The sequence below is a fragment of the Ranitomeya variabilis genome, chromosome 3 (assembly GCF_051348905.1).
Source record: "Ranitomeya variabilis isolate aRanVar5 chromosome 3, aRanVar5.hap1, whole genome shotgun sequence".
Classification (NCBI taxonomy): domain Eukaryota; kingdom Metazoa; phylum Chordata; class Amphibia; order Anura; family Dendrobatidae; genus Ranitomeya; species Ranitomeya variabilis.
Window position 1 is genome coordinate 516,921,433 of NC_135234.1, and position 144,179 is coordinate 517,065,611.

General features: G+C 43.4%; 3 protein-coding genes across 9 annotated transcripts; 2 read left to right on the forward strand and 1 right to left on the reverse strand.

Moving 5' to 3' along the window:
* Positions 1-6,908: 6,908 nt before the first annotated feature.
* On the reverse strand, positions 6,909-53,326 carry SLC9D1 (solute carrier family 9 member D1). Of its 4 annotated transcripts, XM_077296943.1 has the most exons (14): positions 52,836-52,964; positions 49,422-49,496; positions 47,718-48,228; positions 41,715-41,894; positions 30,224-30,409; positions 29,825-29,953; positions 28,807-28,899; positions 23,179-23,365; positions 19,307-19,424; positions 17,946-18,141; positions 17,249-17,399; positions 15,796-15,875; positions 13,953-14,102; positions 8,887-9,142 (listed from the first exon to the last, which is right to left on the reverse strand). In XM_077296943.1, the coding sequence occupies exons 3-14, from the start codon at positions 48,153-48,155 to the stop codon at positions 9,029-9,031; spliced, it is 2,022 nt and encodes a 673-aa protein (XP_077153058.1). In that variant the 5' UTR covers positions 48,156-48,228; positions 49,422-49,496; positions 52,836-52,964; the 3' UTR covers positions 8,887-9,028. The 4 variants fall into 4 exon arrangements, with proteins under 4 accessions (XP_077153057.1, XP_077153058.1, XP_077153059.1 ...); XM_077296942.1 differs by lacking the exon at positions 49,422-49,496 and having other exon boundaries at positions 6,909-9,142; positions 52,836-52,972; XM_077296944.1 differs by lacking the exons at positions 49,422-49,496; positions 52,836-52,964 and adding an exon at positions 53,245-53,326.
* DCUN1D2 (defective in cullin neddylation 1 domain containing 2) lies at positions 52,976-98,408 on the forward strand. Of its 4 annotated transcripts, none has more exons than XM_077296949.1 (7): positions 52,976-53,076; positions 83,779-83,995; positions 88,264-88,432; positions 91,307-91,437; positions 92,642-92,724; positions 94,589-94,685; positions 97,866-98,408. In XM_077296949.1, the coding sequence occupies exons 2-7, from the start codon at positions 83,821-83,823 to the stop codon at positions 97,943-97,945; spliced, it is 735 nt and encodes a 244-aa protein (XP_077153064.1). In that variant the 5' UTR covers positions 52,976-53,076; positions 83,779-83,820; the 3' UTR covers positions 97,946-98,408. The 4 variants fall into 4 exon arrangements, with proteins under 4 accessions (XP_077153064.1, XP_077153062.1, XP_077153063.1 ...); XM_077296947.1 differs by having other exon boundaries at positions 53,062-53,415; XM_077296948.1 differs by lacking the exon at positions 52,976-53,076 and adding an exon at positions 53,467-53,846.
* Positions 98,409-127,694: 29,286 nt separating this feature from the next.
* LOC143816497 (uncharacterized) lies at positions 127,695-130,235 on the forward strand. Its single transcript, XM_077296951.1, has 4 exons — positions 127,695-128,465; positions 128,939-129,162; positions 129,401-129,560; positions 129,653-130,235. The coding sequence occupies exons 1-4, from the start codon at positions 128,356-128,358 to the stop codon at positions 130,233-130,235; spliced, it is 1,077 nt and encodes a 358-aa protein (XP_077153066.1). The 5' UTR covers positions 127,695-128,355.
* The last annotated feature ends 13,944 nt before the right edge of the window (positions 130,236-144,179 follow it).

Sequence of the window (144,179 nt, forward strand, 5' to 3'; positions counted from 1 at the left end):
AATATGGACTAGTTGGACCAGAGTGTATTTGTATATAATCAGCTATCCAGGAGCATGCATCAGATTCTCCCATAAGTGATACGTCAGGAAATACTCCCAGGTGAAGGATCAAGTGTAATGTGAACATGTGGACATCATACCTGTGCAAGTCACAGCTTGTGAGTCAGACCCTTTTTGCTATTTGAAGAATGATTTGCAAATAGAAATTATTGCAAAGGTTGTATGTAAAATTCAGGATAGTTGAGGTGTAGAAATAGTTTCAAAAATACATAGGTGCTGATTTATGATAGTCTTTGCAGCTCTTAGCTGCTGCACAGAAGTGGTAATTACGTGATATCGAAGTTTCTTTTAAAAAATAAAGGCACAATTTACATGAGAAATCCATAAATCCCATACACTTCGCAGGAACTATAACCCGCTACTTTTTTTTTTTGCGCATGAAAATACGCAGCAAAGAAAATGCACCAAATGAGCACTGTGAAAAACTAGCCCAAAAAGTATGTGTAAAAGACTTTTTTTTTTTTTTTTTTTTTTTTTAAGGTGGATTGTGCCTGTAAACCACCCACATGGCCCTAAAAAAGCAACAAAAATAATGAACATATGCATAGTAATGTCAAAATGGCTTATTATGCATATGTTCCATCTTTTGTAACTTCTTTTATCCGCTTCTGAAGCGGTATCACAGTTAAAAGAAATGAGTGGTCCAGTCTTCTGGAGGGTTCTGCTTGAAAGCCAACATAATGTTGTATATGAAATAAATTTTTTTTAAAAAAACACGCTAGTGGCAAAGTCACCGCAGAAGTCAGAAAATACACTTCAGGGAAAACATGGCCAGCGGTTTCCTTCTGCATCTTCTGTATCAAAAACAATGCGGGTGTGCCAGCATCTATAAGACAATGCGTATAAACTAGACGCATCAGCATAACCACCCATTCTCCAATCAGTAACAGGTCCGCTTTAGTAGGAAAGCAGAATATAGCAAAACCAAGTCACTTTCTAGCAAATGTTGGGCCATATCAATAATGGTACATTGCAGACCAGTACTGTCACTTTTCAGAACAGTCCGATCCGGCAAGTTCAAGATCAAAACAATCGGCCTCAGAGTTGTAGACAACATATCGTTGTTATATAATATCTTCACCCACTCAGGAATGTAAAAGTACATGTTACGTATATAGGTCAGTTACCAACATTTATCACTTTAAAGCAGACGGCAAGGGCGTGGGAGCACGAATAGTTAACAGCAGGAAAGGAAAGAGTTGTCATTATAGCTCACTGCCTTAGGCCGGGGTCACACATGCGAGTTTTACGGACGTAAGAGCGCAGAAACTACGTCCGTAAAACTCGCATAACATACGGCACAATTATTCTCAATGGGGCTGCTCCTATTAGCCGTATATTACGGTTCAGTATTATACGGCTTTCTACGGCCGTACAAAATCGCAGCATGCTGCGTTTGTCAGCGTATTGCGCAAAAAAATCGCCAATGAAAGTCTATGGGGGCGAGAAAAATACGGATTCCACACGGACCAGCAGTGTGACTTGCGAGAAATACGCAGCGGTGTTAGTGAAAAGTCGGTAATTCAATTGCCGGCTTTTCATTTCTCCTGCACAAACCCGACAGGATATGAGACATGGTTTACATACAGTAAACCATCTCATATCCCCATTTTTTTTGCATATTCCACACTACTAATGTTAGTAGTGTGTATGTGCAAAATGTTGGCGCTGTAGCGTGTAAAATAAAGGGTTAAATGGCGGAAAAAATTGGCGTGGGCTCCCGCGCAATTTTCTCCGCCAGAATGGTAAAGCCAGTGACTGAGGGCAGATATTAATAGCCAGGAGAGGGTCCATGGTTATTGGCCCCCCCGTGGCTAAAAACATCTGCCCCCAGCCACCCCAGAAAAGGCACATCTGGAAGATGCGCCTATTCTGGCACAAAAATGGGGATATGAGATGGTTTACTGTATGTAAACCATGTCTCATATCCTGTCGGGTTTGTGCAGGAGAAATGAAAAGCCGGCAATTGAATTACCGGCTGTTCACAGATATCGCGCTGAATGAAATCTAAATACAGAATATATATATGTGTCTCAATGACATATATATATATATATATATATATATATATATATATATATATATATATATATATATATATATATATATATATATATATATATATACACACTGTATATATGTTTTCCCTAACATTTGAGCACATAAATCCATTAGATGTCGGTTTTGCAAGCCTGCGCGAAAATCTCGCAGTACGGATGGCCATACGGATTACATACGGAGGATGCCATGCGCAAAATACGCTGACACACCCTGACTACGGATCAATATTTTGGGAACATTTCTCCGTATTACGGCCGTAGTACGGACGTATAATACGTGGCGTATTGTCTTACGCCAAGTGTGACTCCAGCCTTAGACTTTCATCTAGTATGTTTGATGGCAAGAAGCTATACTAACGACATACTAAGGCCACGTTCACACATTCAGTATTTGCTCAGAATTTTACCTCAGTATGTGTAAGCCAAGGACCACTTCTGTATTTATCACCCTCTCCTGGTTCTGGCTTACAGATACTGAGGTAAAATACTGGCAAAATACAGGTGTGAATGTGGTCTTAGGGTATGTGCACACGTAGAATGATCCTCAGCGGATTTTTCCGCAGTGGATTTGATAAATCCGCAGGGCAATAACTGCGCGTTTTTCCTGCGGATTTACCGCTGTTTTTGTGCGGATTCCACTGCGGTTTTACACCTGCGGTTTTCTATTATGGAGCAGGTGTAAAACCGCTGCGGATTCTGCACAAAGAATTGACATGCTGCGGAATGTAAACCGCTGCGTTTCCGCGCAGTTTTTTCTGCATCATGTGCACTGCGGATTGCGTTTCCCATAGGTTTACATTGTACTGTAAACGCATGGGAAACCGCTGCGGACCTGCAGCTGTGGAAACTCTGCGGATCCGCAGCAAAGTCCGCAGCGTGTGAACATAGCCTCAAAGTCAGTGTGATCCCAACAATCTTCAATTGAAGAACTGAAAAATGTCTACAGCAGGATCAGTGTTTTAGATCACATAACTCAAACTCCTAAACCACATTCCTGTTTTGTTTTTGTTTTTTTCAATGCTCTTTCATTGGATAATCTCCAGAATGTATATTTCTAATTCACTGACGTATTGGCGTGTATAGTTTTTAAATAAAAATGGTTTATGCAATGACCCCAACATTAAAACGGTATGTCACTTGAAGATAACCCCCGCTTGAAATTAACCAGTCGATTAGGGGAGATAAAGATTTCTGGTACTGTAAAATTTTTTGGGGTACACAAGAACTTTGGGTTATATGCTGCCACTACGAATTCATCTTAGAAAACTAAGCTGACTCCTCCCCAACAGGCTATACCTGGGCAGCGGACAACCAGCTATTGAGTTGGTGCCAATGTAGTAAGATGACCAAAACCAAGACCCACCTAAACAAGGGAGGGGGATGTATCCCCAATGAAAGCTACAAGGTAGATTTTATAGTAAGTACCAAAAATCTTTTTATTTCAGTCACTTTATTAGGGGACACAGGAAAAATGAAACATCCAAAAGCTGTCTCTGGGGTGGGAAAACTAACAACAGTACTACAGAAGATAGAATCACAATCCCTCAGGTTACTACTAACTACTACTTGTACTACTTGTTTGTAGTACTTTTCTGCTAAGACTTGCATCCCTAGACACAAAGGTGTTGTCAGAAGAGTAAGCAGTGGCCTTATGGACTAGAAGAACAACAGACACCTGGAGGTCCAAGACCCAGGAGGCTCTTACCCTACAAGTGGAGAGAGCCATGCTCTGACAGTGGCACTCTAGCTTAATTTCACACTAGCGTTCGGCAGGGCTGCGGACTTCCTCCGTGAAGCCCCGCCCACTGCCACGCCTCTAGCTTTAACATTGGGTATGCATGCCATGCGGATGTATGCAGATGCCTCTGCATGCATCGTTTTCACACTGCGCTGACTGCAACAAAATACAACATGTTTCGTTTGGCGCAGGTCGGTGCAGCGGGAAAACGATGCATGCGGAGGGATCCGCATACATCCGCATGGCCTGCGTACCCAATGTTAAAGCTAGGGTACGCAGGACGCATGCAGCCGTAGGTGGAGCTGAATGAAGAGGTGCGGCAGTGGGCAGGGCTTCACGGAGGAAGTCCGCAGCCCTGCCGAACGCTAGTGTGAAACTAGCCTTAGCATGATCTTCTGCACTGATAGATTGAAACCAGTGAACAATGATAACCCTAAAGATGATCTGACCTCAAGGGATGACCCACAAGGCAACCCAACGTCTAAAAGGAGCTGTGACAGAGGTACAGCTGCATAACTCTGACTACTCAGGTTGTCTAAGGACTTATCAAGGAGATTAGAAGCAAATTGACTATCAGAAGGAAAGCAATCTTATCAACATGGTGAAATAGAACACGTTAAGGAGGAGACTACTCTGTCACGGAGGAGAGACAGGTGAGAGATTCCACTAGGAGCCTCGTATGATCAAAGAGACTGCTAGAGAGCACTATAGAAAAGGATAGTTCCTAACCAAGGCTCCCCAGACCCATGTCAGCCTCCAAATGACACTTACGGTACCGAAACTGAAGAGTTGAGTGTCAGCTGTCCAGGTGTAGACTACTGGGGAGGAGTCAGCTTTTTTCTAATGGTAAAATAGCATCAAGTAAAAAATATAGCGGTAGAGAGGGAGATTACAGACCTGTGGTGCCACCACCCCTACGCGCATTTCGGCATGTGTGCCTTCTTCTCCCGGGAGAAGGCACACATGCAGAAACGCGCGTAGGGGTGGTGGCACCACGGGTCTGAGGTAATTATGTCTTGACTGTACTTTGTAATCTCCCTCTCCAGCTCTATAATATTTTTTACTTGATGCTATTTCACCAGTGGAGCTATTTGTCTCACTATGGATTGAAATGGCTATGCATATGATTAGTGATTGGTGGAGGGCGTTGGAATGATAATTATTATTATATGCCTCTGACCTGTGGTTCCACTCTGTAGTTTTGTCCATCATAGAATCCAGCAATACTGTTATGGCTTAATGAATTTTATACCAAAGGGTTTAATAAAATAATCTTTTTATGATCAATCTGATCCTTTATGTGCATCTTTTCTTTATATATTTAATGATATTTTTGCACTGGATTTTCTAGTAAGTAATTCCCTGCAAGGGCACAGGTGTTTAATGATTATTAACACTGTGCATTGTTACCTAAATCTGTTAATAATGTATATCAAGTAGTGTAAGGGTCACCATTACTGTACATCTATAGCAGAAAATGTAACAGCGAGATTGACCAATAGGACCTTCATAAGACCAATATGGATTCAATAAGTGTGAGAAAAAGACCAGTGAGACCCACATGAAAAAGACCAGTGAGGATTCAGTAACTGTAGGAGTAAAACCAGTAAGGAATCAGTAACTAGGTGTAAGACCAATAAGATCCACAGTAAAGGGAAAGGTTAAGGATTCAGAAACTGGGGGAGTAAGACAAGTAAGAGATGGTGCGTTTTACAACATTCTTCTGATACTTGGTTTGTCTCCTCCACAATAAAATTTAGTACATATAATAGAAAATAAAAACAGCACATGGATGATCAACGGCAATAAACACACATTTAGCAGCTCATCTGCAGACACCTCGTATCCAGTCTATGTAGTCAAGAAACTGTTCACATTCTCTTTATTTCACCTTCAATTAATACAGCCATGTACATTATCCCTGATAGCATTAGTGTCCATTCATTTAAAAGGGTATTCCCATGATAGCAAGTGATGGCATGACAAATGCCATGACTGATTACCGTAGTTAAGGTCTGACTGCCAGGACTCCCACAGACACTGCTCCTCCACAGACTTTAAATGATTATTCCCATCTATAATGTGATGGTACATCGTAAAATTAAGATTAGTGGGAGTCTGACTTCTTGGACACCCCTTCAATTCCTGGCAGATATGGGATCTTTGCTGTACATGGTATAACCAATAGGAAATTTGGCCCCTCCATTTCTCGCAGTCTATGAGGTCTCTGAGGTCAGACTTTTACTGATAAGAAGTTTAAGACATATGACAACATTTTAGGATGGGAATAACCCTTAAGTCGAGTAAATACCTAGCAAACTTAGGTCACTGGTGAAAATTCATGGACGATTCATAGTAAGAGTGAGATCTGTGGGAAACCTAGGCAGCAGAAGAAAAAACGTGCAAAGTTCCTTTACAACAAGAACAAAAACTTGGTCCTATACTTGTCCCCAATTCTCTAGAATATGATTCCTTTTATTAATTGTAAGAGCTTTAATGTTGTGTTATAGCATTTGGTCTCTGTGAAACTGGAATGAGTTAACAGTCAGTACCAAAAAATAGTACCAGCGACACAATTGGTACCATTACCGATATGTGCAACAAGAGCAGTGCACTGCCTAACCGGAAATACAAAAATAACATTATCTCAATTAAAAAAAAAAAAAAAAAAAAAAAAAAAAGAAATTAGTCCACAACTTGGGATACCTTTTCCAAAAGTTATTAAAATTAACTTTTACAAGATGACCAGCTTCGCTCTCTCATTGGGAACACTTTGTCTTGCCACACACACATAAGATTACGGGAATGTGCACACGGTGTTGTAGACAAGTTATCTTCAAAAATGCTTGAAAATCTGCTAAAATAACTTTACCTGTTCATTTCTATTGGAAAAGGATTTGCTCTTCACATGTATTTTTCCACTTCAGGTTTTGAAAACGCTTGGTGGGAGAAATTGTCACTTCTTTGAAGCGTCACCTGGGGAAATTGGCTACAATCTACACACTGTCCAAGTTAAAAGGTTGCAAAAAAGCCTCAGGAAAAAAAAAATCCAATACAATTACATTTAATGGAAATTCTTCAAAGAAGGAGCATTTCCTGAAGATGTTTTCATTAGAAAGTTCATTTTCAACCTTCTTAAAAAAACAAAAACCTATGTGCACATATCCAAAAGGGTTTTTCAAGATTAGATAAACATGACCGCTATCTTTTAATAACCACAACACACAAGTCAATGAGTTGGGTCATTGGATGTAATAGGGCTGGGTTGCAGTACCATACATGACCTGTGGACAGGTGTGGAGCCATTGTAGTAGATTAATGTTTTTTCTAATGTATGGGTCTGCTCCTGACATGGTGAATTTTAATAAGACTATTCTTTGTACCCCTGGGAGATGAATGCGGACATAGCATCCATGGTATAACAAAATGTGAACAACTTGGCTCCACTTAAAACCTGTAATTACAAAGGAAGTTATAGACAGTCAGTATAGTATGACCAAACCAAGCACAGGAGCTGTGTGCACCCCAAAGAGAAGAGTCACACGGTTGTATACTTCGGATGAGGATCGCAATACAATGCTCGGTCGGGCCACGTCTCTCCCGACCCGAGCGTGACAGCTGCATAGAGATACATGCTGTCACGCTCAGGTCGGGAGAGCTGATGACCAGTCCAAGCATTGACCACAGCAGTCCTTCAGTACAATGGTCCTGCCAAACTGGTGCAGCATATGCCCACTTCAAAATGACAGTATGACCCAAGAGTAGGATACTCAAGATTAAACTGGACTACAGGAGTTTGATAAAAGCTGATCACAAGGAGTCTCGCTGCCGATATGCCTGCCAAGGATCCATTGTATTCTGTACGTGAACCTAGCTAAAAAGTTTTAACTTTTTGCAGCACCACCACAGGAAAAAATTAGGCATTACACATTTCTTCCCAAAAGTCAATGGTTTGTCGGTATAAGGTGCGTAATCATTGGGTTCCCTAGTGTAATTCATGCTCTTTGTAGCCACTGTCTGCTTTAGCTAAGGAAAGAGTCAGACGGCCGTATAACTCGGACAGGGATCACAACGCAATGCTTGGACTGGCCAGAGGCTCTCTCGACCAGAGCGTGATGGCTGCATAGAAATACATGCTGTGACACTCAGATCGGAAGAGCCGCCGGCCAGTCCAAGCATTGCGTTGTGATCCCCGTCCACGTTATACGGCAGTCTGACTGTTCCCCAACAGTCCTGATCCTGTTGATGCAGTATGAAATAAGGTTATCAAAACTAAAAAACTTCATTTACCTGAAATCATATGTGGAGTTTCAAGTTTTGACTGAAAGTTTTACATTTTTCCAACAAGTGTCCCTGAAGACGGCTGCGGGAGGGAAATCGCTGTCGTGTAATTGTTTACAACAAAATATATGACCCAGAACAAATGAACGTTTCATTTCTTTTCTAGTCTCTGGTACTTTGTGTAAAAGGTTTTAAGAAAACACATTCCATACCTGCAATTATTTACGAAGTGTGCTCAAATACCTGGAATATGTTGTACCGTGATGAAATAATTTTATGTCTGCAGTGAAGGATGTCTTTATGTCCCAACCTTTTTACGTAAAAAAAAAATACAAAATACAGTCGGGAATTAACCCAGTGTACAAGTGTCCTTCATAAAAATATTCCCAAGATACAGTAGAACCTGCTAATGTGCATGTCTAAGGTTTTTGCAAAGAACTGAGAATCAAAAGGTGTCTTACCGGTGCTTTGGCCATGAGGAACGCTCACGGAGGGCGCCATGACACATGACTTGCTGCATACCTCTCCTATAAGCTATTTCATCATATAGATGTGTCACCTACTTGCACCTTGACACAACAGTCCTAGTAAACCGCACAAAATAGTGCAATAAAAATACTTTGAGATGATGCTCAAAAAAAAAAAAAATGGATATACATTAAAAAGGCACATAGAGGAGAAATATTCAAGGTTATCTCCAGGAAGTTGTTGTAAAGATTAGGTGTGATGGACCATGACCAAGATTAAAAAGAATGAGGATTCCAGTAATAGCAAAGCATGACCCATAACCAGCTTTACCTTCTACAAGTGTCCTTGTAGCAAAGGGCTACATAGTGTTCTGTGACATAGATGGTAGAAAACCGTGCCGGTGTCCATATTCCGGAGGGGATCATGTGCTCAGTCGTTTGTCTGGTCTTGGAACACATTTGGTAATAGCTACTCTCCACAGGGCAGGGGCTAGGAGAAGGCTTAGTGTCGTCACACTCAGGATAAGGAGGTAGACCTGTAGGCACATGAAAGTTTGTTCAAATAAGCACCAAAATTGGTGTAAAACACGTACTCCACTTTTTGGTGTCATTTAGAAAATAATTGTAAAGCATTTTGCCCACTAAACCTTCACCATGGCTGTTCATTTCAGAGTTCAAGCGGCTTGAAGTGACATTTGTATTTTGCCAATTTAATTTGTACAACCTTAATCTATCAACAGAAATGGGGTCAACAGAAAATGCACACAGTGATAATTTGCTGCAGCTTTTCTGTGTGGAATTGTAAGGACAGTCCACAGCATAATACAGTACCAGTTGCGTAAAAAATTTTAACAAACGTCATCTGGATCTGGGCCACCAAACTCAAATATACAGAGGGACAAGATAAAAGGCTTGGACAAATATTTATTAAAAATGTCTACAATTCAGGAAGTTTATTCTTATCAAATTTAACAATTAACCTTTTCATATGGAAAAAAAAAAAAATTAAAAGAGTTGTCCCACAAACAAAGTACATTTTAACTAAGAATTCTTAGCATTTTGGAGTAATATGGAAGAGAAATTAAGAGCATATGGTCCAATGGCCTAATTTAAATAAGTAATAAAGGATTAAAAAAAAAAACCTTGAGTAATGCAAATAATAACGTATGATAACAAAACTTCCTCCAAACACAGTAAGATACTCCCACAGTGAATTTCTCCACACACATAGTATGATGACCTTACTGTAACCCCCCCTCAACCAACCCGGCCAAATATGGTGACCCCATCACAGTATGATTTCTTAACTGTAATCCCCACACAGTATAATGGACCCACGAAGTCCTTCATAAAGTATAATGGGCTTTACATAGTCCTCTATACAGTATAATGGGCCCTGCATTGCCTTCCACACAATATAATGGCCCTACATAGTTCTCCATACAGTAAAATGGGCCCTGCATTGCCTTCCATAAAGTATAATAGCCTCACATAGTGCTCCATACAGTATAATGGCCCTACATAGTGCTTCATACAGTAAACATAATGGCCAAATCTGGGGTCGCATGCCAAATGTACTCACTGTGCGGGGCAGATTTGGCTCTCGGGCCAGAGTTTAATATGTGTTATCTAGAGGTTTTATGCGGTGTAGATCTTAAAATCGTCCACATGTGAATTTTGTGTGTAGAGTTCAATGCGAATTTCACCCTTATCAATGCAAAAGGGTGAAATCTATGACACAATTTGTAGCAAAATCCACTTCCAAACTTTGCCCTGGATTTTTTTTTATGTGATGTAAAAATCTGCAAAGCATACATTTAGGCTGTGTGCACACGTTCCGGATTTTTCGATTTTTTTTGCTATAAAAACGCAATAAAACTGCGAAAAAAACCGCTCACATTAAGCATCCTATTAAAAGAATGCAATCCGCATTTTGTATGCACATGCTGCATTTTTTTCCTGAGCGGAAATGCATTCTGGAAAAAACGCAGCATGTTGTTCATTAATTTGCGGAATCACGAGGATTCAGCACACATAGGAATGCATTGATCCGCTTACCTCCCGCATGGGGCTATGCCCACAATGCGGGAAGTAAGCAGATCATGTGCGGATGGTACCCAGGGTGGAGGAGAGGAGCCTCTCCTCCAGGCCCTGGGAACCATATAATTGTTAAAAAAAATAAAAATAAAATAAAAAAATCATGATATACTCACCTTCTGATGGCCCCCGGAGTCCTCCCGCCTCTCAGCGGTGCACGCGGCGGCTTCCGTTCCCAGGGATGCTGTGTGTGAAGGACCTGGGATGACGTCGCGGTCACGTGACCATGACGTCATCCCAGGTGTTTCGCACACAGCATCCCTGGGAACGAGAGCCGCCGCGTGCACCGCTGAGGAGATTGGGGGCCGTCGGAAGGTGAGAATAACCATTTTTTAAAATTATTTTTAATATTAGATCTTTTTACTATTGATGCTACATAGGCAGCATCAATAGTAAAAAGTTGGTCACACTTGTCAAACACGATGTTTGACAAGTGTGACCAACCTGTCAATCAGTTTTCCAAGCGATGCTACAGATCGCTTGGAAAACGCTAGTGTTTAGCGGGAATACGCATGCCAATTCCGCATGCGATATACCCGCGGCAGGAGTTGTGGAATTGCCGCAGAAATTTCCGCGGCAATTCTGCAACGTGTGAACTTAGCCTTAGGCTAGTTTCACATGTCCATCATTCATGGTCCAGGTACAGACCACCATTATCCAAAATATCTGCCTCAGCTCCTGCCCCAAACTAAACTGCCTTATCGGCATATAAGAGGCTGTGTTAAATTTTGGTCAAGAGATCCTAGGACGGTCTGAAACGTGAATGTCGGACGCGTACAAAAGACATTACCCTAATGCCTCTTTCACACAGTAGTACCTTGATCTGTATTTTGCTTCAGTATCTGTAAGCCAAAACCAGGAGTGAGTTTGGAAAATGGACGAGTAGGTTTCACTTCGGGTTTCAGTTAACAAATATTGATGCAGCGTACGTCAAGTGTGAAAGTTGAAATTTGATGATAATATTCCATTAGGGAATTGCCAGAATACCGTATATACTTGAGTATAAGCCGACCCCCCTAATTTTGCCACAAAAAACTGGGAAAACTTATTGACTCGAGTATAAGCCTAGGGTGGAAAATGCAGCAGCTACCGGTGAATTTCAAAAATAAAAATAGATGCTCCATACCGTTCATTATGGCCCCATAGCTGTGCCATATAGTGCTCTGCACCATTCATTATTGCCCCACAGCTGTACCATAGAACGCTGTGCCATATAGTGCTCTGCATAGTTCATTATTGCCCCATAGCTGTGCCATATAGTGCTCTGCACCGTTCATTATTGCCCCATAGCTGTGCCATATAGTGCTCTGCACCGTTCATTATTGCCCCATAGCTGTGCCATATAGTGCTCTGCACCGTTCATTATTGCCCCATAGCTGTGCCATATAGTGCTCTGCACCGTTCATTATTGCCCCATAGCTGTGCCATATAGTTCTCTGCACCGTTCAGAATTGCCCCATAGATGTGCCATAGAAAGCTGTGCTGCTGCTGCAATAAAAATAATAAACCACATACTCACCCCTCTTGCTTGCAGCTCCTCAGTGTCCCGTCCCGGCGTCTCTCCGCACTGACTGATCAGGCAGAGGGCGGCGCGCACACTATATGCGTCATCGCGCCCTCTGACCTGCACAGTCAGTGCGGAGAGAGAGACACCGGGAAGACTGAGCGGCGCCCGGCGTGTGGAACGCGGACAGGTGAATATGCGATACTTACCTGCTCCCGGTGTCCCGCTCCTTCCCCCGGACAGCTGGTCTTCGGTGCCGCAGCCTCTTCCTCTGTCAGCGGTCACCGTTACCGCTGATTAGAGAAATGAATAGGCGGCTCCGCCCCTATGGGATCCACTCCTATAGGGGCGGAGCCGCCTATTCATTTCTCTAATCAGCGGTCCCACGTGACCGCTGACAGAGGAAGAGCTGCGGCACCCGGAGACTGTGGGACGGGCAGGGGGAGCGCCAGGAGCCCGGGAAGCAGGTGAGTATGCCTAAGCGCCCTCTCCCCCTCACCCGCCGACCGTGACTCGAGTATAAGCCGAGAGGGGCACTTTCAGCCCAAAAATTTGGGCTGAAAATCTCAGCTTATACTCGAGTATATACGGTATATTATATAAATAAATGGTGGCTCTAAGGTCACTTTACTTAGCAAACATTTTAACAAACAGCCATTGATTGCTGTCTCCACTGGAAGCCATATATGCTACACTTGCCGAATAATTAATGGGGCAAGAACGTGGCTCACAATAGTCTTTGCAAGTGTGTGTATATGCGACTTTATAAATGCAGGTCATGGAGAACATTTGGAATGTATACAATTGCACTACCTTCACATGTAAAAGAGCACACTTTGATCACTTCAGGTCCCAAGTTAAAATAAATGCCATGGATACCCATTTCCCGCAGCAGTGCCGTTTCATAGATGTGTCCATACCATAGTCCTGGTGGGTAACATGACATGGTTGTGTCACCGCACTGATTGTTTCATGAGCGTGGATGTCAGATCTGATGGAATATTGATGAGCCAATGACGATCACCCACTACTGACTGGCTGCAGCAGTCCCGTGACCCACCAAGACTAGTGGTTCTAACATCACTGGAAAGGTGCAGTTTTGGGAAGAGCATAACAATTTAGTTATTTTAAACAGGACCCTGGAGTGATTAAGCTGTGGTTTTCAGCAGTGGACAACCTCATTAATGGGAAACCAACAATTGTGATCTTACAATGCAATAGGTTGGCTTTAAGACATTCGACAGATGTCCCCTTGGTGCGAATCCCATGCCCTCATACCCAGCAGTAGGCATAAACACAGTGGGGAAGATTTATTAATCAAAATGCGTAAACACTGGTGCACATGCCATATTTTTATCAGATGCTGTTGACATTTTGCAGTTCATTTGCCAAGGGGCATGGTTCTGAAGAAAATGGAGCACATTAACATGTGGCACATTGTACCAACATTTGCATAAAAAAAAACAAAAAAAAAAAAAAACACTGATCGAATGTAATCCAGCTAAGAGATGGTATCAAGTTAGACAAAAGTGTCTCAGTGTGCGCTAAATGTATCATCCAGAGTGAGACACTGCGATCAACTGGGTGAATCTAGGATAATTCAGTATTGATAGATCTGCCCCACAGTATATATTTTCCATGTATTGCTCCTTTAGGTGACAAACTTCACATGTGTGTTGTGCGTGTGTGTTCCGTTAATGCAAACGTTTACGGACTTTGCTGGTGGATACATATTGCAGACTCACCTCTCGTGAAATGATCCCCGACCTGCGGGCTCTGCTGCCTAACACGAATGAGAACTCACTGACTTGGGCCAGCCCCGCTGACACGATCCACTTAATGTACTGACTGCTTTTCGGCAGAATCAATGACAGAACAAGCACTGCTAAGAGAAACTAAAGAAAAAACACGTGTCACATTACACATAGATGGGACTTCAATATACACAAAACTCTTGTGTACATTACAAGCTAAGTACGAGCCATATGATCCGTCTGCACAGGGACACCATGAGTTGGGGGCCAGGATGGAGGCGGACATACACCTCAGATAGATTTGGCAGATCCCAGGGAAATAGTCTGGTTTGTCCACATTTTATCAAACATGTATGGAGGCCTTTACTGGGTCACCTCAGCGGGGACCAGTAGTTGTTACGGTTAGGTCACCAGTCCCTTATCTTCTTCCTTAATATGCCCGGCGGTTCACTGTACAACTGGCACGAACACCATCACTTTCTGACTCTGGAAAGAGTAAACTTATACCTTGGAAAAGATGCCATTTTTCATCCTACATTATTGATCGGCATAGTGTTGGTATAAGGAATGTGGCTAAGGCACCTACGGTAATTAGTTTGGCTCGTGCTTTGATCAATTTGTCATGTGAATTCTCCGCTACATATTTAAACATTACTGGTCATCATCTATGAAGTACAGTCCAGGTAGCATGTCAGGCGTCACTCTCCAGTATATAATTTTATCTATAGGCAATATTTTAACTCTACATTATAAGTAGATAATATTTCAAACTATCGAATGCAAACAACTACTTACCATGGGATGTCAGGGTGCCAGCCTGCCCCAATACGGAAGTTTAGAGATGAAAACAGTGTAACCAATCAATCATGCCACCTCTGTGTATGCGTACATGTACCCTACTGTGAGCAGGAACTACTGCCTTAGGATATGTGCACACAACGGCTTTCTCAGACAGGTGAACCCGCTGAGCTTTTCAAGAGGAAGACTTCAGGAAACCCTGATGTATTTTTCCTTGAAGCAGCTTCATGTTCTTTTTTATTTTTCGTTGTATTCTGTGTGTTTCTCTGTCATTTTTGACAGTCGGCGTTTTTTTTTTTTTTTTTACTCCAATAATAAAGAAATGGCAGCATTTCAAAAACACTCAAACAAGATGTCTGTGTCAAGGAAAAAAAGAAATCTGACTACTCAGTTACGTATCTTACATAGAAACCACACTTGTAGGCCATTGTACTGAATTGCTTCCATGGCTTGTAATGACACTAATAGCAGCTACCTGCTGAATAAACCGTATTTTGTATTTTTCAGACAAAAAAAAAACAAAAAAAACAAAAAACACACTTTTTATCACTTTTTTTGTAAAAAAAATGTTAGCGTCCGGAGGCAGCTTCTTGAGATGGAGGAGAACACTGCACCGCGTCCTTCCCAATCACAGATCAGTGCTCCTTCTCCTCCTGCCCCACACTCATCTATGTGATGGGTGCAGAGCAGAAGAGGAAGTTCACCAAGACCTGAACGGAAATTGCACGAGCTGAGCAACTGAAGGACCTTCCTCCCAATTAATTCAAGGATCTTTCAGGTCATGTGACTGATAATTTGACCTGAAAGGTCCTTGAGCTAATTGTGTGAAAGGTCCTTCAGCTGCTCAGCTCGTGCAGCCTCCATTCAGGTCCCGATCAGAAACTGGGGTAATGCATTCTGATAATGATAATGACCTCTCTACTTTACACCACCAGAGAAGTTTTAAATTAAAAGGAAAAATGTTTTCCCTATCTTCTGCTGTCTAAACCTAGGGTGCGTCTTATAGTTTTCTTGCTCAACAAAGGGTACACCTTACCTTCATTATCACCAGTGTCAATGTCAAGGATAGAAGAATTGTTAGCTCGTAAATTACAAATGTTGGAAATACATGAAGTCCTGAAACCAAAAAACAAAAATATATTATGGGTCACTTATACCATTAAAATTAAATTTACAATTTTAGGGTAAATAATGTTCCTGAGAACCAGTGTATACAGTGATAAAACCACCATCTCTCCTGATCCAGGGACAGAAATAATAACCTCCAAACTAGATCGGTCACTTGTTCATAAAATACCATCTGTGTATTAAAGAGAAGTTTGTGTGCCCATTCTAAGGGCTTATGGCAACCGTAGTAACTGACTGTAGGATCCATATGCTCCATTGTATTGAATGGGAGTCATTACACCAAATGGCGAAGGTCCAGCCATTCATCCCTAGATCAAAGGACGACTCCTTTCATTTTTTTCCAATTGTTTAATCCCATTAACTTCTTCCCAAAGCAAATTTTCATTCTTGCCTTTTTATTTTTTTTTTACTGCCCTTCTTCGAAGAGTCACAGCCTTTAATTTCCCAGTTCTACATATGGAGATGCGGCAGCTGAAAAATTGCAAATCTGTTTTTATATATTTAATTATTTTTAAGTCTCGTTAGGTCTCCTTTGAACCTGCGATCATTTGACAGATTATTCTATAGACTGCAATACCTCAGTATTAAAGTATTTACAGAAAATTATGTTCTCCTATGAAGCCTGCAGGCTGGACTTCATAGGAGAACCCACATGGGGGCATTCAGCAGACCGTGACAATCCGTTGGCGTCCCGTGATCGCAATGATGGGGAGGGTGAGAGATGGTAGGTGATGCACACATGCATTAATTTCAATGCCGTTGTCAGGGACTCAATGGCATTTAAATGGTTAAACTTTGCTGCTGTTACAGCCAGATAGCAGTGAAGCACAGCCAAGGTCTGGCAGACCATACATGTGGACCCAGTGTCGGTCGACATTAAAGACAATTGTATTTCCTTTTAATTCTTTTTCTAATGCCAACATATTCTGGAATGCTGTACAAAGGTTGGCATCATACACATCAGGCCTTGTCCCCAAACTATTTTCCTTAATTTTACACATACTAGGGCCAATTTCATAGGAAATCAGTTTAACCCATACGTACTCGTTTAGGCATATTTATTTCATGTATCCGCGGGTGATGACTCATTTTGTATTTTACACGCTTCCATTTTATTATGACAATTTCTCTTACATATGCTCCAAATCTATTCCTAAGACCTGGTTATAAAGAATTGGCACACAATTTTCCATACTCTGAACAAAACTTTCCGACTGCTAAAAAAATTAAGAGTGAAATCTTCTGGAGCAAAGAAAGACTAGCAAGAAATTCATAATGATTTAAGAACAGCTTTTGTCACAAAGCAAAGTACTTAATATTCGGGCCTAATTAACTGCGGCCTCCTTTTTGGCAACACTTACCTATAGAAGCAAAGAAAATTATCGCTAAGAAATCTCGTATGGGCTCGATGCACAACATAATTTCCTCGGTGACCATGTGTCCTTGGGAAGAAATGAGCGCGCCGGCTAGGAAACAACCCAATTCCATGGACACATCCAGCAGTTCCGTTAGCTGCCAGGAAGGAAAAGGAGCACTAATTAAATCTGCCAAATTAACCGTTTAAAGCCTTCTTTTGGACAGGTCATAAATATCAAAGGATATTACCGATCTGGCGCCTATGATATCTTTTATTGAAATGCACAGCATAGAATTATAGATTCAAAGTAAACTTTATAGAGTCCGAAAAACGGACTTCAGGACAGATTCATAAGTTTTATAGTGAAAAGATGTCAGAAAAGTTTTAGCTTTTTAGCATGTACATAGAAAATGATCGGACCACAGAAATGTATTCAGCAGCAGCTGGAAGAAGTGTAAAGTAGCATGCGCACGTGCCTCGCTCTACTACGTTAATGGATGTCACAACGTGGGAAGCATGAACACAGAATATCCATCACCAATACATTCCGACATATGAAGACGTATTCATCACACTCAAACAAAGACACCATTATACCACATATACATGAGCATTCTAGACGGATGACCAGGCTGCCAATGCTCACATACCGATCACAATGTTATCAAGCTACCAAAACACGGAAGAAACTCAATAATTACCGTGAGCATAAGAAAAACGAACGCAGAGATTCCCATGACTAGAATTTCTTTATTTCCTTTGCTTTCGTGATGTAGTTTTCGATAATAAGGCCCGATGAGATAGGTCTTCATAATAAGACAGATGAGAAAAACCGCAACCAAAGAAAAGACGATCTGTCCAATCAGCGCTAGAATCCGGAAAACCTCCAAGACGGCACTAGAGGGAAAGAAGACATACATTTATCTACACACATATAAAAAAAAAAAAAAATCAGGTGAATCCATAAACCTTGAAAAAGAAAAATATTAGGCTAAAGTTTACAGTAACAGAATCTGAAGAAAGTGAGAGAATGTAAAAACATCCACACAACTAATGTTTAGTGTGAACCCTGCCAAAAATAGATTTTATTTCTACATTTGCAACAAAAAAAAATTGTAAAAAAGTTAAAACAGAAATGTACGTATATGTACAGTACATCCAAACGGCACCAGAAAATATTACCATTTTTCAAGCACAAAAAACATTGCACGATTTTCATTCCCACCATCATGTACCTAAGGATCTTCAGCAGTCCTATAGAGAATGAATGGAGAGAAGTGCATGTTGAAGCTCCAATCCATTTAGACTGTGAACCCTGTTATTTTTATGAACAATGGGGGTCCCAGTTATTAGATCTCCAGTGATCATTAAGTTATCTCCTATCCTTTCAATAGGGGATAATGTAAATGGATTTGTCAGTAGGGTCAACTCATTTATATGTCAAACAGGTCATGTAGGTCGTAAAAACTAGAATAAAATGATACCTTAATATCTACAATTTGATGTCTTAATCCCGAGAAATCCACTTTAGTTTCATATAAATGAACTCTTCAGATTTATGGGCTGGAGACAGAACTCCCCCTGAGAATCTGCCTCCAGAGATTATTATAAATGAAGGAGTTACCAGTGTGAGACATGTAGAATAAGACAGTAGACAGTCAGTCATTACTTGTCTCACACTGGTATCTCCCCTTTTAATTTAAAATACCGGTAAGCTCTGGATGCAGATTTTTAGGCAGATCTGCGTCCAACCAATAGATCTTAACAGCTCATTTACATATCAACAAAAATGTGGATTGTTAATGGAATTATTTTATTCTCAGATTTCTCTGCTATCAAGACACCATTTTATTCAGCTTCCTATGCCCTACATGCCCATATAGGTGGCTGAGGAGAATTGATCCTACTAACAGATTCCCTTTAACAAAAAACTCAGTAAAAATGCTTTAATTGTTGATAAGGAAAACCTGGACACAGGGGCCTGAAATGTTTTTCTAATTTTTTTTTAGAGCACCCAAATATGCAGTTGGAGGACTGAACAGTAGGTAAAATAACACGTTACCTGGAGGAAGTGTTCCCTCCTGCTTGAATGAGAGTCGGCATGGCAGCAATGAAAAGACTAAGCTGGACATCCTGCATCACAAGCATACCCAACAAGACACTACTATAATCAATGTCACCTGCACAAACAAGGAGAAATACGGTAAATACTCCATTCACTAAAATATGACAAAGTTTTAATTGAATTTAATCACCAAAGAAAACTAATTTCATTATGGGACCAAATGGAGTTACTTCATAGAAAAGAAAGTGGTCAGTGCCAACCATGGTGCCTCCTCATGTATTGTGTCTGCACTGTACCAGCCCAGCTTCAGTCACGCTCGTTTCGTACATTCATCATCTGGCATTATTGGTATAGCTTTTCTGCAGATAAAGGTTGCCGATTATCTGCAGATGATAAACCTCACCCACAGTGACTGGTCGGTGACTTCAAAACGATGCAGTCAATGGTCATCCACGAGTCGGTGGGATTTGTCCACAGTAGAAGTCTGGTGGCCTCTGCAGTAAAAACTTTGCCCACCTGCAGTAGCACTAATCTGTGCAAGCCAACCAGTGTACCAGGCTGTGGCACAGGAGCAAAAGGGTGCGGACCCCTGAACTAGTGGAGGCGCAGATCTATAGTGTTGTTTTATGGACATACAGCTTCTGCACTGGCCTACAGAATGATACTTATGAGCATCAATTAGAGAACCTTTCATTGTAGATGAAGAGGAACATTGCCTGAAAACTGGCACAATCAAGGAATTCAAAAACTGCTTGGGGTTAAATATAAGTTGGTTAGGGTTAGTTAACCTTAGTGGGTTAAATAAAACTCTGTGTCAAGAGATTCAGCATTTGCTTTACCTTATTTGTGTATACAAATTTAACTGAAGCCAAAAAGAGACCTGCGGACAAGCCGGGCTATGATGGAACAGTATTCACTGTCATCTTACGTATCATACATTTCCAATGCAAAGCATTAGGACGGTCACTCCTGAAAAAAGACATACTGGAGCTTAAAGGTGTGAGCCACTACCTGGACAACCCCTTCTTAAAGGCAACAGTGCCCCATAGACAAAGGAAAGTATTCACTTCCCACACCGACACCGTTCGAGCAATGTCGGAACAGATTCTCCTAACACTCACAAGACAATCCTTTTTCTGGGCAGCGCCTAAATTAGTGTAGGTCTATACGAGTGGATGATCACGGCACATCGGAGCGGCAGCTCACCCCTACTGGGAGGTATTTCGTTCCTAGCCACTCTCTCTCACAACCCTTAAAGCAGGCAGTGATGTTGATCGCTTTACTTTTGCATACACATTTCACATGGAAAAAAAAATAAAATGAATGAATGAACCATGTTCCCTTTATTTTCTTGATGGTAAGCAAACATTATGCACTAAGCACTTTTTCGGAGTCTACAACAAATCACAAAAACAATTGAGAAGGGATTTTCATTACTGGACAGAACTGTGCACACAGACATGCATGATAGCAAAGCAAACACTAGACTGTTTCTTTAGGTCTTTATCTTTTTATTGCATAGGTGGCCCAGATTCATTAGATTTACACACACCCTCGTTTTTGAAGGTTTATTCCCACCCTGTTTGTTACTGTATCTGTGTATAATTCTTTCAAATCATGTATCCAATAAAATATTTAAAAAAAAAAAAACTTCTGCTGGAATCACTCTGTATCCTTAGGCAGTAAAGCACTGCTGGTTTGGAAAGTGTGAACTCAATGTTTGATCCCTGTATACAGTTGGGAAAGTTCCTGGTGCACATGTCAAAATAATCAATAGGGCTCCAGAATGTCCTTTCAGACTTTTTTGTGCCGGTATATAGAAGAATAACTTTCTCTTCTGTATGGAATAGTGCATTCTGCTGTACTATTCCATATATAGGGAGATCCAGTAAAGAAAAAATAAAGTATACTGTGCATCTATGGGCAACAAATACCAGGGCATCTACCCGCGGGATATAAAGGGTAATTCGTTCATTGTTTATTTGTGGTCATTATTGGCATTCTTGGTTATTTATCGTAAAAAAATCCAGTATCTTTACACATAAGTGGATATGTACCACAATGTATCATCAGAATATTCTAATAGCAAGTCCAAATACACCATACATACAGTCACTTCACACAAAAAATAAAGTTCTGAATCCTCTGCTTTTGCGGAGTCAGCACAGCAGTGTCACAACATTATGGAGCCTTGTTTCATTGTTGGTGGAGTAAACTGTCCTTTATAAGTAAATTTTTGGTGAAGAATCAACAACAAGTGGAACACAATTGTGAAGTTGAACGAAATTTATTGGTTTAAATTTCTGTGGAAATTCAAAAACTGAAAGGTGGGGCATGCAATATTATTCGGCCCCTTTAACTTAATACTTTGTTGCGCCACCTTCTGCTGCGATTACAGCTGCAAGTCGCTTGGGGTATGTCTCTATCAGTTTTGTACATCGAGAGACTGAAATTCTTGCCCATTCTTCCTTGGCAAACAGCTCGAGCTCAGTGAGGTTTGATGGAGATCGTATGTGAACAGCAGTTTTCAGCTCTTTCCACAGCTTCTCGATTGGATTGAGGTCTGGACTTTGACTTGGCCATTCTAACACCTCGATATGTTTATTTGTGAACCATTCCATTGTAGATTTTGCTTTATGTTTGGGATCATTGTCTTGTTGGAAGACAAATTTCCGTCCCGGTCTCAGGTCTTTTGCAGACTCAAACAGGTTTTCTTCAAGAATTGCTCCATCCATCTTTCCATTAATTTCAACCATCTTCCCTGTCCCTGCTGGAGAAAAGCAGGCCAAAACCATGATGCTGCCACCACCATGTTTGACAGTGGGGATGGTGTGTTCAGGGTGATGAGCTGTGTTGCCTTTACGCCAAACATATCGTTTGGCATTGTTGCCAAAAAGTTTGATTTTGGTTTCATCTGACCAGAGCACCTTCTTCCACATGTTTGGTGTGTCTCCCAGGTGGCTTGTTGCAAACTTTAAACAAACACTTTTTATGGATATCTTTGAGAAATGGCTTTCTTCTTGCCAATCTTCTATAAAGGCCAGATTTGTGCAGTGTACGACTGATTGTTGTCCTATGGACAGACTGTCCCACCTCAGCTGTAGATCTCTGCAGTTCATCCAGAGTGATCATGGGCCTCTTGGCTGCATCTCAGATCAGACTTCTCCTTGTTTGAGATGAAAGTTTAGAGGGACGGCCGGGTCTTGGTAGATTTGTAGTGGTAGGATACTCCTTCCATTTCAATATGATCGCTTGCACAGTGCTCCTTGGGATGTTTAAAGTTTTGGAAATCATTTTGTATCCAAATCCAACTTTAAACTTCTCCACAACAGTATCACGGACCTGCCTGTTGTGACCCTTGGTCTTCATGATGCTCTCTGTGCTTCAAAAAGAACCCTGAGACTATCACAGAGCAGGTGCATTTATACGGAGACTTGATTACACACAGGTGGATTATATTTATCATCATTAGGCATTTAGGACAATATTGGAACATTCAGAGATCCACAATGAACTTCTGGAGTGAATTTGCTGCACTGAAAGTAAAGGGGCCGAATAATATTACATGCCCCACTCTTCAATTTTTGAATTTCCACAAAAATTTAAAATAAGCAATAAATTTCATTCAACTTCATAATTGTGTTCCACTTGTTATTGATTCTTCACCAAAAATTTACATTTGGTATCTTTATGTTCGAAGCATGATATGTGGGATTGGTTGAAAAGTTCCAGGGGGCCGAATACTTTCGCAAGGCACTGTATATACACACACACACATATATTATACATATACACACACATATAGACACACACACATACATATATGTATGTGTGTAGTTTGTACACAAACTTGAAGGTCATTTAGTTACCATCTTTATCTCCTCGAGAGCTGCCTGCAAGGAACCTGGACACCAAGGGGGTACTAGACAAAGACAAACATGTTGAAATGAAGACACTCTGCGTAGGTCTGATTTGTAGGAAGTGTCCCCACAGTAAACCAAATGCAATCATTAAAACTGTCATGAAGCATGGGCCTTGCACAGCAATTTTCCATACCTAAGGGGTAAAAATAAATCATATTACATCTCACTGACAAGTAAAACTGACAATAGAGACAACAGTAGTTTTGCACATAACAATACTTAAAAGATCAATCGACAGTTACAATTTATTTTATCCTAACTTTTGTGTCCACAGCACTCATGCAAACCTTTGTATCTCCATGGTAACAGACTACAAATAAAGCCTGCACTTTTGATCCTGCAGTCATATTTATTTTTACCAGTCCCATTCTAATTGCTAATCTTAGTTGTAAACGTTTTAGAAAAAAAAATTTAATGCAAAATGTTCCCAGCCAAAAATGGCAACATGTAGTTTGCAAGGCAGTGGCATGAAATGTGGACTTTGCCGCAGCTATACAAGTCAGGACACTCCTGTTGCTAAATAGCAAAGTGTAAAAACTGGAAAGTCGGCTTTAGCCCTGACCCCGTGGCACTGTACATGCTCCAGACTGCCACTTACCTGCTGCCTGCTATTCCAGGTATAGTCTCTTCTGAGCCTTAGCTAAAGGGAGTGTCAGCACAGGATGACTGTTGAAATCAAGTGCTTCATGGCGGGGCCAAACATTTATATACACCTTACCGCCTGCTTGGTTTCCCTCCATCTCCGCCCTTCTCTGACGCTATGGAGCCAGAGCTGTCAATCAAAGATCAGGTGGATGGATGCGGAGGGAAAACAAGCAGGTGGGAAGGAGCACCTAAACGTTTGGCCATGCCATGATGCACCAAGCACCTTATGTGGTTTCCAGTGTCAGTCTGTGCTGACAGAGTCCCTTTAAACCTACAAATTAGGCCAGCGTCACACTCAGCGTATGTAAATACGTTCCGTGTTTTACGGCCGTAATACGCAGAAATGTTCCAAAAATAGTGATCCGTATGTCATCCGTAGGCAGGGTGTGTCAGCGTATTTTGCGCATGGCATCCTCCGTATGTAATCCGTATGGCATCCGTACTGCGATATTTTCTCGCAGGCTTGCAAGACCAACATCTAATGGATTTATGTGCTCAAATGTTCGTTAAAACATATATACAGTATGTATATATGTGTGTGTGTGTGTATATATGTGCATATACACTCACCGGCCACTTTATTAGGTACACCATGCTAGTAACGGGTTGGACCCCCTTTTGCCTTCAGAACTGCCTCAATTCTTCGTGGCATAGATTCAACAAGGTGCTGGAAGCATTCCTCAGAGATTTTGGTCCATATTGACATGATGGCATCACACAGTTGCCGCAGATTTGTCGGCTGCACATCCCAAAGATGCTCCATACAAGGCAGGATGGATCCATGCTTTCATGTTGTTTACGCCAAATTCTGACCCTACCATCCGAATGTCGCAGCAGAAATCGAGACTCATCAGACCAAGCAACGTTTTTCCAATCTTCTACTGTCCAATTTCGATGAGCTTGTACAAATTGTAGCCTCAGTTTCCTGTTCTTAGCTGAAAGGAGTGGTACCCGGTGTGGTCTTCTGCTGCTGTAGCCCATCTGCCTCAAAGTTCGACGCACTGTGCGTTCAGAGATGCTCTTAGGCCTACCTTGGTTGTAACGGGTGGCGATTTGAGTCACTGTTGCCTTTCTATCAGCTCGAACCAGTCTGCCCATTCTCCTCTGACCTCTGGCATCAACAAGGCATTTCCGCCCACAGAACTGCCGCTCACTGGATTTTTTTTCTTTTTCGGACCATTCTCTGTAAACCCTAGAGATGGTTGTGCGTGAAAATCCCAGTAGATCAGCAGTTTCTGAAATACTCAGACCAGCCCTTCTGGCACCAACAACCATGCCACGTTCAAAGGCACTCAAATCACCTTTCTTCCCCATACTGATGCTCGGTTTGAACTGCAGGAGATTGTCTTGACCATGTCTACATGCCTAAATGCACTGAGTTGCCGCCATGTGATTGGCTGATTAGAAATTAAGTGTTAACAAGAAGTTGGACAGGTGTACCTAATAAAGTGGCCGGTGAGTGTATATATGTATATATGTATATATATATATATATATATATATATATATATAATATAAATAAATATATATATATATATATATATATATATATATATATATATATATATATATATATATATATATATACATATATATATACACACATACACACACACACATGTATATATATATATATATATATATATATATATATATATATATATATATATATATATATACACATACATATACATACATACATACATATACACACACACACACCGTATATATACACACTATATATATCTATATATATCATTGAGACATATATATATATATTCTGTATTTATATTTAATTCAGCGCCAGATATGTGAAAATCCGGTAATTCAATTGCCGGCTTTTCATTTCTCCTTCACAAACCCGACATGATATGAGACATGGTTTACATACAGTAAAGCATCTCATATCCCTTTTTTTTTTGCATATTCCACACTATTAATGTTTGTAGTGTGTATGTGCAAAATGTGGGCACTCTAGCTTGTAAAATAAAGGGTTAAATGGCGGAAAAAATTGGCGTGGGCTCCCGCGCAATTTTCTCCGCCAGAGTGGTAAAGCCAGTGACTGAGTGCAGATATTAATAGCCAAGAGAAGGTCCATGGTTATTGGCCCCCCCCCCCCCAGCTACAAACATCTGCCCGCATCCACCCCAGAAAAGGCACATCTGGAAGATGCGCCTATTCTGGCACTTAGCCACTCTCTTCCCACTCCCGTGTAGCGGTGGGATATGGGGTAATGAAGGGTTAATGTCACCTTGCTATTGTAAGGTGACATTAAGCCAGATTAATAATGGAGAGGCGTCAATCATGACACCTATCCATTATTAATCCAATAGTACGAAATGGTTAATAAAACACACACACATTATTTAGATTTGAGGGTCATCAGGTGGATTACCAGTATAATAAAATATTACAACAACCTGTGTCTTTATTTCATTAAAATACTCATTGAGGAGTTTAGGACCTGCGATGACATCGCGGCTTGTGATTGGTCGCGTGAGCGGTCACATGAGCGGCACGCAACCAATCACAAGCCGCGACGTCATCGAGGGTCCTAAACTCATTCTTAGGAACGGAGGCTGCCGGTTACAATCGGTAAGGTCCAGGGGCCGCCGGACGGGTGAGTATATCGATATTTTTTATTTTAATTCTTTATTTTTTACATGAATATGGATCCCAGGGCCTGAAGGAGAGTTTCCTCTCCTTCAGACCCTGGGAACCATCCAGGATAGCTTCCGATACTTGTGTCCCATTGACTTGTATTGGTATCGGGTATCGGTATCGGCGATATCCGATATTTTTCGGGTATCGGCCGATACTATCCGATACCGATACTTTCAAGTATCAGAAGGTATCGCTCCACACTAGCTACAATGTAAATAAATAACTCAAGGCAAGGGATATGCAAAACTACACATGTGTGAAGATAGTAAAAATGTGCACATATACCCAAAACAATGGACATAATACCAGACAAATCGGAAATTCATATATAAACATAAAGAACAAAAACCGAACTGATGTCCATAAAATGATTAATTTTATTAAATATTAGTGACAAAAAATAACACTACATAAATTGGTAGGGGACGAGAAAGAAACCAAAAAAGTATGGCACAAAAAGGATATAGCAGCATAAAATGCACAGTCTAAAATATAACAGTACTATGTGAATAAATAAATAAATAAATAAATATATATGTATCATATAGTCGAAGACTGAAAAATATAGATGTAAGTTTGTTTACTCCTTAGCATACAATACCCAAAATTAATAATACATAAACATGTATATATGTGAGAAAAGTGCAAACACTAGTGCAAAGATAAATAAAGTGCACAGGTGCAAAAAAAATATATATGATGAGGTAAGCTGCTCGGGTAACAATTAACTGCAGGAGACTGCCATCTAGTGTCTAGGCACTAATCCAAGACAAGCTCAAATTGCTCCCCTTAAATAATTAATATGTTTACAAGTGTAACAATCCTAATAGGAGGAAGCAAAGAGAGAGACCCCCTGACGAAGGCTAGCGCCGAAACGCGCGTCGGGGACTGGCACATCCTGGATACAGCAGCATTGCAGGTACAAACTTGCCCTGGGCGCTTTCCCTTGCTCCACTCTTTGCTTCCTCCTATTAGGATTGTTACACCTGTAAACATATTAATTATTTAAGGGGAGCAATTTGAGCTTGTCTTGGATTAGTGCCTAGACACTAGATGGCAGTCTCCTGCAGTTAATTGTTACCCGAGCAGCTTACCTCATCATATATATTTTTTTTGCACCTGTGCACTTTATTTATCTTTGCACTAGTGTTTGCACTTTTCTCACATATATACATGTTTATGTATTATTAATTTTGGGTATTGTATGCTAAGGAGTAAACAAACTTACATCTATATTTTTCAGTCTTCGACTATATGATACATATATATTTATTTATTTATTTATTCACATAGTACTGTTATATTTTAGACTGTGCATTTTATGCTGCTATATCCTTTTTGTGCCATACTTTTTTGGTTTCTTTCTCGTCCCCTACCAATTTATGTAGTGTTATTTTTTGTCACTAATATTTAATAAAATTAATCATTTTATGGACATCAGTTCGGTTTTTGTTCTTTATGTTTATACTAGCTACAATGTGCTTAGCTCACGTAAAGGCAGAAAACTGGGCAGCGCTGGATGCGATCACCAGCAGTGTCCTAGGTCCCCAGTCAGGTGTGCAAACCATGCTGGGAATCCAGAAACACTCAAGGGACTAGACAGGCATAGCTGGACACCCCACACAAGGGACACTAATGTAGGGGCAGATAACCAGCTGACAATGTGGAAGATCAATGGAAAACCTTTATCGGGAAAGTCTCCGGAGGTACAATGCATTTTGGAGCTCCTTTATAAATAACAGAGAAGCATACCTGGGACTGGTGTCCACACAGAGCCTCCTCTCCCTTTAAGCTTTGTCCACTGACCACATGCTAATCATGGGGATGTCCGTTTCACCTCGCCTGAACACCATATTTTCCACTGCATTTGGGACACAAAGCTAAATTGGTCCCAAACAAATGTAGTCACGTGGATCATTTTCAGCAGAACAATCAAACATAACCCCAAAAACAAGGGAAATGTAACCTTCGGATAGTGACTAGTTTATCGCCGTTTCGGGGTTTTACATTCTCCATTGAAATACTGACTTACTGAAGTATTTATTGAGGTAAAGCCAGGAGTGCATAACATTTTACTCATCTCATCACTCATGGAGTGATCTATTTCAAGTGTTTATTTCTGATAATGTTGATGATTATGGCTTACAACCAATGAAAACTCAAAAGTCATTACCTGAGGAAAGGCCGGCTTACCAACATTAGCCTTGCAGCACGTAGCATTTTTGACTTACATTTACTGTACATTAGTAAGTAAAACGTACCAACCTTTCTCAGTTTTTCTGGGGAAAATTCCAATCCAACAAGAAAAAGTGTGAAAAAGACACCGAACTCTCCAAGAGTTTCCACTTGGACAATAGACTTAATGAGAAAAAAAAAAGAAAAGCAATGTGAGTTCACCATACACCATTATTTCAGAGGTTTTGGCTTTTATCTACTTTGCACCAGTCTTCTCCACGTGGATGATTTTCCATGTACTGGACATGTACTCCTGGTATACTTGCAGGGTTCACCTGTACACCCGTCTGGTCCTTATGACAATCTGGTATACAAACTTGCCCCTTGACTTCAATGGTTCTGTTATCAGTCAGAAAAAAGATACATGGCGCTTTCTTCATGGAGGTTAAAGGGTAAAGATCCCCACCAGTGAGATCTCCTGACATTTCGCAAAATACATCAGAAATGGAGGCGAACTATTCCGAAAGCAGGATTTCCTCGGCAAAAGTAAGTGCAAAAATGCTGCTTTTTTCCAGTGTGCACCAAAATAAGCAAACACTAATCTGTTCTGATTTGCTTTTTTTTTTTTAATGCATTTTCTCTTTATGTTATGTTTGGGGATTTTTTGGATTATTTATCCATCCCCCGTCTGTTATCCAAATTTTTTATCTTTTTTGTTTGTCAGTGCCACTTTTGCTATTGAATAAATCATGGTTATTTACTTATTGGGTGCGCACTCTGATTTGCTGTGCAGTTTTTGTCTTTTTCTTTGTATTTCACAACTCCCCTTAAACGCAGCAAAAAAATGCTGAGCTCAACAACATCTTTAGATGCACAGTCGGTATGAGTTTCCATGAAATCATATCCACTTTGCTTGAACTATTAAACACAGCAGATATCGTGCACAAAAACTGCAGCGTTTACACTTGGTGGGAACACGGCCTTGTAGGTTACACATATTTAATAAAGCAGACATGTCCGTAAAGATGACAGTCCGGATTAATATTGAGCTACTGTGTAAATTAAAATCAATGGCTCCCAGAACGTTTAGCACAAACTCCTACATTACCTTTATACTGTTTAATCCAGATGGCCCCAGGAGAACGCCACAGATGATATAGCCAAACATCGTGGGCAGTCCGATCATCGTACATGCCCATCCACAGGGCAGAGACACCATTACTATGGACACAATATCCTATAGGACAAAAGACTGCCTCAGTAATAGCATCAAAAGCAAATTAGGAAAATGGCTTACACTAATCATTCGTCCAAAAGTGAGAAGTGATTTATCGAAATCTTGGGGTGATCACCTTACACTGAACTTATAACGCATAACATTAGTGATTGATCAGCAATAATTTTTCGGTCAACATGGCACCTATGTCCTTTAAAAGCAAAAAAAGCTTCTAAATATTAGTATACAGATGATTGGTATACAATAAGGCGTCCATTCAGGAGGAGGTACCTTGATAAAATGGTGGTCAGCGCGAGGTATAGTGGAATCCCTGGGTTTGGTCAAAATGTACTGGTTATTTTGAGAGTCGATCAGCATACTGAGTCCCAAGTCGTCCTCCCCTTGGTGCTGGGATGTATTCCTCTTCACGTCATCCTCCTCTACCCTCAGGACAGCCTCCACATTTACACCACGTACCTATTTCCAATACAAACCCTAATTAGAGTGGTCCCATTAGGGCATATCAGTAAGCCAGTAATATAAAAGTGGATACTATGAAAGCTGTCAGGTTCATGGCCAATAATCCAATACGGGAGCATGGCTTCAGGAGGGGACATAGGCTCCAGAAGGTCATGTGCAAGAACAGCATATGGGCCCTTTGCAGTCCAATAACTCATCATGACGCACAATTCCACCGGCTGTGGAGATAGAATCGGGTCCCCTTACCTCTTGGGCCCAAATTGTATGTCTGTCCAGCGAGTGGTGAAGATAAAAAATAACTTTTAATGAAAATAAATTAAAAATATATCCATATATATGGTATCCAGCACTCAGTACACACTAGCTATAGAGCATAATGACGATCTACGCGTTTCGACCTGGTGGTCTTAGTCATGATCTGAGATCATGACTAAGACCACCAGGTCGAAACGCGTAGATCGTCATTAGGTTCTATAGCCAGTGTGTACTGAGTGCTGGATACCATATATATGGATATATTTTTAATTTATTTTCATTAAAAGTTATTTTTTACCTTCACCACTTGCTGGACACCTGCTTTTCTGTTGGATTCATTGTGGCTACTTCACCCTGGTCCGTGCGAGTTGTTTGGTGATCACACAGGAGGTCAAGATAAAAGACATGGTGAGCTGATTTTTTTTTTTTCTCTACCAAATGGTATGTCCACCCTTATGTGGCTTACAGAAACCAGATCTAGGATTTACATTGGCTGACTCCAGCTTGTTACAACTGAACAACTGTAGAAAAGTCAATCACCACCCTTACTGGCCCATTTACACAAACTGATGGGGACAGAACAACTACTGATAGGATGGTCATCTCCCCATACAGCGTCCTTGTTTACATGCCGATGGGGATTTCGTTGCCACATAAATGAACAGATCAGCTGGCAAACAAGCGATTTGCTTATTCCTTGGCGTGTTCTGCCTAGCCAATGATAGGAATAAAGAGTGTAAATAGAATTTAACTAAAGAAATATATCATCTATTTCATTCTAGTTTTATAATTGGATCTAGACATGCAGAAGATAAAGGGGTTTGTTTTATTTTGTTTTAAAGTTGTAGGTAATGATTTTTTAGATTTGGTGGCCATATTGAGTTAAGGTACCGTCACACTAGGCGATATCGCCAGCAATCCGTGACGTTGCAGCGACCTGGATGGCGATATCGCTGTATTTGACACGCAGCAGCGATCTGGATCCCGCTGTGAAATTGCTGGTCGCTGCTAGAAGGTCTGCACATTATTTGGTCGCTAGGTCGCCGTGTATCGCCGTGTTTGACAGCAAAAGCGACGATACCAGCGATATTTTACACTGGTAACCAGGGTAAACATCGGGTTACTAAGCGCAGGGCCGCGCTTAGTAACCCGATGTTTACCCTGGTTACCAGCGTAAAAGTTAAAAAAACAAACAGTACATACTCACCTGCGCGTCCCCCAGCCTCTGCTTCCTGACACTAAAGCGCCGGCCCTAAACTGAAAGTGAAAGCAACAGCGGTGACGTCACCGCTGTGCTGTTAGGGCCGGAGCTCAGTCAGCGTCAGGATGCAGAGGCTGGGGGACGCGCAGGTGAGCATGTACTGTTTGTTTTTTTAACTTTTACGCTGGTAACCAGGGTAAACATCGGGTTACTAAGCGCGGCCCTGCGCTTAGCAACCCGATGTTTACCCTGGTTACCCGGGGACCTCGGCATCGCTGGTCGCTGGAGAGCGGTCTGTGTGACAGCTCTCCAGCGACCACACAGCGACGCTGCAGCGATCGGCATTGCTGTCGCTATCGCTGCAGCGTCGCTTAGTGTGACGGTACCCTTAGACTCTTCCTTCCATCTCATGAGTACGTGCGCTAGGTGACCAGTGAATTACATGAGAAATATCAGTCTACTTGGCCTTTTTTACCCCATGGGGGAGAGGTCGTTGTGTAAAGATTAGAATTGCTATCTGAGACTAGACCAACAGAAAGTGCTCCAAACTTATCAAAGTGGTTCATGTGGTTAGATAAATCTGTCTAATTTTAAGACCACCTAAACTAAGCTCATACCACCTATTAGTTCAATTACTTTGTACAAAAAAACGCAGGTAACAATTTGGCACATGTTTTTGTACAGGGTGTTGGACCATTAAGCTCCTTTCCTCCCAAACCATTCAGCAAGGCCCAGCAACCGCACCCATCAAGCTGCAAAATGTGTCTAAAACACAAGAATGCAAGTCTTGGATAACATCTTTTTGGGCACAAATTACACCATAATATTTTTCACATTTACCCTTAAAAAAGAAATGTGCCACCATTGAATTTGTTGCAGTCCAGTAAAATGTAATAAAACTGGCACCCCAAAAAGATCACAATATAAAACATCACGGGGAATATTTATTTACACATTTTATATTTTAGTTGAATGACTGCTGACTGGCTAAAGAGAAGCCAATCAGTTTTTGAACATAGCTTAGGAAGGCCTCCTATACTTCCTATGAACACAGAACATTATTGTTCTCGGCAGCACATGTGCTGCTGAAAACTATGATTTTTAAGTGACCTTACAGAGCATTTTCCTCATTCTTTAAGCTTGGAAGTCAGTTTATACTGGTCAGATATCAGGAAACTAGTGTTACCGTATATACTCGAGTATAAGCTGAGATTTTCAGCCCAAATTTTTGGGCTGAAAGTGCCCCTCTCGGCTTATACTCGAGTCACGGTCGGCGGTGGGGTCGGCGGGTGAGGGGGAGAGAGCGTGTCGCATACTCACCTAGTCCCGGCGCTCCTGGCGCTCCCCCTGCCAGTCCCACGGTCTTCGGTGCCGCAGCTCGTCCCCTGTTCAGCGGTCACATGGTACCACTCATTAGAGCAGTGATGGGCAACCTTTTGAGCTTGGTGTGTCAAAATTCGCCAAAAAAACGAGCATAACTTGGGTGGTGTGTCACCTTGATAAAAAACCATAATTTTGCGACATGTATAGTTTAAATAACAAATATGTATAATTAGAATTAACTTACCTGCTTAGTGACTTCTTTGTTCATCTGTCAGTTGGTTTCTTTTGTTGGTCTTGCTATTATTTAACTTGTGTGGGGTGCCGTGAACTAAGATAAGTGAGGGGGAGGGGGAATTCTTCCAGTGATGGCGAACCTGTGGCACTCCAGCTGTTGCAAAACTACAATTCCCATCATGTCTTCACAGCCAAAGCCTTTGCTTTGAATGGCCAGCCATGATGGGAATTGTAGTTTTGCAACAGCTGGACTGCCACAGGTTCGCCATCACTGCCTCCCTCTCACTTATCTCAGTAATGGCCAATGACACCCCACAGTTCACTGGATGATGGTTGCTGTAGTAGTCACAGGGCCTCCAGACAGCAATCACAGGGCCTCCAGACAGCAATCACAGGGCCTCCAGACAGCAATCACAGGGCCTCCAGACAGCAATCACAGGGCCTCCAGACAGCAATCACAGGGCCTCCAGACAGCAATCACAGGGCCTCCAGACAGCAATCACAGGGCCTCCAGACAGCAATCACAGGGCCTCCAGACAGCAATCACAGGGCCTCCAGACAGCGATCTCCTCAGGCCTCAGAAGTGCAGCCTGGGACTTCTGGCCGGCGCAGCAGGGAGCAGGGAGCAGCGCAATGCCGCCCAAACAACACAGATCCGACGCAGAGGCCTGGGACTTCCGGGAGCTGCGCCTGGCCTACCGGAAGTCCCAGGCCTAGACGCTCTGCACCGGAGCTCTGTTGTTTGGACCCACAGACCTCCTGCATGGCATCCGATCCGATAAAAAATCGGATCGGATGCCATTGTTTAGCATTCCGATACCGCAAGTATCGGGTATCGGCCGATATTTGCTGTATCGGAATTCCGATACCGAGATCCGATACTTTTGTGGTATCGGGTATCGGTATCGAAACAACATTAATGTGTAAAATAAAGAATTAAAATAAAAAATATAGCTATACTCACCTCTCCGACGCAGCCTGTACCTCCGCGAGGGAACCGGCAGCGCTGTTTGCTTAAAAATCGCGCTTTTCCTTCCTTACGTGAAGTCCCGGCTTGTGATTGGTCGCGTGCCGCCCATGTGGCCGCGACGCGACCAATCACAGCAAGCCGTGACGTAATTTTAGGTCCTTCAGGATTTTAAAATCACGTTCTGGCTTGTGATTGGTCGCGTCGCGGTCACATGGGCGACGCGACCAATCACAAGCCGGGACTTCACGTAAGGAAGGAAAAGCGCGATTTTTAAGCAAACAACGCTGCCGGTTCCCTCGCGGAGGTACAGGCTGCGTCGGAGAGGTGAGTATAGCTATATTTTTTATTTTAATTCTTTATTTTACACATTAATATGGTTCCCAGGGCCTGAAGGAGAGTTTCCTCTCCTTCAGACCCTGGGAAAGAAGCAACTTCTATGGGGCCGCGGCCGGCGTGTCACTGAAAATGACTACGCGTGTCAGCACTGACACGCGTGTCATAGGTTCGCCATCACTGCATTAGAGAAATGAATATGGACTCCACTCCCATAGGGGTGGAGCCGCAAATTCATTCCTCTAATCAGCGGTAATGGTGACCGCTGACAGAGGAAGAGGCTGCGGCACCTGGAGACCAGCTGTCCGGGGGAAGGAGCCAGGGACGCCGGGAGCAGGTAAGCATCTCATAGTCACCTGTCCACGTTCCACCCGCCGAGCGCCGCTCTGTCTTCGCGTCCTCTTGTTCTGACTGTTCAGGTCAGAGGGCGCGATGACGCATATAGTGTGCGCGCCGCCCTCTGCCTGAACAGTCAGTGCAGAGAGACGCCGGGACGGGACGCTGAGGAGCTGCAAGCAAGAGAGGTGAGTATGTCATTTTTTTTTTTTTTTATTGCAGCAGCATTGTATATAGCACAGATTTATGTGGAGCATCTATGGGGCAACGGTGCAGAGCATTATATATATGGCACAGCTTTATGTGGAGCATCTATGGGGCCATAATCAAAGGTGCAGAGCATTATATATGGCACAGCTATCTATGGGGACATAATCAAAGGTGCAGAGCATTATATATGGCACAGCTATCTATGGGGCCATAATCAAAGGTGCAGGGCATTATATATGGCACAGCTATCTATGGGGCCATAATCAAAGGTGCAGGGCATTATATATGGCACAGCTATCTATGGGGCCATAATCAAAGGTGCAGAGCATTATATATGGCACAGCTATCTATGGGGCCATAATCAAAGGTGCAGAGCATTGTATATGGCACAGCTATCTATGGGGCCATAATCAAAGGTGCAGAGCATTGTATATGGCACAGCTATCTATGGGGCCATAATCAAAGGTGCAGAGCATTGCATATGGCACAGCTATCTATGGGGCCATAATCAAAGGTGCAGAGCATTATATATGGCACAGCTATCTATGGGGCCATAATCAAAGGTGCAGAGCATTGTATATGGCACAGCTATCTATGGGGCCATAATCAAAGGTGCAGAGCATTGTATATGGCACAGCTTTCTATGGAGCATCTATGGGGCCATAATGAACTGTGCAGAGCATTATATATGGGGCGGCTTTATGTGGAGCGTCTATGGGGCTATACTGAACGGTGCAGAGCATTATATATGGCACAGCTATCTATGGGGCCATAATCAAAGGTGCAGGGCATTATATATGGCACAGCTATCTATGGGGCCATAATCAAAGGTGCAGGGCATTATATATGGCACAGCTATCTATGGGGCCATAATCAAAGGTGCAGAGCATTGTATATGGCACAGCTATCTATGGGGCCATAATCAAAGGTGCAGAGCATTGTATATGGCACAGCTATCTATGGGGCCATAATCAAAGGTGCAGGGCATTATATATGGCACAGCTATCTATGGGGCCATAATCAAAGGTGCAGGGCATTATATATGGCACAGCTATCTATGGGGCCATAATCAAAGGTGCAGAGCATTATATATGGCACAGCTATCTATGGGGCCATAATCAAAGGTGCAGAGCACTGTATATGGCACAGCTATCTATGGGGCCATAATCAAAGGTGCAGAGCATTGTATATGGCACAGCTTTCTATGGGGCCATAATCAAAGGTGCAGAGCATTGTATATGGCACAGCTATCTATGGGGCCATAATCAAAGGTGCAGAGCATTGCATATGGCACAGCTTTCTATGGGGCCATAATCAAAGGTGCAGAGCATTTTATATGGCACAGCTTTCTATGGAGCATCTATGGGGCCATAATCAAAGGTGCAGAGCATTGTATATGGCACAGCTTTCTATGGAGCATCTATGGGGCCATAATGAACTGTGCAGAGCATTATATATGGGGCAGCTTTATGTGAAGCGTCAATGGGGCTATACTGAACGGTGCAGAGCATTATATGTGGCACAGCTTTATGTGGAGCATCTATGGGGCCATAATGAACAGTGCAGAGCATTATATGTGGCACAGCTTTATGTGGAGCATCTATGGGGCCATAATGAACAGTATGGAGCATCTATTTTTAATTTTGAAATTCACCGGTAGCTGCTGCATTTTCCACCCTAGGCTTATACTCGAGTCAATAAGTTTTCCCATTTTTTTGTGGCAAAATTAGGGGGGTCGGCTTATACTCGAGTATATACGGCACTAGGAAGGCTTGTTCCTGAAAAGGCATCCTTGCACTAGACGCTACTATAATGTGCTGACTATATTGCACTGGTACTGCAGAAATTTAACTGGAGAGCGTGAACTAAAATCTGGGTGTAGGTTTTTAGCCCCCCCCCCCCCCAACCTCAAATCATTATAGAAAACAGCACTAACTGCTTTGTGCCACCCCGTCTAAAGGCAAGGACCATAGCAATTTTACTGTGGATTTCACCCTACTGCCCTTGGATTTAGAAAGCAAAATTTGCTGCAGAAAATCCACAACATAATGATCATGCTGTGAATTCAGAAATATTCCCAGTTACGTCAAATCCAGAGTGGAAAAATCTACTGCATGACCAAAAAATCTCCATTCATATGAATTATGCCGTACTTTGAACGTGACCCTACTCTCCAGGAATGATGGAGAATAAAGGAACACCGATTACCACACCTTTAAAGCCTCAGTGGTGTAAAAACGGGAATATTTCAAGATTTTTTTTTTAAATATGTATAGATATATGAAAAAAAAAAAAAGATGAATACTGCATACAAAATCTTTCTCTGATCATACATCCCTCTGAAATGGAGCACCCACAAGAAAATGCAAAAATCTGGTGGCGTATTACAATCTTCTGGGCCTTTTCTTGTGTCCACATCTGTACCCGTTACATATTTCCAGCAGCAAATCCACAACATAATACAGTGCTAATATTGTACTGGTCATATTAAGAACCCTCAACCACACATTGCCAAATTATTACAGAAATTGACCCCAGTACTGGGGATGTGTTGTCCCCATCATGTCAATTTATGCTGCAGATTGTCACTGTGGATGTCTCCCTATTATGCAAAATGAGAACGCTGGGGCAAATCCACAGCATTTCATCAATGAAATAACTGCTGGGTGTTAGTACTCTGATGCAAGCTCTGCCAAAATGACAGCAGAAATTACCTTTAAGGGAGCAAGTTTTAATCAACTTTTACATTTTATCACTATGAACGTTAATCAAAAGATATAGAAAGGTGGAAACAAGGATGAAAGCTTTAAAGGAAAAGTAATTTAGAAAGTCCCAGCAGGTTTATGTTCATACTCAGAATCAACTGAATCCAACAACCCCTTAAAGGGAATCTGTCAACAGGATTTTGCAAACCAAACCTTTTAGATGTAGCTCTTGCAAAGACTAGTCCGTCCATTCGTACATTTAGCTAACTAGTCTATTCCTCTGTTCCTGAGAAATCAGCGTATAAATCGATATGCAAATGAGGCGGAAAGGGGTTTCCAGTTTAGCACAAAAGTCTATATGCACTTTAAGTGACTGAATACTTTTGAATTCTCACATCGCGCACAGCACCTGCTGTCAGGATTCCCTGCTGCCAGGAGTTCATATGCCTGTAAGTATACAATGTATGCATACTCCAGGCCACATTCCTACAAGACATGCTCCACCTAGCTCAATGCAAATAAATTCAGCAAGGCTGCACTTGTCTAGTCAGAATATGAGTGAAAGTGTGTATATCGCATACTTGAGGTCACAAATCCGCTAGGCCTGACATATACGGTACATACCATACATATCCTGGTTTCCTATTCTTTTGCATGTTTGTCACACTTAAACATATCAGATCTACAAACAAACAAATATTAGACAAAGCTAACACAAGTAAACATAAAATGTAGTTCTTAAATGAAGGTCTTTATTATTAAGGAAAAAAGAAATCCAAACCTAGAGGGCCCTGTGTGAAAAAATGTGATTGCCCTCTAAACCTAATAACTGGTTGGGAAACCCTTAGCAGCCATCACCGCAATCAGGCATTTGCGATAACTGGTAATGAGTCTTTTAAGACGCTGGAAGAAAGTTTGGTCCACTCATCTTTGCAGAATTGTTGTAATTCAGCTACACTGAAGGGTTTCCGAGCATGAACCCCTTAATCCCATATGACGTACTATCCCGTCGAGGTGAAATGGGACTTAATACCCAGTGACGGGATAGTACGTCATATGCGATCGGCCGCGCTCACAGGGGGGAGCGTGGCCAAGTGTCAGCTGACTCCTGGCACATTAACCCCCGGAACACTGCGATCAAACATGATCGCAGTGTTCCGGCGGCATAGGGAAGCATCGCGCAGGGAGAGGGCTCCCTGCGTGCTTCCCTTAGACCCTCGGAGCTACGAGGCCCGGATCCAATATGGCCGCGGGGCTGCTTCTGGGTCCTGCAGGGAGGTGGCTTGCAAGCGTCCCTGCAGTGCCTGTCAGATCGCTGATCTGACACAGTGATCTGCAAAGTGTCAGATCAGCGATCTGACCCTATAACAATTTTGCATTGAAAAGACAAATGGCGCTCCTTCCCTTCCGAGCTCTGCCATGCGCCCAAACAGTGGTTTACCCCCACATATGGGGTATCAGCGTACTCAGGACAAATTGTACAACAACTTTTGGGGTCCATTTTCTCCTGTTACCCCTGGTAAAATAAAACAAATTGGAGCTGAAGTAAATTTTTTGTGAAAAAAAGTTAAATGTTCGTTGTTTTTTTTAAACATTCCAAAAATTCCTGTGAAACACCTGAAGGGTTAATAAACTTCTTGAATGTGGTTTTGAGCACCTTGAGGGGTGAAGTTTTTAGAATGGTGTCACACTTGGCTATTTTCTATCATATAGACCCCTCAAAATGACTTCAAATGTGATGTGGTCCCTAAAAAAAAAAATGGTGGGGTAAAAATGAGAAATTGCTGGTTAACTTTTAACCCTTATAACTCCCTAACAAAAAAAAATTTGGTTTCAAAATTGTGCTGATGTAAAGTAGACATGTGGGAAATGTTACTTCTTAAGTATTTTGTGTGACATATCTCTGTGATTTAAGGGCATAAAAATTCAAAGTTTGAAAATTGCAAAATTTTCAACATTTTCGCCAAATTTCCGTTTTTCACAAATAAACGCAGGTAATATCAAAGAAATTTTACCACTATCATGAAGTACAATATGTCACGAGAAAACAATGTCAGAATCATCAGGATCCGTTGAAGCATTCCAGAGTTGTAACCTCATAAAGGGATAGTGGTCAGAATTGCAAAAATGGTCCGGTCATTAACTTGAAAACCACCCTTGGGGGTTAAGGGGTTAAGGTTATGCCACAGCATCTCAATCGGATTAAGGTCAGGATTTTGACTAGGCCACCCCAAAGTCTTAATTTTGTTTTTCTTAAGCCATTCAGAGGTGGACTTGCTGGTGTATGTTGGATCATTGTGCTGCTGCATAACTCAAGTGCGCTTCAGCTTGAGGTCACGAATAGATGGCTGGACATTCTTCTTCGGAACTTTTTGGTAGACAACAGAATTCATGGTCCCTTTTACCACAGCAAGTCTTCCAGGTCATGAAGCATCAAAACAGCCCCAGACCGTCACACTACCGCCACCATATTTTACTGTTGGTATTATGTTCCTTTTCTGAAATGCTGTGTTACTTCTAAGCCAGATGTAATGTGACATGTATCTTCCTTCCAAAAAGGTTCAACTTTTGTCTCATCAGTCCACAGAGTATTCTTCCAAAATCTTGGGGATCATCAAGATGTTTTCTGGCAAAACTGAGAGGAGCCTTTATGTTCTTATTGCTCAGCAGTGGTTTTCGTCTTGGAACTATGCCATGCAGGCTATTTTTGCCCAGTCTCTTTCTTATGGTGGAGTCATGAACTATGACCTTAACTGAGGCAAGTGAGGCCAGAAGTTCATTGGATGTTGTTGTGGGGTCTTTTGTGATCTCTTAGATGAGTCGTCGCTGCGCACTTGTGGTAAATTTGGTCAGCCTTCCACTCCTGGGAAGGTTCACCACCGTTCTGTGTTTTCGACATTTGTGGATAATGGCTCTCACTGTAGTTTGCTGTAGTCCCAAAGCTTGAGAAGTGGCTTTTTAACCTTTTCCAGACTGATAGATCTCAATTACTTTCTCATTTGTTCCAGAATTTCCTTGGATAGCAGCATTTGATGATCTTTTGGTCTACGTCACTTTGTCAGGCAGGTACTATTTAAGTGATTTCTTGATTGAGAACAGGTGTGACAGTAATCAGGCCTTGGTGTGGTAAGGGAATTTGAACTCAGGTTCCCAAAGATATGATATACCACACTTAATTTAGTTTTTGAGGGGGTGAGCGGGCAATCACTTTTTCACACAGGGCCCTGTAGGTTTGGATTTCTTTTTCCCTTAATAATAAAGACCTTCGGTTAAAAACTGAATTTTGTGTTTACTTGTGTTATCTTTGTCTAATATTTAAATTTGTTTGGTGATGATCCGAAACATTTAAGTGTGACAAATATGCAAAAGAATAGGAAATCAGGCAGAGGGCAAACACTGGTTCACGCAACGGTAACATATATATTAACTGTAATTAGTTAATGACACTATATAAGTTTGGTACGTAAGATGAGTGCAATTTAAACTAAAAGAAAAAAACATTTGCTTAACTTTTTTTTTTCTCTTCACCTTTTTCTGTTTTTGTGCACAATATATAGAAAAGTAAATGGTATTATTCAAAACTACAAGTTGTCTCATAAAAAAGCACCCATGCGGCTATATGGACATAAAAATAAAAAGTTTTGGCTCTTGGAAGAAGGGCAGAAAAAAAAGAAAAGCACACAAAAAAAACTGGCCAGGTCATGATAGGGATAATGACATTAGAGCAACACTTACTGACTTATTGTCATCGAAAGCATGGTCCTCTATTTCTTCCTCCAGTCTGTCTGCTGCTTTCCTGACATCTTCGAGGATCTCATCGAGCATGGATAAGCTTTTATTCTGGTGCTGTATATTTTTCATTGCTTCCACTTGGTGTTTCTCAGCTGCCAGAAGCTCCACATATTCCTTCTCTTCCTAGAAAACAATGAACTTCAGACTTCTGGAAACATTTTGCAGCACAGATTAAAGGAATTGTCCACTTTACGTAATCCTTTTTTTGTCAGAAGAACCTTCGTAACTATCAAAACATTGAAAAGTCCCAATACTGGACCATACAGGGAATCTGTCATCAGATGTACACCTCAATCTGAGGGCAGTAAAAAACAGGGACAGCAATCCTGATTCTAGCAATGTGTCACTTACTGTGCTTATTGCTGTAGGTTTGATAAAATCCTCATTTTAGGCGCATGAATGAATGTTCAGGACTCCATGCAGGAGTCTGTCATTTACAGGACAAGCAAAGCTGGGGCAGATAAACGGTGTTTTATGAAAACAACAGCAAGAAGCCCAGGAATACTGCACTGGAATCAGGATCTCTGTCCCTACATCATGTGTTCTCAGATGGTGCTGGAAGCCAATATGGACAACATATACAATATGTGTAACACAAATCACTGAACTCACAATTGGATCCAAGAACTCTGGATAATAAAAAGGCCTACATCAAATAGATAGATCATGTGCTGGGGGGGGGGGGGGGGTCGTAAAATCTGTGAGGGAGAAAGACAATATCCCTGCACAATCCCTGTGGCTTTGCAATAAGAACTATTGTTCCTGAGATGGAGATCTTGTCTCCAGCCCAAATGGAGTTGGCGCCTGTACTTGGGCTTTTTGATATGAAGACCTTTTCCTATATACAAGGATCTGCAGTAAGATGATGGCCACTGCAACCACGTTTGTAAAGACCCTTGACCCTCTAATCCACTCTGGACCTAAGGGCGCCACCTTCAGGAGAGTGAAGCCACAGCCATGTTCCTGGAGAGCTCAAAAGACTGACTGCACGGGTCCATTATGTGGAAGCGTTACAGGGATGGGCTTACAGAAAGGTAGCACACGGAGATAGTTAGGCACTTCCCATCTTCCACCACCTGCTCCTACTACTCTTTCCCTTCCCTTATACCTCACTTAGGTGTCCCTCATGTACATACTTAGAAATACCCTTTTTACAATAAATCTCTTATAAAAGATCCAGTAGCTATTGTTATAAATTGCTGACTGGCATCCAAAACTCAGCAGAGTCTACAGATGGGGAAGCAAACACCTGGTGACATTCCTTTTAAGGATCAGTTATAATCTGTAGAGAACCAAATGTTCACTTTCACCACAGCACCACCACTGGAGAAAAGAGGCATTACATACTTCATAGGTAAAGGAAACACATCAGCTGATTACTGCTGCCCAATCCGCAGGCAGCATGAATAAGATCCTACTTACACGATAGCCGCCAGGTGTACTCTTTATTAAACTCTCCAGCATTTCAGAGAAAATATAGTTAGAAGATCAACCGGGTACTATAGCCAAAAACGAGACTAGTCCAGCACTGCTGCAGGCCACCTTCTCACCGCACCGCTCCAGGTGACCGACAGGGCTCTCCCATGGGTGTTCATGATCATAGGGTGATCATCAAACTAAACCCGCTCTGTAATGCCGAAGCGTTTCAGAGAAAAACAGACCTGGCTGCAATCGTGCACAAGGCTCGGATTTATGCTGCCCGAGGGTTGGTCAGCATGGATTGACCGACAATTCCCTATAGATTAATAGGCTTTTGTGCAATGCTATAGACACTCTTTGTGACTGCTCTCTACGTTTACATCTACATGACAAGTCAGATGGTATGAACATGTGACGATTGGGCATACCCCGGCGTCCAGCGCCATCTTGGACGTGTCCTTGAGGGAGCACTCCAAAACTGAATTCTATTGGTTTGACTGTATATAAAAGGACAAATACTCATTCTTTATGAGCTCCCCTGAAAAAGCACACAGTGTGAAACGTGCATTGGGCTCATCAGACACTTTACTTCTCTCCACTTTGGTTGGTACCATGCACTTGGCTATGATGTGATTATTCTACGCCTTACTCTTAGGTACGGTGCATCCTTCTGTGGTGAATGACACCAGTTATTACATACACGTTACTTGTCAGCATATGGGTTTGTCGTCATGTTTTTACTACCTTTTTCACTTGCGGAGATATATTATGGCATCTACTGGTTCCATTCATTAGTGACTACTGCACTTTTTTCTTCCTACATATGTTCAGTTCTTTCACATACCATATACCGTATATGCTAATCTCTATTGTACATTGGTGTTTCTGGCTGCCCTGTTTTTCTACATTGAATCAATTCCTTCTATTGCATTTTAATATGTTTTTGTATTAATTCTTCAATAAGGGTCTTTGATTTTTTGCAATATTTTATGGTCGCTGTCATGCTTTCATTGTCACGTTATCTGCTCCTACTTTTGACTAATCAATGAGCGTCCAGTTTCCCCCCGAAATTCTATAATGTGGCATTTGAAATCAATTACCTATCAGCTAAAAACACATATATAATACTATGCCATTTACTTATTCAGGATTACTTCTTCTGGTTTCAATTCTATAGTTACAAAAGTTTACGACTGACCATTTTCAGAATGTGGCCCCCGAAGCAATCACGAGATTAACCAGGGTCCCATTCCTTGCAGTTCTATGAAACAGCTAATGCTGCCAAGCCAAGAATAGCCAGCCTCTTCATTGCAGGGTGGATAAAAATCAATGTTTTTTAAAAAAAAATCAAAAAAATCGGATTTTTTTTATTTAAATCGGATTTTTTTTATTTAAATCGGATTTTTTTCAATAAACTGCTTTTTGAGGAAAATATTTTACCATCCAAAGGTTCTTCCATCATGAGATAAAGCTGAGTTGTTTAACTCAGTAGAATAAAGGCTGTATATGTGTAACATTCACAATGCCATGCTCTTCCAGAGGTTTCTGTAGGATGCTGACTATCCAACAAGTTTGGGCATGTCAACTGAATGGAAAAAGAAACTAAACCAAAAGTGAAACCAAGCTAGAAGTGTGGAATTAAAGGGGCAGTATGAACAAAATGTGGAGGCTATTAATAGTTTATACAATTAAGACATGCTGCTTTTAAACACCTACCTATTGCCATATAGTAAAACAAAAAAGATTTTTACTTACTTTGGGGTCCCCCCCTCACCCTGGCGTTAGATCGTTGCCCCTAGTTTCGTCCGTGTAACTATGGGCGCACATGCGCACTGCTCTCACTTCTCATTTTAATCGTGATTTATATTAAAAAAAAACCTTTTGATTTAAATCAGTGATTTAAATCATGATTAAAATCATGATTTAAATCGATCCGATTTAAATAGAAAAAAATCTTTTGATTTAAATCGTGATTTAAATCATGATTTAAATCGGCGTGATTTAAATCAATCCACCCTGCTTCATTGACTGTGGCCTTTGGGAAAACCAAGTATTTCATGGCGGCCATTCAAATAAATGGTCATCCATATACAGGTCCTTCTCAAAAAATTAGCATATAGTGTTAAATTTCATTATTTACCATAATGTAATGATTACAATTAAACTTTCATATATTATAGATTCATTATCCACCAACTGAAATTTGTCAGGTCTTTTATTGTTTTAATACTGATGATTTTGGCCTACAACTCCTGATAACCCAAAAAACCTGTCTCAATAAATTAGCATATCAAGAAAAGGTTCTCTAAACGACCTATTACCCTAATCTTCTGAATCAACTAATTAACTCTAAACACATGCAAAAGATACCTGAGGCTTTTAAAAACTCCCTGCCTGGTTCATTACTCAAAACCCCCATCATGGGTAAGACTAGCGACCTGACAGATGTCAAGAAGGCCATCATTGACACCCTCAAGCAAGAGGGTAAGACCCAGAAAGAAATTTCTCAACAAATAGGCTGTTCCCAGAGTGCTGTATCAAGGCACCTCAATGGTAAGTCTGTTGGAAGGAAACAATGTGGCAGAAAACGCTGTACAACGAGAAGAGGTGACCGGACCCTGAGGAAGATTGTGGAGAAGGACCGATTCCAGACCTTGGGGAACCTGAGGAAGCAGTGGACTGAGTCTGGTGTGGAAACATCCAGAGCCACCGTGCACAGGCGTGTGCAGGAAATGTGCTACAGGTGCCGCATTCCCCAGGTAAAGCCACTTTTGAACCATAAACAGCGGCAGAAGCGCCTGACCTGGGCTACAGAGAAGCAGCACTGGACTGTTGCTAAGTGGTCCCAAGTACTTTTTTCTGATGAAAGCAAATTTTGCATGTCATTCGGAAATCAAGGTGCCAGAGTCTGGAGGAAGACTGGGGAGAAGGAAATGCCAAAATGCCTGAAGTCCAGTGTCAAGTACCCAGTCAGTGATGGTGTGGGGTGCCATGTCAGCTGCTGGTGTTGGTCCACTGTGTTTCATCAAGGGCAGGGTCAATGCAGCTAGCTATCAGGAGATTTTGGAGCACTTCATGCTTCCTGGCACCTGCTCACAGTGCCAAAACCACTGGTAAATGGTTTACTGACCATGGTATTACTGTGCTCAATTGGCCTGCCAACTCTCCTGACCTGAACCCCATAGAGAATCTGTGGGATATTGGGAAGAGAAAGTTGAGAGACGCAAGACCCAACACTCTGGATGAGCTTAAGGCCGCTATTGAAGCATCCTGGGCCTCCATAACATCTCAGCAGTGTCACAGGCTGATTGCCTCCATGCCACGCCGCATTGAAGCAGTCATTTCTGCCAAAGGATTCCCGACCAAGTATTGAGTGCATAACTGAACATTATTATTTGATGGTTTTTTTGTTTGTTATTAAAAAACACTTTTATTTGATTGGACGGTTGAAATACGCTAATTTATTGAGACAGGTTTTTTGGGTTATCAGGAGTTGTAGGCCAAAATCATCAGTATTAAAACAATAAAAGACCTGACAAATTTCAGTTGGTGGATAATGAATCTATAATATATGAAAGTTTAATTGTAATCATTACATTATGGTAAATAATGAAATTTAACACTATATGCTAATTTTTTGAGAAGGACCTGTACAACATGTCCCAGGACAGAACATGCTTATATAGGACAGTCCTCATTTTGTGGGTGGTGACCCCCATTCATGATGCCAATATGTCCTAACATAGTGTTGTCTTTATGAAACTTTCCTGCTTATGGAAGGGCTACTGCCAACGTCAGCTCCCAGTCCATGTTATATCACAGAACAGCGGACATATTGTGCACACACGTCACATATCCTTGGCCATGCTTGTATTGTGCAGGCCCTGAACATGGTTTACCTGACCACACACACAGGAGCATACGCCACCTGTATGTGCACATGTGCTTCACATATGGAAAACAAATGGACAAGAAATGGGTCTAAATTTGTCACAATGGCAGCAGCACTTGTTCACCTGTGACATGAGCAGCATCCTGCAAGAGTCTAGATTTAAAGGGTTTGTACTAAAATTGTAAGTTATTTCCTAATCTCCTGGGGTTCCGACCACTGGCACATCAGCAATCTCAAGAATGGATTTCTACAGAGCCCCGTCAGAATGGAGTGGATGTGATGGTTGAGCACCTGCACCAGAGCTTTATCCAGAGCCCTGTTCCCTAAACCACTGAAGGTCCCAATGGTCGGAACCGCAGGGAACATACATTTTACCCCATCCTATTAATAGGGAATAACTTACTTGATACAAACCCTTCAAGACAGAAGATTAGGCAAGGTTAGAAAAAATTGCCATCGGATGCTAGATTAATGGTATTCATAATTTACCAGTGCTCCAGCATCAGTGGGACCAGGACCTACCACAACTGGAAGGTCTACCTCATTCCTAGTGCCAATGTGTCCAGCCATGAAACCACCAGTTATTGTTGGAACAGAAAGATGAACTACGCAATAAGGAATAGTAAGAAGCAAACCTTTATGGCGGCTTCTCGCAAGGCGTCCAGCCTTTGCCGGCTGCTTTCCTTCATGTTCACCACATCCTTATAATCTCCCTGCAATGCTCGTCGCAGCCCATTAACCGCCTGAAACACAGAGTTCTCACTCTCGTTCAGCTCCTTCTGAAAGATTTCAAAGGTGTGGACTTGGAAGAGCTTCTCTTCTGCAGACAGTCCTTGGTCTTTCTCCACTGCTTTGATGGCGTTCTTCAGCTTGTTGAGGACTACGTTCTTCTGGTGGAGAAGACCAGACAGTTTCCGACAGTTGTTCAGCAGCCATTCCTTTTTCTGGCTGGCGGTGGCGCCCTTGCCTCTGTGCAGTTTAATGGCATGTTTCGCTACACCCTCGTGCTCCGCTGCATGCGATATCTGATAAAGCAGCTGCAATGGTATCAACCAGAGGATGTACGTCTTCATGGCCGCTACCAGTTAAATCTCACCCTCGCACACTGGTTCTTCTGCTTGCTTGGTGGTGTAGCTGCACATGGCTCTAAAAGACAACAGACAAGGTACAATCAGAGCCAAAATATCCAGGCTGGTTCTATGGTTTTAGCCTACGCATTTCAGACAGGATCTTTTAAGCCTGAAAAACCAAGGAACAATGGATTGCACTCAGTAAGTGCGCAGAAGAGAGATGCAGTCACTGCTACAGTCAATCCCCATCCATGTCCTGCTAACACAGCTGAGAGTTTGTCATAATGTAGCAGTGTAGGTGATAATGCTCCGACTAGTCCTGCATTTTGTACATATGACTGCCTGGGTCACAATGTGCAGCACATTAGCTCAGTGGCCAGGTGTTGGTAAGAACACAGCCATAAGTATACAAAGCTGGGGATACAGCAAACACAAGCGGCAATTCCAAAAACAGGGAGAGAAATTAATGCTCAGACAGGAAGACAAGTCACCAGCTGGCCAAGCCCTCTACCTCCTTAGATGTGTACCCGATGCCACAAGAGGAAGAGGAAGCTGATCTGCAGCACTCGCAGCGGCTGCTACACAATAAGCGGAGCCCGGCAGCAGACACACACTGCCTGATCCACAGGTAGAAGTATCCAACGAAAAAAGAAGCTAACCAGCTCAGCCCAGGCTCTAGGCGCTGTGGAAGCACGGAATCCAATGGACCACTTGTAAAAGGAAAATAGCAAAATCCAGTGTCTTAAAACTGCAGAGATTTTATTGGAAAAAAAAAAATCAATTAAATAATGCACTGCAGAAGAGCAACGCGCCTTGGACGCACACAGCAATGCAATCTTTGTTTCCAATAAAATCTCTGCAGTTCTAGGAAGCTGGAATCCAACGCTGGCGGCATGATTTCATTGTGTGACTCCAACACTGCTGCATTTCAGTGCAAAACAAACTTTACAAGCCGAATGGGTGACTAGCCGAAAAGGAGGATCGTCAGCATCTGCGGCCAGTGACCGAGAGGTCTCTCCCTATACAAGTACCCAGGTAGAGACCCGCCACACAAGAGGATTGGGTGGGGAGCAGTCGCTGGGGACCCGCAGATCCAACTAGCCCCCCGTGCAGTTTGGTCCAAGCGGCTGTTACAGTTACATTTCATGTTAAATTTACAATGGACGATTACTTGGGAAATAGCATTCAAGGGACGGTCATTTCCCAAATATCAGTCTATCCAAACATGGCTGACAATAGCACAACAAGCAAAACACTGGGGGAAATTACCTGTAAGCCTTAGGTCACATAGCGTAACCCATACACAGCTGGGACAGTCATTAGTCAGAGTCCTCCAGCCCCAGTCTGAGGAACAACAGGAGATAGACAGAGACAGATAGACGAATAATTATATATATATGATTGATAGATAGATAATTATATATATATATATATATATATATATATATATATATATATATATATATATATATATATATATATATATATATATATATATATATATATATACTAGCTGTACTACCCGGCTTCGCCCGGGTTAATGACTGCTGTTAGCAAAATAGAATGTGTTAACAAAAATTTATTCTGCACACAAAAACCACAAAACAAATAGATAGAAATGTAATTATTAAAAGGCAAAAACTAAGCAAATAGAAGCATTTCACAACATATATTAGCTTTGTTATACTGAGAATGTCTTTGTTGCCTATATTAACCAATCAGAGCTCAGGTTAATTAACTGTAGCAAAATAGAAGCTGAGCTGTGATTGGTTGCTATTGGCAGCCTGATAAATCCCCAGCCAACAGGAAGCCCTCCCCCCTGGCAGTATATATTAGCTCACACATACACATAATAGACAGGTCATGTGACTGACAGCTGCCGTATTTCCTATATGGTACATTTGTTGCTCTTGTAGTTTGCTTATTAATCAGATTTTTATTTTTGAAGGACAATACCAGACTTGTGTGTGTTTTAGGGCGAGTTTTATGTGTCAAGTTGTGTGTGTTGAGTTGCGTGTGGCGACATGCATGTAGCGACTTTTGTGAGATGAGTTTTGTGTGGCGACATGCGTGTAGCAACATTTTGTGTGTTGAGTTGCATGTGACAGGTTAGTGTAGCAAGTTGTGTGCAGCAAGATTTGTGCATGGCGAGTTTTGCGCGTGGCGAGTTTTATGTGTGGTGCATTTTGAGTATGTGCAAGTTTTGTGTGAGGCAACTTTTGCATGTGGTGCAACTTTTGTACATGTGGCAATTTTTCTGTGTGTGCAAGTTTTGCATGAGGTGAGTTTTCCATGAGGTGAGTTTTGCACGTGTGGCGAGTTTTGCGTGAGCCTAGTTTTGCATATGGCGAGTTTTGCATGTAGCGAGTTTTGAGTGGTGACTTTTGTGTTTCGACTTTTATGTGGCGAGGTTGGTGTGTGTGTGTGGTGAAATGTGTGCTGAGGGTGGTATATGTGTTCAAGCACGTGGTAGTGTGTGGCGCATTTTGTGTTTGTGTTCATATCCCCGTGTGTGGTGAGTATCCCATGTCGGGGCCCCACCTTAGCAACTGTACGGTATATACTCTTTGTCGCCATCGCTCTCATTCTTTAAGTCCTCATTGTTCACATCTGGCAGCTGTCAATTTTCCTCCAACACTTTTCCCTTCACTTTTTCCCCATTATGTAGATAGGAGCAAAATTGTTTGGTGAATTGGAACGCGCGGGGTTAAAATTTCACCTCACAACATAGCCTATGACGCTCTCGGGGTCCAGACGTGTGACTGTGCAAAATTTTGTGGCTGTAGCTGCGACGGTACAGATGCCAATCCCGGACATACACACATACATACATACACACATTCAGCTTTATATATTAGATATACCTGTATGTAATCTCCTGTATATAGTATATACCTGTGTGTCATCTCACCTATATATAGTATATATCTGTGTGTCATCTCCTGTATATAGTATATACCTGTATGTCATCTCCTCCTATACATAGCATATACCTGTGTCATCTCCTCCTGTATATACTATATACCTGTAGGTAATCTGCTCCTGTATATAGTATATACCTGTGTGTCATCTCCTCCTGTATATAGTATATACCTGTATGTCATCTCCTCCTGTATGTAGTATGTACCTGTATGTCATCTCCTCCTCTATATAGTATATACCTGTGTGTCATCTCTCCTGTATATAGTATATATCTGTGTGTCATCTCCTCCTGTATATAGTATATACCTGTGTGTCATCTCCCCTGTAAATAGTATATACCTGTGTGTCATCTCCTGTATATAGTATATAGCTGTATGCCATCTCCTCCTGTATTAGCCCTCGTTCACACGTTATTTGGTCAGTATTTTTACCTCAGTATTTGTAAGCTAAAATGGCAGCCTGATAAATCCCCAGCCAACAGTAAGCCCACCCCCTGGCAGTATATATTAGCTCACACATACACATAATAGACTGGTCATGTGACTGACAGCTGCCGGATTCCTATATGGTACATTTGTTGCTCTTGTAGTTTGTCTGCTTATTAATCAGATTTTTATTTTTGAAGGATACCAGACTTGTGTGTGTTTTAGGGCGAGTTTCGTGTGTCAAGTTGTGTGTGTTGAGTTGCGTGTGGCGACATGCATGTAGGGACTTTTGTGAGATGAGTTTTGTGTGGCGACATGCGTGTAGCAACTTTTTGTGTGTCGAGTTGCATGTGACAGGTTAGTGTAGCAAGTTGTGTGCAGCAAGTTTTGCGCATGGCGAGTTTTGCGCGTGGCGAGTTTTATGTGTGGTGCCTTTTGAGTATGTGCAAGTTTTGTGTGAGGCAACTTTTGCATGTGTTGCAACTTTTGTGCATGTGGCAATTTTTCTGCGTGTGGCAATTTTTCTGCGTGTGCAAGTTTTGCGTGTGGCGAGTTTTGCACGTGTGGCGAGTTTTGCATGTGGAGAGTTTTGCGCGTGGCGAGTTTTGAGCGGCGACTTTTGTGTTTCTACTTTTATGTGGCGAGGTTGGTGTATGTGTGGTGAAATGTGCACTGAGGGTGGTATATGTGTTCGAGCACGTGGTAGTGTGTGGCGCATTTTGTGTGTGTGTTCATATCCCCGTGGTGGTGTGATTATCCCATGTTGGGGCCCCACCTTAGCAACTGTACAGTATATACTCTTTGGTGCCATCGCTGTCATTCTTTAAGTCCCCCTTGTTCACATCTGGCAGCTGTTAATTTGCCTCCAACACTTTTCCTTTCATTTTTTCCCCATTATGTAGATAGGGGCAAAATTGTTTGGTGACTTGGAAAGCGCGGGGTTAAAATTTCACCTCACAACATAGCTTTGACGCTCTCAGGGTCCAGACGTGTGACTGTGCAAAATTTTGTGCCTGTAGCTGCGACGCCTCCAACACTTTTCCTTTCACTTTTTCCCCATTATGTAGATAGGGGCAAAATTGTTTGGTGAATTGGAAAGCGCGGGGTTAAAATTTCACCTCACAACATAGCCTATGACGCTCTCGGGGTCCAGACGTGTGACTGTGCAAAATTTTGTGGCTGTAGCTGCTACGGTTCAGATGCCAATCCCGGACATACACACATACATACATACATACATACACACACACACATTCAGCTTTATATATTAGATATGATAGATAGATGAAAAATATATATATAATAGATAGCTAGCTAGCTAGAGGCCGGCACGTACCAGCAGTCAGGGCCCCGCCGCTCTCCGCCTGCAGACCTCTGCTGCTCTCATTGCTGTGACAGGCCAGCCTCTCCTGCCAGGGCCACTCACTGCCAGCGTCACTAGTCACACTGCCCAGCCCCGGGCCAGAAACACAGCTCGTCCAACGTCATCAAACCGCGCCGCGCAGGGAGTTCTGGGAATTGTAGGCGTACAATGACGTCACTGGAATCGTTGCCCCGTCATCAGCGCACCTCTGCAGGTCTGTAGCCGCCTTCTGTGAGTCTCCCAGAGTGACACCGGCCACTACTGATAACATTTTACAGCCAGTTCCCCAATACGAGAACATGTAGTGCCCCTCACATAAATGTGCCGTCACTGAGGACGTAATGTACTATATATCTGGGTAGAACTAATAACAAGTCGGTACCGGGGGATCTTCGCTTCTATAGCTCCTCTTAGCGCCACAGCGAGCAGCACACGGGAGACTACAACTCCCGATACTCCTTGTGGAAGTGGGCGGCATTTCCCAACAACAAGTGCGCATGCGCGTCCACCACCGCCGAGCCGTGGCGTTAGGTGATCCGGTGGAGATAAAATGGTAGGTGGGGGCTGGAGACAGGTTGTGTGGTGAGGGGCGGCGGTGCAGCCTGCTCTCAGGTTACGGAAGGGCCTGTGGTGGGGAGGGTGGGGCGGCTGCTGCTGACCAGGGGAAGGTCACTGACAGAGCGAACACCCGCGGTGGGGGCGCTGTGCACAGACACCCTGCAGCCAGTGTGGACAGCTGGAACGTACCATGTCCGCCAGGAGAGGGGTGTCTGCGCACGGTGCCGCTGCCGCCGGGGTGTGACTCAGCTGTTGGCGCACACGTGGGTAAACTTGTGTGGAGTAGTGAGCGGCTGGTGACAGCGGGGGGAAGGGGCGCTGGTATTTTGGGAGCCGCGGGCAGCGCTCGGCTTTCCCTTATTTGGCCGGGTGGAGGTGTCGCGGTGACGGCGCAGGTTCCTCCAGGCCGGGGACGCTGGCGGTCAGGTAGGCGCCCTGTAGGTGTGAGGCGAGCTGCTGCTCCCTGTTATCAGCCACTTCCTGCGGCCAGGACTATGGCTGCCCCGGGCTGCTGTGTGCACGGTGCTGACTGGAGAGCTGACCTCTGCACCCCGTTACTGGTGCTGTGCACCCTTTATTCCCCAGTATGTATAGTGAGAGGCCTGGACACCGGGTCTGTAATCCGCCGTGCGGCTCCAGAGATGGGCACTTTTCATCCAGTGCCAAGGTTATGGTGTCTGACATGGGATCCCTTGGTAGAGACCGGTGGGAGGAGAACCATGAAGCCGGTGAGGGCAGGAGGTCTGGGCCAGGCGCCTTGTTGGGGTGTATGGAAGCGGGGTACGTGTCTCTGGCCTAGGACCCTCTATAAGCTCCGCCAGCTAAGTATTGCTGGCACATCCAGGTGTGTCCAGAGCCAGCAGTCAGCCCAATATGAGGGGTCTGTGCTGGAGCTTACAGGGGGTGTCCACAAGTTAGCGCCTATCCACAGGGCATGGGGTGTCCTCTCCCTCCCCGGCATGGAGCCTGCACTCATCAGCAGAATGTGTAACTTTTCTCCCCATTACAAAATGGAGCGGCAGGTTAAATACCCGACCATCACTCCGGCCGTTCTCTATGGGAAGCCCCACAGTGTGACCGCAGCGCTGGCGGAGCATGAGCACTGACACTCGTTCTGCTGATCAGTGCTGGTCTCTCATTTGTATGGAACAGCTGATATTTATAGGGGTCAAATCGGTGGTCTTATACCATTGGTCGCCACTGACTGGCTGCAGCAGTCGCACTGACCAGGTCACGGAGAATTGGATGTTGGAGATCCTTGGATGAGACTTTTTTTTTTAAAGCATGCTATGTTAATTAACATAAAATGGTAAGATCAGTAGACTTTAAAGGGGTATTCCTGTCTCTGAGACCCTATCCCAATATATAGTAGGTGTAATAATAATATTATTAGCAAATATCTCCAATTAGACATGTATAGTTCTTCTGATTCACTATGTTGCTTACCCCATGTGCAGGGCATTGCAGTAGCTTGGATATCCATGGTTACGATTACTAACAACTGTCGGTCTGAGTGGTCGTAACCATGAATACCTAAGTGGCTGTAATGCTGTGCACATGGGGTAAGCAACATCATGAATCCGAAGAACTATACTATATTTCTAATTGGAGGTGTTTGCTAATATTATTGCACCTACTACATATTGGGATATTGACATGCCGGATGCAGCCAAGTGTACATGCACACATAATGCACATGGGACTTCTAGAAATCCCATCCACTGTGCTGTAACATCTGGGCTCTCCGGGTTTGAAGCTGCATAAATACACAGCAATTCTGGATGGTGGGTACTGGGCACATACCCTTACAGCATGTGGAAGATATTTCTATACCTCTCATAGACAGCGCTGCTACTGTAGCACACAAGACTGCTGCATCGCTTACTGGTGCCTGTGCCAGCACCACTACCAGAGCTCACAGGGGAGATGGTCATGTTGACTATCTGAGAAGATTGCAGGGGACCATTGTCAAATGCAGCTACATCAGGGTGGCACTTGATCTGCCCACATTACCAAGGAACTTGGCCGATCTCTTGGGAAAGCAAGATAAGTAAAAAGTGGATGTAGCATAGCAGGCTGATGTACATTAGGGCTACTTAGCGACAGTGTACATTTTGACACCTCTTCTGTTGCAACTTGCACATGACGCACTTGCTATAGACTGCATGCAATTTGTGTCTTGTCTGCAACTTGGCGACTATTTACACTAAAATTGGAGCTCTAAAATAGTCGCATGACTTGTCGCCGTGTATCCCCAGTCTTGGGGCATATTCAGTAACTGTAAGGCACAAGTGGATGATAATACAGAAGTGGTGATGTGTTTCTATTATACTCTTCCTCTGACTGTTCCACTCCTGATTTTGGCTTACAAATACTGAACGCGGCCGTAGGCCAGGATCACACTGGCGAGAAACTCGCAAGAGTGTCGCATCTCAATACCTGGCACTCGGGACCGGAGCGTGTGACTGCATGTATTTCTATGCAGCTGAGCGCTCCAGTCCGAGTGCCGGGTATTTAGATGCGAGACTCATGCGAGTTTCTCGCCAGTGTGATCCTGGCCTTAATCACATACTCGGTGAGTTATTGCCATCTTGTAGCTTTGAGGGTATGTGTCCACGGGCCAGACTACATCCGGATTAGCTGGGGATTGGATGCTGCGTACAACTGCAGCGTTCAACCCACAGTGTCCAGATGTTACAGCATAGTGGTGGGGATTTTTTGAAATCCCGTCTCCACTATGCGTGGGAACACACATCCGGCGGCCCTGCGTTTATGGACATTTTTAGACCGCAGTGTGTCTGTTTACCTTGCGGCGATGCTCCGTCGCCGCAAGGTAAATTACAGGGCCCTATGTATGGGGTGCGGAGATTCCAGATGTGTGCAATGAACACATCTGGAATCACCGCATGTACAGAAGGGGGCGGGGCAGGTTTTCTGCTCCGCACTGTCAACCCGGACAGTGGACACGCACCCAAACTCTGCAAAGCTGTGGTGTTTCACCTACTTTGGCAAGCTGGCGGGGACTGACCTCGATTAACCAGTTTCAGGCAGATCCCTCGGGGTCTCTTCCCCCATCAGGAAGAAGCCACCAGGCAACTGCCTAGGATTAATCATGAGGCACAATGTCCACTGCCAGCTTTTCATAGTTTCTAGACACGGCTGTAAGGGTATATGCACACGTTGCGAAAAGGTGTGTGTGGATTTTTCCGCTCTGATTTTGGTAAATCCGCAGGAAATCCACACTGCAGATTTACTGCAGAATTACCGCGTTTTTTGTGCGGATTCCTATTATGGAGCAGGTGTAAACCGCTGCGGAATCCACACAAAGAATTGAAATGCTGCAGAATAAACAGCACAGCGTTTCCATGGGTGTTTTTTTTCTGCAGCATGTGCACTGCGGATTTTGTTTTCCATAGGTTTACATGGTACTGTAAACTCTTGGAAAACTGCTGCCAATCCGCTGTGGATCCGCAGCAAAATCCACAGCGTGTGCACATAGCCTAATAATGCAGCCAGTGTCTGATTCGCACTGCCTAGGGTTTGGCCACCATCAATCTTCTGTCAGGTTCCCGTCAGTGAATAATTACATAGAAATAAATAATATATAGTAAAAACCATTCTGTGATTGTGTTACCCATGTAATTGTGTAGGTGTTCTGCTACTAGTATATTGTTTCCAGATCACTTTAAGGCCTTGCTCACATCTGCTTCCAAAAAAATCGCCCCGATTGTTGATCCAGTGAAGTAGAATGTGTCATGTGATTTTCTCACATGACATCCAAATACAATGAGTTTGGGGTTTTTTCTCTAACTATTATTCTACATCACTTACGGGACCATTTACAGTGTTCTATGTTACAGAATGGTAATGTATCCGTAAAAATAGGACGTCATGGTCTGTGTGCTGTTTTTTTGTTGGGGTTTTTTTTTTAACTCGTGACCATTGACTTGCATTGATGAGTCTTGTCCGATATACTCGGCCACTTGCAACATGCTGTGGGTTTTTTTTTTTTCTTGCATTGCGCTTGCTGGTTTTATACCTAAGTGGGAGCAAGGCCTAAAGGGAATCTGTCTGCAGGAATTTACCTCCAAACTATTTATAGCCACATGCGGCTCTTTCAGAGACCAGGCAACAATCCTTTTACATGGCCAGTCCATCTCTCCGTTACTGGGAAATCGGCTGAAGGGTCTGGATGCATGGACCATCGGGGCTCCCGTCAGACTCCTGGTATCGTGGGATTCCTGACATAGTGCTGAGCAGAGCGCACTGTAGTAGTGTGAACATAGCTGAAACGGAGTCTCATTTTGATTACAGCTGTTTTGTTTTTGGGATTTCCTCATCTCTTTTCCTGACAGCAAATAGTGATCTATAGTATCTGAAGCACAAAGTTTAGGAGAGCGCTGCAGTCCTTTGAGGTGCCCTTTCGCCTTCAGAACTGATATGTCGGCATGAGTTAAGGTACCGTCACACTAAACGATATCGCTAGCGATCCGTGACGTTGCAGCGTCCTGGATAGCGATATCGTTGTGTTTGACAGGCAGCAGCGATCAGGATCCTGCTGTGATATCGCTGGTCGTTGATTAAAGTTCAGAACTTTATTTGGTCGTCAGATCGCCGTGTATCGTTGTTTGACAGCAAAAGCAACGATACCAGCGATGTTTTACAATGGTAACCAGGGTAAATATCGGGTTACTAAGCGCAGGGCCGCGCTTAGTAACCCGATGTTTACCCTGGTTACCAGTGTAAAATGTAAAAAAACAAACACTACATACTCAACTTCTGATGTCTGTCACACGTCCCTCGCTGTCCGCTTCCTGCACTGACTGAGCGCTGGCCGTAAGTGAAAGCACAGCACAGCGGTGACGTCACCGCTCTGCTATTAGGGCCGGCACTCAGTCAGTGCAGGAAGCGGACGCCGGGGGACGCGAAGGTGAGTATGTACTGTTTGTTTTTTTTACATTTTACACTGGTAACCAGGGTAAACATCGGGTTACTAAGTGTGGCCCTGCGCTTAGCAACCCGATGTTTACCCTGGTTACCCAGGGACCTCGGCATCGTTGGTCGCTGGAGAGCGGTCTGTGTGACAGCTCTCCAGAGATCAAACAGCGACGCTGCAGCGATCAGCATCGTTGTCTGTATCGCTGCAGCGTCGCTTAGTGTGACGGTACCTTTAGCGATTTCTGCCCTGGATAATAAGCTAGTGGCTCTGAATGGTCAGTGACAAGTTAGTTTTCAGTAATCACTTGGGTACAAGTGAATTTCTCAGAATGTAACTTTTTTTTTTTTTTTTTTTTTGGTCTTGGGGAGAAATAATGAGCTTTATAGACTTGTCTGGTCTGTTTTTTTCAATATTGGATTTTGGCAGAACCTGCACACAGATTTGTCTGAAATCAATCATTTCGGGCCACATATATCTTAGAGACTCTGTCAGCACAGGATGACTGTTCAGGCCAAGTACAGGCGCTCGGTGCATCATGGTATGGACGATCATTTACCCCTTCACTACATGTGATGTAAACTTGTGTTATGTTGTGTCCCTTCTTTTGATGCTGGTTCTGACGCTGCGCTCCCATCTTTCTCAGCACATGATGGCTGATTTAATAAGGCATCATGCGCCTCTATCAGGCACGGGTGTTAAATACTCTTGCCAGAGACTAACACATCCCAGTGGGGGTGCGTGTCTTTCCATGCTCCCATCAACGTGCCTGTGACGTGATTGTGTGGCGCCGATGGGTTATCATGAAAGCCGTGGATCTCCTGTTGACTCCCATGCCAGCCATTAAAATATTACTGTGAAAGCCAGCCTGTGGCTGCAGTGCTATGTATAGTACAAGCGACCAGATGATCACAGCTTCAAATCACATATGTGGGCTATTAAATACAGTAAAAAGTGGTGGAAACAAGTTTTTAAATATATATAAAAAAAAATAAAGTCAAATCACCCCCCCCCCCCCCTCTTTCCCCATAAACCTCTTAGTGACGGAGCCAAAGTTTTAAAATCTGACCAGTGTCACTTTGTTTTAATAACTCTGGAACGCTTCAACAAATCCCAGTGATTTCAAGAATGTTTTTTCATGACACATTATAATTTATGTAATGGTAAATTTAGGTCGATATGTTTTGCTTATTTATAAAAAATATCAAATTTGAGAGAAATGTTAAAAAATTAGCAATTTTCAAACTTTGAATGATTATCCCTTTAATCCAGATAGTCATGCCACAGAAAGACATTAATAGATAACATTTCCCACATGTCTGCTTTACATCAGGACCATTTGTAAAGTGTTCTTTTATTTTGTTAGCATTTTAGGAGGTTTAAAAATGTAGCAATTTTTCATTCTTTTAACCCCTTCCCGACCTTTGACGCCACGTAGGCGTCATGAAAACCCATGCCAATCCGACCCATGACGCCTATGTGGTGTCATGGAAAGATCGCGTCCCTGCAGATCGGGTGAAAGGGTTAACTCCATTTTCACCCGATCTGCAGAGACAGGGGGAGTGGTACTTCAGCCCAGGGGGGGTGGCTTCACCCCCCTGTGGCTACGATCGCTCTGATTGGCTGTTTCACTTTCAACAGCCAATCAGAGCGATTTGTAATATTTCACCTATGAAAATGGTGAAATATTACAATCCAGCCATGGCCGATGCTGCAATAGCATCTGCCATGGCTGGAGACCCCGATCTGCCCCCCCCCCACCGCCACCGATCGCCCCCCCCCAGTCGTCCTTTCTGCCCCGATCTCCTGTCCGGTCCTCCGATCCCTCCCCCCCCCCCCCCCCTTGTTCCGATCCCACCCCCCCCCATACTTGCCTAGCTTCGATGTCCCTCCCGGTGTTCGGCCGTCTTCTCCATGGGCGCCGACATCTTGGAAAATGGCGGGCGCATGCGCAGTGCGCCCGCCGAATCTGCCAGCCGGCAGATTCATTACAAGTACATTTTGATCGCTGTGGTAGGTTCTATCGCAGCGATCAAAATAAAAAAATAATAAATAAACACCCCCCCCCCCCTTTATCACCCCCATAGGTAGGGACAATAATAAAATAAAGAAAATATTTTTTTTTCTTTTTCCACTAGGGGTAGGGTTAGGGTTAGCGGTAGGGTTAGGGTTACGGGTAGGGTTATGGCATGTGCACACAGTGCGGATTTGGCCGCGGATCGGTCGCGGATCCGCAGCGGATCGGTCGCGGATCCGCAGCAGATCGGTCGCGGATCCGCAGCGGATCGGCCGCTGCGAATTCGAAGCAGTTTTCCATCAGGTTTACAGTACCATGTACACCTATGGAGAAACCAAATCCGCTGTGCCCATGGTGCGGAAAATTCCGTGCAGAAACGCTGCGTTGTATTTTCCGCAGCATGTCAATTCTTTGTGCGGATTCCGCAGCGTTTTACACCTGTTCCTCAATAGGAATCCGCAGGTGAAATCCGCACAAAAAAACACTGGAAATCTGCTGTAAATCCGCAGGTAAAACGCAGTGCCTTTTACCTGCAGATTTTTCAAAAATCGTGCGGAAAAATCTCACACAAATCCGCAACGTGGGCACATAGCCTTAGGGTTAGGGTTGGAATTAGGGCTAGGGTTTGAAATAGGGTTAAGATTAGGCTTGTGGTTAGGGTTAGGGGTGTGTTGGGGTTACAGTTGTGGTTAGGGTTGGGATTAGGGTTACGGTTGGGATTAGGGTTAGGATTAGGGTTGGAATTAGGGTTAGGGGTGTGTTGGGGTTAGGGTTGTGATTAGGGTTATGGCTACAGTTGGCATTAGGATTAGGGGTGTGTTGGGGTTAGTGTTGAAGTTAGAATTGAGGGGTTTCCACTGTTTAGGCACATCAGGGGTCTCCAAACGCAACATGGCACCACCATTGATTCCAGCCAATCTTGCGTTCAAAAAGTCAAATGGTGCTCCCTCCCTTCCAAGCCCCGACGTGCGCCCAAACAGTGGTTTACCCCCACATTTGGGGTACCAGCGTACTCAGGACAAACTGGGCAACAACTGTTGGTGTCCAATTTCTCCTGTTACCCTTGCAAAAATAAAAAATTACTTGCTAAAACATAATTTTTGAGGAAAGAACAATTATTTTTTATTTTCACGGCTCTGCGTTATAAACTTCTGTGAAGCACTTGGGGGTTGAAAGTGCTCACCACACATCTAGATAAGTTCGTTCGGGGGTCTAATTTCCAAAATGGGGTCACTTGTGGGGTGTTTCTACTGTTTAGGCACATCAGGGGCTCTGCAAATGCAATGTGACGCCCGCAGACCATTCCATCCAAGTCTGCATTTCAAATGTCACTACTTCCCTTCCGAGCCCTGACGTGCGCCCAAACAGTGGTTTACCCCCACATATGGGGTATCAGCGTACTCACAACAAACTGGGCAACAAATATTGGGGTCCAATTTCTCCTGTTACTCTTGCAAAAATAAAAAATTCTGGGTTAAAAAAATATTTTTGAGGAAAGGAAACACATTTATTATTTTCACGGCTCTGTGTTATAAACTTCTGTGAAGCACCTGGGGGTTTAAAGTGCTCACTATGCCTCTAGATGAGTTCCTTGGGGGGTCTAGTTTCCAAAATGGGGTCACTTGTGGAGGAGCTCCAATGTTTAGGCACACAGGGGCTTTCCAAACGCGACATGGTGTCCGCTAACGATGGAGATAATTTTTCATTCAAAAAGTCAAATGGCGCTCCTTCCCTTCCGAGCCTTACCATGTGCCCAAACAGTGGTTTACCCCCACATGTGAGGTATTGGTGTACTCAGGAGAAATTGCCCAACAAAATTTAGGATCCATTTTATCCTGTTGCCCATGTGAAAATGAAAAAATTGAGGCTAAAATAATTTTTTTGTGAAAAAAAAAAGTACTTTTTCATTTTTACGGATCAATTTGTGAAGCACCTGGGGGTTTAAAGTGCTCACTATGCTTCTAGATAAGTTCCTTGGGGGGTCTAGTTTCCAAAATGGGATCACTTGTGGGGGAGCTGCAATGTTTAGGCACACGGGGGCTCTCCAAACGCGACATGGTGTCCGCTAAAGATTGGAGCCAATTTTTCATTCAAAAAGTCAAATGGCGCCCCTTCCCTTCCGAGCCCTGCCGTGCGCCCAAACAGTGGTTTACCCCCACATGAGGTATCAGCGTACTCAGGACAAATTGGACAACAACGTCCGTGGTCCAGTTTCTCCTTTTACCCTTGGGAAAATAAAAAAATTGTTGCTAAAAGATCATTTTTGTGACTAAAAGTTAAATGTTCATTTTTTACTTTCATGTTGCTTCTGCTGCTGTGAAACACCTGAAGGGTTAATAAACTTCTAGAATGTGGTTTTGAGCACCTTGAGGGGTGCAGTTTTTAGAATGGTGTCACTTTTGGGTATTTTCAGCCATATAGAACCCTCAAAATGACTTCAAATGTGAGGTGGTCCCTAAAAAAAATGGTTTTGTAAATTTTGTTGTAAAAATGAGAAATCACTGGTCAAATTTTAACCCTTATAACTTCCTAGCAAAAAAAAAAAATTGTTTCCAAAATTGTGCTGAATGAAAGTAGACATGTGGGAAACGTTATTTATTAACTATTTTGTGTCACATAACTCTCTGGTTTAACAGAATAAAAATTCAAAATGTGAAAATTGCGAAATTTTCAAAATTTTTGCCAAATTTCCGTTTTTTTCACAAATAAACTCAGAAATTATCGACCTAAATTTACCACTAACATGAAGCCCAATATGTCACGAAAAAACAATCTCAGAATCGCTAGGATCCGTTGAAGCGTTCCTGAGTTATTACCTCATAAAGGGACACTGGTCAGAATTGCAAAAAACGGCAAGGTCATTAAGGCCAAAATAGGCTGGGTCATGAAGGGGTTAAGGAAATTTACAAAATTTATTTTTTTAGGGACCTATCCATGTTTGAAGTGACTTTAGGGGTCCCATATATTGGGCAGCCCCCCAAAGTGATACCATTTTAAAAACAGCACCCCCTGACATATTGAAAACTGTTGTCAGGTAGTTTATTAACCCTTCTGGTGCTTTTCAGGAATTAATGCAAATTGGCATGACAGAAATGAAAATGTGCATTTATACCACCTAAATGTCTCTAACTTCTGAACAGGTTACAACAGCCGTTAGACTCTCGGGCCGCTATTTGGTCATGAATCGCCATGGCAAACATCAGGACCACAAAATCCTGATCTGAGTGCACCAATTGGGATAAAGAGGAACCCCTCACACTTTGTTAACCATTTAGATGCTGCTGTCAATAGTGACTACATCATTATAAGGGGTTAAACAGATATGGAGGGTGCAAACACCGATCGTGGCTGATACAGCAAGTTGTCAGCTGTAGTGTACAGGCAGCAGCTGCTGGATTGTCACCTGTATGGGGATGCTATTCTCTTATGTCGCAGGTCAGTTAAGACGTATCGGCGGTCATTAAGGGGTTAAAAATAGAACAATTATAAAAAATACATATTTGGTATTGCTGCGTTTTTAAAAGTCTGATCTATCAAAATGCAAAATAAATTACCGTATTTTTCGGACTATAGGACGCACTGGACTATAAGGCGCACCCAGGTTTTAGAGGTGGAAAATAGGGAAAAAAATATTTGAAGCAAAAAAATGTGGTAAAATATTTAATAACATAAATAACATACTATTATGTGGTGTTATTATATATAATAGTACGTTATTATGTTGGAAGCTGCGGGACCAGTGTGGTGTCTGTGAAGTACTATATGAAGATGCTGGAGGGTGAGTATAAGAATGGGGGCACAGGGCTTATATTTAAAGCACCACTCCAGCACTGCAAAATAACACTGGAGTGCTGCTTTAAAATCCCATGGGAGAACTATAACTCCCAGCATGTCCTGCACATCCTATGACATGCTGGGAGTTATAGTTCACTAAAGGAGTGGCAGAGTGCTTTATTGTGTTTTGGAAAGACTAACCTCTTAATTGTGGGAGCCAGCCTGTGGTGAGGTAAAAGCTGGAGCATCCCATGGCTGCACACACAGAGCCCTCCCTCTTGTTGCCTTTCCACAGCACAGGTAATGGAAGCCAGCAGATTCTAGTGTTGGAGTCTGAAGGACCTGTGATGATGTCAGAAGAGGGAGGGCTCTGTGCTGCCATGTGATGCTCCAGCCCGCCCACTTCTGACATCACACAGGTCCTCCCTGTGCACCACAGACAGCTCAGCGTCCAGCACAGGCAGGTATGCAGCGATCTCCTGGCCCCTGCTGCTGCTGCCTCCTCTCCCGGACACACAGATTCTCCCCAGAATCAGTACTGGGGAAACTGTGTGTCCCTGCTTAAGTGCAGTATTCATTTGCTGCTCCCCGCTCAGCTGATCGGTGGGCGGGGAGCCGCTAATGAATATTCACTGCACTTAATCAGCGGGGCCATGTGGTTTTCCCAGCAGCTGATTCCGGCAGCGGGGACATCCTGAAGTGGGATATCATTGCGATCCCACTCGCTGCTGCCCCCCTCTCCACATGCTATATCCGTACTATAAGACGCACCCACACTTTCCTCCCAAATTTGGAGGAAAAAAAGTGCGTCTTATAGTCGGAAAAATACGGTAATACGATCAGTAAACGAGATAGTGGGAAAAAAAAATCAAACCGCCAGAATTACGTTTTTTTGGGCTGCTGCAACATTGCAATAAGAGGAAATCAAAACATCGGATCTACCGAAAATGGTATCAGTAAACAGTCAGCGCAAGGCACAAAAAAAATAGGACCTCACACAGTCCCATATCCCAAAAAACGTTACGGGACTCTGAAAATGGCACCAAAAACAAAGTTTTGTTTGTGGGTTTTTTTTTCATCATTTAACCAATTAACCCCTTAGTGACAGAGCCAATTTGGTACTTAATGACCGAGCCAATTTTTACAATTCTGACCACTGTCACTTTATGAGGTTATAACTCTGGAACGCTTTAACGGGTCCCGCTGATTCTGAGATTGTTTTTTCATGACATGTTGTACTTCATGTTAGTGGTAACATTTTTTCGATATTACTTGCGATTATTTATGAAAAAAATTTTGTAATTTTCAAACTTTGTATTTTTATGCCCTTAAATCACAGAGATATGTCACACAAAATAGTTAATAAATAACATTTCCCACATGTCTACTTTACATCAGCACAATTTTGGAAACAACATTTTTTTTTTGTTAGGGAGTTATAAGGGTTAAAAGTTGACCAGCAATTTCTCATTTTTACAACACCATTTTTTTTTTTTTAAGGGACCACATCACATTTGAAGTCATTTTAAGGGGTCTATATGATAGAAAATAACCAAGTGTGACACCATTCTAAAAACTGCACCCCTCAAGGTGCTCAAAACCACATTCAAGAAGTTTATTAACCCTTTACGTGCTTCACAGGAACTGAAACAATGTGGAAGGAAAAAATGAACATTTAACTTTTTTTTGTAAACCTTTTTTAATTCAGAACCATTTTTTTATTTTTTTTTATTTTCACAAGTGTGAAAACAGAAATTTAACCATAAATTTTGTTGTGCAATTTCTCCTGAATACGCCAATACCCCATATGTGGGGGTAAACCACTGTTTGGGCGCACCGCAGAGCTTGGAAGAGGAGTGCCGTTTGACTTTTTCAATGCAGAATTGGCTGTAATTGAGATCGGACGCCAAGTCATGTTTAGAGAGCCCCTGATGTGCCTAAACAGTGGAAACGCTCCACAAGTGACACCATTTTGGAAACTAGAACCCATTAAGGAACGTAACTAGATGTGTAGTGAGCACTTTGAGCCCCCAAGTGCTTCACAGAAGTTTATAAAGTAGAGCCGTTAAAATAAACGCATTTGTTTACACAAAAATGATCTTTTCGCCCCCAAATTCTTATTTTCACAAGGATAACAGGAGAAATTAGACTACAAAAGTTGTTGTGCAATTTCTCCTGAGTACGTCCATACCCCATATGTGGGGGTAAACCACTGTTTGGGTGCACCGCAGAGCTTGGAAGAGGAGTGCCGTTTTATTTTTTCAATGCAGAATTAGCTGGAATTGAGATCGGACATGTCACGTTTGGAGAGCCCCTGATGTGCCTAAACAGTGGAAACCCCCCACACCATTTTGGAAACTAGACCCCTCAAGGAACTTAACTAGATGTGTGGTGAGTACTTTAAACCCCCAAGTGCTTCACAGAAATTTATAACTTGGAGCCATGAAAATAAAAAATCCTTTTTTTTTTTTCCTCCAAAAATGATTTTTTAGCCTGCAATTTTTTATTTTCTCAAGGGTAACAGGAGACATTGGACTCCAAAATCTGTTGACCAGTTTGTCCTGAGTACGCTGATACCCCATATGTGCATATGTGGGGGGGGGGGGGGGGCGGCACTGTTTGGGCACCCATCAGGGCTCGGAAGGGAAGGAGCGCCGCTTGGAATGCAGACTTTGATGGGATGGTCTGCGGGAGTCATGTTGCATTTGCAGAGCTCCTGATGTACCTAAACAGTAGAAACCCCCCACATGTGACCCCATTTTGGAAACTAGACCCCCCAAAGAGCTTATCTAGATGTGTGGTGAGCACTATGAATGCCCAAGTGCTTCACAGAAGTTTATAATGCAGAGTCGTGAAAATAAAAAACATTTTTTTTTTCCCACAAAAAAGATTTTTTAGCCCCCAAGTTTATTTTCACAAGGGTAACAGGAGAAATTGGACCCTAAAAGTTGTTGTCCAATTTATCCCGAGTACGCTGATGCCCCATATGTGGGGGTAAACTACTGTTTGGGCGCACGGCAGAGCTCAGAAGGGAGGGAGCACAATTGACTTTTTGAGCGCAAAATTGGCTGTGGCGTTTAGAGACCCCCTGATGTACCTAAACAGTGGAAACCCCCCAATTCTAACTCCAACCCTAACCCCAACACACCCCTAACCCTAATCCCGATCCATAATCCTAATCGCAACCCTAACCCCCAATACACCCCTAATCCCTAATCTCAACCCTAACCTCAAAACCTAACCCTAATCCCAATACACCCCTAACCCTAATCCCAACCCTAACCTTAACCCTAATCCCAAACCTAACCCTCAATGTAACCCTAATGCCAACCCTAATCCTAACTCTAACCTTAACTTAAGCCCCAAGCCCTAACCCAAGCCCTAAGGCTATGTGCACACGTTGCGGATTTTGCTGCGGATCCACAGCGTTTCCGCAGCTGCGGGTCCGCAGCAGTTTCCCATGAGTTTACAGTACATGTAAACCTATGGGAAACATAAAACGCTGTGCCCATGCTGCGGAAACGCAGCGGTTTACATTCCGCATGATGTCAATTCTTTCTGTGGATTCCGCAGCGGTTTTACACCTGCTCCATAATAGAAAACCGCAGGTGTAAAACCGCAGGGGAATCCGCACAAAAACCGCGGTACATCTGCGATAAATCCGCAGGAAAAACTCAGCGTTTTGGCCCTGCGGATTTATCAAATCCGCTGCCGAAAAATCCGCAGAGAACCATTCTACGTGTGCACATATCCTAACCCTACCCCTAACCCTAATTGGAAAATAGAAATACATACATTTTTTATTTTTTTATTTTTTCCTTACTAAGGGGGGGGGGGGGTTACTTACTATTTTTTTTATTTTGATCACTGTGATAGGATCTCAGTGACCAAAATAAAACAAGAGGAGAAATCTTCCTCGGCCGGCCGCCATTTTCTTACCGGGGCAAGAAGCCAGCAGAAGAAGCAGGAGGACCCAGGGACACCGGTAAGTGTAACAGGGTCCCCCGATCCCCCTATTTCTCTGTCCTCTGATCACATCAGAGGACAGAGAATGACATCGCTTTTTTTTTTTTTTTGCAGTCACCGGTAAACAGTTAATTACCGGCGATCGCAAAACAGGGGTCGGTAAAAACCGACCTCAATCATGTTCTTTGGGGTCTCGGCTACCCTCGCCAGCCGAGACCCCAAAGATCATCCGGGCGGCGGGCGCACTGCGCATGCGCCCGCCATTTTTTTCCCCCGGAAAAAGATGGCGGCGCCCATTGGGAGCCACGAGGAGCACCGGGGGAGATAGTTAAGTATCGGGGGGCGATCGGGGACCCCATTTCTCTGTCCTCCGATGTGCGATCACATTGGAGGACAGAGAAATTAAATGGCAAATCGTGTTTTGGGTTTTTTGCGACCGCCGGTAAACGGTTAATTACCGGCGATTGCAATTCGGGGGTCGGTAAACCCCGAATCATGTTCTCTGGGGTCTCGGCTACCCCCGACAACAGAGACCCCAAAGAAAATCTGACTCTGGGGGCGCTATTCACTTTTTCCACAGCGCCGTTAATTAACGGCGCTGTGGTTTAAGTACCCTTAACTGCCGCCGTTAAAAGGCGTATCGGCGGTCGTTAAGGGGTTAAAGATTGCCGATACGCCTTTAAACAGCGGCAGTTAAGGGTACTTATTCCTAAGTGTCGCTTTTTAACGTCGCTGAGAAATAATAGTATAGCGCCTCAGCATCAAAAAAATCTCTGGGGTTTCAGCTACTGGGGGTAGCTGAGACCCTGTAGAACATGATCCGGGATTCACTGAATCTACCTCCACCATCCCCAGATCCTCCTGCTTTGTCCACTGGCCCTCTGTGGTATCTTCCTGGAAAAAAATGACGGGCACATGCACAGTGCGTCTGCCAAGATCTTCTGGCCGGTACCCGGCAACAATATGGTGTTTTACTTATTGGTTTCTTTTGATCACTGTGATGGGGTCTATCACAGTGATCAAAACAAAAAATAGTAAATCAAATCCCCCTCTGTCATTGTAATTTTTTCCATTTTTTTGTAGTTGGAGTTACTTTTGGAGAAACCCCAATTCTAAAAAAAAATGTGACGGCTAGTGTTGAGCGCAATTTCTCACAACTCAAGTTTGCATTGGGTGCTTGGGTATGCATAGAGTATGGCGGATTCTGGCATGTTTTTAATTTTGGGTGTCTATCTGCCACGAAACATGCAAGGCGGGGACTAGAACTCGTCACTTGAGTACCCAAGCAGCCGATGCAAACTGGAGTAGCTAGCATGTGTGCTTAAAGGGCCACTGTCACCCCCCTCCAGCCGTTATAAACTAAAAGAGCCACCTTGTGCAGCAGTAATGCTGCATTCTAACAAGGTGGCTCTTTTAGTTTTAGGTTCAAGCATACCCCAAATAAAACATTTTTATACTTAGCCACAATTCCTGTCTCTAGCCAGGTAGGCGGGTCCTCACTCTCCAGCTTCTCTGGTATCAGCCATTACATCAGACGGCCAGAGCTTACTGCGTCTGCGCAGGGCACCAGTACACAGCGCAGGCGCCGGATTTGAAACGATAACAGCGCTGAGGGGGCGGCGCCGAAAGCGCAGGAAGATGTGAGTGACGGCAGAGGAGCTGGCCAAGCTGGGGAATGAGGACCCGCCTACCTGGCTAGAGACAGGAATTGTGGCTAAGTATAAAAACGTTTTATTTGGGGTATGCTTGAACCTAAAACTAAAAGAGCCACCTTGTTAGAATTCAGCATTACTGCTGCACAACGGGCTCTTTTAGTTTATAACGGCTGGAGGGGGGTGACAGTGGCCCTTTAACAATAATGACAACATATTCGATATGACAACCTAATGTTATCAAATTCTGTGTCGCACCTGTGGGTTCAAAAAGCTCACTATACCCCTGGATAAAGTCTGTGCGGGTGTGGCTTTCAAAAAGGGGTCACTTGTGAGGGTTTTCCACCGTTTAGGCACAGCAGGGGCTCTCCAAATGTGACATGGCATCTGTTCTTGATTCCAGCCAATTTTGCATTCTAAAAGTCACATGGTGTTCCCTCCCTTCTGAGCCCTGCCGTGTGCCCAAACAGTGGCTTTCCCCCACCTATGGAGTATCGTCATTTCCCCATTTTCTATTGTTACCCTTGTGAAAATAAAAATAAAAAACTTTGGGTCTAAAGTAATTTTTTTTTTTTTTTGTGAAAAAAGTTGTGTTCATTTTTTTTTCCTTCCACATTGCTTTAGTTCTCATGAAGCAACTAAAGGGTTAATAAACTTCTTGAATGTAGTTTTGAACATATGTCATATAGACCCCTCAATCACTACAAATGTGAGGTGGTCCCTAAAAAAAATGGTTTGGGAAAAATGATAAATCGTTGGTCAACTTTTAACCCTTAACTTCCTAACAACAACAAAATCATGTTTACAAAATTGTATTGATGTAATGTAGACATGTGGGGAATGTTATTTATTAACTATTTTATGTTACATATCTCGCTGATTAAAGGGCACAACATTTAGCATTTTTGCCGAATTTCCATTTTTTTCATAAATGCAAGTCATATGAGGTACAATATGTAACAAAAAACAGTCTCACAATCAGTGGAATCCGTTGGTGCTCCAGCGCTATTATGACATAAAATTACAAAAGTCAGAACTGTAAAATTTGGCTCGGTTAATAGGCGGTTAAATGAAGAAAAAAACTATACGTTTGGTATCTAAGGACAAAAACAGGAGACAAAACCGCAATTGTGATCATGCATATATAAATATACAATAGTTGTTGCAGTGGTGATGCAACACAATATTAAAAAAAAGTGTTAGGCGCATATCAGAATGTTATATAAAACAAATTTAAAAAAAAAGATATTTTGTTACAAATAACATTACAAAGCTGCCATGTAGTTTTCCATTGTGAAATCGCACAATGGTATATATCGGGTATCAAAATAAAATGAACATGAGTATCTGCTATGAAAAATAGAAACGATAAAGTGCCTGAGCGTGCAAGAATACTGATATAATACACAGACACAAAGTTACCTCTAATATTTAGCAGTTGGTGTGTTTTACATACTAATGAAGTGCATGTGCAAATATAATGCATGTGCCATTGTGCATGACCACTAAACTGCTGTAAACATGTTGTACCACATAGAATGATTGAGAAGTACAACCCCTGGCAAAAATTATGGAATCACCGGCCTTGGAGGATGTTCATTCAGTTGTTTAATTTTGTAGAAAAAAAGCAGATCACAGACATGGCACAAAACTAAATTCATTTCAAATGGCAACTTTCTGGCTTTAAGAAACACTAAAAGAAATCAAGAACAAAAAATGTTGTAGTCAGTAATGGTTACTTTTTTTAAACCAAGCATAGAGGAAAAATTATGGCATCACTCAATTCTGAGGAAAAAATTATGGAATCATGAAAAACAAACACTCCAACACATCACTAGTGTTTTGTTGCACCACCACTGGCTTTTCTAACAGCTTGCAGTCTGAGGCATGGACTTAATGAGTGTCAAACTGTACTCTTCATCAATCTGGCTCCAACTTTCTCTGCTTGCTGTTGCCAGATCAGCTTTGCAGGTTGGAGCCTTGTCATGGACCATTTTCTTCAACTTCCACCAAAGATTTTAAATTGGATTGAGATTCTGCAATGTCAATTTCACATTGGCTAACATTGGCTGTGCACTACACTGCGGGTCTGATGCAATTTCAGGAGTCCAAAAACACCACGGAAACGCATCCAAATATTCAACGTGTGCACATAACCTTAGATTGGGGTATCACTTCTATGGTTCTGAATGAGAACAACTATAAATCCCCATCATGTTTCACTATGTGACGCGCTAAGGGAGTATCAATTTTGTGGATTATGCCGCCAATATGTTTATCTATTCTTACCCTAAATTGTCTTAAGGCCCCGTCTCACATAGCGAGATCGCTAGCGAGATCGCTGCTGAGTCACAAGTTTTGTGACGCAACAGCGACCTCAGTAGCGATCTCGCTATGTGTGACACGTACCAGCGATCAGGCCCCTGCTGCGAGATCGCTGGTCGTGTCAAAATGGCCTGGACCTTTTTTTGGTCGTTGAGGCCCCGCTGACATCGCTGAATCGGTGTGTGTGACACCGATCCAGCGATGTCTTCACTGGTAACCAGGGTAAACATCGGGTTACTAAGCGCAGGGCCGCGCTTAGTAACCCGATGTTTACCCTGGTTACCAGCGTAAATGTAAAAAAAAAAAAAACAGTACATACTCACCATCTGTTGCCCGTCAGGTCCCTTGGCGTCTGCATCCTGCTCTGACTGAGCCGCCGTAAAGTGAGAGCACAGCAGTGACGTCACCGCTGCGCTCTGCTCTCACTGTACGGCGGATCAGTCAGAGCAGGAAGCAGACGCCAAGGGACCTGACGGGCAACAGATGGTGAGTATGTACTTTTTTTTTTTTTTTACATTTACGCTGGTAACCAGGGTAAACATCGGGTTACTAAGCGCGGCCCTGCGCTTAGTAACCCGATGTTTACCCTGGTTACCCGGGTGCTGCAGGGGGACTTCGGCATCGTTGAAGACAGTTTCAACGATGCCGAAGTCAGTTTCAACGATGCCGAAGTCGTTCCCCTGATCGTTGGTCGCTGGAGAGAGCTGTCTGTGTGACAGCTCCCCAGCGGCGCTGCAGCGATCAGCATCGTTGTCTGTATCGCTGCAGCGTTGCTGTGTGAGACGGGGCCTTTAGTCTTTCCCACGTAATTCTTGGGACAGTTGCATTTACAAACATGTACAACCCCTGCAGTTTTACAGTTGACAGAGACCCTATTACCATAGGACCTGTCTGTTACCGCACTGATGAAGGTTTTGGATGTATGGACATAATGACGTTGATCTTACTGCGCAATGCACAATGGTATACATCGATAACCAGTTCCGATACTTCACCAGCGGGACTAGTTCAAAAAGGGGATCCCTTGTGATGGGAAGCGCGCGCAACGTTTCATCATGACGTTTGTGGTCCATGTGGCAGGAGCGTTACCTTTAGCTCCGCATCTTTTTCCCAGAATATTGATGCACTCCTTATTTGAACCCGGAAGAGGGAAACGCGTGAGATGGGGCATCTTAAATGATATAAGTTAACTGCCTTACTTGTACAATGCTTATCATTAATATACTGGCTTTACTAGGCCCTAGTCTGGTATAGGCTGTGATCATTATGTTTTTTTTTTCTGTATTATGTTACCTCTTTGGGATGTGTGCAATTCAGTAGCGTTCTCTTGCCGTTCATCAGTCTGACGGCAATTGATGACCACATGATTATTTGAGTCTTTATCACACTAGCATCTTATATTATTGGAACTACCCTTATATGGTCAGTTGACATAGAAATGTATATAGCCCATAATCACTAGGGGATCCATTGTCCCAATTTATCAACAGAATTTAGTTGTAAGAGTCAGCTACATACCCATATACCATCTCTTACAGCAACTCTCTCTTCACCATAGTATGAGAGCTACAAGTAGGTGCATAGAGGCAGCCTAACATCTTAGCTTTTTAGCTTGTAGGACCTGCTATACCTAACACTTTATTGGGTGGTGGTGTTAGTTTTTGTTTTTTTAAAGACTCCTCCTTAGGGTCAGGTAGGGATAGCCTACGTGGAGCGAGGGTGCCATATCATATACCGAGGATGCCAACCTTCGCTGTCAGGAAGGGATAGCTAGGGGTAAGACATTTTTATACCCTTAGCTTTTTTTCCAATTTGTATATATACAGGCATCTCTATACCAACCTGCCAATACACATTTTTCATGATGACCCTGACCTGTTTTTCTATTTGTTTTTATTGATACTAATCAAAGTTCATTTTTCAAGAGGTTTTTTTTTTTTTTGCTCCTTGGTTTTGCCACCATGGCATGATCAGACTGTTCCAGCACAGTCATACGCAGAATATTACACAAGACACAACAGCGACACATTTATAAGATTATCTCGGTAAAGGAACATTTTATTTAAACACATCTAATTATGGAAGCTATTATTAGTCCAAGATCTATTGATTAAAATATACTTTGTTCAAGGTGAAAAGCCCTTTTAAGGTGCTGAAAAAGAGACCTGGCTCCCAAGAAAACAATCCAGTTTCAGAGGGGACAACCCACTTAAAGGGAAGCTGTCAGCAGGATTGTGCACAGTAACCTACACACAGTGTCAGATCGGAGCCGTTATACTGATTACAATGATACCTTGGTTGATGAAATCTGTCTTGTGGTTGTTTAATTTTTATTTGCAGTTTTGAGTTAATGATCTGCTCGTGCCCCGGGGTGGGGGCTTCATGTGGTGCTCTGCTTGGGTACTCATAATGCAGACTGCTGATAGGTCACTGATCCCTCACTGACCTGCCCCCTAGTTTACATAATGAATACCTGTACGTACTGACGGAAAGAAAGAAACCCTTCTGCAGGCAGGCGTCAGCTGTGGCATCTGCCCTGCTGCATAATCGCATGTTTACTGTCCCAATAATAAATGTGGTTGATGTTATTCAGATAGAAAAAAAAAAATCGATTTTAAAAATGTGCTGCCTGCGCAGTAGCGGCTATCGGTGTATATAGGCGATCTGATATCTGCTACTGTTCATGTGCCGGCGGTGCCATCTTGCTGGAGAAGAAAAAAAATGGCGCCACCCGCGCAGTAGCAGCTACACAAAAACCACAAGATGGATTTCTTCACCCCAGGTATCGTTTTATTCAGTATAAGGCCGTCACACTAGCAGTATTTGGTCAATATTTTACATCAGTATTTGTAAGCCAAAACCAGGAGTGGAACAAATAGAGGAAAAGTATAATAGAAGCATATGCGCCACTTCTGCATTTATCACCCACTCCTGGTTTTGTCTTACAAATACTGATGTAAAATACTGACCAAATACTGCTAGTGTGACGGCATCCTAACAGCGGCAACCTAGCAGGATCTGTAGTTTACTGAGCAAAATCCTGCTGTCAGGTTTGCTATAAACTTACGGTCATTTTCATAATATCATAGTTACCACTAAGGAACTTGCCTTCTTGTTTTGCACCCATGTTGTAGTCCTCATCTCCTTGGTATGGCCTACTTCTCCTGGACCCATCTCTGAATGCCAACCTTCTTTCAGTCTCCTCCCAGCTCTCTCAATTTCCTTTTCCTGTATCACCCTTGGGTTTTTAAACCCCTCTTGAGGTCTTCAGCTGTCTGCTTTCCCCACCTGGACACACTGTCTTAGGGCTGTCCCACACGTCCAGATAATTCCGGTACCGGAATAAATCGGTACCGGAGTTATCCGTGTCCGTGTGCCTGGGAACTCACGGAGGCCATACCTGCGGCACACGTGTGCCGCCCGTATGGCGAGTGGGTACCACACGGAGCGTGTGGTACCCACTCTGCATGGTGCTGAAGCTGCGATTCATATGTTCCCTGTAGCAACGTTTGCTGCAGGGAAAATATGAAGAATAGTGTTTAAAATAAAGATCCATGTGTCCGCCGCCCCCCCACCCCCTGTGCGCCCCCCCCGCTGGTCAGAAAATACTCACCCGGATCCCCCGTCGGCAGTCGCTCCTTCCTGGTCTGGCCGCGGCTTACTGTATGCGGTCACGTGGGGCCGCTCATTTACACTCATGAATAGGCGGCTCCGCCCCTATTGGAGGTGGAGCCACATATTCATGAGTGTAATCGGCCGCATACAGTAGAGAAGCCGCGGCCAGACCAGGAAGGAGCGACTGCCGACGGGGGATCCGGGTGAGTATTTTCCGACCAGCGGGGGGGCGCACAGGGGGTGGGGGGGCGGCGGACACATGGATCTTTAGTTTAAACACTATCATTCATATTTTCTCTGTAGCAAACGCTGCTACAGGGAACATATGAATGGCGGCTTCAGCACCATGTGGGGGGGACAGCGCTTACTGTAGCGCTGTCTCCGGCACGCCACACGGACCCCAGACGGAGAATGTCCGTGTGAGGTGCGTGTTTTACACGGACCCATTGACTCTATTGGGTCCGTGTAATCCGTGCGCTCCCACGAACACTGACATGTCTCCGTGTTTGGCACACGGAGACACGGTCCGCACACGGTCCGCACAAAATCAATGACATCTGAACAGATGCATTGATTTTTATGTGTCTACGTGTGTCAGTGTCTCCGGTACGGGAGGAAACTGTCACCTCACGTACCGGAGCCACTGACGTGTGAAACCGGCCTTATCTTGTGAACAAACTGCTTTGATCTACCAGTTCTTTCTTTACAATATGCTTAGGGTACTGTCACACAGTACCATTTTGATCGCTACGACGGTACGATTCGTGACGTTCTAGCGATATCGTTACGATATCGCAGTGTCTGACACGCAGCAGCGATCAGGGATCCTGCTGAGAATCGTACGTCGTAGCAGATCGTATGGAACTTTCTTTCGTCGCTTGATCACCCGCTGACATCGCTGGATCGTTGTGTGTGACAGCGATCCAGCGATGTGTTCGCTTGTAACCAGGGTAAACATCGGGTAACTAAGCGCAGGACCGCGCTTAGTAACCCGATGTTTACCGTGGTTACCAGCGTAAACGTAAAAAAAACAAACAGTACATACTCACATTCCGGTGTCTGTCCTCCTGCGTCTCAGCTTCTCTGCAGTGTGAGCGTCTGCCAGCCGGAAAGCGAGCACAGCGGTGACGTCTGACGTCACCGCTGTGCTTTCCGGCTATGGCGCTTACACAGTGGAGAGAAGCAGAACGCCGGGGACAGACACCGGAATGTAAGTATGTACTGTTTGTTTTTTTTACGTTTACGCTGGTAACCAGGGTAAACATCGGGTTACTAAGCGCGGCCCTGCGCTTAGTTACCCGATGTTTACCCTGGTTACCGGGGACTTCGGCATCGCTCCAGCGCCGTGATTGCAACGTGTGACCGCAGTCTACGACGCTGGAGCGATAATCATACGATCGCTGCGACGTCACGGATCGTGCCGTCGTAGCGATTAAAATGGTACTGTGTGACGGTACCCTTACAGCAGATAACGAGATCTAATTATTTTTCACTAGCACACTGTATTTAAATCACACAGAGACATGTTGGCCATGTGGTGTCGCCCTCTAATGGCTGTAATACAATGATGGTATTCTTGGTGGCTTTGTACTTTAAACACTGTAAACATTGATATGAGCATCCTGATTACCATTTCTAAGGCTTTTTAAGAAATTGTCCAAAGGCCTACCTTTAAGGCCCCGTCACACTTAGCGACGCTAAAGCGATCCCGACAACGATACGACCTGTCAGGGATCGTTGCTGCATCGCTATGTGGTCTCTGGTGAGATGTCAAACAGTGAGATCTTCCCAACGACGCAGCAGCGATGCGGCGACCTGTACAACGATGTCACATGGCAGCTATTATGACGATTCAGACCTCGATGAGGGACGTCCTGTGTGACGTTGTAGTCTACGAGGTCGTTGGTAAGGTGTCCAACACAGCGATGTGTGCTACCCAGCGGGACCTCAACGATTAAAAAAAGGTCCAGGCCATTCCGACACGACCAGCGATCTCACAGCAGGGGCCTGGTCGCTGCTACGTGTCAAACATAGCGAGATCGCTACTGAGGTCGCTGTTGCGTCACAAAACTTGTGACTCTGCAGCGATCTCGCTAGCGACCTCGCTTAGTGTGACGGGGGCTTTAGCTGCAGCACACAAAATATCATTATTTTTTATTTATAGCGCCAGCATATTTCTCATTATCTGTACGGTAGGGACATGTACAGACAGACAATGAAAACAATACAAGGAACACATTTCAACAGTTACAGGAGGAGCGAGGACCCTGCTCACAAGCTTACAATATATAAGGAATATACATCCATATTTCAGAAAGAGAGAAAAAAAAGATGGCGCTCGCCATTCTTTACAAAACATTTTATTTCATTTCTTTGCTCTCAATACAGCTTGTGAAAAGGAGAAATTTGAGGTTAAAGCAACATCTTAGCTGAAAGAATGTCATTTTTGTTTCTTTTTTTTTTTTTTTTCATTCCAAATTGCATTAATTCCTGTGAATAACCCCAAAACTTCCTGAATGCAGATTTGAATAAATCAAAGGGTGTGCAGTGTTTACATTTGTATCACTTTGGGGGTTTTCTGACATATAGACCTCTCAAAGTTGCTTCAAAATGGAAAAGGTCTGTAAAAATATTAGATTTTTTAATTGTTGTTGAAAAAAATGAAAAATTGCTGCTAAACTTTTAACCATTCCAATATCCTAACAAAATTAAAAGGGCACTTCAAAAATAAAATGTAAAGTACTATGTGTCACGTGTCAAAAAACAGTCTCCGAATTACTGGGATCGTAAGAATGATTGCAAAATTATTACTACAGAAAGTAACACGTCAGATTTAAAAACCGGCACTTTGTAAGGAAGGAGAAAATGAGCTTCAGCGGGACGGGGTTAAAGACGCAGATCCTTGATAAATGGCTGGTGCTTGCCATAAAATGACTACATGGAATGTGTTACTAGGCTCATTGTACCCTCCACTGAGTGCCTGACGTGGGAAGAACGATGCATTTTTCTGTCTTCATACACCAGATCTTACTGACAAAATATTTGTTGGTCTTAGCTAGCGCATGTGTGTAGGTCGCTTGGAAATATGCTGCCATAGCTATTTCACGCTGTTCTTTTACTGCGTCTTAATAAAGAATAGATCTTGAAATAAACTGTGTCTTTGTAGAAGGAAGGAGTATGAAGATTGGAAATGCATTACATTATTAGCGAGGCCGATCTGCTTCTCTGGTGAATCAAAAAGTACTGAAAGACGTATTGTTATAAAATAATAATTGCAAACATATGACAAAACCGTAGAAACAAGGGGGATCTGACACCCCTGATGATCTAGACCCCCAAAGGACTGATATATTTTATTTTCTGTGCTACGATGCCACATCCAACGACAATTCAGTTCAATTCTAATGAGTCATTCCTGCAGATCCAGGTGGGCAGGAGCACCACAGCGGAATAGCCTCTGTGCTTAATTACTGCTACAGCCCTTTAAATCTGAGGAAGGGTTGGGATTTCGACAGTGTACCCTTCAAGAAGATATTGCTTTATCCTAGCAAAGTGACATCTCTTCTTTTGGAAATCCATTTTACTTAAAACATTTTCAACATTTGTCTGTAATAGACACTAAAGCAAGAGTGAACCGAGCCTGAGACTTGTTCATATACACTATTATTATTATTTATTATTATAGCACCATTTATTCCATGGCGCTTTACATGTGAGGAGGGGTATACAGAATAAAAACAGGTACAATAATCTTGAACAATACAAGTTGCAACTGGTACAGGAGGAGAGAGGACCCTGCCCGCGAGAGCTCACTATAAATGAATACATACAGTAGTCTTTATTACAGTTGACTTCTGCTAATTCTCCTCACTGAAGACTGTACCGAGCTGAATACTAAGTACAATCAACCTATGCTAGTAGCCATAATTACTGCACGAGCATTAGTTGGCTAACCAGTTTAATGTGTCATCAGGAACTTATACAGAAAGAATGAGGCTCCTTAACAAAAGTCAGAATACCTGCCCAACCCCACTCCAAAAAAATACAAAACAGATTATTTGGTGGGGTAGGCAGGGTCACATCCCTATGGTTATAGTCACACGTCACACTTCCCAAGGAGAAGAACTTCTATTGCGGCACGCACACAGATCTAGTGAACCTACTGAAGCTAATTAGTGTTCCAATAAAACACCTCTTTACTATGTTGCCCCCCAAAATGTCCCACCACACCATATGATGATCCCCTTAGTTACAGTAACCCTTCCACCACAGTGACTCCTTTCACAGTATGATGACCACACAGTGACTCCCACAGTATCATGCTCTCACAGTCCTACTACCCACACTTTACAAGGACACACCATGTCCTCCAAGACAAGTACCCACTCCTGGTCCCCACAGTAGTTGCGATCTAGTGATGTCACCACACCTGCTTCCCTGAGACTTAGACGCACAGGCTGAAAGGTGTAATATAGTCAACGGCTCCTTGTTCCATCATTCTGTTCAACGGTATCTGCAGTGTAAGGGTGCAAATACTGTTAACAACAAGATGGCTTCATGTGGACAGTGGCTCACAGGCCCCATAGGGGCCACATGCTCTGCTGCCATTGGCGGTACACCATTGTTTGTCGGAGATGTGTCTACTGGGTTGAGTGGCATATACTGTATCTCCCCACCTCTAATTGTCCATTGCTCATCACTGGTTCATGCTGCCCTATTAGAGGGGTCAGGAGACTTTGGGAGGACATTTTTGCATAGCTCCCAATCTTCCTAGATTCAGCAGGGCTTTCCCAATTTTCGGACTCAGTCTCGCGTCCCGTCACGTCAGAGCTTTTGTCCCAGCTTCTGAAATTCACCTCTCTCCGACATCTGTAGCGCCTCCTCCTCGGCGGTGCGGCCCCTTCTCTCTGCTCAGTGCATACATTAAATTATACATTCACTGCTTCGCCTTCCTGTAATCAGGCTTATAATGACATAGAAACATTTGGTAATCTTGACCTCTATTGCAGGCAGTGAACCCAGTAGCAGATTATACATGTCCGTGGAGATACATTGTACATATAACAATGTATTTCTATGTTCCCTATATTCTGAGGTGAAGACAAATATTTTTTTTGTGTTCCTAAAAGTAGTACAAATAATAATCAGCAATTATAAAAACGTAATTTTTTCTATTTTTGGAGCCTCCCAACATCTTGAACCCACAAACTCAACATTACTGGCAGGAGCCTAAGCTGCTGAGCCACATAGAAAGCCACTGCTGTGTACAATGCATCTCTATGTATTTTTATTCTGCAGAACTAATAAGAGATTTTTTTCATCGTATAAAATTACTAAAAAAATAATAAAAACAATTGATAATGAAAAAAATGTCAATTTTAATACATTTTTTTTATTTTAAAATAAACATCACAAATCAGCCTCTTTCACACTTCCGTTTTTTACAATCAGTCACAATCCATCAAAGTGTTGAAAAGGTGGATACTGCACTGATTGCAAAAAACGGATGCACTGGATCCATTTTTTTTTACGGATCCGTTGAAGCAGGTGGTGCCTGAATTCTTAGTAATAAAATTCTGTGGAGAGAGAGAGCCAGGCATGCTCAGTTTCAAAAAAACGGAGTCCGTCGCTGGATTCCATCTTTTGAAACATAGGCTTCCAAATGTTGGTGCTGGATCCGTTTTTTTCACAAAATGACGGATTGTGACGGAAACAAAAAGACTGAAGTGTGAAAGAGGCCTAACACGGACATATTTGGTGTCCCTGTATTTGTAATGACCTGCTCAACACAGCGATCAGATTATTGGTATCTGTAAAAAAAAAAAAAAATGGCTTGATTGATATCTCAAACCCATAAAAATGTAATGAAACTGTAACGCTGAGGTCGTGTTCACAGGTAGCGCAAATGCTGCGTTCTTTCTATTGCTTTTATTCTCTGCAAATGTCCGCATCAAACAACGCGTTCTCCGATTATTGCGTGTTTTCTGCTTTTCTTTTATGTGTTTTTGCCCTTTTTTGGTGCGGATATGAAGCAGAGTTATTGACGCTTCTTTAATAGTACAGAAAAGCTTTGATTCTGCTCTTGAAAATGCAGCAGTTGTTTGTTTTTTTCCCCAGAAGAAACCTATGGAGAAAAAATGCACCAAAGCTATAGAGTTCAGCAGCGTCTTTAGACACCCCGAGGGCGGAGATTTCATGGAATCACATTTATTTCACAATTTAGACCTTGTTCACATGTAGCGTAAATGTTGCATATTTTCTGCTGATTTTTTTGCACAGAAGTCCTGCTGTTTAACTACCCAAGCAAAGTGGATGTGATTTCATGAGAACTGTGCAGTTTTGGTGCTTTTTTTCCCTTTTGTCTTCTATGTGAAACCTAAAAAAAAATTTAAAAAACTGCAATTACTTTCTGTGCTATAAAACACACATTAAGAACGCGGCTTCACATCTGCACCAAAAACACATCAAATATGGGGGAGAATATTGTTTTTTGAGTAGTTTGGTGCAGACACCTGCAGAAAGCAAAAAACAGTATTTCTGCACCATGTGGACACGGCCTTGCGACACAAAAAAAACAGATGTTGTATGGTAAAAGTACGTAAATATGAGCAAGTTCTGGTGGCTGCTACTGTGAATGAAAGAACAAAAAATAAATCCATAAACCTAGAGATGAGCAGGACGTACAGATGATGTCGCACTAGCCCTGGCTGATCAATAGACGTGTCGGGGACGCCAGCACATAAGAGATTCACGGCCTCCTGTCCAGCTGCCAGGTAGCACTGACCTGGACGCTGGACCGGAGTTCCCTGGATACAGTAGACCGTCCCTGATTTGGGTCTACACCCTGCAGTCTCGGGGTCTGCTGAATGTCCCTCACTGCCAACGCCCCTCTGACATCTCCTGCCAGGGGAGAAAGAAATGGTCAATGAGCGTGGATTTGGGGCGTGGTGAAAACTTGCCACGGCGCGCACACGCATGATTTGTTCCCCTTTCTGTTCTTCAAAAGTTGGAAGGTATGGTGTTTGTAGCTTATAAACAAATGGGCCATGGTTAATAATCTAGAATCTTTTGGCCCTTGATATGGTGGATAAAAGGCAATTTGTACTAGTCTTTATCTTGTGTCTACATGTTATGGTGATGATGCAGCCAAAAGTCGTATGACATGTAGTTCTGAGCTGTTTGCGAATGCCAGCAGCTTATAGCTCTCTCAGGGTGAGTGTCCACGGTAAGTAAACGCTGCGTGATTGACGCTGCAGCGTCAAACACGCAGCGTCCAGATGTTCCAGCATAGTGGAGGGGATTTTGTGAAATCCCGTGTCCGCTATGCGTGGAAACCCGCACGCGGCGGCCCTGCGACTCCGGACATGCTGCGCGTCTTTTCAGATCGCAGCATGTCCGTGCTACCTGCGGCGACGCTGCGTCGCCGCAGGTAATATCACAGGGCCCTATGGCGAGGGGTGCGATGATCCCGGATGTGTACAGTACACATCCGGCATGATCGCGTCCCAGAAAGGGGGCGGGGCTTAGCGCCGAGCGGCTTCGCCGCTGCGGCGATACCGCCGGCCATCCTGAGCGTGGACACGCAGCCTTATTGTTACTGGCTGCAGGGTGATCTGTCAAAATAGCCACTATTAAAAATGACATTTTTTAGCTGTTGTCATTAGCATGCTTTTTTTTTGGCCTTGATCCAGCCTCGCCACGCAGCCCTATTCCTGCTGTTCTTATATGGTACAGATAATTTGGGGTTTGCGTCTCGTTGGCCTATGACGTTCCTCTAGCTGTATTTCTATTTGAGGAGGGTGAGCGTGTAGGGAGTGGTGTGCCCTACCTATACATTTCTAAGTCAAAGTAGAATGTCTTACAAAAGTCTGGTTTGTGTTAAATACAGATATATAGACGCTGCCCTCTGAGTCTACAGATCTGAGATTTTAAGCTCAGGAGATCAAAGCTTTGTCTTTTTACGCCGATATGACATGTGATGCTGACATGAAGCATGCGCACATCCACAGACGTAAATCTTTGTAATGAATGACATGAGTACCATGCTGAAACCGCTTCTTTTGCATCCCAAAGCATAAACTTAAATCGTCTCAGAAGGACAAGGTGCGCCAGTTTATGGCATTTACCCAGGCTGGGGAAAGGACTGCAATATACTGTTTAACACAGAATGACTGGAAACTAGAACTGGCCACAGACAACTACTTCCAGAACACAGCCTTGTACTGCAAAGAGTCAATGAAAAGTACCGTAGACAAAAAGAAATTAGAGCAATTGTATAATCGCTACAAAGGTAAGGACCTTTAATTATCTGTCTTTCTGTATAACCTCTGTATATGGCTGAGGAGCTGTGCACTAAACAAAGGGGAGCAGCGATTACAGTGCTTGATAATTGCCTAGCTTTAGGATACACTGTTAAAGGAGTTGTCCGGACGTAATGTTCAGGGGTAGAAAATGTCCCCAACACCGCCTTAGTCTCCCTCCCCAGGCCCAGCGCTGCCTCCCTGCCACTGATCCTTGTCGACAGGCTGCAGCGTTGATGATATAGAGGAGTGGGCTCCCATCTCCCGTCATCCCTACCAATGTTTGATGGTGCCACAGCATTCCCGCAGATTTTATAGACATTTTGTGGTGTCCATTGCAAAGGGTGAAATACTGTAGGTACTGACATCCTCAGCATGAATTGACGTGCTGCAGACTTCAAGGCCACATTTTCCACAGTAGATTTCTTTATCAGCGTGTGAATGTTTTCCTGAAAACTCATTCAGAAGGCTGGTACACTAATATGCAGCAGCCCTTCTCAAATAAATCCACAATAGAAAATCCACTGCATTTATGCTCTGTGGGAACATACCTTAATGATCAAATAACCCCTTTAAAAAGAGATTTGTCCATGGATGACATTGATCACATATTTATAGGATCTGATAAGTGATATATTTGATTTTTACCTTCAGTGTAGTCTCCATTTCAGGTAAGACACAGCACTCTCCTGATTCTGTCAGCCCATTTTATTCTTGGAATGGAGCGACTCTAGGGATGCTCGACTGCCATTCCTTTTTAACTCTCTTCTCCATTCATTGAGGAGGAGAAGGTTTCAAGACCCCTTTTCCAATCATATGGTGGAGCCACTAGCAATCAGATATTTATTACTTATCTTGTAGGAAGATATATATCATTTGCAGAGCTGTCGGCCCCATTAATGTTGGCCATAAAAGCCAGTATGAGTGGGTGTCCAAGAATTGACACTTGTTTTGATGGCTAGAACACAAGGTTCTGGTGTTCTTCAGTCACGTGTGCCTTTCTGCTCCCATCACCTGCACTTAGGAGGGAACATGTGATTGTGTAACTCCTATGGGGCTAAGAACTTACAGGCTGGTAATTTCTAACTGCCTGTTCTGCCTGGCAATGATCTATGCCAGCTCAGGTGGTGACTCTCTCCTTTATTTCACCTCCTATCAATAGATCAGCTCTTCCAGTCTGCTCTGTCGATGGGGCGTCACTGCCAGCATCCTGCTGATTGACAGCCGGCTCCCCACAGTTAGGCATCTAGGAGACAGCTGTCAATCATTGGCGCTCTGTCGAAAGAGCAAAACAGAAGCAGCTGCTCAATGGGCGAGATGTCACCTGAGGTGAATTGCTGGTCAGAGCGGTCCGTAACCACTCAGCTGGCGGAGATCACTGTCAGGTAGAACTAGCAGGTGATTGGTAACCACATGCCTGTAAGTTCTTAGCCCCAAAGGAAAAAATATGGTAACTGAAGTCCTGGATAACCTCCTTAATTTTGATACAAGTTTATTAAACAGATTGTAGCTTACAAATAGAGAAATAACCCCCATAAAATGGAATACTTTATTAAATATTATACTAAAAAATCCCTATCTAATAATACGATATAATGGGGCAGATAACCCCAAAACACACGCCCTATACTGTACCAACAATAAACATCATAACATGTCCTACTTAGGTGATGTAACACAAGTGGTATAAAATATACCTAAAAAGTGTAAAGATATATGTGCACTGCCCCTAATAATGATATAGACCTATAATATATCCCTACCTAGGTGCGGGGGTTGGCACCCTAAGAAAATACGAGAACGGCGCCCCCGCTCGTACGATGACTATCCCTGGTCTCCTAGGGATTCCCTATAAGGGATAGAATATGAAACAGAAGGCCAGTTGGCTGTATATAACTTGTCAAAATATGTGATATCATTAACACAGCATGTCAGGCCCACATCCCACAATGTGCTGTAAGGTAGGGATAGAGGTAGAAGCTAAATCTCACCAGTTACAGGACAATAAACAGAAAAATGCAAAATATATATACAACATACTAAGGGACCGATACCATGAAATATATTAATGCCATAAAAAGAAATAACTAAGGCAAGCCCCCACCACATAAAACTGGAAATGGGCAGATAGATACACTCAATCAAATGGGGAATGCAGCAAGTGATAAAAATACATATAAATGTATATAAAAGTGTTTTGGGGTTATCTGCCCCATTATATCGTATTATTAGATAGGGATTTTTTAGTATAATATTTAATAAAGTATTCCATTTTATGGGGGTTATTTCTCTATTTGTAAGCTATTTTTGGTTTTCCCTCCTAAACAAATATTTTTTCATTAGTAAGTCTAAACAGATTGTACCAATTTTTGGTGGATGTTGTGAAAAAGCTTAGTGTGGCACAAACTAGACTGTGTCTTTTAAGGAAAGCCTGTCCGCTTGGAAATGTCAAATCTGTGGACCTCATGTTCTAGAGCTGGAGAAGCGGTACAGATTGATGGGCAGGTTTGTTGGAAAAGATTCAGCATAACTGCCTGTTTTACTTGATGAAATATCTATTTATTCTGGGATTAGCAGTGAAGGGGTGGAATAAAACACACACGGAGAAGAGGTGGATGTTGTGTAATAAAGCAAATTACAAAAGTAGTTTGGGTGTAAAGGCAGGTATTTGGAAAGGACATTTTAGATGCTGGACCAACCCTTTAAGTGACAAACAGGTCTGGTCCTTAATGGGTTAATATAGTCTGTGGCCATAACTCTGACAGGAGCTCAGAAAAAGACAAAGGCTCCTTATGTGAGGTGTTACGCAATTGGAGCAGGCTGATGGACAGGTCACATGCGCCGCCATTGTATAGACTAGTGTTGGTCAGTGTGTGAGGAAAGCCGCTCTCTAACTGAGCATCCATCAGTGAGCTCGCTCTGACAGTCCAGTAGGAGAGTGTGTCACCCCTATCTGTCTATTTCTGAGCTCCTCTCAGCTGAGTTATGGCCACAGACCCCATTACAATTGAATGTGCAACGAAACCTAGAACTTGTAAAAGCAAAGCGGTGCAAAATGTGTGCTGAACTGTGTGGGGCCCCTAGAGTGTCAGCTCTGTCTTGGCAGTGGTTTTAAGAGTTGATTTTGTGTGTTTTTATATATTTTGTGTTCTACAGCTACTGTCTTTATGTTATTAGTGGGATAGCCAATCTAATGTTCTGTTATGCAACGTTCATCTTAAATTTTTAGCTTTGGTTGATTTCATTCCGAAAACCTGAAGTGCTCTACCTATATGTAAATATACTGACATTGATTTCATCTTAGAACAGACGTTAAAGGGATTTTCCTGGCGTGTCCAATTCTTAGGATAGGCCCATCCATGAATGATCGCAGAGATCCAGCTCCCATACTGTTAGCCAGCATAATGAAGGATCCAGGGTTTCTCCTTTAAAGGGACCTGTCACGTCACTTCAAGCATCTAAACTGTCCCCAGTTCGTTGTTAGTGATGGAATGTGAATCACTAACACTTTTTTTTTTTTTTCATTAAAAATGGTTTTGTAATGATGTCCAAGATGCACTTTATATAATAGCTGCTTGTTTAGTCATAGGTGGGGCCTTCATTTTCTGTTCAGTCACAGGCATCACTGCCCACTCAATTTGATTGATTTCCCTGGTTGTGCCGACGTTATTGGAATCCTGCGCTTGTGCAGTGTCGAGCAGGCAGCCGCGCTTGCGCAGTGTCGAGCAGGCAGCCGCGCTTGCGCAGTGTCGAGCAGGCAGCCGCGCTTGTGCAGTGTCGAGCAGGCAGCCGCGCTTGTGCAGTGTGTAGCATGGAGCCGGCCGCACCTCACGGCGCATGTGCGGCTCCCCGCTCGACACTGCTCAAGTATGGCTCGCTCCACACATTGCATCACTAACAGCGCGCTGGGGACAGTTTAGATGCTTGAAATGATGTGACAGGTTCCCTTTAAATGCACAGTCCTAAGAATAGCCCATCAATGTTTTGGTCTTTAGAATACCCCTTTAAAGAACTTGAGAGCCACAGCTCCATATAGTTGGCGGGGCAGAGTTTACTGAAGGCTGCTGTGTGAATGACACCGAGCACATTGCCTGGTGGGAAAGCCTCCTGACTAGAGCAGACTATGGTCCGTCAGACAGGACTACTCTGTCTCCGGTGACTGCTGTAAGTAATATGGTGGGAGGGGTTGGCTGTACACTACTGTACCCAAGGACTCTTTTATTAGCCCTATAAAATATGCCCTTTTTTTTATTTCTAGACCCTCAAGATGAAAATAAAATAGGGATAGACGGCATCCAGTTGTTCTGCGATGACTTACATTTGGATCCAGCAAGTACCAGTGTATTGGTCATCGCATGGAAGTTCAGAGCTGCTACGCAATGTGAATTTAGTAAAAAGGAATTTGTAGACGGCATGACAGAGCTAGGGTGAGTATTTGGTTCCAGTGTTATCAGATCGATAAAATACATGTGTTTCATTAGTAGCAAACTAGTTGTCACACTTTCCCCTGTCACATATAGGAAAAAAGGGGCTTTCTACTCTCAGGAAATTGGCCTCCAAATGCCTTAAAATGCTAAACAGAGCAGGTACTCGCCCTCTGCGGTTCCAGAGCCGACTTCCCGCTGCTGCATAGGCCTTGTTGTTCTGCTTGGCACACTGACATCCCGTCTACATCATGCATCACTGTTGCAGCCAATGACTAGCTGGGCCGAGGTGGATGGCGGGAGCCACTGAGCTCAACGATTGGCTGTTGCTCACTAAAGATGCGTCATCACCTTAGCAGCGGAGACCTTAGCAGGGTGGGGGGGGGAACCAGGGAGGATGAGTATCTGCTCTGATTAGTGTTATAGATCACTTGGGGTCCACTTTCCTGAAAGTGGAAAAACCCCTTTAAATTTGAGCTGGAAACTGTATATATCTAGAAATAGGTTCTAGCAAATAGTTTTCTCTACTGCAGTGAGGTAGACATAAAACATAGTGGAAGGGACAGACTTCATCATACTGGTAACTTCTGATTCTCTGAATGCTTGCTGTATTATTATCTCTACTAGACACAAATACTGTGTGTGCCTGTGTAGAGTGATTAATGCAAGCAAACAAAGTGCTGTCATCATCTTTGCAGACATGATGTATATGTGAGTTTGTAACTTTTGAGTCCTGCGTATGCATGCGCAATGTTATGACCCATATTGTAGTCAAAAACATTGTAGCTTGAGAATAATAAACTCATGCATTGGTTTTGAAAACACCAAATTCTCATCCAAAAATAATAGTAAATAAAATGAAGATTAAATAAGCAAGTAAGCAATTCATTACATATAATGGTCAAAGAAAACTGCTGGACGCTGCAAATTACTGACTATATTTGGGACAGGACTGAGGACTGTACACACACAGTATACAGTAAAATCAAATGGAGCCACCCACAGAAGCAGCTCATCCTGGCAGCGGTACAGAACAGGTATCCTGGCACCCAATCAGAGCATGCCCTCCAGTAATACAGGTGTAAAATGCCAGTGCTACACATCCAGAGTATCTTACAGAGTTAGTGTAGTTGGAAAAAGACACTTGTCCAAAGAGTTAAACCAAGGAATGGTAGAAGATAAAGGGAAGGAGAATTGGTACAACAGCAATGCATGAACTGATCTGCCCAAAAAGAGCAATTTTTTCCCTCCTGATTACAAGTGTTAAGTGATTTGATTAAATTCGGAACAATCATTTTTTTTCCTTTTACATATGTATTTATGTTCTTTTCTTAAAAAAAACCCTAAGCCTTTTTAATCTGTATTCCTGTTGATTATCACTTTCCTACACAATTGTGAATGTCCATTTGATGGGGGTCTCTCTGCTTCATCTTAGTAGTAGAGGAAAACAAGCAGCTCCATGGCACAATTAATATACATTTAAAGTCATTTTATTGAAGTTCTTAACATGGATGCCATTTAGTCATCTTCCATGTTGAGGTTTCAGACTAGCTGTTGGCCTTCTTGTAATACAGTACAGCACATTACAACAGTTTCCACTTACATTATGTCTTTTTGGACAGCCGCTTAAAGGGAACCTGTCACCCCCCTGGCATTTGTAACTAAAAGAGCCACTTGTGCAGCACTAATGCTGCATTCTGACAAGGTGGCTCTTTTAGCTCTTGTTCCTGGCACTGCTGAAATAATCGTTTATGAAATTTGTCCCTCATACCTTGAAATCGTCCTGGGGGCAGGTCTTTCCCCCCTGACACAGACTCACCACAGCCGTCACTCATGGCCTCTGCGCGCCGGTCGTCGCCTCCTGTTCCTTCATTGGCGTTTCCGGCGCCTGCGCTGTTTTTTTTTTTTCGGGCATGCGCAGTTGCGCTGCCCTTCAAACTTACAGCGCAGGCGCCGGGGACGCTAATGAAGGAAGAGGAGGCGGCGCGCAGAGGCCATGAGTGACGGCTGTGGTGCATCTGTATTAGGGGGGAAAGACCTGCCCCCAGGACGATTTCAAGGTATGAGGGACAAATTTCATAAACAATTCTTTCAGCAGTGCCAGGAACAAGAGCTAAAAGAGCCACCTTGTCAGAATGCAGCATTAGTGCTGCATAAGCTGGCTCTTTTAGTTACAAACGCCTGGGGGGGGGGGTGACAGGTTCCCTTTAAGGGTTTTCCAGGAATACATAACGAAATGAAATATCATTATTAACAAATTCCATAATCCATTTAATTGGCAAATCTCACCTCATTTCATGTGTAGAATCATACTCCCTTTGTATATACTAATCTATTGGAGCTACAAGTAGTGCTGCGGTAAGAAGAGGCTGCGCACACTGCTGTCTACAATGACTTTCTGATCCAATAATTAAAAAATATGCTGCTCACCATGCTGTCCACCCTGTCTATCTGATCTAATGCTGGAGATACCAGGGGTGATGAGATAAGTCTGCCCATATTCTGATTATAACTTAGCAGTGGAGCTTCATACTGGACAGGCTTCTCTCGGTGCAGCAGGATGGCGGCCATTCTTATGCTATACCTCACTAGACAAAACAATTGTAATTTACTGATTAAAGCTATTTAGGACTTTATTTCTGATGATATTTCCTTTTCAGTCTTTTTTTTTTCCATCGGAGAACTCCTTTAAGAGGGGCCTTCAAGGATGATATAACTGGAAACTGTTGTAATACTGTTGGACCACATCAGTGTGAAAGCTTGTATTTTACAATGCTTGGTAACTTTAGCAGATACAGACTAATAAAGGCCGGAATTGTGGATTATTCAAGACAAGCTAAAGGCTTTATTGCTTTTTAACTTGTTTTCTATTTCCAGGTGTGACAGTACAGAAAAACTAAGAGCCCAGCTCCCTAGATTAGAACAAGAGATCAAAGACACACTCAAATTTAAAGACTTCTATCAGTTTACATTTAATTTTGCAAAGAATCCTGGACAGAAAGGGCTTGGTAGGTACTTAGGACTTTTGTCTTTTTTGGACTGCTTTTTTCTTTATGTCAATGGGAGTAGAAATGAACCAATATGTTTAGAGCCGATCATCAAACATAAATTCGGCACGAATAGGTTACCAATATCGCATGAATATGGCAAATTCAGATTCGGCTACCGATTCTGAACATATTCGCTCAACTCTACTCACACCTTTCCCATTGGTTCACAGCCGGCTCGTCAAACTATCTTATCTTCTGAAATTCTGCAGTGTTCAGCAACTGAAAAATAGCTGTCATTTTGATTTTGTTTTCTCCCTCGCAGTGTGAATGATTTTAGATTTTGATAGATTAGACTTTTATTGACGTGGCGATACAGAATATGCTTATTTTAATTTTTTTATTTTTTATTTTTAAATTAAAGGGGCTGATTCAAAATCAATTTTTTTTCTATACGTTTAAAAAAGTTGTTTTTTTTGTTTTTACTTTTCATTTTGTTTTTAGTTTTTTTCTAGGGGACTTGAAACCTACAATATATAGTGAAATTACAGTCTTATATGAAGCCCAGGCTGTAGTTGAGCGTCTTTGGTGTTGCGAGGGCTTTCAACAAGCTCTCAGCTGTTGTGGCAACCCATCGGCACCCTGCATTCGCAAAAGGACACCCCACTGGGATGCCAGAGATTAATATTGCCATTTAATTGTTAATACTTAAGCTGTCAAAGCTATCTCCACTTACAGTTAGAGGCTGTCACCAGCTGTATAACACAGCTAGCATCTGCCCTGTGTGGAGCAGGAAAGATATTCAAAAATACAATTGATGCAGCATAAAACAAAGCCCTTCTAAAGATTTTTGAATACTAAGATGAAAAAAATTACTATTTCATCATCAAAATAGTTGTGGGACACTGCACCAAGAAAATAATTTCTGCATTTGATTTCCAAAATGAAAAATTGTACTAATATACTGGGAAACTGAATTATTATATAGTGATGACCACAAGCCATAACTTACCATTGAAGAAGTGACAGGCGTTGTATAATCCTGTTGTCACTGCTACGTTACATTTCATAGTTGTTATAAGTTACATGGTTCTTGTATGATTCTCTAGCGTGCTATTTGCTGGCAGATCCCATCTAGTACCTTTCTATGTGTAGAAGTGTGTTGACATCTCTGTACCCTCTGAATATCTCTGATCTCATTTATTGATGTGGGTTTTTTTTTCAGATTTGGATATGGCAATCGCGTACTGGAATTTAGTATTGTCCGGAAGGTTCAAATTCTTAGACCTTTGGAATAAGTTTTTGTTGGTACGTATCTCTGATCATCACACGGATTCATCAACAAGCGTTGTTCTGGCTGCCGAATGCGAACAGTAACATGGACTTCTGTGAGAAGTTCTTGTTCAGGATCCGTGCACAAACACTAGGTATCCCATGCGGACCTTGAACTCTACCATTCGGGTTCGCCCATCTCTTGTTAAGATACCATACTTGTATAGCTTACCGTATTTTTCGGACTATAAGGCGCACCCAGGTTTTAGAGGTGGAGAATAGGGAAAAAAATATTTGAAGCAAAAAAATGTGGTAAAATATTTAATAACATACTATTATATGTGGTGTTATTATATATAATAGTATGTTATTATGTTGGAAGCTGCGGGACCAGTGTGGTGTCTGTGAAGTACTATATGAAGATGCTGGAGGGTGAGTATAAGAATGGGGGCACAGGGCTTAAGAAAGCACCACTCCAGCACTGCAAAATAACACTGGAGTGCTTCTTTAAAATCCCATGGGAGAACTATAACTCCCAGCATGTCCTGCAGATCCTATGACATGCTGGGAGTTATAGTTCACTAAAGGAGTGGCAGAGTGCTTTATTGTGTTTTGGAAAGACTAACCTCTTAATTGTGGCAGCCAGCCTGTGGTGAGGTAAAAGCATCCCATGACTGCACACAGAGCCCTCCCTCTTGTTGCCTTTCCACAGCACAGGTAATGGAAGCCAGCAGATTCTAGTGTTGGAGTCTGAAGGACCTGTGATGATGTCAAGAAGAGGGAGGGCTTTGTGCTGCCATGTGATGCTCCAGCCCGCCCACTTCTGACATCATCACAGGTCCTCCTTGTGCACACTGCACAGCACTCAGCTCCAGCCCAGGAAGGTAGGCAGCGATCTCCTCTCCCCCGGACCCTGCTGCTGCTGCCTCCTCCTCCCCCGGACACACGGATCTCCCCAGCTGCTGCAGGAATCGGCGCTGGGGAATCCATGTGTGTCGCTGCTTAAGTGCAGTATTCATTTGCTGCTCCTGGCTCACCACTCAGCTGATAGGTGGGCGGGGAGTAGCTAATGAATATTCACTGCACTTAATCATCGGGACCACATGGTTTCCCCAGAGCTGATTCCCGGCAGTGGGGACATTTTTCTGCCTCCTGAAGTGGGATAACAGTGCGATCCCACTCGCTGCTGCCCCCCTCCCCATATGCTACATCCCTACCATAAGACGCACCCACACTTTCCTCCCAAATTTGGAGGAAAAAAAGTGCGTCTTATGGTCAGAAAAATACGGTATTTTGTTAAACTACTATATTTATCTGGTTAAGATAATGCTGTTGTAGCTAGCTCCAATTTCAGCAGTTACTTTTGGGTGCAGGCATTAACCGCAGCAGGTTTGGCTTTTGAACTTGCCCCAGGCTGTGATGGTGCTCTTCTGCTATACAAGTATGGCAGCAATCACCAAGGGGTTATTCGGAAAAGTGGGTGTCCTTGCTGTTCCCTAATGGCAGATATCAGAGGCAGAAGGCATGTCCGATCCCCTGTTTTTAGTGAAGATAAGACCTCCACCCTCCCACCTAGCTGTGAACACATGTATACGCAGCCAAGCGTGCATGTGCATAGGCTGATGATAAGGAATGTCTGACAACTAAACAAGTGTTTATTAATTTTACAATTCTTTTCATTTATGAATCTTACAAGTTGTGCCATGGATATAGTGGTTTCTCTTTTCATTTTACAGAATATTTGCATGTTAACATATAAATCATACTTGTTTTTAAAAGATTCACTGCATTTAGAGTCCATTTTTATTTGTTTGTTTTTTTCCTTACATGTTGTAACTGAGTATCTTTCATATAGCTCTAAATTTTGGATGGTTATGTATTCTCTATTCCAATTTTTTAGGAGCACCATAAGAGGTCAATCCCAAAAGACACATGGAACTTACTATTGGATTTTGGCAATATGATTGCAGATGACATGTCCAACTATGATGAAGAAGGTATTTATTCTACTCCACAAGCTTCTTAATCCAAGCAATATTTATTAATATTTTAAGAAATTTATTCTGGCAAAATTATAGTTAAAATATATTGGGAAACTCCCGAGAAGTAGTAGTGGTAATAATCATGATGTACCGGTTCCCAGACGGGGATGATTTTTATTTTAGTTTTTTGTTACTTGCTCTGCTGATCAGTGTTTTGCCAGCCCTGGGGCTAGTGTTTGCCTTGCTTTAGTTTTTAAATTAAACTGGAAAATACCGGAGTTGATTTCTTCTTGGTTACAATTTTGACGCTTCTGCATTTTAGTTGTGAATTTATGTGCAGACACAATTGTCTTCTAGAATTATTGTGAAGTGTTTTGTGCCATATCTTTACAATGTGTGTTCTTGCCCTTACCTGACATTGGCATCCCTGACACTATTCTTCTCTTCTGTGTGTGTAAATAGTCCTGTACAAAAGACTGGCTGAGAAATGGTTTTATTGTTTAGCTGTACGTTATACCCTTACAAGTGGTTCCACTTTAGATGCTGCCTGTATACGTAGGGCCCAGTTCATTATTGCATTTGCGTCGGGTTTTTTTTTTCTTTGTTTTTAGCGTTTAAGTAAAGAAAAAAATGTTTAAAAAAAATTTTTTTTTTTAAAATATATAAAAGTTCAAATCCACACCTCTTTTACCCCATTCAAAGTAAAAAAAATATATAAAAAATAATTAATCCGATCGGTAAACGGCGTAACAAGGAAAAAAAATCAAAACGTCAAAGTTACGTTTTTTTTGGTCCATCAACAGGTGATCAAAACTTTCTATGTACCCCAAAATAGTATCAATAAAAACGTCAGCTCGGCACACAAAAAATAAGCCCTCACCCAGCCAAAGATCCCGAATAATGAAGACGCTACTGGTCTTGGAAAATGCTTTTCTTTTTTTTTTTTCATTTTTACAAATGTTGGATTTTATTTAATCACTTAAGTAAAGAACCTAGACATGATTCATATCTGCAACTCCTAATGACCTGGAGAATCATAATGGCAGGTCAGCTTTAGCATTTGGAGAACATGGTAAAAATAAAAAAACTATTGTGGAATTGCACTTTTTTTTTTGCAATTTCACCGCACTTGGATTTTTTTTCCGGTACACTATATGGTAAAATCAATAGTGTCACTCAAAAGTACAACTCATTCCACAAAAAGTCCTCACATGGCCACATTGATGGAAAAATAAAAAAGTTCTGACTGGGAAGAAGGGGAGCAAAAGATGAGAGTTGAAAATCCCAAGGTCGTAAAGGGGTTAAAGGCATTTTTAGAATAGAAAAACTGATGGATCAATTAGTAAGTGATAACAGTCTGGGTTGTAGAAATCCATGTTGTTGTTTTTTTTTATTGTCTATGACTTCACATATCAAAATCCATTTTGAAAAGAGTGCTAACTGTTGCAAAATACTGTACACTGATGCTCCCCGTCATTGAATGGCATCAGAAGAGGTTACTAATTAGGACAAGTCCCCCCCCACCACCAACATGGCTCTCTGAGCAGCACATTCCTCTTTTCCACTTTAAGAGAACCTGAGAGCTGATAGATGCTGCCCAATCCATGGTCCATAGGTATCCTGCACTGGCTGTATGATCTCTGCCAGGCATGTTTGAGACTGAAACGCTGCAGCATTTCAGAGAAAACATACTTTGAAGGCCGCCAGGGGCCAAGCTTAACTGTAGATTAGTTGGACAGGCTCCTCCTCGCCGACTGCCCTGCATTGACACATCTCTGCCTATACGCACATGTCCCTGGTGACTTTTAAACTATGTTTTGCTCTGAAACACTGCAGCATTTCAGAGTCCGACAAACCTGGCTGAGTTCATACAGCCAGTGCCTGATCGATGCTGCCCGTGGATTGGGCAGCATGTATCAGCTGACAGGTTCACTTTATGGTACGTACAGACAAACATATTCTCAGTTCATGTGCACAATGAAGTGTACACAGATCGCACACGGACCAATTATAATCTATGAACATGGGCAAATAATCGCATGGACCAGACCAGTGCATGCTGTGATTTCTTCTCCATTTTAAAAACCAGGCTAATGGATGAATATTAAGCTCTGCTACATTCTGAAATACTTTGCTTCTGTTACTTGTCTATTTCAAGAAATTGTTTGCATTTAGGTAATGGAAATGTTTCTTACATGAGCTCTGGGCTGAAAAATCTTGCTTGCTTTTGCCTCCTAAGTCTACAATATATATTTTATTTCCAAGTTAGAAATCAACCAGCATTATTTTATGTAAAATAACAAAATAATTTACCTTAGACTGACAAATGGCAGCAAATACACTAAAATGACTGACTGGCAGCAGTATTGGACAGATTGACCAGCGGTACCATTTACACTAGATTGTGAATTGGCTGGCCAGCGAAAGAGTTTATTCTAGACTGTAGACTGATTGATTGACCAGTGGCAGCATTTACCCTAGACCAGTATTTCCCAAACTCCAGTCCTCACGGACCCCAACAGATCATGTTTTCAGGATTTCCATAGTGCTGCACAAGTGAGAGAACTCCTGATACTTCCATCACCTGTGCAGTACTAAGGAAATCCTGAAAACACAACCTGTTGGGGTCAGTGAGGACTGGAGTTTGGGAAACACTGACCTAGACTGTGGACTGTTTGACCAGTGGCTGTGTTTACCTTGGACTGATTGACCAGTGGCAGCATATACCCTAGACTGTGGACTGATTGACCAGTGGCAGTGTTTACCCTTGAATGATTGACCTGCAGCAGTATTTACCCTAGACTGTGGACTGGCTGTCCAGTGACAGCGTTTACCCCAGACAGTGAACTGAGTGATCAGTGGCAGCGTTTACCTTAAACTGATTGACCAGTGCAGCATTTACCCTAGACTGTGGCCTTATTGACCATTGGCAGCATTTACCCTAGACTGTGGACTGCCTGATCATTGGCAAAAATATCAACATTTTTGCACGACATTGAGTTGCACAAACAGTTAACTACTAACTAGTGTTTTTTGACGCAAGCACTTTGATGAATCTGGGCCTATCTGGAGGGAAAGTGTTTTTTTTTTTATAAATTCCTTGCAAAAATGATACAGGAAACTGAAATTTGTTTGGGCTTTTATATTATTTTTAAACTGCTTACGTAAAAAAAAACTTCTTTTTTTTTCTTTCAGGAGCATGGCCTGTACTTATAGACGATTTTGTGGAGTATGCAAGACCTTTAGTGACGAGTGGAAAGCGCAAACCCCTTTAACCATAGACTTAAAAAGAACTAGTGATGCTTTTTTGCCATTTCATTAGATAATGAAGACTGTTTTTGGCCAATAACTGAGCGGCAGAGTCACCCGGACACATGGACATGGAAAATGCTACTGTCTGAATTCTGCCTTAGAAGATTGTGGTGGACAGCTCTTGGGCAAGACATGAAATGGATGAACTTGCTGGCAGTGGGAGCACTGGCTGTTTGTAGGAGGCTGGCTTCATATCTTATATTGGTTGTATCATATAGGATGTAGAGATTGCATGATTTTATACTTTGGATCTTTTGAAATAGAGGCCATTTTATTAAAGGAAATTCGAGGAAAAAGACATTTAAAAGCATGCCATTCAGTTTACGAGCCAGAATAAACACCAGCAGTTACCGAACAGCTGTATTATATTGTATCTATATAAAAAGCAGTATTTGTGTTATAAATTAAATCTTTAATGGAACCTTACATGGCATCTTGTATCTTATTTCTGTCTCCCCACAGCCTAGCCTATGGATATCTACAACTTTCCCTGTTCATACACTGAGTTCACAAACATGAACAGACCCTTATTCTGCTTTTGGAATCTTTTCCCTTTACACGTGGAATTAAAATATTGCTGACTTTTATTCTAACGGGTGTATTGTTGCAAGGCAAAACTTAAGAAAGAAAACATCGTGGTGAATTCTGTCACAATAAAGACAAGAATGAGAAGGTGTAGGAAAAGCAATGAACATTTGTTGAGACAACAACGCGTTTGAAGACCGATCTTATTTCTTCCTCGGGCTATCAATGGTGTATTGTGGCTCAAGGTTCAGGAATGGAGGGTTGAATATTCGTAGAGAAATGCAGATAAATACCTTTTGCAGAAAAAGTTTCATGTATTGCTCTGATTGCATCTTCCAACTGACAAATTCTCCGTGACATGCACCTCAGATTGCGTTTCTTCAATAATGAGACAAGTGCTGCCAAACACATCTCTTGGGGGAATGAAGAATTAGGTATTTTAGAACACAACCTTCACGTCTTTTGTTTTCCCTAATAGCAGAGTGTCAGTTGTGTTTTGCCAGCTTTAGGCCATTTTCTAACATTTGAAATGCCATGTCCAATTATGAAATTATATCCGGACCGGGAGAAGGTGTCCTGACCAGAACTAAACCATTTCATATGTACCTATCAGGCTGTTGAGTTTTGGTTTGGAGATCTGCAGTCTTTACTAGTTTCGCTAATGTCAGACATATGAAACTGGTCTTACAAGTAAATACTGAAGAGTGGGAACTAGTGATGAGCAAACATGCCCGGATAAGGTGTTATCTGACCATGCTTGTGTGCTGAGTGTCTTAGGGTACCGTCTCACAGTGGCACTTTTGTCGCTACGACGGTACGATCCGTGACGTTCCAGCGATATCCATACGATATCGCTGTGTCTGACACGCAGCAGCGATCAGGGACCCTGCTGAGAATCGTACATCGTAGCAGATCGTTTGGAACTTTCTTTCGTCGCTGGATCTCCCGCTGTCATCGCTGGATCGTTGTGTGTGACAGCGATGCGTTCGCTTGTAACCAGGGTAAACATCGGGTTACTAAGCGCAGGGCCGCGCTTAGTAACCCGATGTTTACCGTGGTTACCAGCGTAAAAGTTAAAAAAACAAACAGTACATACTCACATTCCGGTGTCTGTCCCCCGGTGTTCTGCTTCTCTGCACTGTGAGCGCCGGCCAGCCGGAAAGCGAGCACAGCCGTGACGTCACCGCTGTGCTTTCCGGCTGGCGCAAACAGTGCAGAGAAGCAGAACGCCGGGGGACAGACACCGGAATGTAAGTATGTACTGTTTGTTTTTTTTTTACTTTTACGCTGGTAACCACGGTAAACATCGGGTTACTAAGCGCGGCCCTGCGCTTAGTAACCCGATGTTTACCCTGGTTACCCGGGGACTTCGGCATCGTTGGTCGCTGGAGAGCTGACTGTGTGACAGCTCCCCAGCGACCACACAACCACTTACCAACGATCACGGCCAAGTCGTATCGCTGGTCGTGATCGTTGGTAAATCGTTATGTGAGACGGTACCCTTAGGCGTGCTTGAATAATATGTTTGAGTCCCCACACCTGCATGTCTCATGGCTGTTAGACAGCTGCAACACATGCAGGGATTGCCTAACAAACAGGTTTTACCTAAAGGTATCTTCACACTAAACAACTTTACAACGAGAACGACAACGATCCGTGACGTTGCAGCGTCCTGGATAGCGATCTCTTTGTGTTTGACACGCAGCAGCGATCTGGATCCCGCTGTGATATCGCTGGTCGGAGCTAGAAGTCCAGAACTTTATTTGGTCATCAGGTCGGCGTGTATCGTCGTGTTTGACAGCAAAAGCAACGATGCCAGCAATGTTTTACATGGAGCTAACGACCTGTGAGAACGATAAGTGAGTCGCCGTTACGTCACAGGATCGCTCCTGCATCGTTCTGGAGCTGCTGTGTTTGACGTCTCTACAACGACCTAAACAGCGACGCTGCAGCGATCGGCTCGTTGTCTATAGCGCTGCAGCGTCGCTGAGTGTGACGGTACCTTTAGTTGTTGCAAGTACCTCCTTATGGAGCATAAGGGTATTGAGTGAAATAATGGCATATCTACAATATAAATAAAATCCTAGCAGACTTTTATAGGATACAGCCTACACTGCCAATTCCATAGTTGTTTTCCTGTTGTTTGAGTTTTCCTATTAAAGTCAGTGGATGGAAAATCGGGAAAAATAAACACTATAAAACATGGCGCATCTTTTGTCCACTGAAGTCAGGCTAGATTCACACCACTTTTTCTATCACGCTAAGTGCTGGACATATGATGCAAGTCCTTTTTTCCTGTGCTGTTAAGAACAGAATCTAATACTTTTAAACAGGATGTAAAAGCAAGCTATAAATCAGGCCTTAAAGAGGACCCGTCACAGATCAAAAGTTGCCAGATTTGCTCTTGTTGTATTCCCCTTTGGTAATCCCACTTTTTTCTTTTTTGTTCAGTTTTTAAATCTGCCATGAAGTTTAGAATATCAGCCTTTTTATTTAGTGCTACTTTTTTATCTGTACCATGGGGTTGTTGCCCACAGGATCCTCTGCTTTGGTGGTGTGTCCTTAGGCTGCTCTGCATTATATACCCGTGAGCACCGGCCCAAAGGTACAGACCATAAACATTAGCACTGAATAAAAAGGAGAAAGAAAAGAAAAAATCAGAATACTCCTATGAATAGCAGGAATAAGACCAAAAACTGTCCACTTTTGACCGGTCCTCTTTAAAGCTAGAAAAATTCACCAAGCTACACTTCTCAATAGTGAAATTACACCAAGACGGAAAAGTCGTGGCATTATGAACAGTGATAGACATGTTAGTGATATGCAAATTTATGAAAAAAATGGAAATACTTTTAAAGCATCTCGATTTATTCAATATTAGTATATAAGCACCATGTTCAGAAATGCACGCATTTACACGTCTTTGCATGAAATCAATGAGGTTACTGTTGGTTGTCTGATGATGTTTTGCCATGCTTAATGCACTTGGCCAGCACATCATCAAGATCCGCTGCTGGCAGCTCCCTTTGCAATTGTTGACCAATGATGTCCCAGATGCGTTTAATGAGATATAAGTCTGAAGACGATTCAGGCCACAGTAGCACATTTAGGTTACACACGCTGCTCACAATAACTGAAGCAACTTATCGTCTGGCTTTGTGTTCAAGAACGTTTTCTGGGACACTTTGGGAAAATAGCCGTACCATTGGTTTCATCTCCAAATTAATGTAATGCCGAGCTCTTAGTGAATATGGAATGAAGATGAACGGCAAGCGGTTACTCTACCTCACACCATACTCTCAGAAGTAGGCCTAGTGTGATGTTCCCTCATGTTCTGTTAAGGTCAAAGAATGGTGTGTAATGATCTGTTCTGAATTGCAAGTGAAATTAAGATTTGTACACCAAAAATAAGGCATCGATCAGTATCCACACAAACCATCAGAAGATGATTGCACAATTCTGAGCTACGAGCTGGACATTCATTCTGACCTCATTTTGAAGTGCTATCATAGTGTAGAGCAAGACGATAATGAGGTCTATCCTCTTCAGAGATGAGTCCTGCTTTGGTCTTGGAGGCAATGATCGCTGGAGACTAGTCGGGAGACCGTGTGAGTCACGAAGAGGCCTTCATGAGGGGAAGTGAAAGTGTCCCAGGAGCTGTTTTGTAGCACAACAGGCTGCATATTACTTATGCTGCTGAGCAGCCTGCATGGCCTGACATTCTACTAATCGTGCCCTATCGAGCACATCTGAGACGTCATTGGTCGGCAACTGCAAAAGAAGCTGCCAACAGTGGATCATGATGATTTATGCATACATTCCTCAAACACACATTAATGGCATGTAAGTGCATATATTTCTGCACGTGGTGCTCATAATACTGAATAAATTGAGATTTTTGAAAATTTTGGTTCCATTATTTCAGCATTTTCTTATACATGTTTATCAGTCCTGTGATTTCCATAATCCCACTACTTTTTCTTCTTTGTGTTACAATTTCAGTGTTGAGAGGTTTAGAACATGATATCTTTTGTGCTGCATTAAACTGATACTGTTTGGGGGAATGAGGATGTGTACAATAAAATATGAAAGGTTCTGCAACATTCAGATAAACTTTGTATCACACCCTAACTATTCAAGATCTTGGTTTGTTGTTCATGAAAGGAAAACCTGTGTATGTCCAGAGGCAGTCAATCTATACAGGCCTTTACAATTCCTAGTTATATTGCTTTTGTATTGTAGCATGAGTCGGCTTTAATTATGTAATATTATACAGTGTGATCAGAAGAGAATATTTTAAACAAAGCAGAAGAAAGGAAAGTATTTTGCAAAACTTCAGAAGTTTTGAGTAGATTTTCCTAACATAAGAGCAAACCCTACAACAGTACATTGTGTGGCCTCACCCATACTGAATATGATCCCCATTGGACTGAATACACCAGCAGAGGTCCCCATTTCTCTTTGTATAGATGATACCTTTATTCTTCCAGTGTCTGTACTGTAGGCTTCAGTAAGAGAAAACAATATTGTCATTAGTTTGGTATCCTACAGCTCAACATCATTGATTGATTATATTGAGATTCATAAAATGACAAATTTTATTTACTGATTCGTCTTTTGGGGGAAAGAAATGGCTTCCATTTTCTCCATGGTAATACATTCATGACATCTAACTCGTAAATAATATAATATGCATAATGCTACATTGACAAAACTACAGATAAAGATAAATATTTTGGTGTGATGTTTCACTGTGAGGGAATTAAGTCTCCTATTTTTTAAACCCTTCAGCCCCTAGCCTGTTTTCACCTTCCTGACCAGGCCAAATGTTACTATTCTGACCACTGTCACTTTATGTGCTAATAACTCTAGAACGCTTCAACAGATCCCACTGATTCTGTTCTTTCGTGACATATTGTACTTCATGTTAGTGGTAAATTTTGGTTGATATTTTTGCGTTTATGAAAATATCAAAAAATTGACAAAAAATGTAAAAGTTTGGCAATTTTCAAACTTTTAATTTGTAAGCCCATAAACCAGATTAGTTATATTACACAAAATAGTTTATAAATAACATTTTCCACATGTCTTCTTTACATCAGAGCCATTTTTTAAGCATTTTTTTTCGTTAGGAAGTTAGAAGGGTTAAAAGTTAATCAGCAATTTTTAATTTTTCCAACAAAATTCACAAAAACAATTTTTTTAGGGACATCATCACATTTGAAGTGGCTTTGAAGGGCCTATATGATAGAAAATACCCAAAAGAGACACAATTTTAAAATCTGCACCCTTCAAAGTGCTCAAAACCACATTCAAAAAGAATCCGGTCAAATAAATTGCTCAACACTGGAGAGTATCAAAAGTATGAATAACCTTTATTATAAATTCACAAAAACAGTAACAAGTAAAAACTTATTGGCTGCTATCACAAAACTTTATTTACTCTATATATACAGTATATCCTGTGGTTGGCTCAATTTATTCTCAACAGTGATATACTATGAATTAATTTTGTCCATCCTTTGCACAAGCACTTTATACTGCCCCACAGGATCTATATGTGTGTACATGTTGCCATGAGTCTTTTCATATTATTGATTTCTTCGATAACAGCCTCCCTTGTGGGTTTTTTTTTTTTTTTGCCCTCTCTGGTTTCCCTCTCTACCTAGATACATCTACTTACCTCATAGACAGTGACTCCTGTTTAGATGTGGCACTTGTTGTCACTGCCCCCACTGTCACTAATTAGTTCTCACTTGTTTCTGTTTTTATGAATTTCTAATAAAGATTATTCATAATTTTTTATACGCTCCAGTGTCCATTTTTCTTCTTTGCTTCACATGAATTAGGCTACGTTCACATTTGCGGTCCTCGCCGCAGCGTCGGGCGCCGCAGCGGCGCCGCATGCATCATGCGCCCCTATATTTAACATGGGGGCGCATGCACATGCGGTGCACTTGCGTTTGGCGCCGCATGCGTCCCTGCGGCGCCCGCGTCGGGGCGCAGAGGACGCAGCAAGTTGCATTTTTGCTGCGTCCAAAATCAATGAAAAAAAGGACGCATGCGGCGCAAAACGCAGCGTTGTGCATGCGTTTTGCCGCGTTTTTGTTTGCAAAATGCAAACAAATGTGAACGTAGCCTTAAAGCAATGTGGAAGGAATAAATAAAAATATTTAATTTTCTCACCAAAATGTTGCTTAAACCCCACATATTTCATTTTAACAAGGGTAACAGAAGAAAATGGACCACACAATTTGTTGTTTAATTTCTCCTGAATACCCCATATATGGGGGAAAATTACTGTTTGGATGAACAGAAGGGCTAGGAAGGGAAGGAGCACCATTTGATTTTTGGAGAGGAAAATCGTCTGGAATAGATAGTTGACACCATGTTGCGTTTGCAGAGCCCCTGATGTGCCAAAGCAGTAGAAACCGCACACAAGCAACCCCATTTTTGAAACTACACCCTTCAGATAACTTATTTAGACGTGTGATGAGCACCTTGAACCCACAGGTGCTTCACAGAATTTTATACCGTTGATACCATTGAGCCATGAAAATGAAAAAAAATAATTTTTCACTCAAAAATGTTGCTTTAGCCTCAAGTTTTTACAAGGCTAACTGGAGAAAATAGACAGTACAATTTGTTGTGCAATTTTTCCTGAGTACACCAATACCCCATACGTGGAGTAAAACTACTGTTTGGGCACACAGCATGGCTCATTAGGGAAGGGACAGCAATTGAACTCTGGAGCCCAGATTTGGCTGGAATAGATTGCGGATGCCATGTCACATTTGAAAAGCACCTTACATGCCAAAATTAGCAATAACCCCCACAAGTGACCTTATTTTGGAAACTACATTTCTCAAAGAATTCATCTAGTAAATGGAAAATTACCATTTTTTTCCACTGAAATGTTGTTTTTGCCCCAAGGTTTACTTTTGAAAAGGGATAATAGGAGAAAATGAATAGTACAATTTGTTCTACAATTTCCCCTGAGTACACCAGTATCTCATATGTGGTCGAAAACTACTTTTGAGGCACAGTGCAAAGCTCATAAGGGAAGAAGCGCCACATTCGAGTTCAGATTTTGCTGGAATGCTTTGAGGGTGCCGTGTCACACTGGCAGAGCCCCAGAGGTGCCAGAACAGCACCTGACCCTATTTTACAAACTATACCCCCCCCCCCCCAATTAATCAATCTATGGATGCAGTGAGCATTTTTACACCATTTGTACTACACAGAACTGTATACCATTGGGCGGTGAAGAATAATTATTAATCTTTATAACAATCTTTAATAATTACATTTTTACCATTAAATTATGTTTTAGCCCTACCATTTTAGTTAAAGTGAGTAAGGGCTAGTAGGAAAAAAATGGACCTCGTAGTTTGTTGTGCAATTTATCCTGAGTGCACAATGCCATGCATGTAATTGGGAACTACTTTTCAGGCACAGTGGAAAGTTGTTCAGAAGGGAAAGAGCACTATATTGTAGTGCATACTGTTAGGCGTACGGGTGCTATGACCCACTGGAAGAGCCCCTGTGGTGCCAGAAAAGCAGAACCCTCTCCCATAAATGGTCACATTTAACAAACTATACCACGCGTCGAATTCATCTAGGGGTGCAGTGATCACATTGACACCACGGGTTTGTCACAGAATTTTCTACTATTGGGCAGTAAAAAAAAACTACATTTTTACCACACAAATTTAGTTTTAGACCCAGATTTTACATTTTCACATTGGAAATCGGTAAATTTCTGTTGAAAGTAGAAATAGCATATATGTGGCTATACAGTACTGCTTAGCCATATGGCGAGACTCGGGAGGGATGGAGCGCTATTTGACTCTTGGAGAACAAATTATAGTTGAATAGTTTGCAGACTCCATATACAGATTCCCTAATTGCCATAAAAGCAGAATCCCCCCTCAAGTGACCCCATTTTGGAAACTACACCCATCTGGAAATTTATCTACATACCAAGAGAAAGTAGATGGCACCACCCTAGATGCAGTCAGGATCTACTTCTCACTTACCAAGTAAGAATCAAAAGAAAAAATACTTTAAATAAAGAATTTGTTAAAAAGAAAGTATGTAGAGATAAGGATCACCTTAATGTACTGTAATAAATATTTACTGACACACAGGCCAAAACAAAGACATTTAAAAACAAAAAAGCACAAAGGGCCATAGTAATATGTCAGACCACAACACTATAGTGTTGGAGTCTAATCCACTTGTCTGTAAGATGGTACATATGAAACCAATAAAATATATGCCATAATATTATAAATGCGTAATAGTGTCTATGTTTGAAGCCCTGAAGGGGTACCAATTAGAAGGGCGAGTGAGCCTCCTGCCTATGTCATGGCAGTAACTCGTGTGCCTCCTGAGCGCCACTCTACTCACCAAGGTCTCTGCGTGGAGTTTCACGTCAGATCAGCTCACTGAGGTTTGCTTCTTGCAATACGCCCTGTGCTTCTTGCACAGCCACTACAGCATGGTGTTTCCATCTGGCCTTAAGTGGGCATGGTCGGTCTCTGAAGGAATTTAACCCTGCTGTGTCCTGCAGAGATCTGGCTCCCTGGCCTATTTCATTCAAGCAGGCACTATATTAGGAAGCTCCTCCCATTACTACTTGCTCAAACGTTTGGTTCCTACCTTGTACTCCATGCGTATGCTCGTTTCTGTACTCCACTTCAATTTACCGACCCAGCTAGTTTTCTCGTCCTATCTAACCTCTCTGCTCCGGACATTGGCTATAGATTCTGATCCTGTGCTGCCCGGCCCTACCTCGGACAGTCTGATCACATTTTGTCGGTGCCCTCCTGTACCGCGTATCTCATCATGCCCTTCGGGCTGTGTGATGCCCCTGCAGTGTTTCAGGAGTCTGGTATAGACATCTTACGGGATCTCCTCTATGTTTCTGTGGTTGTGTATTTAGATGATATCCTGATATTCTCCCGTGATCTTTCTACAAAGGGAAAATAAACTCCAAGCAAATGTATCGCTAAGCACCTTAGGATTTTTTCAATGCATCCACTTCCAGTGAAAAATGTTAATAAAAATTCATTTATTTTCTCAAAACAAAAAGAAAAGGAAAAATAAATAAATTATATTTTTAAAATATTTTTAAAATACAGTACAACGCGTTTCGGCTGCAATTTTTACAGTGCAGCCTTCATCAGGTAGCACTTTATAGTGCTTATTGTATGTCTGGTTTTTTTGCTACCTGATGAAGGCTGCACTGTAAAAATAGCAGCCAAAACGCGTTGTACTGTATTTTAAAAATATTTTAAAAATATAATTTTTTTTTTTTTTCCTTTTTCTGTTTTGATAAAATAAATGAATTTTTATTAACATTTTTCACTGGAAGTGGATGCATTAAAAAAATCCTAAGGTGCCTAGCGCCACATTTGCTTGGAGTTTATTTTCCCTTTGAATTCGCAACCTATGTGGATCCGAAGCAGGATCAACACATAGTTCTCCAAAGTGAGCTGCACACCTTATTGGATTATACAACATACGGAGAAGAGTTGCCTAAAGAATTGATTCCGTGAGAATCTCAACGTGCATTTCTTACCGATAGAAGGTGAGCATAACCACAACTAAAATAATTTTTTTTACTGTTGGTAAAAAGGTATTATGCACTGAGGAAGCGCCGCACTTGTCTCTTTTTCCCCCTCTTTCCCTAAACCAGGGTATTTCTAAAAGTGATCTTTCTACAAACAGGCAATATGTCCGTTAAGTTCTACAGCTTCACCGTGAGAAGAATTTGTTTGCCAAATTGTCCAAATGTGTCTTTGAAAAAACCTCCTTGCCTTTCCTCTGCTACATGGTCTCCATTCAAGGTCTTGAAATGGATCTAGAGAATGCTTCTCCAGTTCTTTCCTGGCCCCGCTTTCAGAGTCTGCGTGCCATCCAGCACTTCATGGGTTTGTACAACTTCTGCAAGCAATTTATCCCACACTTCACATCACTTATGGCACCTATATCCGCCTTGACCAAGAAGAGGGGCCAATATCAGAGACTGACCTGAGGCCTTCCAGCAGTTGAAACAGACCTTTGCGAGGACTCAGGTGCTGCATCACTTTGATCCCAATAAGCAGTTGTCGTGGAAATAGATTCATCACCTGTTAGTGCTGGGGCAGTGCTTCTGCAAAGAATTTCTTCAGGGAAGTCTGTCTCTTGCTGTTTTCTCTCCCAACTGTTTTTCCTGGTGGAGCAAAATTATTCTATCTGGGATCGCAAACTTCTGCCTATTAAGGTGGCACTTAAGGAGTGGAGACAGAGTAACAATGAACCCCAATGCCCAAATATACCCTTGAAAAAACGGTGCATTTGACACTCGAAATGTGCATCGGGGTCCATCACACCTGGCTCAGGGTCTCCTTTACCTCTGCCCTCGGTAAGTTTTACCCCAGTTTTGATTAATTTTTTATAAATTTTTGATAATTTTTGCACATTTATCTGGAGTATATTACCGCTGTACATGTACTTATGATTGCACTGGCACTTTATATATCTATGGTTTTCATGTATATTTGGGCATTGGGGTTCATTGATACCCTGTAGTCTCTGTTCTTATCCTGCTGTTGTTTCATATTTATGCTAATTGTCACGTTGGATATATGATACTTTTTTTAATTGAACTTTCAATTAAAATATGTTTTTTGCTATATTCACCTGAGTGTTCCTTTCCTCCTCTCATGCAAAGGTGTTTGCCTTTTCCCTTTGGGTGGGCTATCTTTAGCTACACCATTTGACATTCAATATGTCACTGAGGTTGTTGTATATACTAAAGGAACAAAGGTAGACTGGTACAGAGGGAAGGAGACCCTGCCCTTGCGGGCTTACATTCTACAGGTTTATGGGGAAAGAGACAGTAGATTAGGGGTTGCAGTAGCTCCAATAGTGGTGAGGTGGCAGTGTGGTCATTGCAGGTTGCAATCTTTCATGAAGAGATGGGTTTTCAGGTTCTGTCTGAAGAATCCAAATGTGGTGGATAATCGGACACGTTGGGGCACGGAATTCCAGAGGATGGGGGATATTCAAGAGAAGACTTGGATGCAATTTGGTGAGGAGCGAATAGGTGTGGAGGAGAGAAGGAGGTCTTGGGAGGACCGGAGATTTTGTGAGGGAAGATATTGGGAGATTAGTTTGGAGCATGATTTCAAAATAGGAGAAAATAAAAAATAAATTGGTTAAACTTAAAACACTTAAATTTTATTAATGGAAAGAGTAGCCAAATTTTAAAACGTATGAAAAAAGACAAACATACAAATATAGTAACAAGGTTATCTCCAACCAAGTGGTGTTCACGCTATGGGGAAAAGGGTAGAGTCAATGGTCATTAGGAGTATGTGAAGCGCTGATCATTATAATAAAGTCAAAACATCATATGCTGTTTAGGTAAGGTTGACCAGTAACCAATATTAATAGGCCACATAAAGCACAACATGACACACTCAGTGTAGAAGATATAGAGACATCTTACCCTATAGGAGGAGAGGGCACAGTTCACAGAATCGGGTGATTCCAAACACACTTCTAAGTTTTGGATGGCCGTGTGCAAATTGCTGAATCTCCAGCTGAACCTCTCCTCCGATTACCATCTGCAGACCAATGGGTAGCTGGAATGGGTAAACCAAATCCTTGAGAACTATCTTCACCGCTTCATCTGTGACTGTCAGGATAATTGGGTTCAACTACTTCCTTGTGCAGAATGTTCCTACAAAAACCTTATTGGTGAGTCTTCAAGGAGCATCTCCATTGTTCATGGTATACTCCCAGCATCCTCATGTACCCTCTCCTATGTCTGCTTCTTCCGGGGTTCCAGCAGCTGATGCCTCGTATGGTGGCTTCCTCTAGATTTGGCAGTGAACACAAACTTCTCTCCTTAAGCCCTTGTCTCGGATAAAGACTCATGCGGACAAGAAGAGAGGTTTGTCGCCTCTGTATCATCCTGGAGATACAGTCTGGTTGTCATCACAGAATATTCGCCTGAAGGTGCCCTTGTACAAGTTCACTGTCTGTTACCTTTGTCCTTTCAAAGTTCTTAAGCAATTTAATCCAATGACCTACAAACTTCAGCTCCCTGCGAACCTACGGATCCCCAACTTTCTCTCCTTAAACCGGTTATCCTTAACCATTTCTCCAAGGTCCAATGTATTCCTGGAAATCTGCCGGAGTCCACCGTCGGTACATTACTATACCCATATATATTGTATGTATTTTCCTTATGTATGCTGTAAGGTTTCTCTTACTGAGTGTGTTGGGGGACACTCGCTTGGCCGCAATATTCAAGCACACGGCACGGGTTTATAAACAAAACAGTCCATACGGTTTATTAAAGTGCCATAAACCGGGTAATGCACAGTTCATTATCACATAGAACACAACAGGCACCAACAGTCTCTTTGGTACCTGACGGGAGCCCTTGCTCCACCTGCCGACTCTTTTAACAGTCTTCTGGGTAAGCTGCCTAACGGGGATCACCAACTCGCCTGGTCAATACACAGTAGTCAGTCCAGACCTCACCGAAGGACTCCAGCTTCCCCACTCTCTGTTAACACTCTTCCGGGTAAGCTGCCTAACGGGGATCACCAACTTGCCTGTCCGGCACACAGTAGTCAGTCCAGACCTCACCGAAGGACTCCAGCTTCCCCACACAGTAACTGTCTCTGGCTCCGCAGATCCCGGTCCTTACCTTGTCACCGCAGGTCCTGGACCCCGTCCTCCACCCATCAGCATAGGTCCTGGACCCCGTCCTCCACCTGTCACCGCAGGTCCTGGACCCCGTCCTCCACCCGTCAGCATAGGTCCTGGACCCCGTCCTCCACCCGTCACCACAGGTAACCAGGATCACGCCGGTGGCCTAGTCCGGGTATTCTTCAGGACGTCCTTCCCCAGCTGGGAACGTCCAATACCCAGGCCACCCGAAGCCAAGTCCCACGAACTCATGTGCTTGCAGGACCCTAGTCATTCCTAGATCAGTCCAGCACCATTCGGGACCTTCACGGTCAGGTCCATACACAGGTTCCACACAGGAACCACACAGGACCTACCGGACACACCTCTCCGCTCCACACACAGGGAGCTCACATCCAACACTGACCCACACCCTGGTCACGTTACATACTGGTAACCACTCCCCTGGGTGGGAGTGTATGTGTGGCTAGTCTGACCCTCCCATCTCTCATGACTAGCCTAGTAAGTCACCCAAACTTAACTATACACATTACACAAACTCTTGAGGGACTACAGGTCCCAGCATAACCACAATACATCAGACTTACCACGCAGACTCCCTCTGCGACACATATCGGCCATTCACAACACTGCCGATTACAGGTTCACCACTATTACCACAACAGATACGCCTCCATGCATATCTCACAGAGCGCACAGAGCGCCCCCTAGCTGCCACAGGGGTCACTACACCACATATCCCCCCCCTCTGTTCACACCTGTAGGGTTGAACACCTGTCAAACACCTGGAATCTCGAGACAGGTCACACACACTCCTTTGTCCTACCAGTCGAGAAGACTGTCTCAAACGGTTTTGAGCAACACTCATAATCGTACCCTTGTTGGGTTTACCCCGCCCCCAGCGGTCAACACGTAGGCCTTGAGCTTTGGCCCTTAAGTCACAGTCTGCCTGTGTCACCAAACCCTTAGTCACCACATTTTCTCTACCAGGTCTCGCACCTAGGTCACTCAACATGGAATTAACTGAGGAGTTACTGCCTCCAACTCTTCCTTGGTGATCAGTCAATCCACTATTTGGGGGTTCCCTTTTGTTCCCTTTTCCTTGGGAAGAAGGCGGTCGCCATCCTGTGTTTATTCACCCGCTGTCTGTACAGTCTTAGCTGCTCTATTTCTTTCAGGTATGTCACGCGATACTCTAGGAGCATTCTGATATTCGTTAGACTCTCCTTGGACCCGACAACAAGGAATGGAACCATTCCATCTTCACCCACCTGGGCCTCATCATCAGCCGGAATCCTCAGTCTCTTTACACCGGATATATTCACCATCTCTTGCATCACTTTCCCAAATCTACCAATGATCTTCCCCACCAAATTTCTGGGTACTCGCACTGTATCTTCCACCAAGCCCAGACGACTTTGAGCTTTCCTGGCTTGCTCCAAACGTCGAGTGGCTTCATTATTCCTCAACAGGATCATCTGTTTTGTGCGGAGGCACTGTAGATGCATATCCTTCAGGACAGCTACCCGCTTCACTGTGACTTCCTTAGTCGACAGTATCACCAACTGTTTCGTCTCTAGTGCCCAATGCACACTACACGCTTCTACTGCCTTTTTAAAGGCTTCATGCACACCCTCACCGGTACATGCATCTTGCGCCTCTTCGGGTACATCTATCACACACTTGAAGAGCGGAGTCTTACTTTCCTCAAAAACAGGTGGCTCCTGCCTTGCCATGGACTTTTCCATCAAGACACCTGTCACAACCGGGTGACCGTCTTGTTCGGCTCTTAACGCCCACTCTTCTTCAGCTTTACCCTCTTCCAGACCTCTGGTCAAGATGGGCATTAGCAAATGTGAGTCTTCAACCCGCATCTTCTTCTCTTGTAGAAGACCACTTAATGCTTCTCTGAGCCCTTTCACATCTTCCCTTAAGGCTTTGTTCACACCTTGCCAGGTTAACAGGTGACCTCTGAGCTCCGAGACTTCCTTCTCCAGCTCATTCAGCCTGTGCTCAGCCTCTTGTCTAAGGACCCTTTCTCGTTCGACATGTTCTTTCACTGTCTCTTTACTAACAGGTTCAAACCTCTCTAGGGCTTCAGTAGTGACAACCTCAGCCTCGTCCTGCTTCACAGGGACTTCAGAATACTTCACACACTCCAGGTCTTCCGTATCTCCCATCAAATTTTCACCAGGTGCCACTGGTTCAGCCCCTTTTCCTCTTTTACGTCTTCGGCGACGGGAGGAAGTTTTGCTCCCTATACCAGAGTCAGTCTTACTGCCCTCTTTACCGCCTTCGTCACCGTCTGATTGGGAGTCACCACCACCCGATCTGTCATCCAGGGACCAGCCGTCCCTTTCTAAACAGGTCACAACTTCTGGAATGGCTGCCCCTGCTGTCACGACTTCAGCCTGTAGAGCCCTGTCGTCTCTCTGTGTCTGGGTGTCAGTTCCACTTATTTTACCCGCCAGACGTCTACCAGTCGCATTGTGGCACAGTTCAGGTGGCATGTCCGTAAGTTGGGCACGCTTATCATTTTTCTTGGTCACGCCCACTTTGGGACTGTCAACTCTAGGGGGCGCATTCTCACTAATACTACCACCCATCCACGTAACATCCACAAACACTTCACCCTTTTTCCACCAGTCCCACAGTGTTATCAAATCTTGTCCTATTACCATAGGACACGGCAAATTCGGGACTACAACCACCTCATGGCATGTGGAAACATTAGCTGCGGTAATGGAGAGAGTGGCTACTTGACAACATTTAGCGTCCCCAGGTGACCCAGCACTCCCTGGAAGGGTTCTCAGCAAAGACGCCTCTCTCCCAGGGTCTAACAACCCCTGCACACACTCTCCATTCAGCCAAAAAGGACACAGACGTGGCTTCTCACTGATTGCCAGCCAAATCGGACATAGTCGTGACTCCTCACTGATTACTGCCCTTTCTTTGGCTCCGCCCCCTTTTTGGGCAAGTGTTGCGCTTTTCGACACCACCCCGGTTCGGGATTCAGCCCCCCTTCGGGATTCCACCCCTTTTTGGGCCATTACCCCTATTTGGGTTACCGCCCCTTTTTGGGACTCCGCCCCCTTTTGGGCAACCATCTCCATTTGGGGTCCCCGCTCACTATTAGGGATACTCCCCTCCCTGGGACACACCCAGTGGATTTCCCCACGGCACTCAGGCCCCAGTTCACACAGTACACCCCTTTGTCTCTGGGCTTGTACTGGCCCTTTAAGAGTCAACACAACCTGAAAGGGAAAAAAATTTTTTTTTTTTTTTTTCCTATGTCACTTCACCAGCTCCTGCTGGTACCGCCACAGCTCCCGCTGCAGTCACACACAACCGGCACGTCCAGGTGCTGCCAACCACAAGCCACTGCAGCTCCGCCTACTGTGGAACTTCTCGCTGCAACCGCGGCTACTCTCCACACGGCTCTGCACGGCTCCACTGCTGCCGCTTGTCACCTTCGTGACCCCGCCGAGTCACAGCAGACGCTTGTCACTTTCGTAACCCCGCCGAGTTATAGCTAGACGCTTGTCACCTTCGTGGCTCTGCCACAGCAATTAACTCCACGTGTGCCAGCTGGATCGTTGCCCGCATTCTCCACCAATTGTAAGGTTTCTCTTACTGAGTGTGTTGGGGGACACTCGCTTGGCCGCAATATTCAAGCACACGGCACGGGTTTATAAACAAAACAGTCCATACGGTTTATTAAAGTGCCATAAACCGGGTAATGCACAGTTCATTATCACATAGAACACAACAGGCACCAACAGTCTCTTTGGTACCTGACGGGAGCCCTTGCTCCACCTGCCGACTCTTTTTACAGTCTTCTGGGTAAGCTGCCTAACGGGGATCACCAACTCGCCTGGTCAATACACAGTAGTCAGTCCAGACCTCACCGAAGGACTCCAGCTTCCCCACTCTCTGTTAACACTCTTCCGGGTAAGCTGCCTAACGGGGATCACCAACTTGCCTGTCCGGCACACAGTAGTCAGTCCAGACCTCACCGAAGGACTCCAGCTTCCCCACACAGTAACTGTCTCTGGCTCCGCAGATCCCGGTCCTTACCTTGTCACCGCAGGTCCTGGACCCGTCCTCCACCCATCAGCATAGGTCCTGGACCCCGTCCTCCACCTGTCACCGCAGGTCCTGGACCCCGTCCTCCACCCGTCAGCATAGGTCCTGGACCCCGTCCTCCACCCGTCACCACAGGTAACCAGGATCACGCCGGTGGCCTAGTCCGGGTATTCTTCAGGACGTCCTTCCCCAGCTGGGAACGTCCAATACCCAGGCCACCCGAAGCCAAGTCCCACGAACTCAGGTGCTTGCAGGACCCTAGTCATTCCTAGATCAGTCCAGCACCATTCGGGACCTTCACGGTCAGGTCCATACACAGGTTCCACACAGGAACCACACAGGACCTACCGGACACACCTCTCAGCTCCACACACAGGGAGCTCACATCCAACACTGACCCACACCCTGGTCACGTTACATACTGGTAACCACTCCCCTGGGTGGGAGTGTATGTGTGGCTAGTCTGACCCTCCCATCTCTCATGACTAGCCTAGTAAGTCACCCAAACTTAACTATACACATTACACAAACTCTTGAGGGACTACAGGTCCCAGCATAACCACAATACATCAGACTTACCACGCAGACTCCCTCTGCGACACATATCGGCCATTCACAACACTGCCGATTACAGGTTCACCACTATTACCACAACAGATACGCCTCCATGCATATCTCACAGAGCGCACAGAGCGCCCCCTAGCTGCCACAGGGGTCACTACACCACAATGCTCATCTGCATTGTGCCATCCTTTGTGGTCTCAAGCACCCCTGCCTATTCTCTTTTTCTCTGGTTCTTTTCCTTGAATGTATTCCTTTAATTGAATTTGAACATGTTTTTATACACTTTACAATAAAGTAGTTCATTTTTGTATTGATACATGGTCTTAGTCATGCTATTCATAGTATTGTTCTAAATATGATTTTTTGTAAAATTTCAATAGAATTAAACTTGAAAAATTTGCCACTCTCTGCCCGAGTGAGGCACTACAAAACTTCAATGGAAAAGGATAGTTAAAATCATAAGGGGCTCCTTGATGATTTTGGCACACAGTTCCTCTAGTGCACAGTTCATCACATTGAGAGCACTGGTCTTAATTAATCAGTGCCTATATCGGCCAATGCGGATAAAACAGCTAGTCTGTTTAAGCAATCTGTACACAACAGGCAGGCGCCACCTCTAGAAATCAATGTCTGTTAAATCAAGGCTAGATTTTTTTCTCACCGATCTCACTCTCTAATTTGTGATTTTAATGGATATGTGAATACATCCATACTACTCTAAAGGTCAGAGTGCTGTCCAATGTAAAAAAGCAGAAAGCATTTGTTTGAGTGTGTGAATTTATCCTAAATGCTCATTTTTAGGGTTGAAACCCTAAAAATTTGCACTAAATAAAAAAGCCCATATCTCATATGTGAAACCATATAGAAACCGTATAGAGAATTTAAAAAAAAAGGGATACTCATTGGAGCAGAAGTATAAAATAAGAACTGGCCACTATTGACATTGGGACAGGTTGTCATTAAATGGCAAAAGGGTTTATGCTACAAATAGAGGTGGTAAGCCTGATCATGCAATGCAATTGATCGAGGTCAGGAGAAAAATATGAGCTGCTTGAATAGAGGCTTAACAGCTTTAGAAAGTGTTTACTGAACCAAATTATCTTCTAAGACTACTCAGAAATGGGGAATGACTTCTTTCCAGTATTTTGCACCCAATGCAGGGATTGCACTCTTCTGGCAGTGGATGTGATGTCAATTTCATAGTATTTTTTCTCCAGTACTTAAAATATGACATGGTCTATCCTCTCATAGCCATGACCCAGAATGGGCTAAATGGAGGGATTTGGGTTTTGTTTTTATTTTTTCATAATCATGCAGGAGACTTGGGGAAAAAGCTGTGGAAACCTATAGATGTAGCCATCATGAAATGTGCAGATCGCATTTACCCAACATAAAGTGCTTGTCAGAAAGAATAATTAGCAACCTCCAATACTTAATTCTTTCACCTGGTTGCATATGAAACAATACTATTGAATTGCACTGTATCAACAACATAAACTATTAATTGTATTGTACTCTGACAGCTTTCTTTTAGTAGCAAAATAGAGAAAACCTTTATAAATGTGATAACACTGTAATTATACTGACTTGAACAGTAACATTATCACTTTTACCGCATGCCGCATGGTGAATGGTGTAACAAAGATTAAGTAAAAACAAAACTAACAATTTATAAAGTGCTGTTTTTTCTTTACACTGACTCTCAAAAATGTATTCAGCGGGACTCTACCAATTTGAGAGCTCAGTTTTGTGTCCCTGCCCATCAGAGCTTTTGCCTCGGCTTCTATGCTTACCTCACTTCTCTCCGAGGTCTTAATCGCTGCATAGCTCCTCCTTTTCGGGAGCAGAGCCACATCTCTGCATAAATTAATTATTCAGTGCTTCTCCCTCCTGTGTTCAGGTCTACCTAAGATTTTAAACACACTTCACTATGTTTTTGCAACACCCCAGGTTCCTGGTTGTTACAGTGGCATTGCTTTTCTCACGGGGAGAGTGATGTCATGCTTGGAAGCGATGAAGGATTCCTTTTATCAGGTATTCACAAACATGCAACATGTTCATACTCCAGGCCAGAAGGGGGAGCTCTGATCCAGCTTGTGGGTGGCTCCCCTATATTTATATATTCTGGTCTGGAGGGAAAGTCAGTCAATGAGTGCCAGACAGCAGACTGGAGCAGTCTGAGGCAGAGAGGAAAGTGAGGGGTCGTGCAGCCACAAGGGTGCTGCAGCTCCTGGAAAGAGAGAGAGAGGAAAGCAGAACAGATTGTAGAGAGCGTGAAGGAGAAAAGAGGCACAGGTGAAGAGAAAAGCTGGGGAGAAGCTGCGACTGAGCTTCTTCCACGCTGAAGCGCATGAAACTGGTAGCCGGAAGACCGAGGTTGTGCAGTACTCTACGTCTCACAGCAGAAACCGGCGGGACAGCAGATTGCAAGTCACCTGTCCACCATACACCTGAAGACACAGTAACACATAGAGCCCGGGTCATGATAGATATCCTGTATAAAGGCTTGAGTTACCTGTCATACAGGTATTGTCCTACCATCAGGGGGACAGAGAGAACATGTGAGGACTTTGTGTGAGGCCTAAGGCAGCAAGGAACTACTCCACAGCGCCAGAAGGAAGGCTTCTAACCCATCCTGGTAAAGCTGACTTAGGTACAAATGGCAAGACTACCTCCCGTCGCCAGAGATGTAAAAGGAGCAAAGTGGTTGAATCCGTTGCACCTTGTGAAGAACAGTCCTGTCATAGGCCCGCGTCTGCGCTGACAGGAAAAGGTGAAACAATGGAAGATGATGAAGGCTCCAAAAGACCTGATGCGGAGGAGCTGGGATTTCCAGATACCCAAGAGAGGGCTGAAGATGCCATTTTCTGAGTCCCAGGTGAAGACCGAAGCTGCAGAAGTAGAGGAAGCCACCAAAGAAGTGGGGCCTGAAGTAGATACCTCCTCGTGTGATGGAAGCCCAACCAATCCAGAGGATGGGAGAAGCGAGTTAAGGAGGATCCAGCAGACTGTAGAAGCCCGGTTGAAGCAAGAGGAGCTTCGGAGACAGGCTGCTGAGTGCTTTGTGGGTGCCTTAGAGAAAGCGGAGCTCAGAGGTCGCCTGGCAGAAAGCCAATCAATGAATGTAACAGCCTTGAAGAAGATTGAACAACAGGTGTCTAACCTGGCCAAACATGTGGAAGCAGGTGACATTCAGAGGAGGATGGCCCTGAGAACTAAACAAGATGGGTGTCTAATGACAACAGGAGAGAAAGAGACTTCTCTGTTTAAATGCTTGATAGACATTCCTGAAGACCCAAGAGAGGCGTATGCCAGGGAGTCTATGCATGAAGAGTTCAAGAAGGCTGTGGGGGCGTGTAAGGTGAACTGGACCCCGGAAACTAGTCAGTTAGTGATACTGTCCACAACTGATGTCACAGCGAACAGAGTAGCTACCCTGAGTGACATGCACTTGAGATATGTGCGTACAAAGTGGATGATGCAATTAAGGAATGAAGACGATACTAGATGGCTGGAGCATATGAGGAAAGCTCGGAGTCTTCGGGAAACTGTAATACAGGTACCAGTTCCTATGGTGAAAAGAGTAATTGGAAGGAAAGGTCAAGCCATGCAAGAGATGGTGGATAAGTCTGGAGTGGTGAGGTTTAGAATATCTGATGTCCATCAAGACCAGTTACCCCGTAAAAGGGTTTGGTTCCCTTCTTTGTTGTGAGAACAGTGGAGAGTCTTAACGAAACACAGACCCTGCTGGAATATCGTGTGGCATATCTAAGAGAGATGGAGCAGTTAAGGCTTGAAAGACTGCGCCTTACAGGACTGTTTTGCCAAATCGGTGGAAGTTGGCAGCCACCTTCAACCCAAGTTACAGGGAAAAGAAGGGGCCCCCAAAATATGGCTGACAGCCAAAGACGCTCAGCAAGAATAGGAGGTCGAGAATCTGCAAGTGGCAGTTTTATTCCCAGTACAAGGCTGAGAGACCTGGACAGTAGCCCCTGTCAAGTGTTAGATGGGCCAGACTCAGACTCAGTCCCAGACTAGAAAGCAGGCTCGACTGTAAGTGGGTCTCATGACCGCACCAACAGTGGGTGGCGGCCATAGAGAGAAAGGTTGGGTAAAGGGGCGTACTGGAAAAATGTGGGGTCTAAAAAGGGTCTGATGACAAAGACAGATGGTGACTTGAAAACTAAAACTCAAGACTTACATACTGACCACTGGGGCGTGGGAAGGCCTAACAAAGGCTACTGTATTCTCACCCATCCCTTGTAGATTGTGAGCCTTCGCGGGCAGGGTCCTCTCTCCTCCTGTACCAGTTATGACTTGTATTAAGATTATTGTACTTGTTTTTATTATGTATACCCCTCCTCACATGTAAAGCGCCATGGAATAAATGGCGCTATAACAATAAATAATAATAATAATAATAATGATGAGGGATGCCCAAACCCGACTAAGAGGGCCCTCTCGACTGGTAGGGCAAGGTGACTTGAGTACCCAGTCTCGAGACCCCAGGTGTGTGACAAATGTTCAACCCCACAGGATTGAACAGAGTGGGGGGATATGTGATGCAGTGACCCCTGTTACAGGTAGGGGGTGCTGCATGGTCTCCTCGGGATGCGCATGGAGGCGTATCTGTGATTATGATGATGAAACAGTTACTGACAGGATTGTAAATGGCCGGTATGTGTCGCAGAAGGAGTCTGCGCTGTAAGCCTGAAGTAAGGTTGTTCTGGGACCTGTAGTCCCACAAGTATTTGTGTAATTGTAAAGGGAGGTTTGCAGGGTTAGCTGGAGAGCTGAGCGGGCCTGGCAAACCACACACACCTCCCACCCAGGGGGTAGGGTTACAGGTTGCTAATGTGACCAGGGTGTGGGTCACATGGTTCTGAGTGTATGGATCTGAATGGTTCTTGGCTGCAAGGTCCTGTGAGAGGAAAGACCTGGGTGTTGGGAGGTCCAGAGTGGGGACCGGATCCCTGAAGAGCACCTCGTGAGGCCGTGATCCTAAGTGGTTTCTGTGTTGGGAGGTCCTGTGTGTGGACCGGATCCCTAAAGAGCATGAGGTGAGACCATGATCCTGAGTGGCCTCTGTGTTGGGAGGTCCTGTGTGTGGACCGGATCCCTGAAGAGCATGAGGTGAGGCCATGGATCTGCAGAGCCATGATGGCTACTGTGTTGGGGAAGCTACTGTCCTTCGGTGGGTCTGGAACTGACTGAGGTGTGCCTGCCAGGCAAGTTGGTGATCCCCGTAACTGACAAGGAGTCAGTGGGTGGTGCAGGAGCTCTCATAAGGTACCTTCACAGACTGTTGGTGCTTATTGTGTTCCATGAACTAATGAACTGTGCGGCATGCAATCACCCATGGCAACTGGACAAAGTAAGGTCCAGCATGTTTAGTGTCTGTGAGATGAAGCCATATATGAAGTGATGCAATGAACTGTTCGTGGTTGCGGTTTATGATACTTGAATAAACCGTATTGACTGTTTTGTGTTAAAAAACCGTGCCCGTGTGCATTTATCCCATTGCCAAGCGACTGTTCCCCAACCAATTAGTGAGTGCTATCTCACAGGAGCCTAAAAAATGAAATTAAAAGACTGCAGTTACTTTAAGTGCAGAATAAAAGCTTTTCTGTACTATAAAAAACACATTAAAAACTCTGCTTCACATCTGCACTAAAAATGCATAAAATAAGGGGGAAAAGATTGTCATTGTGTAGCCTGGTGTAGACATCTGCAGAAAACAAAAAACACGGTATTTCTCCAACGTGTCAACACGGCCTTGCAGACACCGGAAGCCAGATGCCATATAGTGAAACTACATAAAGACGAGAAATTTCTGGTGGCTCCGACTGTGAATGAACAAAAAATAAATCCATAGATTCCAACTAGAGATAAGCAGGACATACAGATGACGTCCCACCAGCTCTGGATAATCAAAAGCTGCGCCAGGGACACTGGAAGGTTAGAAATTTGCTGCCTCCCATCAAGCTGCCAGGTAGCAGTGACTTGCGCAATGGACCAGAGATGTGAGTTGATCCACTTATCTCTAGTCCCAACTATCCCGGATACAGCGGACAGTCCCAGATTTGGGGCTACACTCTGCAGTCTCAAGCATCTGCTGAATTTCCCTCATTGCCACCACCCTCTGACATCTCCTCCTGCCAGAGGAGAAAGAAATGGTCAATGGGCGTGGATTGTGGTGTGGCTATGGGATGTGGTCAAAATTTGATGATTCGCGTACCGCATAGTCTGTCCCTCTTTCTCCTTGTCAAAAGCTGGGAGGTATGAAAATGTTAGGTAGTCCAAAATGGTCAACTCATCCTGCAAAAAAAAAGCCTTTTGTTATGCATCTGTCTCGGTAGGGCTTCATCGCCTTCTCCTATGGCCACTTCCCTCTGCTGCACTTCATGCTTGTTTTTGCAAGTGAGCTTGTGTGCTTGCATGTGATCATCTGCCTAGGCCTATACAGTATGAGGCCCACCAAGACACACACCTGTGTCTTGGTATTAAGACTTGTTACTTTCTTCTGTTTGACTATGCACCACCAAATACTCCATACCTTCTTCCCTGTGTCTTATCTGCCTGCGGCCTCCAGTGCTTCAAGTTCTAGCTCCATGCCTGCTTCTCTGTGTCCTGTCTGTCAGTGGCCTCCAGTGTTTTAAGCCCTCACTCCAAACGTGCCTTCCTGCTGCTGCATCAATACCCGGGATTTGTGTGCTCACCCTGACCTGAGCTTAGAGGATACACCTAATAAGCCACTGTGCACTTATTTCTGGAAAACCCCAGTTGTGTCAAAATAGTCACCACACCTGTAGATGGATTCCTAGAGTGTACTTTGCAAAATAAGGCTGGAATTTCTGCTGTTTTAGCATCTTAGGGGGTTGCAAATGGTGCCAAAAACTACTCCAGGAAACTCCGCTTCCCAAAAGCCACCTGGTGTCTTTTCTCTTTTGAGCCCTGCCTTGTGACCAGACAGTACTGTATGACCATATATAGGGTATTGCAGTACTTGGGCCAAATAGCTTAATATTTTACAGGGTCCTTTTTTTCTTATTGGCCATGGACATTTTGAGGTAAATCTACTAATTATTGTAACAATGTAATTTTTCATTTTCACACAGCCAATGGTAAAGAAATAAAGAAATCGGCAAAACACTTTTGGGAAACACTTATGAGATAAAAATGCTCACTACGCTTATACATATACGCATCGGGTATTGTAGAATATGCATGTCCACATAGTATATTCCCCAGTGACGTAGTATATTGCCCAGTGACGTAGTATATTGCCCAGTGACGTAGTATATTGCACAGCCACGTAGTATATTGCACAGCCACGTAGTATATTGCCCAGTTACGTAGTATATTGCCCAGTGACGTAGTATATTGGCCAGTTACGTAGTATACAGCACAGAGCCACATACTATATTGCCCAGTTACGTAGTATACAGCACAGAGCCACGCAGTATATTGCACAGTGACGTAGTATACAGCACAGAGCCACGTAGTATATTGACAGTTATGTAGTATATTGCCCTGTGACGTAGTATATTGCCCAGTGACGTAGTATATTGCCCAGTGACGTAGTATATTGCCCAGCCACATAGTATATTGCCCAGCCACGTAGTATATTGCCCAGTGACGTAGTATATTGCCCAGTGACGTAATATACAGCACAGAGTCACGTAGTATATTGCCCAGTGACGTAGTATACAGCACAGAGCCACGTAGTAAATTGCCCAGCCACATAGTACATTGCCCAGCCACGTATGTCACAGGTTAAAAAATAAAAAATAAACATATACTCACCTTCCAAGGAGCCCCTTGTAGTTCTGTCGCCTTTGTTCAGTTCAGGTGGCAGCTTCCGGTCCGAGGGTGTGATGACGTCGTGGTCACATGACTGTGACGTCATGGCAGGTCCTTCTCGCGCAGGCGCGCAGGGCCTGTGATGACGTCGCGGTCACATGACCGTGACATCATGGCAAGTCCTTGTCGCACACCAACCTTAGCACCGGAACCTGCCGCTTGCATGGACCGGTCACCGGAGCGTTGGAAAGGCAGCGGAAGGTGAGTATATAATGATTTGTTGTTTTTTTTTAATTATTTTTAACATTAGATGTTTTTACTATTGAGGCTGCATAGGCAGCCTCAATATTAAAAACTTGGTCACACAGGGTTAATAGCGGCGGTAACGGAGTGAGTTACCCGCGGCATAACGCGGTCCGTTACCGCTGGCATTAACCCTGTGTGAGCCGTGACTGCGGGGAGTATGGAGCGGGCACCGAGCACTGACTGCAGGGGAGTAGGGGAGGGACTAATCGGACTGTGCCCGTCGCTGATTGGTCGCGGCAGCCATGACAGGCAGCTGGCGAGACCAATCAGCGAATGAATATCCGTGACGGAAGTTGCCGACAGAAAGACGGAAGTACCCCTTCGACAATTATATATATAGATTTCATCAGGGGTGTAATTTCCAAAATGGGGATTTTTTTCTAATGTGACACCTTGGAGGCTCTGGAAAACTAATCCAAATTTGTGTTCCAAAAACCAAATACCATTTCTTCCTTTTGAGCCCTGCCATGTGCATAAACAATAGTTTCTGAAAGCATATTAAGTACAGCTTCTGAGAAATTGCTTTATAAATTGTGGAGTCCATTTCCTCCAATAAGCCTTCTCAAAACAAAAAAAATTGAGCTAAAACAACATTTCAGTAGAAAAAAAATATTTTTTTTATTCCAACATCCAGCATTATAGAATTCTGTGAAGCACCTGTGTATTCAAAATGCTCCCCACGCCCCTAAATGAATTTATAGAGTAGTGTAGTTTTCAAAGTAGGGTCACTTTGGAAAGTTATCTGCTGTTCTGGCACCTGGAAGGCTCTGCAATTGGCACCAGCAAACTATCCCAAATTTGCACTCCAAAAGCTAAATAACATTTCTACCCTTCCCAGCCCTGACTAGTGTCCAAACAGTAGTTTTTGATCATGTATGGGGTATTGATGTGTTAAAGGAGAAATTGCTTTACAAATTGTGGCATCAGTTTTCTTCCATTAACTGAAAATGAAAAAATTTAGGGATAAAGCATAATTTTAGTCTAAAAATATGTAATATTTCATTTTTGCATTCCAATATTAGATACTTTTGAGACGTATAGGTCCAAAAAGTTCACTACTGTACTAGATTAAATCCATGAGAGAGGCAGTTTTCAAAAAGGAGTCACTTGTGCGGGGGCTTCTGCTGTTTCAATATCTTGGGGGCTCAGTACATATGACATAACTTCCACAATCAATTTCAGTCAAAACTGCGCTCCAAATGTCAAACAACAGTGTTTCTGACCACATAAAGGATATTACCAGACTTTGGAGAACACGCTGTACAAATTTTGCCATCAATTTTCTCCTACTGCCTTTAGGAAAATGACAATTTTGGGGGCTAAAACAATGTTTTTGTGGATAAAAAGTAATTTTTAATTTTCACACCCTAATGTAATAAACTGTTGTAACGCTCCTGTGATTCCAAATAGGTCACAACGAACCTTTATCAATTTTATGAGGGGTGTAGTTTCCAGTCATTTATTGAGGGCGGGGTGGTTTACTGTTAATGCACTTTGGGTGCTCTGTAAATGCAACATGGCATCCACAATTAATTCCAGCCAAAAGTGTGCTTCAAAAATCAAAGAGCACACTTTCCCTTCTGTGCAATGCCGTGTGCAGCACTTTCAGTAGCAATTGCTTAAGGAATGTTTGGGTGCATTTTTCTCATTACAGCTTCTGGAAATGTAAAATTTGAGGCGAAAGCAACATCTTATTTGAAAGAATGTAATTGTTCATTTTTTTCCTTCCACATTGCAATAATTCCTGAGAAGCACTTGAAAACTTCCCAAATGTAGTTTAAATACTTAGAGGTGCAATTTTTAAAATGGTAACATTATTTTCCTTTTTTTTTTTTTTACATATTGTCCTAAATTTAACGCTATAAAAAAAGTACAATATGTTATGAAAAAAGACATTCTAAGAATTACTGGGATTGCAAAAAGAATTGCAGCGTTTATCGCATAAAGTGTCACATGTCAGATTTGAAAAATGGGGCCCTGTAAGGAAGGTGCATACAGACTTCAGCGTTAAGGGGTTATTATTATTATTTATTGTTATAGCGCCATTTAGTCCATGGCGCTTTACATGTAAGGAGGGGTATACATAATAAAAACAAGTACAATAATCTTAAACAATACAAGTCACGACTGGTACATGAGGAGAGAGGACCCTGCCCGCGAGGGCTTACAATCTACAGTCATGGCCAAAATTTTTGAGAATGACACCAAAATTATATTTTCACATGATCTGCTGCCCTCTGGTTTTTATTAGTGTTTGTCTGATGTTTATATCACATACAGAAATATAATTGCAATCATATTATGAGTACCAATAGGTTATATTGACAGATAGAATGAGTTAATGCAGCAAGTCAATATTTGCAGTGTTGACCCTTCTTCTTCAAGACCTCTGCAATTCTCCCTGGCATGCTCTCAATCAACTTCTGGACCAAATCCTGACTGATAGCAGTCCATTCTTGCATAATCAATGCTTGCATTTTGCCTGAATTTGTTGGTTTTTGTTTGTCCACCCGTCTCTTGATGATTGACCACAAGTTCTCAATGGGATTAAGATCTGGGGAGTTTCCAGGCCATGGACCCAAAATCTCTATGTTTTGTTCCATGAGCCATTTAGTTATCACCTTTGCTTTATGGCAAGGTGCTCCATCATGCTGGAAAATGCATTGTTGGGCGCCAAACTGCTCTTGGACGGTTGGGAGAAGTTGCTCTTGGAGGACATTCTGGTACCATTCTTTATTCATGGCTGTGTTTTTAGGCAAGACTGTGAGTGAGCCGATTCCCTTGGCTGAGAAGCAACCCCACACATGAATGGTTTCAGGATGCTTTACAGTTGGCATGAGACAAGACTGGTGGTAGCGCTCACCTCTTCTTCTCCCAATAAGCTGTTTTCCAGATGTCCCAAACAATCGAAAAGGGGATTCATCAGAGAAAATGACTTTGCCCCAGTCCTCAGCAGTCCACTCCCTGTACCTTTTGCAGAATATCAGTCGGTCCCTGATGTTTTTTCTGGAGAGAAGTGGCTTCTTTGCTGCCCTCCTTGAAACCAGGCCTTGCTCAAAGAGTCTCCGCCTCACAGTGCGTGCAGAAGCGCTCACACCAGCCTGCTGCCATTCCTGAGCAAGCTCGGCACTGCTGGTAGTCCGATCCCACAGCTGAAACAGTTTTAAGATACGGTCCTGGCGCTTGCTGGTCTTTCTTGGGCGCCCTGGAGCCTTTTTGACAACAATGGAAGCTCTCTCCTTGAAGTTCTTGATGATGCGATAGATTGTTGACTGAGGTGCAATCTTTGTAGCTGCGATACTCTTCCCTGTTAGGCTGGGTTCACATTGCGCTAGGTGTGTCCGTCTAACGGACTCGTTTTTAAGTAGTAAAAACGCAATGTAACGCACTTACTAACGCGCCCATAGACTTGCATTGTAAAACGCATCGTGACGCATCCCTAAATTGGTATGCGTTTGTCACATAACGTTTTTTTTCTGACGGACCTTCAACGCGGCTTGCAGCGTTCTCGGGTCCGGTCAAGCTAACGCACTACTAACGGAAGCGTTCATTCTGCCATAGAAGGCTATGGCAAACGCAGTCAGACGCAAATCATGAAAAATTTCCAAATAGGACCACACGTTTTAATAGCGTTTGAGGGTGGTCACATGTGTCATGTGACAGGAAATGTGATTTCGGCCATTAAGAGGAATATACCACCCACAATAGGACCTTCAACGCGGCTTGCAGCGTTCTCGGGTCCGGTCAAGCTAACGCACTACTAACGGAAGCGTTCATTCTGCCATAGAAGGCTATGGCAAACGCAGTCAGACGCAAATCATGAAAAATTTCCAAATAGGACCACACGTTTTAATAGCGTTTGAGGGTGGTCACATGTGTCATGTGACAGGAAATGTGATTTCGGCCATTAAGAGGAATATACCACCCACAATAGGACTACTGCACGTGACAGAGTGTTGCAATACCTCTCCTGAAATGTAAGTACATTTCTATATATATATCTCAGTATACATCATGGGAGTCTGTAAAATGTCCGTCGGATGTGTGTGTACTAAACATGTTGCTTTGTTGCACACAGATGTCGGACACAGATGTCAGCAGCAGCAGCAGCAGCAGCAGCAGCGTGTCTGCGATTTTTTCGTCACAGTCGGTAGGCTTGCACTTTAAAAAACCACTATAATGTTGTGTGAAACTCCATTGTATTGAGCTAGGCATAACAATCCTGTTTATTGTTTTATTGTGAATAGGAGTCTTCTGAGCCCGAGGCTGCTAGACCACCCCCCAAAAAACATGCTAAAAAAACAAAGGTACATAGCACACATGTTGAATTTTTCAGGCATAAATTTATTGATCCAATGAATGTTAACATAATTTAATGTTAAAATGTTTTTTTTTTACATTTTACATACACAATAGGTGGTGCAACACGGAGGACAAAAAAGAAAGAAGGTCCCTAGCCGTCTGTCATCGCCACAACTGCCAGTGGTTAATATCAAATTAGAAATATTCTATCCAATATTTATCAACAATCTATTCAATTTCTATCTACTATACCTGTAAAATATCAACTATCTATCGCTCCATCTATTTTTGTCAATCTATATCTATGTATATATCTATATCCATGTATCTATCTATTTATCTATCTATCAATATCTATGTATCTATCTATAAATATGTATCTATCTATGTATCTATCTATCTATATCTATGTATCTATCTATCTATATCTATGTATCTATATATCTATCTATATCTATCTATATCTATGTATCTATTGCTATATCTATGTATCTATCTATCTATCTATATCTATGTATCTATATATCTATCTATATCTATCTATATATATGTATCTATCTATTGCTATATCTATGTATCTATCTATCTCTGTATATATGAATATGGCCATCCAGTGAAATTGAAACTATCAACCTAAATTTTTGGGGTTTACCTAGTCCAAGTCAGCGGCCAAAAAAAAAAAGGATTGTCGTTGACGAAGAGCCATTGACTATCCACAACGAGACACTGATCAACCTTGTTGAAGCCAACCCCTCCATATGGGACCAGAGCGACAGCTCCCACCATGACATCGTGAAAAACCGGAAGTTGTGGGATCAAATAATCTGTCACTTTGATCCCCGATACATGGAGAAGTCTACAACTTCAAAGAAAAAAATTGGTAAATATTGGTGACGTAACATCGGAAAATGTAAACCCAAAAAAAATTTCTATCCTATCAACCTATCCACTTGTTGTCTATCTCTCAATTATGAACTATCTATACACTATTTCTAAAAACTATTTCTTAACTATCTATCTACTATTTATATCTCAACTATCCTAGCAAACTATGAAAAATGTTTCCTATATCTTCAAACTATCTGTCTACTATTTTTTTTTTTTTTTTAAATTTAAAGCCGATGCTGTCCATACCCGTTGGAAGTCCATCCGCGATCGCTTTGTCCGTGACTACCGGAACAATCAAAATGCAGCAAGTGGATCCAGTGGTAAACGGGTGACCCCGTATGTGCATTACGACCAACTGCTCTTTCTTCAAAAAACATTGTCTCAGCGCTCGTAAGTACAAAAACATCTGTGTGCGAGACAAAATTGTTTAATAAAGGTAACTAATTTACTTTATTTATATTAATTTTTTTGGGGGGTTACAGCACGATATGCAGTACCGCTGCTCCGAGACCGACAGAGGAACTGGAACCTTCTCCAGTGGAACCAACACAACCTGAAGATGTGTCTGGCATCAGCGAGCCACGATCTGCGGACAGAAGCACTGTTGCTGCAGGTGTGAGTGCCCGGTTGCAATCACAGCGTGGACGCAAGCGAGCAACCCAAAAAGATGAAGCTGATGCAATTATCGTGGATGGACTCCAACGGGTAGAGGACATGTGTCGCAGTGAGCTGAAAGACGTGAGGCGCGAAATTACCGAGCTGCAAGCACGCGAGTCTGTCTACTCTGCTAATGAGTGGAAGCTACTTTTCTTATCCTATGTGCCTGTTGCCCAAAATATCCCGGCACATAGAAACTTTATGTTTAGACAAAGACTGAACGAGCTTGTAGAGGAATTTGTGGGACCACAAGAACCCGCTCCATCGGGAACTAGAAGAATGGACTTGCCGGCCTACAACCCTCAATATAGAGGCCGGGGTGAAACGAGCGTGGAACCTCATAGACATAGTAGCAGTCCATCATATAGTTGGGCAGACAATACGCCCGTGCAGTACCAAAGTCTTTAGTACAGTTCAGTGTCCCCAGCCAGGTGCAATAACTACGTTGCAAGTTTTCTATTTTTTTTTTTTTTGTTATGTTTTTTGTTGTGAATTTCTATTTTCCTTTTTTTTCTTCCCTATGGGATATCATATGTTAAACCTGTGTACCAAAAGTTTGTTGGAAAAACCCATAAACATGTTGTAAACTGTTTCAAATTTAATAATCTTGGATGACTTTAACTTTTAACACAACACAACTTTATACACGACATAAGGTAATTTTTAACACGACATCTGGTTAAAAAACTTTTTACACGCCATAAGGTAACTTTTTACACAACATCAGGAAGACTTTACAATATTTTCACACGTATCTGTCTTGCCATGGAACATGGCCTTCATGTGTGAAGTAGTGTGCAAACTGATCACGAATCCTCATTATTTGTGCTGTTGACCGAACAGCAGTAGATTCAATGCTCATGAGGTTCGACTCACAATCATCAGGGTCTACCACCTGGGTTTCATGTCTCGCCACAAAATTATGCAGACAGATGCACGCCTTCACAACACGGTCCACATTTTCTGGTTGCAGTTGCATGCAGGTTAGTAAAATCCGCCATTTCAATGTCAAAATCCCAAAGGCACACTCCACATAACGTCTAGCCCGGCTCAAGCGATAATTAAAAATGCGCCTGCTGGAGTCTAGACTACGGCTTGAGTAGGGCTTGAGGAGATTTTGTCCTAGTTGGAAGGCCTCGTCACCAACTAAAACATAGGGCAAACTTGGGCCTTCGGTCCCCGGAAGAGGTCTTGATGAGGGTATGTTGAAACTTTGGCTGTACAAACATCGGCCCATGTTGGAGTCTCTGAATACTCTGGAATCGTTAGTCCGGCCATAAGCACCAATATCCACAGCAACAAAACGGTACCTGGCATCCGCAATAGCCATCAATACTATAGAAAAGTATTTCTTATAGTTATAGTACAGGGAACCACTATGCGCAGGTTTCTGAATCCGTATGTGCTTGCCGTCCACGGCACCAATACAATTGGGGAAATTAGCCACATCCTCAAACTGTTGGGAAATCGCTAGCCACATTTCTGATGTCGGGGTTGGTAGCACAAGTGGTTGCAAGTTATTCCAAATGGCATCACAAGTTTCCCGAACCAGTTGGCAAATTGTTGACTTCCCAAGTCTAAACTGATAATGCAGTGATGCAAAAGTTTCTCCGGTAGCCAGATATCTGTCGACATTTAAATAAAAAAAAAAAAATTAGGATTGTTAGTGATCATCTAAAGCCTAGTTACAATAGAATATACAATTGCAAAATGAACATTATGCCCCACGATACCTACATCTAGTGTTTGTCAATAGAATGCTAAAAAAAATGTATAATTACCTCACAGTCACTACTAGACGTTGCTCCGCACTGATGCTTTCACGAAAAGTGCTGCGATGATGATGTATCTCATCCGTCACATGCGAGAGCAGAACATCAAAGGTCTCAATGGACATCCTGAGATAGCGTTGGAATTTGGAGGGGTGATCCCGAAGCTGCACATACAGGGTGTGAAAGGCACCATATGTACTCCGCAAGAAATTCACTTCGTGGATCCAATATCTCCTTTGCGAACTGCGCTTTCTCTGACGAAGTCGCAACCGCATCAAGCGAAATCTGACGAGCTCAGACACAAACATCTTGCTAGCAGAAGTTCACTCAATGCTTTCAAAATGGAGAATGAGTCTGTGCCCACACCCGACAATGACAAAAGGGAAAAAAAAAAAAAAAAAAAAAGAACAACTTTATTGACAGTGACAAACGCAGACAAACGGATACGGACATCAAAATGAAAAACGCGATCACATGCGTTAACGCTAGCGTTACTGTGACGACGAATTTCACATATTTTTTGCTCCTTTTCTGTACATGCGTTTAACGCATCCGTTTAACGCCATGTACTTGACGCAATGTGAACCTAGCCTTAGGCCATTTTTGTGCAGTGCAATGATGGCTGCACGTGTTTCTTTAGAGATAACCATGGTTAACTGAAGAGAAACAATGATACCAAGCACCAGCCTCCTTTTAAAGTGTCCAGTGATGTCATTCTTACTTAATCATGACTGATTGATCGCCAGCCCTGTCCTCATCAACACCCACACCTGTGTTAATGGATCAATCACTAAAACGATGCTAGCTGCTCCTTTTAAGGCAAAACTGCAATGATGTTGAAATGTATTTTGGGGGTTAAAGTTCATTTTCTGGGCAAATATTGACTTTGCAAGTACAGTAATTGCTGTTAAGCTGATCACTCTGACATTCAGGAGTATATGCAAATTGCCATTAGAAAAAATGAAGCAGTAGACTTTGGAAAAATTAATATTTGTCTCATTCTCAAAATTTTTGCCCATGACTGTACAAGGGATGGGTGAGGATACAGTAGATGAGGATAGAGCTGGTCATGCAGCGGTTTGGTCGATCGGTGTTTACTGCAGGTTGTAGGCTTGTCGGAAGAGGTGGGTCTTCAGGCTCTTTTTGAAGGTTTCGATGGTAGGCGAGAGTCTGATGTGTTGTGGTAGAGAGTTCCAGAGTAGGGGTGATACGCGAGAGAAATCTTGTATACGATTGTGGGAAGAGGAGATAAGAGGGGAGTAGAGAAGGAGATCTTGTGAGGATCGGAGGTTGCGTGTAGGTAAGTACCGGGAGACGAGGTCACAGATGTATGGAGGAGACAGGTTGTGGATGGCTTTGTACGTCATGGTTAGGGTTTTGTACTGGAGTCTCTGGGCAATGGGGAGCCAGTGAAGGGATTGACAGAGGGGAGAGGCCGGGGGTTATTTCCGCTCTTACCAATGCATTTATAAGTATCCCCATCTCAAAGGTCATTCAAAACTTAATGTGTTGGCAATAAAAATAGTAAAATAATAAGTGTAACCTTTATTTATTACCAATATGCAGTAAATTAGATGAACTCAGTGGTTAGCACTGCAGTCTTGCAGCACTCAGGGCCTTAGTTCAAATCCCACCAAGGACATCTGCAAGGAGTTTGTATGTTCTCCCCGTGTTTGCCTGGGTTTCCTGCAGGTACACCACTTCCTCCCACACTTCAAAGACATACTGATAGGGAATTCAGATCATGAGCCCCAATGGGGGACAGTGATGATAATGTCTATAAAGCGCTGTGTAATTAATGGTGCTATAGTAAAATAAGTAAGCTATAGAGAGCATATCAGAACATGATTAGTGTTCTTGTATCATGCTATCAACACGCAAAGCCTCAAAGTAACATAAGGTAATTTGCCTAACTTTCTGCCTTCTTGTCCTATTGTTAGGAAATAAGGAGATGCAGACCAACAACTGGCTCTGAACCTTCTACACAAACCCTTAAAGTGGCAAAAGGGTTGATGCCACAAATAGAGGTGGTAAGCCTGATCATGCAAGGCAATCGATCACGGTGAGGAATAAAATATCTCATACAGCTGAACGGCCCAAATAGAGGCTTAACAACTCTAGACAGTGTTTACTGAACCAAAATATCTTTTAAGACCACTCAGAAATGACAACCTTCCAGTTTTAGCACACTATGCAGGGATGACAGTTTTCTGGTAGTAGTTGTGATGTGCTATGTTTCCTCTTGTAGGTACAATACAGCAGGGTCTATCCATTCATAGCCAGAATTCAATATAGGCTAAATAAAGTATTGTTTTTTGGGGGGTTTTTTGTCATTATTTTTCATTCATACAGGCGAATTGGAAAAATCTGTGTAGGACCTAAAGGCTGAGTCACACATAACGATATCGTTAACGATATCGTTACAACGTCACGCTTTTGGTGACGTAGCAACGATCCTGCTAACGATCTCGTTATGTGTGACAGCGACCAACGATCAGGCCCCTGCTGGGAGATCGTTGGTCGTTGGGGAATGATCAGGACCATTTTTTGGTCGCTGATCACCCGCTGTAATCGCTGGATCGGCGTGTGTGACGCCGATCCAGCGATGTGTTCACTTGTAACCAGGGTAAATATCGGGTTACTAAGCGCAGGGCCGCGCTTAGTAACCCGATATTTACCCTGGTTACTATTGTAAAAGTAAAAAAAAAAACAGTACATACTCACATTCTGATGTCTGTCACGTCCCCCGGCGTCCACAGGGTTAAAACTGCTTTCGGCAGGAGCGCTGCAATGCACGCGCTGCTGCCGAGAGCTTCCCTGCACTGACTGTGTCAGCGCCGGCCGTAAAGCAGAGCACAGCGGTGACGTCACCGCTGTTACTGCCGGCGCTGACACATGCAGTTTTAACCCTGTGGACGCCGGCGGGGGACGTGACAGACATCAGAATGTGAGTATGTAGTGTTTTTTTTTTTTACTTTTACAATGGTAACCAGGGTAAATATCAGGTTACTAAGCTCGGCCCTGCACTTAGTAACCCGATGTTTACCCTGGTTACCCGGGTGCTGCAGGGGGACTTCGGCATCGTTGAAGACAGTTTCAACGATGCCGAAGTCGTTCCCCTGATCGTTGGTCGCTGGAGAGAGCTGTCTGTGTGACAGCTCCCCAGCGACCACACAACGACTTACCAACGATCACGGCCAGGTCGTATCGCTGGTCGTGATCGTTGGTAAGTCGTTTAGTGTAGCGGTACCTTAACTTGTCAACATCCACAGGAAGTTCAGATTGCTCTTTTGGCATCCAAAGCTTGTTACCCTTGTGAAAATGAGAAATTTGTGGATAAAGCAACATTATTATGGAAAGAAACCACAATATTAGTTTTCACAATCCACAAAGTGAGTGAGTTCTAGATGCTCATCACATCTGTACATCAATTCCTTAAGGAGTGTAATTTTCAAAATTCTGTAGTGCTGTAGATAAGCCCCCGATGTAACCTGAAAGATCAGAAAAAGAGGTTAGCTTATACTCACTTGGGCGGGCGGTCCGATCCGATGGGCATCACGGTCCGGTCCGGGGCCTCCCATCTTCTTACGATGACGTCCTCTTCTTGTCTTCAACGCTGCGGCTCCGGCGCAGGCATACTTTGTCTGCCCTGTTGAGGGCAGAGCAAAGTACTGCAGTGCGCAGGTGCCAGGAAAGGTCAGAGAGGCCCAGCACCTGCGCACTGCAGTACTTTGCTCTGCCCTCAACAGGGCAGACAAAGTGCGCCTGCGCCGGAGCCGCAGCGTGAAGACAAGAAGAGGACGTCATCGTAAGAAGATGGGATGCGCTGGACTGGACCGCGATGCCTATCGGACCGGGACTGGGACTGCCCCTGGGTGAGTATAATCTAACCTCTTTTTCTCATCTTTCAGGATACATCGGGGGCTTACCTATAGCATTACAGAATGCTGTAGATAAGCCCATGATGCCAGTGGGCTTAGCTCACCTTCGATTTTGGGGGTGACAGGTTCCCTTTAAATATATTGATGTCAACAGTTATTTGGACTTTCACAGTGCACATTCTTCTCCTTGATTAAACAAAAACATTCCATTTGCTCAACACAAACAAATCAGAAAGAACTGTTATAACAATAGAATATTCTCCAATCAAGTTAGAATCTTGATGAAACATGTCCCTGAGAAACTTTATACCAAGAGACTCATACTGGGGCTCCACAAAAAAGCTGTCTGCTTTACTCAACTGTACTGTGTTGCAAAGAAAATTAAAGGAGTTGTCCACTACTCGCACAACTCGCACAACCCCTTCTCAATCCATATTTGTCCCCCCATATTTGCCTCTCCCAGTGTTTTCACATGAGTAGTTATATGTGGCTTTCTCCAGGGGAAGGAAAAGCCAACAAATAAGGGTCAAAATATTTGAGACACAGAAGCAAGGTAAACTTATTCCTAACGTTGACAAATGGTTTACTGTCAAATGTGTGTACAAAGAAGTCTTTTATTAAGCTTTTTAACAATTGTAAAAGCCAAAAAATGTTGTACACAAAAGCAGGACTAACTCCTAGCCGCGGTCTACGGACCAAACATTAGGCATGGGCAGGTCCTTGGGGGCAGATCCCAAGTGCTCTCAACCATGTGAAATGGCTTACGCTAAGGAACATTGAGGAATAGCACTATCGGATAGCTCTACCCGTTCATTTGCTTTAGGAATAGGGCTATGGGATAGCTCTACCCATTCACTTTCTTCATGGATAGTGCTATTGGATAGCTCTACCCGAACAGTATTAACTACAGAGCTTTTTCATACACAAGGTAGGAGTGGCAGGAGAGGTACACCAGGTATTTATGTCTGCTATTAGTCTGCACATAAACCAGTCTGGTGCGTGGGTACACCCCATTATGAGGTCAGTCTGCTGCGTGGTTACACCCCATTTCGTGGTTCGTAATCACAGCGTGCGCCCGACGGCGCGCAATCACTCGTATAAATAGAAATATATCCCTGAATGTCCCCACCTCATGTTCTCTGTGCGTTGCATTCAGACACCTGCATTTCACTGGCACCACTGGAACGGTTTCCAGCAACTGAAGTCAGTATGTTTTGTTATTTTAAAAGGGGGAAACAAATGGATTAAGAATGGGTTGTCCAAGTAGTGGACAACCTCTTCAACACCTTGATAATTAAGTCTATTTTCTCCTTCATGAACATGAAAAAAAATTTAAAATCTTACATGTGTCACTTCTGATATGCTAGCGCATATCCCAGTGATTCTTAGGCTACTTTCACACTAGCGTCGGGAAAGACCCGTCGCTGTGCGTCGGGCCGACGTTCCCAACGCTAGCGTGGTCTCCGTCGCACAACGGGGGCAGCGGATGCACTTTTCCCACGCATCCGCTGCCCCATTGTGAGGTGCGGGGAAGTGCGGGGAGGTGGGGGCGGAGTTCCGGCCGCGCATGCGCGGTCGGAAAAGGCGGACTGTCGGGAGCAAAAAACGTTACATGTAACGTTTTTTTCTCCCGACGGTCCGCTACCACACGCCCAAGCGTCGCAAAACAGACGCGACGTTTGGCAATGCGTCGCAAATGCGTCGCTAATGTTAGTCTATGAAGAAAAAACGTATCCAGCAAGAACTTTTGCTGGATGCGTATTTTCGGCAAAACGACGCATTTGCGACGTATTGCAGTTAACGCTAGTGTGAAAGTAGCCTAAGGTTGTTTTCTGAACTTTATGATAATGATAAATTTAAGTAAATACAATTTGTGTTTATGAAAATACCTAAAATTTGACATTTAACCCCTTACTGACCTCGGACGTACTATACCGTCCGAGGTCAGCTCCCCTGCTTTGATGCAGGGCTCCGCGGTGAGCCCGCATCAAAGCCGGGACATGTCAGCTGTTTTGAACAGCTGACATGTGCCCGCAATAGGCGCGGGCAGAATCGCGATCTGCCCGCGCCTATTAACTAGTTAAATGCCACTGTCAAACGCAGACAGCGGCATTTAACTACCGCATCCGGCCGTGCGGCCGGATATGACGTCATCGCCGACCCCCGTCACATGATCGGGGGTCGGCGATGCTTCTGAATGGTAACCATAGAGGTCCTTGAGACCTCTATGGTTACTGATCGCCGGTGGCTGTGAGCGCCACCCTGTGGTCGGCGCTCACAGCACACCTGCAACTCTCCTACATAACAGCGATCTGATGATCGCTGTTATGTAGCAGAGCCGATCGGGCTGTGCCTGCTTCTAGCCTCCCATGGAGGCTATAGAAGCATGGCAAAAGTGAAAAAAAAAAGTTTTTAAAAATGTGAAAAAAATAAAAAAAACATAAAAGTTTAAATCACCCCCCTTTCGCCCCAATCAAAATAAATCAATAGAAAAAAAATCAAACCTACACATATTTGGTATCGACGCGTTCAGAATCGTCCGATCTATCAATAAAAAAAAAGCATTAACCTGATCGCTAAATGGCGTAATGAGAAAAAAATTGGAAACGCCAGAAATACGTTTTTTTGGTCGCCGCGACATTGCATTAAAATGCAATAACGGGCGATCAAAAGAACGTATCTGCACCAAAATGCTATAATTAAAAACGCCAGCTCGGCACGCAAAAAATAAGCCCTCACCTGACCCCAGATCACGAAAAATGGAGACGCTACGAGTATCGGAAAATGGCGCAAATTTTTTTTTTTTGCAAAGTTTGGAATTTTTTTTCACCACTTAGGTAAAACATAACCTAGACATGTGAGGTGTCTATGAACTCGTACTGACCTGGAGAATCATAATGGCAGGTCAGTTTTAGCATTTAGTGAACCTAGCAAAATAGGCAAGCAAAAAACAAGTGTGGGATTGCACTTTTTTTGCAATTTCACTGCACTTGGAATTTTTTTCCCGTTTTCTAGTACACGACATGGTAAAACCAATGATGTCGTTCAAAAGTACAACTCGTCCCGCAAAAAATAAGCCCTCACATGGCCAAATTGACGGAAAAATAAAAAAGTTATGGCTCTGTGAAGGAGGGGAGTGAAAAACGAAAACAGAAAAACGAAAAATCCCAAGGTCATGAAGGGGTTAAAAAAAAAAAAAAAAAGCTTCACAATTTTTGAACTTTGAACTTTTATGTCCTTAAAACAGATAGTGGCATCACATAATCACTTTTGAAGAGACTTTGAGGGGCCTATATATTAGAAAATCTATAAACAAGACCCCATTTTAAAATCTGTGTAAGGCAGCCATGGTGGTAGTCGTTGCAACGGGCTGTAGTGTTCCCACACCCTGGCACCCTACAGATGAAATGCAATGTCTGCTGCATGTGCAGCGTACGTAGCAGTACACTCACATTTACTGTCAGAGTCCGCTCAGCTTCTGTCACTCCGTCTCCCGATCCACGAGCTCCACAAACTACTTCAGAGACAATTGCCTTTTTCAACAGTTTACCTTTACTGAGCAGTAGGGTATCCATCACACGTGCAGCACAATATTTCCTCAGCTTTCCCTGTTTTTCCTGCAATCTCTTCTCCTTCCAGCAATCCCTGTCCCACTTCTGGACAATCTCTGTCCTGTCCGTGCTCCAGGCTCACCAGCTTCCTACCATTCTCTGGTCCGGCTTCAATAGGAAAAGTTGCCAGGTTCGCTGTCTCGGCTTCACCTGCCCCGGTCGTAGACACCGGATCTTCTTTGGGTTGGTTTCTATTCTAGCTGGTGACCGCCCGCACAACGCTCAGCCTGGGGCTCCTTCCTGCTATAGCAGCCTTATCCCCACAGCTAGCAGACTGTCCTTTCTTACTGCTGCATCCTGACTGCACTATTCTCCAAACTGGGGTCCTTTACTGCCGTCCGCATCTTTACCCCCACTGCCTGTAACTGTCTCACTGTATGCATCCTGCCCTTGGGCAGACTGCCCGGGCGTCTGACAGAACCAGGAAGTATCTGTCCTATACCTCCCTGCTCTGTGCTGCTATGCTGTGTGCAGCGTCGGACTGGAGCACCTTGGGCCCACCAGAGAAAATCATTGTTGGGGCCCACTATGTAGCTACAAAGAAATAAATACAAGACCACCAATTGTGTGGAAAATACACTAACATCAGGGTATAATATAAGGTAGTGTAAGTCTTAATTATGTAGCAGGGGTTGGGGTAGCCCCCTCATAGAATATAAAGTGGCCCCCTCATAGAATATAATGTAGCCCCCTCATAGAATATAAAGTAGCCCCCTCATAGAATATAATGTAGCTCCCTCATAGAATATAATGTAGCCCCCTCATAGAATATAAAGTAGCCCCCCTCGTGGAATATAATGTAGCCTCCCTCATGGAATATAATGCAGCCCCGTCATAGAATATAATGTAGCCCCCTCTCATAGAATATAATGCAGCCCTCCTCATAGAATATAATGCAGCCCCCCTCTGCTGCCATTTCCCATGGTGGCTTACAATTCTCCCATTCCCAAAGACCCACAAACAGACCTGGTGGTGGAGTCGGCATACTCTTGTCCCCCCAATGCACGTTCCAGGTTATACCCCCAATTCCTTCACTTTGATTCCCTTCTTTTGAGGTCCACACCATCAGACTCTTCCATCCCCTCTCCCTCAGAGTAGCGGTCATATACCGGCCCCCAGGCTCACCCACCCACTTCCTGGACCACTTCTCAGCCTGGCTGCCGCACTTCATGTCCTCAGAACTACCAACCCTTATCCTGGGAGACTTCAACATTCCCATTAACAGCCCCACTTCCACATCTGCATCCCAGCTTCTATCACTAACCACTTCCCTAGGCCTCTCACAGCTCTCAACCTCTGAAACACACAAAGACAGTAACACCCTGGACCTGGTCTTTGTCCAGCTCTGTTCAATCTCTTACCTAGATAACTCACCACTTCCCCTCTCTGACCACAACATTCTCTCCTTCACACTCACAATTCCTCGCCCACCCCAGCACTCTCCTACCTACCACACATTCAGAAATCTACATGCCATTAACCCTCATACACTTTCAGACTCCTTACACTCATCATTGTCCCCTATCTCTTCTTTTTCCTGTCCTGATCTGGCTGTACATTACTACAACACCACTCTTAGAAGCACCCTAGACCAGGGGTCCCCAACTCCAGTCCTCAAGGCCCACCAACAGGTCATGTTTTCAGGATTTCCTTAGTCTTGCCCAGATGATAATTGCATCACCTGTGCAATACAAAGGAAATCCTGAAAACATGATCTGTTGGTGGGCCTTGAGGACTGGAGTTGGGGAACACTGCCCTAGACCAAGTAGCTCCCCTCACCCTCAGAACCTCCAAACACAGAGTGAAACAGCCCTGGCTCACATCGCAAACCCGATTTCTCCAGCGATGCTCTAGGTGTGCTGAACGCTTATGGAGGAAAACTCGCACCACAGAAGACTTCATACACTTCAAATTTATGTGAAGAACCTATAACTCTGCCCTTCACCTCGCCAAACAGTCCTACTATACCACCCTGATCTCCTCACTATCCAACAACCCCAAGAAACTTTTTAAACACCTTTCACTCTCTCCTCAGGCCAAAAGCACAAGACCCTATCACAGACATTTGTGCTGATGACCTGGCCTCCCACTTTATAGAGAAAATAGACAATATCCGTCAGGAAATCCACTCCCAGTCACCAAGTGCAATGACTCCCATTCCTCCCTGCATCTCCCTTGGCTCACTCTCCACATTCGATCCCATCATGGAAGAAGTCTCCAAGCTCCTCTCCTCTTCTCGTCCGACTACATGCACCACCGACCCCATTCCCTCACACCTCCTCCAGTCTCTCTCTGCAGTCGTCACAACTCACCTAACTACAATTTTTAATCTCTCCCTCTCCTCTGGCATTTTCCCCTCCTCCTTCAAACACTCTATCATTACTCCATTACTAAAAAAAAACACCCTTGACCCATCATGCACAAACAACTACAGACCGGTCTCCAATCTCCCCTTCATCTCAAAACTCCTGGAGCGCCTAGTCTACTCCCGCCTTACCCGTTACCTCTCCACTCATTCCCTCCTAGACCCTTTACAGTCTGGGTTCCGCCCCCTACATTTAACAGAAACTGCACTCATCAAGGTGACCAATGACCTTCTGACAGCAAAATGTAACGGTGACCACTCTCTGCTCATTCTCCTCGACCTTTCTGCAGCTTTTGACACTGTTGACCACCCTCTCCTACTCTCTAGGCTCCAGTAACTAGGCATTAAGGACACTGCTCTCTCCTGGTTCTCCTCCTACCTTTCTGAATGCTCCTTCAGTGTTCGGTTCTCCAGCTCCACTTCATCTCCTCTTCCTCTCACTGTCGGGGTACCTCAGGGATCAGTCCTTGGCCCCCTTCTCTTCTCCCTCTACACGGCCCCAATTGGACAGACGATCAGCAGATTTGGCTTTCAGTACCATCTTTATGCTGATGACACACAACTATACACGTCATCCCATGACCTTACCCCCGCTGTACTACAGAACGCCACTGACTGTCTGTCCGCAGTCTCTGACATCATGTCCGCTCTCAATCTGAAACTCAACCTCTCCAAAACTGAACTTCTTCTGCTCCCGCCTTCTACTAACCTCCCTAAATCTGACATTTCCCTCTCTGTGGGTGGCACCATAATAACACCCCGGCAGCAGGCGCACTGTCTGGGTGTTTTGTTTGACTCCGATCTCTCCTTCACCTCCCACATACAATCTCTTGCCCGCTCGTGTCGCTTACACCTAAAGAACATCTCTAGAATCCGCCCTTTTCTCACCATGGAGACAACGAAAACCCTCACTGTCGCCCTAATCCACTCCCGTCTGGACTACTGTAACGCTCTATTAATTGGCTTCCCCCTCACGCGACTTTCCCCTCTCCAGTCTATCCTTAATGCAGCAGCCAGGGTTGTCCATCTGGCTAATCGTTACTTGGACGTGTCCGCTCTTCGCCAGTCGTTACACTGGCTGCCCATTCATTACAGGATACAATTCAAAGTACTTGTTCTCATCCACAAAGCTCTCCACAGTGCGGCACCCCCTTACATCTCCTCCCTCATTTCTGTCTATCGGCCTAGCCGACCGCTGCGCTCTGCAAACGACTTTCGACTAACCTCTGCACTAATCCGTTCCTCCCACTCCCGACTCCAAGACTTCTCCCGTGCTGCGCCAATTCTCTATAATGCTCTACCCCAAGATATTAGGACCATCCACAACTTGCATAGTTTTAGGCGCTCGCTCAAAACACATTTGTTCAGAGCGGCCTATCACGTTCCCTAATCAAACTCATTTTATGTTTGTGTGTGTGTAGCCCATTCGCTATCTCCATCTACCCCCCACTCCCTGAAGATGGCTGGACCATCATTGTAAATACATCATTATAAACACACACCTGTACTTAGTATCTCCCCACCTCATTGTAGATTGTAAGCTCTCACGAGCAGGGTCATCTTATTTTGCTTTATTACTGTATTGTTAACATTGTTACCTATGACTGTTGTGTTTGAAACTGTTAAACTGTAAAGCACTGTGGAATATGTTGGCGCTATATAAATAAAGATTATTATTATTATAGGTATAATGCAGCCCCCCCACAAAATATAATGCAACCCCCTCATAAGGTATAATGCAGCCCCCATAGAATATAATGTAGCCCCCTCATAGGGTATAATGCAGTCCCCCTCATATAGTTTAATGCAGCCCCTCTACAGAATATAATGTAACCCAATCAAGTATAATCCCGTCATATAGCATATTGTAGCCCCTAGAATATAATATAGCCCCCTGAGATAATGCAGCCTCCACACACAATATAATGCAGCCCCCCACAGAATAAAATGCAGCCCCCTCATAGGGTATAATGCAGCCTCCTTCATAGGGTATAATGCAGCCCCCTTCATAGGGTATAATGCAGCCCCCTTCCACCTCCATCATTGTTCTCCCCCTCCAACCCCATCATTGTCCTCATCACCATGTCCATCAGTGCCTCTTTCCCCACCACCCCCATCATTGCCCATTCCACCACCTCCTCCATCATTGCCTCTTCCCCCACCACTACCATCATTGTCCTTTCCACAACAACCATCATTGCCTTCTCCCCACCACCCTATCATTGCCTTCTCCCCCATCATCCCATCATTGTCCATTACTCCACCTCTATCATTGTTTTCTCCCCCACCACTCCCATCATTGCCCACTCCATTTCCTGTTGTGAATTCTATTTTTGGGCTCCCTCTAGTGGTCATAAGCGGTACTGTGTAGTGTTGTCTTTCTGCAGGTTGGCTGCATCAGCTGGTTCGTTATCCTTGGTTGGTTTCCTATTTAGCTCACCTGGAGACTCAGTTCCTTGCCTGCTATCAATGTATTCAGTGCTCTTCAGTTTCCTTGTGGCTACCTTGCTCCCAGTCTCTCCAAGACAAGCTAAGTTTTTGTTTGTTCATTTTTTGATTATCAGTGTTCATTATGTTTTTAGTCCAGCTCACTAAAATGTGATTTCCTCGCTTGCTGGTTGCTCTAGGGGACTGAGTTTCTCCCCCCCACACCGTTAGTTGGTGTGGGGGTTTTTGAAATCTCAGAGTGGATATTTTGTAAGGGTTTTTTACTGACCGCATAG

Coding starts and splice junctions, on each gene's coding strand:
- SLC9D1 (XM_077296942.1), bottom strand. CDS start 48,155: ATGAAGACGTACATCCTCTGGTTGATACCATTGCAGCTGCTTTATCAG. Junction 19,425..23,178: donor CTCTCGAGGAGATAAAGATG/GTAACTAAATGA, acceptor TTGTTTGTGCAG/GTGACATTGATTATAGTAGT. Junction 15,876..17,248: donor AATTTTCTTTGCTTCTATAG/GTAAGTGTTGCC, acceptor TTTTGGTTTCAG/GACTTCATGTATTTCCAACA.
- DCUN1D2 (XM_077296947.1), top strand. Junction 83,996..88,263: donor ATTGTATAATCGCTACAAAG/GTAAGGACCTTT, acceptor TTTTATTTCTAG/ACCCTCAAGATGAAAATAAA. Junction 92,725..94,588: donor TTTGGAATAAGTTTTTGTTG/GTACGTATCTCT, acceptor CCAATTTTTTAG/GAGCACCATAAGAGGTCAAT.
- LOC143816497 (XM_077296951.1), top strand. CDS start 128,356: ATGTTAAAATGTTTTTTTTTTACATTTTACATACACAATAGGTGGTGC. Junction 128,466..128,938: donor CATCGCCACAACTGCCAGTG/GTTAATATCAAA, acceptor GGGTTTACCTAG/TCCAAGTCAGCGGCCAAAAA. Junction 129,163..129,400: donor AACTTCAAAGAAAAAAATTG/GTAAATATTGGT, acceptor TTAAATTTAAAG/CCGATGCTGTCCATACCCGT.